At 41.4% G+C, this 119,739-nt stretch overlaps 1 protein-coding gene across 2 annotated transcripts; it reads right to left on the bottom strand.

Annotated features, from left to right (window-relative positions):
• Nucleotides 1-1,040: 1,040 nt before the first annotated feature.
• RCOR1 (REST corepressor 1) lies at nt 1,041-118,909 on the bottom strand. 2 transcript variants are annotated; one of them, XM_061181295.1, is made up of 13 exons: nt 118,830-118,909; nt 117,362-117,704; nt 117,219-117,278; nt 42,910-42,993; nt 25,157-25,209; nt 23,518-23,679; nt 22,378-22,496; nt 19,960-20,038; nt 16,339-16,533; nt 10,218-10,295; nt 9,934-9,991; nt 9,073-9,302; nt 1,041-5,037 (listed from the first exon to the last, which is right to left on the bottom strand). In XM_061181295.1, exons 2-13 carry the CDS (start codon nt 117,657-117,659, stop codon nt 4,996-4,998), a joined length of 1,458 nt encoding a protein of 485 aa, XP_061037278.1. In that variant the 5' UTR covers nt 117,660-117,704; nt 118,830-118,909; the 3' UTR covers nt 1,041-4,995. The 2 variants fall into 2 exon arrangements, with proteins under 2 accessions (XP_061037278.1, XP_061037277.1); XM_061181294.1 differs by lacking the exon at nt 118,830-118,909 and having other exon boundaries at nt 117,362-117,876.
• Nucleotides 118,910-119,739: the final 830 nt, after the last annotated feature.

The following is a 119,739-nucleotide window of genomic DNA, read 5'->3' as shown; positions in this document are numbered from 1 at the left end:
AGTCACCTCCACAAGGCACATTCTGAGGTCTCTGAGCCTTCGACCTCTCCTCCCAGGGGCCACCCTCAGGTCTCACCCCCTCTTCCACGCAGACCCTCCGGCAGCACGGGGCACACTCTCCTGGGACACCTAGTGCCATGACCAAGTCTGCCAGGCGAGGGCCTCTGAGAAGCGCCACGTAAAGCCCTCCTATGCTACGCAAAGTCACACACACGGAGCGACCGGATCTGCGTATTTTAAATGTTGTACTGGGCAAGGCTGGATCTGGAAGTCAGGTTTTTACATGGCAGTTATCTAACCAAATCCTACATTCCAGCTAAAAAAGGCCCCAGAGATATCCAACGGATGCTCAAGGCGTTCTTCACGTTACTCAGAGACGTGCCGAGATTTGGGCCGTGTCCACTGGGCTGACCAGAGGCAACAAAGGTGGTGGTCTCGCCTCTTCTCTGCCAGTCCTGAGGCTGTGCTGAGGCCAGCATCCACGTGCCCAAGCCCGGTCGGCCAGAAAAGAGAAAAATCACTAACGGGGAAAAAAATTCCTCTCATCCAACCTATAAATTTAAGCCCTCAACTATCACAAACGTTACAAACTCATGTACCTTGATTTGATCCCAACCATAAGCTTATCATATATTATAAAATAAAAATGTAGTTCAGGTAGAGATAAAGGCTAAAAACAAAAGCACCCCTGGCTGTGTGCTCCCACAGGGCGCAGCTCTGGGGAATTTACACTTTCAGAAATCCCAAGGCCCAGTGCAAAAAGGCAGGGAAAAACCCACTTTGTATCAGGGTGGGGTATTGCTTTGATGGAGGGTGGAGGGTCAGAAAATTCTTTTGTTTCCTATTTTATTACATCAATGGCTTGAAAATTTTTATTTAACTTCAGCAAATATTGGAAATAGAAAAATGAATTCTGCAGAATTTCACAAATAAAATTTTCAATCTCTACTAACAAATGTTATCATTCGATGGCTAAGCAATTATAATGCTATGAACATTCACCACAATGAATGTGCTGAAATAGAAAACAGGCAAAAAGAGACATTAAAATATTACTTACAACAGCATTATTACAACATATTTTCTTTAAAATTCCAACATGGATTTTTATCACTTCAAAAGATATACAGCATTTCCATTATATTTGCAAACTTAACCTTATACATCTTTTAAAATCTTGAAAAATTCTTAAGCAGTCTAAAAAGCACTTAGCAAAGTTGGTAAGTCTACGTAATGGAATACTATCCGCTCCAGTATCAACTTGAGTTTAGGAGAGGGGCTGTAAACACGCAGTATCATACAACATGCATAGGCTATACTGACCTTCCTTCTGCTGCACTGCAGCGTTACTGCAGTTGTGCTTTACTGTAAGTAGGGAAAGCTGCAGAGCTCCAGGGAGTGGCAGAAAGAGTATTTGTTTTTGAGCATTGCACAAGATCACTAGATTCAAATTAGCGAACCACCTTGAGTCAACTTGAGGCAAAGTTTCACTTGGTATTAAAAGCTTGAATCCTGGGTCGCTTGATTTAGATCAGGCTAGGCAAGAGAAATGAGGGCTCTCGCGTGAGCTGGCTCCATCCGTCCTTTGCTCATGTAAGAAGGGATCCAGTTAGTGTAATGCACTATTTGGCTTATTTTTGGTCTGCAATTATACCAATAGTACATCTGATATTCAGAAAGACAAAAACAGGGCAGAGTTGAAATTTAAAGTGACAACGAGCACACTTAGAGTGGTGTGTGATGGTCGAGAAAACCTTATATACGCACAGAAAACTGCTGCTTAATTAGTCCACCACAGTAAGCTTTTAAAACTCAACCATTTTTTCTCTTTCATCTTTTGATTAGAGGTTTATGACCATCAAAGGTTAAAAACTATCAAAAGCCATCTTGAGGAACTGGTGTCTGGTAGGCACGAATGTACCAAGACGACACGGGGGAAGTGGGGCGCGGAGGGGGTTACACTAACCTCAGGCTCCTGCTGACACCAGCACCGACCCGCACCACTGCTCACCTTATAAGCACAACTGAGGCAGGGTTGCTTCCTGGTTAAAAGACCTATATTACAGAATCCATCACTGCTTATGACCAGTCAACACAATATTCAAGTAACAAGGTGTTTAAATGAATACGTGAAAAAAAATTTTTACCTAACACTTTACACATCTACATAAAATTAAATAAAACAAACTTTTAATGCATATGCAATACAATTTATATCTTTTAGGATTTCTAAACTAAAAGTTAAACTATCATTTGCTTCAATGGTACTACATTTTGCACAATAACTTATACTTAGGAGAAATTTTCCACAAAAAATATATATAATTATGACATTCACATTGATAATTTTTTAAGAAGACAAAGCTTAAGTGAACATTGCATCCGAAGCAGTTGTCACTGTGTACCCCTTACACATCCAAACACAACCTGCTGATGCACCGAAGTCTTGATATGTTAAAAAGGGTCTTCCCATAAAATAAGACCAAATCACTTGGCTTCTAAAGCTAAGTGATTTCTTGCATTTACAACATCATTGCAAAGACAGTGTAATGAAACAGTTTAAAACACAGTGCTATCTTATGCATGAGACTACAATGAAGGCAGTCAGGGAAAGACAACTGTTTTCCTTCTGGCAAATGAAAACGACATGCCCCTCCCCCTCAGAGAGAAAGCCGAAATTCAGCTGCTGTGATAGCAAGTACTCCAGCACAGGACTCTTCAGGACCGGGGACCACTTGGTGCCAGGAACCAGGTAAGGGGATGTCTGAGCACAGACAGAGGCCTGGCACTGCCGGGATGCCTGGCGCGCCACACAGGACCCAGCACCAAACCGTCAAGCACTGCCAAAGGGGATGGATCGATTCTTAAGGAAAATAGCCTGGGGGTGAAAAGAGGAACAGCTCTACTGGCTGGGAAACCACTGCAGCAAATTGCCTACCGCTTCCCTTAAGAGGAAGGAGGTGTCTCGAGAAGAAGCAAGGAGAAGCAAAATCTTCTTTCAGGCCAAGTGTCCCCTTTAAGCGCCGTGCAAAACATACGCCGCCTCTTACCCACGTTTTTCCTGCCACTTTCCAATTACGCAGCAGGCTCATGATAAAAACAAAATGAGCCCTACATTGTGACTAGTGTTACCGTGCCGCCGCGTGTAGGTAGGAGCGGCGAGCTGTGATGCCCCGCAGCCCCCCTCATGCTCTTCCTCCCCAGCTCCTGATGGACAGACACCTCTCGCAGGGACAAGTGTCGAAAACCGGCAAAGTCCCATTTCACTCCCCTTTTGAATGACCTTTCTCCAGATTTCAAAAAAAGAAGTACAATTCCAAACAATTTAGGTTTCTTGCTGACCCTCTTCCTAAAGAGAAAACCAGCTGACTTTAAAAAAAAAAAAAGTCAAGGTGCTTGGGAGTCAAAACACATCAAATTTTAATTGCATATTTCAAATTCTTAAGAATTCTGTTTATGCCTTAAAGCATCTGCAATTTTTTTTTTCTTTTTGGTATTGAAAGCACGAAAAATATTTAAATGATGCAAAAACCAACAACAAAAAAAGCTCCTTCAACATATTTAGTGCAGGCTGAACCGACCGTGGGATGGGGAACGGGTCACATTAGAGCACACCTCGCAGTCTACCCTCAACCCTGCAGCAGCCCACGGTCTGGCAAGAGAATAAAAGTGATTATGGAAGTTTTAAACATTTATTAAACATTTGTACTTGTTCCCAGTGCAACCAAAGGCATTACATACCACTTCGCAGACTGTTTCTTTCCATCTCGATCTCACGAGAGCCAATAACTGATCACGTCTCTGTCCTGTACTATCGATATGATGTTGAGAGAGGACGGTGCTCATGTGGTCACATCAGTACATGACGGACACAGAGGCTATGGGCAGTGACATGTAAAAGGCCAGGCATACCAACAGGACGGGGAACAAACAGCACGTAGCTTTTATAAAACCATCAGCAGCTATTCCAGTACCCTTTCTTATTGCCCTAACCTGACATTTAAAATCTGCACGCTGTCAAGAACCCGCAGCCAAGCTCTCCCGTCTCCTAATCTCAATGACGTCACCTTTGGCAAGCAATAAACTTTAAAGAAGAAATAAGACACCGAAACAGAAAAAGGGTTGAAAACATGGTTGCCAAAAGGAGAAGGCACCAATTCCAAATGTACAAGCACCAGGTACAGTGGTATGGACCAAATCTCTTGGAGTTGGGCGGTGGTACGGGTGGGGGGACGGGAACAGACAGGGTGACGCCCATCCTGGGGTGACGATCTGAAAGTTGACGGCACGAAGTGTTGAGTCCACGTTCCCTCTGAGCGACAGTGTCCAAGGACAGTTGCTGCGAATGAGCTTTCTACCTCGCGGGAAGGGAGAAGGGAGAGACTGAAGCCAACTAAATTTATAAACCATAATTATACAGACATTTAGGGAAATGTGAGTTGTGTCAGGCTGTTTGGCACGATAAAGGTTATAATGCAGTCTGCCAAAATATTGTGATTTCCAAAGAAGCATGATATCACTTAGGTGGATGCCTCAGAAAAGAACAAAGAAAACTTCCTAGAAGGCCAATGGGGTCACAGTTGCTCTGAACATTACATATGCACGAAGTGGAGCCCGCACGCCATATGCAGGAACAGCCACGCCGTCCGAGTCGACTACCTGTTCCGAAGCCGCCGACGGGGAAGAGCTGCTGTTGGCGGGCCGGGGCTCCGACTGAGGCGGTGGTCCCCAGGGTCGCAGGAGGCAGGCAGGCCACGGGACCCCCCTCGCTTAGGCAGAGCGTGAGACGCAAAGAGCTCTCCGGGAAGTGGCGCCAACACGGAGGAACGAGCAGAGAATTAAGGCAGATGTAGCACAGGACTGGAGTGTATGCCTTTTTGGTAACAGCTGCTTGCCCACAGAGATGTGATGCAGATGGCTGGGTGATGCCTTGTAATACCTGAATCCTGGATAACACAGTCGTCCATACCAAGTGCTCAAAGCCACCAGAGTTCCTCATGAGGCAGATGCGTATCTGACGTCAAGCACAGAAGCAGCCTGACCAGAGGAGAAAAAGCAGAATCAAAGACACGTAAACAATATAAACTGCCAACTCCGGTCTGGTGCAGCCCAACCCACCCTGCCCCGAAAACACTGTCCCTAAGGGCAGGGCCCCGAGGCAATGCCTGTGCCGAGGCCAGGCGGGCGGACAGAGGGCGAGAGTGTGGCCCCTGCGGCCACGTGTCTTGGGTTCAAATCCTGGCTCTGTCCTTTCTAGCTGTGTGTCCTTGGACGAGGTATCATTTCTCTTTGAGCTTCAGTTTCCTCATCAGCAGAATATACACAGTAACGATGTCTACTTCACAGGATTAAATAAGAATCCCTGCAAAGGGCATATCAGCACAGTGCCTGGCAAACACCAACACTCAGGTGTCCTAGGACCGGCCGGAGGGGACACCATCGTGCCTACCCCGTTCAGCAAACAGCCACCAGAACATGCTGGGGTACAGACGATACCAAAGATCGCAGGATCTTCTTAGAAGCTTCAAAGGCATTTCTTTTTTTTTTTTTCCCCAAAGGAATTCCTTTATTATTATTATTTATTTATTTATTTAATTTATTTATTTTTGGCTGTGTTGGGTCTTCGTTTCTGTGCGAGGGCTTTCTCTAGTTGCGGCGAGTGGGGGCCACTTTTCATTGCGGTGCGCGGGCCTCTCACTATCGCAGCCTCTCTTGTTGCGGAGCACAGGCTCCAGACGCGCAGGCTCAGTAGTTGTGTCTCACGGGCCTAGTTGCTCCGCGGCATGTGGGATCTTCCCAGACCAGGGCTCGAACCCGTGTCCCCTGCATTGGCAGGCAGATTCTCAACCACTGCGCCACCAGGGAAGCCCCAAAGGCATTTCTTAACTCTCTACTCTCATTTTTTAAGACTGACTTCCAGACCCAAGCCTAAAAGTCATACAGCTTACTGCTACCCCCGTGGTGTCTTACTTCCAAGGAAACAGCTGAGCTAAGAGTCCAAAATCTGAAAACAGCTGTGCCTTCAGGTGAAATCCCAATTTATGAGAACTGTTGTTAGTCAAATCAGATTTCTCCTCACTAGTAATACACTCAATCATTCTAATTTTAAGTGAGAATGTGCATCTCCAATCCAGTCACTTTTAGCATCCCTCTGTGCTTTTCTGACACCTCCCTGTACTCTATCCTTGGCTACCCCAGAGAACTCTGAGTCTCAAAAGCTCAACCCTCTTGGGCTGCTCTCCCTCCTTAGCTCTGAAGGAAAAAAGCCCGCAGCTGACAGACTGCTATGTTTCCAGAACTTCTCAAATCTGATGGCCTCTTCCCTGTTTGTGCTGCATAAATACATAAAACCCGAGGGCAGGCAGGACACCAGCAGACATCTTTCTTAGCAGCTGGATTCCAAAGGATAAACAAGAATGGGAAATTACAAGGACACTAAGTTCTGAGCACTGATTAGACAGACAACTAACCAGTTCCCGGAGGCCCTTGGTGGACACAGAGAAGCAGCTGGTCCTTACAGGTTAATTTCCTTCTGCAAACTAACGTATGGAGAACAGAAAACCAGGCTGGTGAAGCAGGAGGGCTGGTGCCATAAGAAACATAAGAAGAAAGGGAGGGGGGGGCTTCCCTGGTGGCGCAGTGGTTGAGAATCTGCCTGCTAATGCAGGGGACATGGGTTCGAGCCCTGGTCTGGGAAGATCCCACATGCCGTGGAGCAACTAGGCCTGTGAGCCACAACTACTGAGCCTGCGCGTCTGGAGCCTGTGCTCCACAACAAGAGAGGCCGCGATAGTGAGAGGCCTGCGCACCGCAATGAAGAGTGGCTCCCGCTTGCCACAACTAGAGAAAGCCCTCGCACAGAAACAAAGACCCAACACAGCCAAAAATAAAAAATAATAAAATAAATAAATAAATTTTTTAAAAAAAAAGAAGAAAGGGAGGGACTTCCCTGGTGGCACAGTGGTTGAGAATCCGCCTGCCAGTGCAGGGAACATGGGTTCGATCCCTGGTCCAGGAAGATCCCACATGCCGCGGAGCAACGAAGCCCGTGCGCCACAACTACTGAGCCTGCGCTCTGGAGCCCGCGAGCCACAACTACTGCAGCCTGCGTGCCTAGAGCCCGTGCTCCGCAGCAAGAGAAGCCGCCGCACTGAGAGGCCCACGCACCACAGGAAGAGTGGCCCCTGCTCGCCACAACTAGAGAAAGCCCGCACGTAGCAACGAAGACCCAACGCAGCCAAAAATAAAAATAAAATAAAATAAATGTATAAAATAAATAAATAAATATAAAGGGATAAAGAAAAGGAAATATAGGCATGCACGTGCGTGCACATCTGTGTGTGTGTGTGTGTGTGAGAGACAGAGTGAGTTAGTTTTAAATGACTAAAGAAGTGAAAAAATTTTAAAGGAGCTGTAAAGAGTAGATATTCGGGTTGAGTTAGATAATCCCATTCCTTCTGAAGAGAAGGCTGGGTAAACAGACATAGGGAACATCAACCATCAGAGAGAGAGAAGACATGCTGCTGGGCGGGGGAGGTCAGCTCTGGACGAGCCAGGCAGACGGGCTGAGGGGACTCTGCTGTGCCACCGGCACGGCAAGTGGACCATGAAGGATGGAACTTCTGGACTAACAAGACACGAGGAAAAGTTAGCTGACTTACCTAAGCTAGTCAGCCAAAGAGCCAGGCCTAAGAAAATCATGACCCTGGGTCCTAAATCTACTATCTCATTTTTACCAGCTAACCCTGCTGAAGCTGGCTTTGATTAAATTTGAGAGGCAGGAGATCTGAGTTTCCTATTATTTCTGCTTCCTGGGACTTAAGTCAGAAAACAGACTTGGAAGAAAGCTTTCACTCTCGCAAATTCTGACGTTCCTTCCCCAGTAATCCTCATCTTTTCAGCGCTTCCTAAATTGAGTCCAGGACTTCAGGGAAGTTAATTTGTTGCTAAAGGGGAAATCAGCACACAGACAAAAATCACTGCCAACAGAGAAAAACACCTTTGTTGTGCTCATATGCTATCCTGTTCCATGGGCAGGCCATGCCTGGGTGTGACTCAAGGACCCCACTCACATTGTCAGTACTATAGGTTCTGTACACTTACTACAAAGATTTTCTGGTAGAAGGCTCTACAGAGTCTAATTCTAACAAAACTAGTGTTTGTCTCCTGACAGGCCTCGCAAAGCCACTCCCTCGGTGTCCTCTTCACAAGCCTCTCCGCCCGCCCGGGGGGTAAAGGGCAGCACGGGCAATACAAAAGAGGTAACTTCAAATCACTTCTGCCTCATTTGGGGAAGACTCTGATGAGAAAGTGATAAGCAAATTAACCCTTAAATTGCCATGTCAGTGAGCAAATGCAAATGTTAAAGGCAGCAGCAATGAACTCTTGGCTCCCAGCCCTGCCTCACCATCCGTGGGCAGGGGGAGGGGGGAGGTAAACGTGCAGAGGGAGGGGCAGGCCACCCTGACCGGAAGCAGGGAGGCAGCCTCCACAATCTCCTCCACCCTGACCTCCGCTGCCCGGGCTGATGAAATCCGTGCCACCACCCAGGAGACGACCAGGATGCCAGCCTCCACGCAACCCAGGACCTACAAGTGTCCCCATCAGTAGTACTCCAGCAGGTCAGCCCCGAAGAGCAGCAAGGCAAGCGGATGTGGAAGCAGACAGACCAGGAACCTCCAGACTCCCCGGCGCGTTCGTAAACCTCACAGGAGATGACAGCACATTCCACACGACTGAGCTTTACTGATACTCAAGGCACTTCTAACTTACTGTTTTAGGGCAAAGCTGTCATTGTACTTAAGGAAATATTGGTAATGTGGAATATTTTGTGGCCGGAGGAAACCAGGATGGAATTAAGAATTTGTCCAGAAGTTAAAATGTGAATAATATACGTAGTGACCAAAAAGTGACTGAAGTCAACACATGTATTATGGCATTTACAGGTAAAAGTCAAGTTACTGACATAGCTGAAACCTAAAAGTATTTCTACAGCTGGAAAAGGTCATCAATGAAGAAACTAACTGGAGAACTAAGCATGAATCTGGCAGAGATCAACTGTTTCAGACTTACCTCGTCCTCCTCTTCAGGCATCTTGACAGAATTATCCGGGGACGTTACAGGTTTCTGGTTACTGGGACCATTGGTTTCTTCTTTCCCATGTTCTGCCTCCCATTCTTGTAAAACTTCATCTATGTTGAAGCGGCGCCGATAATTTACAAAAAAGTTTTTCACTTGTACCACTGATTTGTTCCCAATCACATCTGAGATTGCCTGAAAATCTCGGCCATATTTCCTGATGGCTAAGGATGTAAGAAAGCATTTTTTTCAACACGAGAAAAATAAACACACACACGTGATTGAGACTTACCCCTTACCCAGATAAGGAAACAGAGAGGCTTTCAACAGCAGGCACTATCTTAGCGTACTATACCAATGGAAAAGAGTAGCACAGAGTCCAGTGTGGATGACTGGCAGAGACACTCCGTGTGACCCTGTCACGCAGGGTCTGTACCTCCCTGTCATACGTCGCATGGTAACTGAAGTCACCCAGCAATTACCCTATGCCATGGACATCCTACACTGGCCTCTTCAGCGTCCCCAGGACTAGAACACCTCCAACCAAACAACCCCAACACGCGAGCTGTACTTCCTGACTACTCAGAACCCCAAGAGGAGCTGCTGAAGTGAAATACACCTTTAAACACGGAGGCGTCCAGATTAATTTCTACATCTTGTGAGACATGGGAAAGGAAAAAAGTAAAGCCCAAAGAGAATGCGGTAATTTAGCGAAAATGATGCCCGCTAGAAGGACATAATCCTCCAAGAATTTGTTTCAACATGAATGATGTGCTGGGAGCAGGATGGGGTATAATTTTTTCCTGAAAGCGACTGCTGTTCCTAAACCTTTATTTTATAAGAACTTCCTCCTACCTTGCACGGCGAGCAGCTGCTCCTCTGTGGTCCAGCGCGCGTTACATTTCTGAATGACCTGGGTACCCAAAGGAGCCCTGTTAGCATATTACCTTCAGAGATGGGTATGCCCTTATGAGGATTAATGAATCTTTTTCTCGTGTCAGAATTTTAACATCAACTAGGCTTATAAAATTATGTCTACACTTTTCCTTCTAAGAGATGTGTACTGGAGACACAGACAGTAAATTCTTAAACACATAAACTCAGGTGTGACTTCAAAGATGACAGTAACATAATCCTACCTCTGGAAGTCGATACGGTTCTATTCCACCATCAAGTTTTTCTTTTAGAGCACTGTTCGTCTGTTTAATATTCTGAATCTAAGGGAAAGAAGATTTTCATTTTAAAAATGAAACACTTTTATAAAGGTATGAAAAGAAAAGAGAACTGAGAAAGCTAAAAGAAACAAAAAACCAAGAGGAAAGAAGTTCCTGACCTGTAAGGTAGCCCAAATTTGAGGTGCCTATAAGTATCCTTTGAGAGCAGCTAACTAAGTTCTTTCATTGACTTGTTTAGGGCACCGGACAAGAGACAACCAAGACGGAAGGGATGGTGGTAAAAAGGTGCCTGCGCACACAATCCTAATGCACCAGCTCGGAACAGGCGACCTGGGCCACAGAATGCACAACTGCGGTCTGACACAGAAGACAACGCCTGGGCTCCCGCCACACGGAGCTGAGCTGAAGGAAGAGAGCAGGCAGAGTGAAGGCAGGAGAGCCTCGCAGCCCCGAGCACCGCACGGACGCTACAAAGGGCAGAAGCCCCACCTGCAGACTTCTTTAACGGGGAGGAGAAAAGAAAGCAGTAAGTCAGTTTTCCACAAGTCTAATTCTGAGCAACGGTAACTTCATTTTCTCACAAATTATCTTTCCCACATTCTTGCTTTGATTCAGTGGACCTTTCACTGTCCTTGCCTAATCAAAGGAAAGACACAAACAATAAATACAAGCCACTCAGTCACTCCACGGCTGCTCTTTAGTTCTGCACGCGCTCCTGAACAAGCGGGGTCGCAGGAGGGGGCCCTTCTCTCTCAACACTAAGCACAGGGGCATTTCTGTGCCTAGCACTAGGGGAACTCTGGCCCTATCATTTTTCACTCTTGAATAATCACTTGAGCAAATAAGAAAGCAAGCAGAGGAACAGGTTCATTTTCCCAAGTAAAACATCAAAAACATTCATGAGCAGAAGGTGCCCTTGAAAGCAGAAATCTTATTAAGGCAAAGGAAGAAAAGCAGAAATTTTAGAGACAGGGAAGGGGTGGGAGACGAGTGGAGATGGTGGTTCACTTTTTAGTAAATCTCTCTCTTCTTTAAAAAAAACTTTTTATACTTATACAATTTTTAAAAACCCCACTTTCGACGACTTACATTTCATAGATTTCCAGTTTCACAAATCCTTTCCTCCTTTGTTTTACTTCTTCTAAAAGGTTTAAGGGGTCGGGGGGGTGGTACAGGAAAAATTTTCCATGCTATGGGACCAGTGGGCAAGTAAATAAGACTGGCACTTGTAAGGACCAGAAACTGACCCTGTCTGCCCTTACCAAGGGCCTCAAAGTCTGCCAGAAATACAGTCCACTCCAAATCTTTTGTAACGATGCCACATCAGAACATAAAAACAACTGAAAAGAAAAATACCGGAAACATGCACAAAATTCACTCTACAGTAAAACCAAAAACCAGGACCTTGCTTTACTGAAATTTGTTTATTTTGAAAAGGTACAAATCAGAAGAAAATACTTGAAATTTACTCACAGTAAGTAATTCCAAGCTCTCAGACCGGCATAAGCTGACAGAACTCTCTCTGATAATGAAAATATTCTAAACTTGGGCTGCCCGACATGGCGGCCACCTGCCACATGCTGCTACTAAGCACCTGAAAAGTGGCTTATCCAACCAAGGAGTCACATTTTTAATTTTTCCAATTTTAATTAATCCAAACTAAAATCTAAAGACCACACGTGGCTACCACACTGAACAGCACAATCATAGACTCTTCTCAGAGCTCACAGTTACCAACAGCCCACAAAATACCCACAAAATACTGCAAGGCACTCAGATTATGTTCCCTGAATTCCGAAAACTAGGCCTAGAAACTTCTGACAGGGAATGAGCAAATTCTCAAAAGTCAGGGGTCTAGACATAACTAAGCTTCATAATTATTAATCATGGTAAACCTTGTTTCATTTATAGCAGGGGTTGGGAAACTATGACCTACATACCAAATCCAGCCTACTGGCTATTTTTATAAATAAAGTTTTATTAGAACACACACACACAAAAGTCAGGGGTATAGACTACTACATGTCCCCCCCACCCCATCCCCTCCCCCCTGGCATTCCAGTTACTCTATTCCTTCTAGCTAGTTATTTATATATATACGTTACAAAGCTGGGCGTGTGTGTGTGTGTGTTTGTGCGTGTGTATCGCATTGTGATTAAGTAACATGCATTTTCCAAGGAGACCAACCTGTTTAACACAGGCATTTTCCCTCTAAAATCAATGGATAAAGAAGCACAGAGATTAAATGAGCGGCTACAAGGTAAAACATCCACAAGTCCTGAACTAAAAGTTAGCTCTATATTCTCATTTACCTACATGTCTGTTCCTAATCATTTTCCAAATTAGCAGTGTCCAGAGTTTACTAATCAGAATAAGAATAGGGATTACTTGCCAGCGTCATGCCAATCGGAAAGGAAGCCAGAGCGGCAACAAGCTGGATAAGAAACAGGATACAAAGAGTAACCAGCATTTAAAGAAAAAACAAAAAAAGCAGTTGACTTGGCCTGGTGCCTTACCTAGAGCTCCTGGCTGAACACAACTTTCTTTTTTCTATTTTATTGGGTATTTAGTGATTCTTCTCTAAGGTCAGACCATTTCATTCTCTCCACCCGGAAGGAAAGACCTGATGCAACCAGCAGTGTCTGCTGGCTAACCTGACAGCCGTTCCCAGCCCCCTTCTCACTTGTATCTTTGACAGCGGCTGACGATTGCCTCAGCGCTAGGAGGAGCCGGGCTGCAAAGCCCTGCCACACAGAAAGTCCAGGAGGTTCTGGGAAGGCAAAAGCTTTTCCTCCACCCCCTCTTCTTACTGCCCTGAATGCAGACACGAAGGTGACAAAATGGCTTCTGCAGCTTCCAGTGTGAGGCAACAAGCAAGACGAAAAGCCTAAAAGCTAAGAATGGTGGAGCAGGAGAATCTGAAAGAACCTGGGTCCCCGAGAGCACCACTGAACAGAGGAACGAACGCCAGCAATCACGGATGTTGGAATTTCTTGCTATTTGATAAAAATAAATCCTTCGCTGTCTGAGCTGCTGTTAGTCAGGTTTCCTGTCCTCATCGGATGACTGTTTCCCTGGCATACAACCAGACACGGGGGCATCCAGAATAAAATGCCCACTGTGTGACTGACCGCCACGTGCGTCTCAAGTGCAGCTGGCAGAAGTCCTGAAGGCTGCGGAAAGTAAACAACTGACCTCACCTCTTAGTAAGTCAGCCTCTGAGCCCTCTCTCTTCGACAATGTCAACTCTGAGCAGCTACCTTCAAGTAAAAATTCCTGCTCTTGACCCTGGCTCTGAAAGCCAAAGACTCTTCATCTATCATACTACAAAGTCAGTAACACCTCTGTAGAAGAAAGGGTCTCTTTCCTTCTTCGACCTATTGACACCGAACAGCAAGCGTCAGGAACTCACTCAGCAGAGGGGACTGAGGCCCCTCGGAGAGGAAGGTGAAATGCACAGAGGAGCTCCCAGCCCCAGAGCTCTGCCAGCGCAGATGCGGCTTACTGTGACGCCCTCACACATCCTGTAAGATCAGGCAGGCAAGGATGCATCTCCTCATTTGAAAAGAGGCCCAGGAAGACTAAGTGATTCTCCTAAGATTAGAATGCAGCTGTGGCAGCCGCAAGCCCACAACTCCGAGGGGCGCGCGGGGTCCTGGTCTGTGCGGCCTCCTTCACCAGGGGACAGCCGGCGCCACAGACCCCACCCTTCTCTTCTCAGCCCTGCCAAGGCAGCCATCAAGATCGACAAACCAAAGGCAGCAAGAACTAAAAGTGAACCACCAGTCCATAATTCATCTTGAATTTGGGGTCGGGGGGAGGTGACTAACGGAAGGGCGGCACTGGGCTGCTCGGTTAACTTTTGGGTTTGACTTTTACGCAGAATCAGACGAAAAAACAAGGAGGAGCCATTTCTCACACGAAGCACAGATAATCAGGAAAGGATGCATTTTAAAAACAATATTCTTTACAAGAGCACCAAAAATGTACCAAACATGTAGGAATAACACTAATAAAGGAAATACAAGACTTGTTCATAGAGAATGACAAAATACTGGAAGAAACTAAACATCTACAGAAGTGCAGGGATATATCATGTTCATGGATCATAAGATGTTAATTCTCTATACTGATCTATACATTCAACACAATCCCAATCAAAATTCTAGCAGAATTACTTTTCTGGAAATTGAGAAGGTGATTCTAAACTTTATATGGAAATACAAGGGCCAGGAATAGCCACGACCATCTTGGAGGACTTCTCCTACCACACATATCCATTCATAATCTATGTATTATTAAGACCATACAGTACTGGTGAAGAATGGACAAACAGAACTCCAAACCTGACCGATACACATAATGGACACCGGATTTAAGACAAAGGTCCCACAGCATTACAACAGGGAAAGCGTAGTCTTTTTTAATGGGTAAACTAGATATCCATATGAAAAAAAAAAATTGACCCTATATGTAACAACATACAAACAAAAACACTGCCAGGTAGCCTGAAGATCAAAATGTAAAAGGCAAAACAACACTTTTAAGATAGTGTGTAAGAGTATCTTCATGACCTCAGGAAAGGTTCTTAACAGAACTCAAAGAGCACTAACCGTAAAAGACAAGAATGAGAAACTGAACTACCTTAAAACTAAGAATTTCTGTTCATCAAAAGGTACCACTAAGAGGGCTTCCCTGGTGGTGCAGTGGTTAGGAATCCACCTGCCAATGCAGGGGACGAAGGTTTGAGCCCTGGTCTAGGAAGATCCCACATGCTGCGAAGAAGCTAAGCCCGTGCGCCACAACTATTGAGCCTGCTCTCTAGAGCCACAACTACCGAGCCTGCACGCCTAGAGCCCGTGCTCTGCAACAAAGACAAGCCACCGCAATGACAAGCCCGCGCACCGCAACAAAGACTAGCCCCTGCTCGCCGCAACTAGAGAAAGCCCGCATGCAGCAACGAAGACCCAACACAGCCATAAATAAATAAATAAACAAATGATTGATAGATAGATAGATAGATAGATAGATACCACTAAGAGAGTGAAAAAGAAGTCCTCAGAATGGGAAACAGGAGACAATTCCCCCGCCGTCCCCATAACTCCACAATGTGGTCACAACAGCATGGTGGAGGGGAGGGTGCTACTGGCATCCAGTGGGTTGAGGCCAGAGATGCTGCTAAACATCCTACAAGGGGCAGAACAACCCCCAGAACAAAGAAATTATCCAGCCCAAAATGTCAACAGTGCTACAACTAGGAAATTCTGATGTGGTGCAACCAAAACTCACGTAAAGTGACATGACCACTTTGGGAAACTGTCTGGCATTGTTTTCTAATGTTGGACATATGCACACTCGATAACCCAGCAACTGCACTCTTAGGTGTTATCTCCAACAAAGATGCACACACAACACACCAAGAGGCACATAAAACAACGTTCCTATCAGTATCACGTGTAAGAGTCAAAAACGGGAAACAACCCAAATGTCCACTCAAAGTAAAATGGATCATTTGTTGGGTATTCATACAGCAATGAGAAAGAACTCAAGAAGTATGGCTCTCTATTACTTGGATAGATCTCACATGTTGAGTAAGAGCCAGACACACACACACACACACACACACACACATACCCCTACTTTATCATTCTGTTTATATAAAATCCAAAAAAAGATAAAAATAACATATGGTTTTAAGTCAGAACAGTGGCCACCCACCGGGAGAAGGTGGGTGATGAACAGGGGGCATGAGTGAGGCTCCTGAGGCAACGACGCATTTCTCAAGGGGGAGATAAAGGGGCTGTGGAGGCAATGCTCCACGTCTTCATCCAGACAGAGGTTACTTGGGTGTGTTCACATTATGAGAAGTCACTGAGATCTGTATCTATATCGATATCTGTATAAAATTTCAACTTCACGGTTAATTTAAGGGAAAAAAATCAATGGGCCTAAGATCTTCTGTCCAATTCCTTAGAAACAAAATGCGCTTTTGAGATTTGGGGAAAGAGAACATCCGAGTGAGTGAGAAGTAAGAACACGTCTAAAGTGCAGTTAACTCTTCACCCAGGACTGGGCTCACGGGTACCTGTCGTTTGATTGACACCAGCTCCATGTCCAGTTGTCTCAGCACCGTGGTAGCAGCAGTGGCATTGGCAGAAACAGCCTCCACATCTTCTTGAGAAAGAAACATTCCTTTCGGAGGTTTCCTTTTTGCTCTATTTTTAGCTTGTGTACTATGTTTTTCTTTTTTGATCTGAGGAATTGTCTCAGTAGGGGGCACCTGCATGATACACATATTTGATAAATGAGAAACTAAGAAAATTAAAATGCCAAATGAACAGTAATAAGCATATTTTCCTAACATGGCTCCAAACAATCTAAGACAAATACCATGCCATCTCATAATTACCATCTACAAGTTCTAATACATAGTTAACAGACAAAAACATTGGCTATTGAACTTTGGCTAAATAAACACTTCAAAGTGCACTCCATTTCCTTCCTATACAGATACATCTTTATTCTATAAACCTCTAACAAGAAGCATTCCCAGCTTCCTGCAGGAACACAGGAAGAAAAAATAACCTGTATTCCCTTCTGGTGAGCTTTGTATTTATGAATAAGGAGTTATTTTATCCAAACAGTCCCTAGCAACTGTAGATGGACATACGGCCACAGAAAGGAAAAAGAAAAGAGAAAAAAAATGATTCAGCACATGTATAAGGATCCACTTAAATTCTTTAAATCTTTATAGATGGTTATAAAAATAAAAACTTCAATATGAAACTTGTTTATACACCATTTCGGTTTTTTTTTTTCGATGACACAATTTTTAGGGCAACTGTGTAACTTGCTTCAAAAACTATATGCTGTCATTTAAAAATGTATGACTGCTGCTTATTTTTTTAAATGCTTTCTCTAAAACCAAAACCTTTGGAAATGAAATGCACTAATATCTTGGCAAGGAAAAGATAACATCCTAGTGGTAACCATTTTAAGAACAAGAAGTTTTGGTTAACTGTTTGTAATTTCATCTTGTTAGTGTATTAACATTGGCTGGTAAAGCTGAAAATACATTCAGCTTTTTGCTTCATATTTTAAAAGACTGAGATAAAAAGGCAATGCAAACCATGATGGTAGCAGCAATAAGCTCTCGAACAAGTGGCAATAAACAACACATAAAAATACAAGTAGACAATAAACTATGTTCTGCAATAGCACTATGCTATTCAGTAAAGATCACCTATTGACCGTGTGTCTGTTTTAATAACATTTTAGTAGGTAAAGAAACTGAGATTTAACCATTTTTCTTTTTAAATTAGAAACTGCTATATAAGTAACAATTACAGAAATTAATATAAAACCAAGCCTCTTTCATTTAAAATGTTCCGTTGAAGAACCTAATAAATAACAATGCATCAAAACAAAGCTTACCAAAAATTGCAAGTACAATTTGATTTCCCAAGCAATGTAATTTAGCTAATCCTTAAAATGATCTTGCTATTTGGTCACTCATATAAATCACTGGTAAGAGTGCCATCCAGAAAGAATTACCAGTTTCCTATTTGATAATATATACCATACCAAAAGAAGCCTTAAGAATATATCTAGAACACTTTGACTCAATAATTCAACTTCCAGAAATTAATTCTAATGGAAAAAATTAAGTGCACAAATATGTAGTCATGAGATCAGTATTTCAGCATTACTTACAGGGAAAAAAGACTGTAAAAACCCGTATAAGATTAATTAACTCAATTATAAAAGATCTGTAATGATGGAATAACATACAGCTATGCATACAAATATATTTGACATAAAAATATGTTCAAGGTTCAGTATTGACGTTCCTCAAGAAACTAAAAACAGAGTTGCCATAAGATCCAGCAATTCCACTCCTGGGCATATATCCGGACAAAACTATAATTCGAAAAGATACAGCCAGCACCCCTATGTTCACAGCAGCACTATTTACAATAGCCAAGACATGCAAACAACTTGAATGTCCATTGACAGATGAATGGATAAAGAAGATGTGGTACATACAGACAATGGAATATTACTCAGCCATAAAAAAGAATGAAACAATGCCATTTGCAGCAAGATGGATGGACCTAGAGATTATCATACTAAGTGAAGTAAGTCAGAAAGAGAAAGACAAATACCATGTGATACCACTTACATGTGGAATCTAAAATAGGACACAAATGAACTTATCTACAAAACGGAAACAGACTCAGACACAGAGATCTGACTTGTGGTTGCCAAGGGGGAGGAGGGTGGGGGAGGGAGGGATTGGGAATTTGGAGTTAGCAGATGCAAACTATTATATACAGAATGGATAAACAACAAGGTCCTCCTGTACAGCACAGGGAACTATATTCAATATCCTGTGATAAAGCATAATGGAAAAGAATATACACATAAAACTGAATCACTCTGCCGTACACCAGAAACTAACACAACATTGTAAATCAACTATACTTCAATTAAAAAAACAATGCTCAAGGCAGAGTAAATTTAAAAGGTTATAAAATTATATATTAAGATCCGATTTTATATTTTTTAAGCATACAGATTCAGAATTACGTATAGGCATATATATTTTACAGAGGAGGTCCTCTGGAAAGAGTCACCAAAATGTTAATAGTGATTATGGGTGATGAAATGATAAATCATTTTCATTGTTCCCTTTTGTTTAGCTGTATTTCCTACATGTCTATAAAATCACACATTATTGGTGTAATTTTAAAGTTTAGGTATGTCTAGACCCTTTCGTTTTTCTCATACTTTAGTACCTTTTGAGATAGAAAACCTTTCCAGATTTTACTGAAACTACAGACTCTGTCTTTAGAAAAACACTATGTGAACACATGTAAAAGTCACGTCCACACTGGGATTCCATACTCCACCCTGAATGAGGGGCTGACGGGCAACAATGGGCTGACGCCCTCTTTCCTCAGCTGTGGTGGTGGCACCCATCAGGGACCTGCTGCAGGCAGCTCTGTACCGTGGGGGTCCCCAACTAGGCCACAGAGCCCTGGTCTCCCCGGAGGGCCCTCGGGGACCCCACATATGCTTTATTCAATTTTTATGAATGGGCAAAATAATGCAAGACTCTAACCACCATTTCAAAAGGCTAAGACCGTCCAGACACCCCATTGTTCTCAGTGGACAGTTTACAATAAGTAAATGTTATAGATATACCCCCCAAAAGTCATGTATAATTGTAGGGATCTGTGGACCTCTTGGATCCAGAGACTATAAACCTCTGGCGTAATGATTTGTAAAACGTGAGAGATTAAAGCTTCACCATGACCCAGAGGGTGCAGGCCCCGGGCAGATGCAGAAGGAAGGAGGCCACCAGAGCCGAGAGGAGGAGCCGAGCCCAAGCCTGGTCCTCACGAGGCCCCTTTCCAACCTGCTGAGCGAACGGCCCAGGAGAGAAGGCGGTGAGAACTGTCACCCTACATAAAACCTTTCTTCGTTGATGCCATTTTTTCCTTTAAGGCTTCCTTTCTCATATTTCTTGGCAAACAAAATTCTAAGTTCTACAAAGCAAAGTTAGTATTGTTTAAAAAGCCATACCATGATGCCTTGTACACAGCACTTAATATATTAAGTAGAATGAGAAAAAGGAATGTTTTACTTATGAAACTAGTAATGAAATTTATTTGTCTTAACAGTACTGGGGGAAAAAAAATACCTCCTTTTTGCTTTCCTTGTTTGGATCAATCTCAATGTCAATGGGGTTATTTCCATTTGTTTCTTCCAGCTCATCCTCACTGGAAGACAAAAACAAGTTACTGAAAGATTATTTTGTACTAATTCTATTTAATACACACATTTAAGCAATATATTGATTTAATGACAGATGTAATACAAAATTAGTATATGTTTTCAGAATGCTGAGATAAATACATTTTTACAATTCAAATAAAATACCAACTCCATAGTTCTTTTAGTCTAAATGATTTAAAAAGCTATTAAAATGGGTTTCTAACTCCCAAACCAGGCCTAGAACATTGTCGCTTTATTATTTGTAAAGTGTTTTCTCTCAACTAAAAATGTCAAATTTAAGACATTTACTTTACTTCTCCATAAGTATCTAATGGAGGACCAGGACATGATCATTAGATATAGCTGAGAAATTATTCAGGAATAAAGCCTACTGTATTGGGAATAAATTTACCAACAAGTAAAAATCCATGTTCAAGTCCCACCTGTCTTCTCACAACTACACAACTCTGAGAATGGGAGAGGCTTTTTGGTGGCTCGAATAACTGGTATTTTAAGTTAATTTTAGAAAGAACGCTCACATTGATATGGTGCATGCTTTTGTTTATATCCTTCCGTGCAGTATTTCTTCCTTAAAAAAAAAAAAAAAAAACTCTGTGGTAGGCCTTTTGCTTAAAAAAAAAGTGAAAGCGAAGGCTCACAGAAGCCAGGCAGCCTGCCCCAGTCTGCCTGCAGCTAAAGCAGCGGAGCAGTGGTGGCAGCAGAACACGCAGGGTTTCAAATGTCAACGCCCGCTTCGTCTCAGCAACCCGGCCCAGGTGACGCACCCACTGTGCTCTCCTTCTCCCCCAACCCACCCCCAAGGTCCACAGTGGTAAGTTCTGGCTGAGGAAAGCATGTCTGAGAGGAGAAAGAGCCGGGGGTGGAGGGAATTCTCCCAGGCCCTGCCGTTCCTTTCACAGGCAGGTCCCGTTAGAAAGACGACAATCTCTCGGGTGCTTCTGCCGTGGCCAGGGTGCCCCTCCTCTGTTTGCATCCCTCCTCTGTTTGCATCCCGACGGTGTGAAGGTGCACCGGGAAGGTAGGAGCACCCTTGGGCAGATGCAAAGTGAGAACAATGCCCTTATCGCTTCATCCTCAAGGATAACAAATCCCAATCTTCTTTTTTTAAATTTAATTCCGATTTCAGCTTAGTAAACCGCACTTGTTTGTAGTAACAGACTTAGTTTATAAACAGTAAACGAGACCTAACATATAAAGGAAACAAGAAATTTTAATCAAAAATTGCTGTAACACTAAAAACAAATTCAGTAGAGTTTGCTACTTTTCTTTGGTTACAAAGAGTACTGATCCACAAATAGACCCACTAGTTATGTATGTTGCAAACTAAAAAATATGCAGATGTGTCAAGGTCAACAATTTTATAGAATCTTGTGGTTGGAAAGAGCTTTGCAGGTGTCTCCAAAAGTGATAATTCTCAATCTGTCCCCACAGGTTATTCTTTTTCATTTGAAATCGTAAGATACTCTCCTAAGACAGGGCCACAGAGATCATATAGTTTATACTCCTTCATTTTATTTTGTACTGTTAATTTATAAAAATAATATATTATGGAAAATATAATTTTTAAAAGCCACCTATATTCCCACTACCATAATACCCACTATGTTTGTGCCCTGCCTTCTAGACTTGAAGCATCTTCATTTAGAGCCGAGGAGACAGAGGCGTGGAAAGGAGTGCATTGACCCAACCCGCCTGTGAGACCATCAGCAGACCCTTCAGCTGAGGCCAGAGCCCACTTCTGCGGGTGAGCAAAGGCCGCTCCCATGACTCTGCTGTGTGTAAGGCTGAGGGCGTGATGGTTAAGGAGCGTCCTATGCACTAAGCTGTCCTTAAAACTAACCTCCTTACGAAGAAGTCATAAAACGTTCCCCTCTCTCTCACTCACATACACAAAACGGATGGTCAAAAAAGGGAAGAAGGAAATCTAAACTGTAGATTTTAACACACCAAACATAAAAACGTCAACTGAATCCTGCAGAAGCACACCAAGTAGATTTCAACATAAGAAGTAAGAGATTCCTGTTTACTAAAAGAAGACACCCTTAAGGGGCACAAAGGAACGTGTTGGAAAGTTCACTTATTCAGAACAAAGTGTGCTGACTGCAGAGTGGCGAGAAAAGACACCTTTAGAAGGTAGCACTCATGCATTAACACAGCTCATGAGCACGGAGCTGAAGAATATTTGTGTACGTTCTGGTTCCACCAGGAAGGAACTGGGGGAAATCCGGTCCCTCTACCTTTCCTCTGTGTACCCACCAGCTCTTAGAAATGCCGGTGCAAAGACCTCCGAAGGGCTGAGGCGCCACCCCGCGTGAGTACTGACCTTTCCTCCCGCTCCCGCTTCTGTCTCCGAGCGTGGCGATCCATCACGCTCGTCTTAGTTCTCGTCTTCTTCCAGGAGTAGTAAAACTTCACCAGACTTGCTATAGATTTATCAGGAAGCTAAACACAAAAAATGAGTTGGTTTAGATTTAAAGCTAATCTTTAAAAATCAAATGTGTGTAGATAGATTGCGTAAGGATCACTCTCACGTATTCAGAAATGTCCTAAGTCACAGCCATTTTTCTCTGAATTCACAAAAGAACTCTCATCGATACATTTTCAAATTACTGAAGTTTGACGGTAAGTGAAACTTAGCCCATGAAAGACTGCAGTCAGCTTAAGATGAATCAGAGTTTTCACACGACTACAGCTTCTAACATAACTTCTAGGTTATTTTTAAAAAATTCATTTTAGCACTAATGTAACCGTCAGTAAGCTTTCACAGTAGGAGCCCACCAAATACCTTTCTGGAAGTGACAGGTCAGCAAAACTCCCCCGGGAGACAGGGGCCCCATGACGTTTGGCCTCACCCACCATCAGAGACCCTTTCTATCAGAACACTCTGGGGGGACTTCCCTGGTGGCACAGTGGTTAAGAATCCGCCTGCCAATGCAGGGGACATGGGTTCGAGCCCTGGTCCAGGAAGATCCCACATGCCACGGAGCAACTAAGCCCGCGCACTGCAACTACTGAGCCCACGCGCTGCAACTACTGAGCTCACGTGCTGCAACTACTGAAGCCCACGCACCTAGAGCCCATGCTCCACAACAAGAGAAGCCACTGCAAAATGAGAAGCCCGCGCACCGCAACGAAGAGTAGCCCCTGCTCGCCGCAACTAGAGAGAAAGCCCGCGCGTAGCAATGAAGACCCAATGAAGCCAAAAAAAAAAAAGAACACTCTGGGTCGCCCCGACAAGAGAGCTGGGGTGGGGTGGGGGGGTGGCTGAGGCACAGCTATTAAGCTGGGAGGTGCTAGGGAATATTTCGCTCTTGTAATGTGAAGCCTCTCACCCACCCAGCAGCTTGCAGTGAGCTGCTTTATTAATAACGGGAACACTCATGCTCGAGGATGACAGCCCTACCCCTCAGGTACACTGCGGGGCGGGGGGGCGGGCACACAGTGAATGGTCTCACCTACTCACCATTTGTTGGATTCTATGAAAAGTTTTCCCATGAAAACTAAAGGCTTGCTCAAATAAGACTTTATCTTCCACAGTCCACTCATCTGGGAAGGGGGTAAAGTTGGGCAAATCAGCCAATGATTTTTCAATATTATGCTTATGCCAAAAGAGCATCCCAAGAGCCTAGAAAAATAGTATCAGTGAAATTTTTAGACCAACAACATGACTGACATGACTGAAACATTAAAGTGGAAATGAGGCTGGCACAAGAAGAGCAAGTATTTTCTTCATACCCAGACAAATTCACAAATGGCGAACTCACATACACTGCTAAGTGGCAGACGCTGATCCGTGCCCTTTTGTACACTAACTCATTTGTCTCAAGCCCTATGAGATAAGTTCCATTATTCTCAATTCTCAAGTTGGAATATGGAGGCCCTGAGAAATTCAGTAACTTGCCAATGGTCACAGCTAGTAAACAGCAGAAGCAGTGGGGCTCTGGAATCCGTGCTCGTGCAGGTTCACACTCTAAAGCCACTGGATATGAAGGAGAAAGTAACTCAAAAAGCACACAGTTGTTTGTTATTCTTTTGCCAAAAAATTTCAAATATAAAGAGTTTTTTCCAGCTCAGAAAGGAAATAAAATACAAATGGGTAAGGAACAAATTAGAAACAAGAGAATTCAGGAATACTTTCCAAAGAAAACTCCCTGTATGTCAATTTTAAAGTGGAAATGATCATACTTTTGAAGACCAAAATCCTTAAAAATTCATACAAGTGTAATCAGCAACCACCCAATAATAATTACACTTTCTAAATAGAAAAAAAAAATCGATGATTTTCTGAGCAGCTTTGTGAAGTTCATAAGTAGGGTTTGGAGAAAGAGAAGCATACACTTCTTGCTTTGAAAGATTCTGAAACTACCTTATTGTAATTGGCTTTCCTGACAGTTCTACCAGGGTAGAATAACTAAAAGTAAGGCCAAGGCTAAAAGAAAGCGTCCAAGTCTGTATAAACAAAATCAGTGGTATCCTCAGGCATCAGGGTAAATGAAAAATTTTGGTAATTTACAGGCTGTAAAATCTAGATCAATACAAAGGAAAGCACTAATCCAACTTAATGTGATTACCTAAAAGAATCGTAATTAGAAATAAGGCTGAAATAAGATATCATCACACTTTGGGAGAAAAATTAATCTTGTGGATTTCTCATTAATTGGCTCCAAACAATTTTTTAAAAACCTTAGTCAAATTTTACAATCAGAATGTGATTCAAAGCAATTAATATTAAAACAGTTTTGAGTAGGTTTGAGTGTGACACCATGAGTCAGGAAAAAAACCATCACACAACCACAAGAATGATAAACAAATCACATATTCAAATACGAAAGTGTTATGCCCAAGTATCCAGCACCTAAGAGCCACTGCTGCCCTAAACAGTGCAGACTGGCAGGAACACACACATGCTTTTCCAATCAAAGGGTCTTCTACCACTCATCTCAAGCAGTAAAAAAGGGGACCAGAGCCTTGTATAATACCGTTAGTGACTACAAAAAAATGGGGAATGAGGAAACAATGCTACCCAACACATAGAACAAAAAAAAATTAACAGGTCAACTATAAACCCCATTTTTAACAACAAAAGAAAACCATGCCATTACCTGTTCCATGTTGTACCCATGCTTCTCTTTGGCAATGGCAATGTATTCATCCACTGAAAAACAAGACAAGAGGCCGGTAAACAAACTGAGGGACAGGGCACAGTCTATGGGCACCAGAATTGATATTGATGTATATATATTTCAGGTCGGCCATGCACAAGAATAAAAATAAAGACTAGACAGGAACAAAATAGAGCTGTATAATATGATCTCATTATGGATCTTACATATATAAATCCCACAGAGAAATGGCTGAAAAAATACTCACAGTACTTATTTCTGGATGGTGAGATTATGATTCTGTTTTTGTTTTTTTTTTAAACAAGGTTCTACTTAAATTTTCTATGATAAATATTACTTTGGTACTTTGAAAAATAATTATTTAGAAATAAAAAGAAATGTTAAATGGGGGTTTGCTTTTAAGTCTCAGCTGAGGTTGAAGAACAAGCAGCCCACTTTTATGTTAAAAAAAATCTAAGAGATAAATTACACGCACCAACGCCTAGTATTTGCTCTCAAACTCCAAAACAAGGTGGCTAATGCCGGCTTTCAAGCACTAAGGAAACACCAAGGAAAACTAACAGACTCAAACTTCAGAAGCTGCCACCCCCAGTGACAAATCTACTTCCTCTCTACACTTTCTAGTCTTTCTTCCAGAAAAATAAGAGACTACTAATCAATAGCACTTCTTTATTCATGTACGACTTTTCTTTATAAACTACAAAAATAATACAAGCTCAAAAAGGGAAAATCAAGTAGCACAGAATTGTATGAAACAAACACTAAATCCTACTAGCCCCTATTGCCCTTCCCTCAAAACTCACTCTCCAGGTGCAATGACCAAACTTAGAGTTGAGAAAATAGGCTGAGTGTTACAGCAGACACCTAATAAAAGTCAGTGCTTCTAAGTTTCAGAATGCTATTCAATTCTATCACAACCATCCTTCCTAATTTTGGTATAACTGACAACTAATTAGGAAAAAGAAATCAATTTTGAAAAAGAATTCAAACTCATTAGCATATATTCTAGTATAAGGGGAAAAGTTTTTCCACTGACAAGAGTCAATTTAATTCAAACAGTAACTACATATAGTGAGTGCATTTCAATATTAAGGCACTAATTTTCTATTTTCTTTTTTACATCTAAAATACTCACAAACTGACTGGTTACTCCACTCAGAAGAGAGTAAAATTCCAATTTACCTGAGAGTCAGTGAATGATAAAGGCCCTTGTTTGTCCCAAAAGTTGATACTGGTGATTTTTATTTATTTTTAAAATATTCATTCATTCATTCATTTATTTATTTTGTTATGCCGGGTCTTAGGCACGTGGGCTCCTTAGTTGCAGCCGGTGGGCTCCTTAGTTGCTGCCGGTGTGCTCATTAGTTGCGGCATGCATGTGGGATCTAGTTCCCTGACCAGGGATTGAACCTGGACCCCCTGCATGGGGAGTGCGGAGTCTTAACCACTGCGCCACCAGGGAAGTCCCAAAACTGGTGATTTTTAAAATGGGGGCAGAAATATTCCAAAGTGTGTCCCTTGCTTTACTTCACAATAGGGTAGATTATGCCAAATAAGAGAAAAATGCTCAAAGGTTCTTAAAAAAAAGATAAAAAGCCAACAAAAAGTAAGGCTGCAGAGCGGGTGGCTGTGTACACCTGGCCAGAGAGAACTCTTCTGAGAGGTGCCTAGATGCTGCCAGCGGCACCTAGAGCCCGGGGCTGGACCGCAGGTCAGAGGACAAAGACCAGGTAATGAGATGTGTTCAAGTCAAGAACACGTGCGAGGAAGAGAGAAAAACAATGTACAGTGAACTGAGGGTCAACCCTGGAGGTCTGCTTTAAGGGTTCCTTCTTTTAATAAATATTTAGTGAACAAACAATAAACGAACCTCAAACTTCTGCTATATAATCTCAACTCTGCGAGCATACAGGTTTCCAGACGCTGTTATTTACCTTAGCTGAGTAAGGAATGTGTGATGTGTGCACACATTCAGTCATGTGATCACCAGTCAGTCAAATGATCTTTAAGCAAATAACGCAGAGGCTGGACGCGATGCAGGAGGCCCTCGAGAGCCTGTCCTGCCCACAGCTCTCGCTCTTGGGGCAGAACCAGAATCTGCTACATCAGTAACAGGGTCCATTAAACCTGTCCCCATTGTCTCTTACCAGATTTACCTTAAAAATTACAAGGGAAACAAAAGCATTCTTTAGATGCTTTTTCTATTTTCATCTGTTCTTTTGTTTTAACACAAAAATTAGCTGGTGGTAGGGCCAGGAAAACAGACTAACACAGTGGATTCCAGCTGCTGCAGCTAAGGGTAAATGTAACATTTGCCACGTTGTAAACAGCAAGGTGCTCTTATACGGTGGCTTTTCAAGTCACACATCTTTTAGGTTTTCTTGGAGACCACTCTGCGGACTCAACTCTAAAGCAAAGGAAGAACGCTATCATAGCTACTTAAGTAAAGTCACCTGGTATGTCTACCAGGTGCCTTGAAGGTGCGATGAAATAAGTTAATATATGGGGAGCCTTGCAACTTGTAAAAGAATTACCATCTGATACCCACTAGCAAAAATACAATTTTTCATTCTTTTCATTGCTCAATGTCCAATAAAGGTTAGACAAACATTTGCTAAATGAATGCTGGGGGACCTGCCATATGTACAATGTCAACATTTTCGGTTCTTTTCCTAGCAAGTTGAAAGGCAGCACGTATCATTAAAAAGCCTACAGATAACAAATGCTGGAGAGGGTGTGGAGAAAAGGAGACCCTCCTACACTGCTGGTGGGAATGTAAACTGGTGCAGCCACTGTGGAAAACAGTATGGAGGTTCCTCAGAAAACTAAAAATAGAGGTACCATATGATCCAGCAATCCCACTCCTGGGCATATATCTGGAAAAGATGCATGCACCCCAATGTTCACAGCAGCACTATTTACAATAGCCAGGACATGGGAACAACCCAAGTGCTCATCAACAGATGACTGGCTTAAGAAGATGGGGTGTATTTATACAATGGAGTATTATTCAGCCATAAAAAAGAATGAAATATTGCCATTTGCAGCAACATGGATGGACCTAGAGATTATCATACTAAGTGAAGTAAGTTGGACAGAGAAAGACCAATATCTGACATCACGTATACATGGAATCTAAAAAATAATACAAATCAATTTATATACAAAACAGAAACAGACTCATGGTTATGGTTATTACCAAAGTGAAAGGGGGAGGGGTAGATAAATTAGGGGTATGGGAGTAACAGATCCAAACTACTATACATAAAATAGGCAACAAAGATTTACTGTATAGCACAGGGAACTATAGTCAATATCTTGTAATAACCTTGTAATGGAAAATAATCTAAAAAAATAGATATGTAAAAAACTGAATCACTTTGCTGTTCACCTGAAACTAACACAATATTGTAAATCAACTATACCTCAATTTAGAAAGAAAGGAAGGAAGGGGGGGGAGAGGGAGGGGGAGAGAGAGAGAGAGAGAGAGAAAGGAAGGAAGGAAGGAAGGGAGGGAGGGAGGGAGAGAGAAAGAGAGAGAGAGAGAGAAAGAAAGAAGGAGACAGAGAGAGAAAGAGAGAGAGAGGAAGAAAGAAAGAAAGAAAGAAAGAAAGAAAGAAAGAAAGAAAGAAAGAAAAGAAGGAAGGAAGGAAGGAAGGAAGGAGGAAAGGCAGCACAGGTTAGGTATGGGGTAAGAAAGACTCAGGTCAAATCTTGGCTCTGTCTCTTGATAAAATGAGTTCACAGCTAGTGGTGCCTGACGCATAGTAAGCACCATATTTGAGACTGTGTTACCCTTAGCAACTTCCTAAACCTTTGTAGGAAGTTGCTCTCACCCGTAAAGCTGGGTTATCACCTGACTGAAAACTACACCACAGCAGGAACTCTTCCTCTCCCCTCCTCCTCACAGAATGTTTCGGACTAGAGTTAATTCAGAATACAGCCATTGGCACAAACAATGCTGCGGACAGGGCTTGTCTCTTACTACCTTCCCACCCTGTAGAGCCCCCAGCCCTCGTTCCCTTTCGTCATCAGAGGGCATGGCCACCCACCACAGTTTCTGGACTCCCGATGCCCTCCCCACCACCTGCCTGACACAGCCTGCCGGGAACTATGGGTAGGTCATGAAAAAAATGGAACGTGTACATTTTTCAAAACCTCCCGTGTGCTTTCCTTAAGCACAAATGAGCTTTCAACCTAAGAAAACAAAATCCACTCCCAACTGCCTTGTCTGTGGACAAAAGATGAAACAGGAAGGGAAGCAAGAGAAGTACAAGCTGCCCGAGACAAAGAAAGCCGGGGTCCATGGGGTCATTTCCAACACTTTCTTTTATCTGGCAACAGTAATCTTGACTTTGCCTCTAGAAGATTGAAGGTTAACCAGAGTCCATCCCAATCTGGGGCGAGGAGCCACTGCGGGCAGAGTCACTGAGTGAGCTGTGATCAGGACATTCCGAGGTCCCTGGCCCGGGCATCTGCACCCACCAGCCTTCCCCAAGGCACACGGGACAGCACAGGCCAGAAGCACGTGTTCTTGTGCAGCTTAGCTAACAGTCTAATCCGTCGTCAGCTGCAGAAGAATCACACACAGGGTTAAGTGTACTCTGCTTTAAAGACAATTTAAAAAGAAAGAATGCAATGTTTTTAAAAACTTGAATACTCCTATAGGAACAACCAGGGAGAACTGTCTCATCTTAAATTATGATGGATAAAGACACATGCACCACCCTGATCCTTTAAGAAGTACACAGACTATACAAACCACGGCTTTTTTTGACAAGACCTTACCATTATGGAAAGCATAGGTGAATGAATTATGTTTTGGGGGTAACATCACTTAAAGGTAGAAGGTGTGAGGGACTTCCCTGGTTGTGCAGTGGTTAAGAATCCACCTGCCAATGCAGGGGACACGGGTTCGAGCCCCAGTCTGGGAAGATCCCACATGCCGCGGAGCAACTAAGCCCGCGAGCCACAACTACTGAGCCTGCGCTCTAGAGCCCACGAGCCACAACTACTGAGCCCGCACACCACACTACTGAAGCCCACGTGCCTAGAGCCCGTGCTCCGCAACAAGAGAAGCCACCGCAATGAGAAGCTGGCGCACCACAACAAAGAGTAGCCCCCGCTCGCCACAACTAGAGAAAGCCCGCGCGCAGCAATGAAGACCCAACACAGCCAAAAATAAATAAATAAATAAACAAATAAACGTATTTATTTTTAAAAAGGTAGAATGTGTGAGATTCATCAAAAAAATTTACAAAATTCGTAAAGCTTAGTCAAACATTTATTGAACTACCCTTGCTATGTACTGAACACTGTACTAAATAGGCCAAAATACAAAAGAAAAATGATTTATTGCAGTAGCTTGAAACAACACGCAGGTGACAGAGGAGAACATAAATACATAAAGTAACAGTGTAGATGTAGGATAATGTGAGAATGCAAAATAATCAGTAAATAATGATGGTGATGATGATAAATCAAGAAAAGCTTCCTAAAGATTCAACAGCTATATTGACTAATAAGAGTCACTAACATTTGAGAATTTACTATGTTCGGGCCACTGTTCTGAGCTCTTTACCAGGATTATCTTTTTAATCTTCTCCGATAATTCTATTATCATTCCCATTCACAAACGAAGCAACTGAGGCGCAGAGAAGTTAGATCATTTGGGCAGGGTCACACAGCTGGTAAGTAGCAGTGCTAGGACTCATGTACACCGAGTGTCTGGCCCCAGGACCCATGGCGTTAAACCTCCGTTCACTATCCCATCTCTCGAGTAAGGGAGACAGGGGGAAGGGCACGTCAGATAAGAACAGTCTCCACGGTAGAGAGAACTGAGCAAGGCACATCAACACGGTCTATTCAGTTTGAATGAAGTTAAGAAAATAGAACTGTGGTTGATGAAGGAAGGGACAGAAACTGAGGGTAACGGGCAAATGGCTGCCTCCTGCGAGGCTTCACTGGTTTCTATATTCATGTTTTAACCCAATGACCTAAATGTTCCCAGTACCATTAGTAAGAGTCTCAAATTCAACTGCAAAAAGGGGAAGAATGCAGATGAAAACTGCCCCCTTAACCTTAACTCACCCTTCCCTCCCCCAGATACTGCAGCGATTCGGAATACCTTGTTTTCTTGCATAGTCTATGCAGAGCAAGAGGCTGACACCATAAGGTGTGCTGAGGACAAAGCTACAGACTTAAGACAGCTTTTTAAAATTTTTACCATCATAACATTTACAGTAGCTTTAGGTGCTGCAAAGGAAATACGGTACCAATTTCTCTCTCGTAACTCAAAATGAGCATGCTAAGTTTTCTTCAAGAATATGATAACAAATATCGTGGCACCTCTTTTTATTATTAAATAAGAAATGAGTTATCACTGTAACTCGCTGAGAATCAAAATGAGCTTAAATCATTTAGGTAGAGCAACTATGCCACCAGGTGGGCACAGACATTACTACAGCTAATATTTCAGTGATCCCTCTGAGTATCTTGAGGTGGGGGATAGAGGGCTTAAGAAATAAGATAAGCCACAGAGTCTCAGCCAGAGCACAATGTAATGTAATGAACCAGTCCCTCCTAGTCAATAATGAAACACATCTTCTTCATGACAATGCTATTTCGTAATGTAGTTTTGTTAAAATCCCACTCTATAGAAAAAGCTCCTCCCACCCTCCAGCACCCCAGTAAATACTACAAAATCCAGCCCAGTCTCATAGACAATCTGATCAAGTGGAAATAAGAAATATGAATACTCTACTAAGCCATACACATTGAAATTCAGCTTCTGGCGTCCGTTCCTACCTAATCCACCCAGAATCAACGTACACGACTCTGAACAAGTCCTACCCCTGCCTCTGTGCCACAGTTTCCTCATCACGTAAGAATGGATTGACCATTATGTCTTCCAGGGCTAACATTTTATGAGTAATTTTTAAAACATCTAAACATTAAATTTAAACTTTTTTTGTATGCTGCATTAAACATTTTTTCCAAGAAAAGGATAACAGCATCCCTCCCCCTTTACTCTAGTATTCATACATTTGTGTATTCTCCAGAAAGGCATACGCAGAATCTCCCATATTTTAAAAACTGATCATCACTAGAATGAATGACATTTAGTTGTGACTCATCAAAATAATAACCACCTTTCTCCTTAAAGATGCCCAAAGTCTACGGTAAAGAGTAAGATCAACGCAGTGACACACCATCCTCTTGGATCTCTTTCACACCAAGTCAACTTACTTGATGACTGAGTCCCTCACAGCAGGCAACTGTGCACTCAAAATAATCTTGTTTGCTCTCCTGTGCTTTGCTTTGTGCACATGAGCTGAAGGAAGGAACCATGCTCACAACAAGGTCTGCATCTCCCTCAATTAAGGCAACATTCCCTGACATTAAAAGAGGGGGAAAAAAAGACTAACACTTGTTTCAACTATAACCTCACAGCGGACTCCAGTAGAAAGAGCCCTGGACGGTGAGTCAAAGTCCTTAGTTTCCATCAGGAACTTGCAGGCTAAGCCCATTTCATCACTTGTAAAATAATAAGTATTCTATAAATACTTTGTATAAAAATACACATATATAAATATATATACACATATAAATGCTTTGTATACTTTGTATAAAAATAAAAAATAGAAGTCGAAATATACAAATGAAAAGTATTAAAATTAATTCCTTCATAAACATTTGTGAGATTCAACCAGAAGGAAGGGATGCAGCAGTTTACAACCACAGAATTAGTTTAGCAAGAGAACCTGCCCAGTCCTTGAACTCCATCCATCAGAGCTGTGCTCCAATTCAACAGTTCCTAATCCTGTCTGCTAAGAATCATCTGACAAACGTCTTTAAAATACTGACTCTTGGGCTCCACCCTGTTTTGTAAATGTATGTGTATACGCATGTACGTGTGTTCATGTTTATGTCTGTATATATGTGTGTGCATGGATGTGTACGTATACTTTATGCATAGAGTTTTTAGTAAAGTATGATGTGCGTAGAGAGGAGCACTTATATAAGGGTACAGCGAGGTGAATTCTCAGAAAATGAACACACTCAGATCACGGAAAGAATCTAACACACTCTTGATGTTTTTGGTTTGTTTTTACAATGCTCCCAGGTGATTATGATGGGCCAGTTTTGAGAGTCAATGAATTAGAGCATAAAGTTAATGTGTAAAGACCATTCCCTATTTTAATGTGATAAAAACCATCTCAATGAACAAAATTTTAAGGTTTTGGCATTTAAAAGAATACGACAATATCAGAACCACAGAAATGAGAAGAAATGTTCCTGCTATATAAAATGAGGTTTTTGAATTTGTGAGTTGTGAATTTCAATCATGCAAAAAAAACCCTCCTGCTTGTGGGGTTCTGAGCAGGGGAGGAAGGAGGTGGTCAGAAGAAGGGTTTAAAAGTCTGCAAATCCTAGTGACTCCTTATAACTTGTATACAAACCTCACTTCATAGGGACATTTGTCCTTTAACCCTGCCTCTTCCAAACTCTATATACAACGCTCCTCCCTCCAGTACAATCCATCTGTATACAAGACACTGGAAAGAGGGGTCCTAAAAGAGACTCAAGTGGCCAAGGGAAACTCAGAGGGAGGCTAGGTTACAGGAAGGTGACAAAAGGCTCTGCCTGCCACAAACTTTAGACAAGTCCCTTCTCTGTGGGCCTGGTTTCTTCAGCTCTAAAAACAAAAGCTAGACTGCACAGTGGGATAGTGAGATCACGGGGGGGGGGGGGGGGGGGGGGCCATGTCTGTTGGGAGGCGGCAGGTATTCCCACTGCCGATGCTTGAATCTTGTGGGGGAGGGGGAGCTTCTTTATCCACTAAAGAAATCTAAGCTTTCAAAGTAGGTTGCAGAAGAGTGATATTTTATAATAAACTAATCTGTTTTACATTTAATTATTCCCCACTGATTCAATACATCTTTTAGGCCTACTGTGTGCCCGGTACTGCTTATATATCCATGATTAAAAAAAGAGAGTCTCTGCCTTCATAGAACTCACAGTCTGGCCAGAGAGAGAAATAATTACACAAGTAATTAATTCCAATTGTCATAAGTGTCAGAGAAAAAGAACTATGAATGCACTTAACTGGGAAACCTGATCTGCAGAATCCAGGATGGCTTTCTTTTCTGCTGGAAAAGGACATTATAAATTCCTGCTTACTCATATGTTATTTACAGTAGGGAAAAAATTGAAAACATATAAATGTCCAAGAATAGGGACATGGTTAAGTAAATTAAGCTATTTGATGGGATATTATTCAGGACCAAACCTCAGTGTAACTTTTAATCATAGGAAAACTAAAATTGGAAAACTATTATATTAGTATGATCCATTTGTGCTTAAAATCAGAGTATACACAAGCTCAGAGAAAAGACGTGAAAGCAAAATTTTAGTAGCGGTTATAGCCAATGTGACGAGATGAAGAAATTATAGGCTATTTTTAATAATAAAAACAAGCTTGTACGTATACTCGTGATTACTTTTCTGAACCATTCGAGAGTGTCACACAATATATGCTGAGTATTACTCTTAAATACTCAGCATATATTTTCTAAGAGTAGTGTTCTTATGTAACGACAGAACAGGAAATTTAACACTGAAACAATACTTTAATCTGTATTCTGATCTGGCCAACCGACCCAAAATGTGCTTTACATTTGCTAAAGAATTTTAAAGTAAATCCCAGTTATTTCATCCCTATATATATATATATATATATATCAGTATTCATCTTTTTAAAAATGTGGATATATTTTTTGCAGAACCATAATGTCATTATCACACCTAACAAAAATAGCAAAATTCCCTGGTATGAGAAACAAAGCCATACTCATTGGATAGTCTAAAATGTAGAAGTCCAACAATAACAAATATGGGAGAGAACACTGAGCAAATAAGTTGTGTGTTTCACTGGTAGCAGTATAAACCAGCTTGACCACTTTGGAAAATAATTTGGCATTGATCTAAATATCTATATTCCAAATAGATATCAGAAATAAGTTAAAGAATGTTCCCAGTAGCAATAGTTGCAATAATAAAAAACTGAGATGTCCACTGTGAACAGAAAGGATAAATAAATTACAACTTAACAAACTGAAAATGTTTAAGTTTAAGAGGATGAAGATGGACACACTGATATGACTGAAGGGTAAAGGAGGACTAACAGGGGGGCTATCATTTATAAATTCAGCTCTTTGTCTCTTCTAGTAAGTTTTACACATTTTAGTTAACTCTAGAGCACTAAATAAAAATGATTTTTAAAAAGTAGTTTTCACGCCCTGAAAAACATCATTTTCATCACAAACTTCAAGCCCCCTGATAGCCATTTATTTATAAATGGCTGAAAACCAAGGCCAGTATTAGCTTATCTGACCCCTCCCTGCCTCACTCCGGTCCCAGACCTAACAGATGAGAATTTTAAGTACACTCTTCCCTCTTGTCAACGCACTCATACCTTCCCAGGGCAGTTTCCCATCAGACTGTAAGCTACACGTGGGCAGACTTGTCACATCGTTCGTTCTTGTATTCCTCCAGGACCTGACACATAAACAGTCACTCGAATATTTACTGAGTAAATAAATGGACACCACAAGGTAAGTGGCAAAGAAGAAAATGTTAGAGGGCGCCAAGTGACCCAAGTTACAGAACAAATAGCCAAAAAGCCTATTTTCGCAAATCTCCATACAAAGGAGTGTCCACACCCCATCATTTTCTCATTGGACAAGTATTTATCCACCACATGCCAACAGAGGATCGACAGAGAGCTGAACAAACATACCAAGTTCCTCCGCTCGTTCATTTTGGTACAGAGGAGGGACATAAAGTAAGTAATACTACGCCAGGTGATGACAAATGGAATGAAGGAAACGAAGATAAGGCAGTAGTGGTCTCTGTCTCTACTTTGCAGTGTAGTCAAGAAGGGCCCCCTCCTAGTGACCAGGAGAAACTGAGGGAGAGAGCGCCATGTGGACATTTGGGAGAAGGGTGATCCAGACAAAGGGAACGGAAGAGGCTCTGGACAGCTTGCTCGCGATGAGTTCCAGAGGGCAGAAGTGGGGTCAGACTACAGAGAGCCTTGTGGCAACTGTCAGGTCTTTTGACTTCAATCTGCAGTGAGTTAGAAAGTCCTGAATATAGACTCCCGACATTTACTATATATTTCTATGAAAGTTTAGACATTTACTACATACCTGTGAAGATCTCACTCACCATATAATATTGAAAATGTGTACTGAAGTCAAATGACTTAATGCAGAAACAACTTTTGCAAATACTGCAGGTCTAAGGAGGGTTCTCATTCCAAGAAAGCTAAAACTTATTTTAAAATCTCTAATTTGACTTGCCTTTTGACACAATTTTAAATTATATATGTCTATCATGTTATATGTGTTAATTTTTTTTCTTTAAAGTGAATAGTTCGGCCAGCCTAAAAAAAAAAACGCCTTCCAGCGTGGTTGTCTCTGGCAGAGCTAATGGTTTCCATCTTTGTCTACTTTAACACTGAGACCAGTGTTTCTTCCCACTGTACCAGTTTCTCCTCATTTTTATGAAATAAAAACAAAGCGCAATCAATCACTTAAATAACTGCAAAAGCACTGATTATATATAACCTATACAATAGTAATGTATAAATGAGCAAAACCATCTGTTTTACTGATTCCCAATAGCCAAAAGTGACCTTGCTAACTTCTACGCCCAAGGCAACCGCAGGCGAGTCTAGGGTACCTGCTTCTTCAGGGAACTATCAACAGTGTGCAGGGCTGTGTACTGGCGCCCCCCCTCCAGCTCCAATTCACCTCTTTCAAGCCCTAACTTAAAAAGAATCAGACAATAAAAAAATCATCCTCAGATTACTCCCTTTCTTAACCTGTCCTCGCTTCTAAAACTCCCTTCTAAGAATTCTCCCAGGCCACAGTTTTGTATTACATTTGACCATACATGCTTTGATAAACTTTTTTGTTTTCCTAAAAACAGTAAAGTGAAACAGACTGGGAATAAGATCTGGCCTAACTCTATATATATTTCAAAGAAGACAAGACTACCTACTAAAATAACCTCTTGAAATTTCTTGCAACTAACATGCCCACTTTGTTCTGCTAACCTTCAAGTGCTTCTGTACACAAAGCCCAAACCTTGGGTGGGTCTACGCATAAGGGGAGGGACAGAGGGGAATGTGAAGAGTACACTGCATGCACCCAGGGCGGCAGCATCCCACTGAGAGAAGACTGCCCGAAAGCCATTCGGGGCAAGCCAGGTGGCTATCTAGGGTGCAGACCAAGTGGGACGAGGAGGGAGGACAGCCTGGAATAGGGTGGGGAGGGTGTCCACAGGTGAGAGGCGAGGAAGGCATCTAGGTAGGAGGGCAGCAGTACATATCTCAACGGGGACTTGGGGAGCAGACCATCCGGGAGATGATATCCTATCACAGAAACAGAGTGCCTAGTAGGTATTGTCAATGAAAATGTGGGGAATAAACGGTGAAACAATGCAGATGACCTAGATGTAAGAAGTATGCTGTTTTAAAGGCACGTGAAGGCCACCTGGACCACCCACCTAACCCCACACTCCTCTCATCTCATTTCCTTTGAGCACTCCCAACATTGATGTTTTGACTTCCTAAGTCTCCATCAAGCCTCCCTTTAACAGCAATGGCCCAGAGAGGCATCAACATCTCTCCCTTGCAAGTGCACCAGCCGGTACCGCCTCTAGCCCCAGCTCTCCTCTAAACCACAGTGCCGTCAACAGCTTTCTAATGTGCACAATCCTGCTTCTAGCTAAAAATCCCTCCCAAATCCTCATCCCTTTAAGAACTGGGCCTGTCTTTCCAGCTTCATTGCTTCTCACTTCCCCAGGGACGACATGCGTCACAGCCTGGCAGGTGTCTAAATGCTGTGCAAACGCAAATGCTATCCCCTCTTCTTAGAGCGCGTGTGTGCCCCTCATCCAGCCGGTGCACTTACTCCTTCCTCAGCGTCCTACCCAAATGCCATCTGTTTCCATTGCTTGTTTCTACCTAGGAAAACAGAGCGCTTTCTGCTGGGTCCCAAGGGGCGCGTCCAAATACTAAGAGTACACAGGAGATGCCTGATGCTAAAATAATGTAAGAATCAGCTGCCCTCTCTTCCAATTAGTGAGCGTTTTTCAGTCTCTCTCACTGTCTGTCCAACCTCCAGATTCCACCACATGATTTAACCTTCATTCACACCTTTGTCCCCTAAATATCATGTCATCATTTAATCATGTAATTTCCCACAATAATTTTTATAATACTATCTAAATCCTATTGTTCTCATCTATGCTGCTTGGAATTATTTACATTTCCTCTACATGAAATGTGTCTCTACAAGGCACATTTTTTCTAGGCATACTCCAAAAGTCGTATCTCTCCTTAAGGAAGTTTTACTTAGACACAGCCCAGAGCAACTTATGTAGTACCAGTAATGCTTTAAGTATTTTGGTTTATTAAATCAAACAGTACACCAAGGCAGATGTGTGTAAAAAATGCAGTCTGGAGACCAGAGATCTAGCCCAAACTTGGCTACTAACGAGCTGAGGGACCTTAAGCATTTGACCTAACTTCTCTAGACCTCAGTTTTTCACAACTAAGAAGAAACAGTGGGACTAAAGGAAATACATATAAATTATCTGTTTACATGTTCATTTCCCCCCTCTTTCTCCATTAGAATATAAACTTCCTGAATCCCTCACTCCTGGTACACTACCAGGCACACAAAACTGCTCAATAAAAACGTGAATGAAACCAATTCTCACTAAATAAACCCAAATTCAATATAACCCTAATTGAGATACTTTTGGAGGAAAATTTGTTTAAAAATAAATAAATAAATAAAAAGAAAAGACTAAATTATGGTGGACCCATACTTGGTAGTTTAAAACTAGGTAATTGTATTGGGTTAGCCAAAAAGTTCGTTTGGGGTTTTCCATAACATGGTACAGAAAAACCCGAATGATCTTTTTGGCCAACCCAATAAATGTATTCAAACAGAACAAAGTCCCACATATGTTGTTAACAGCAAATTGCTAAACAGCTCATATATGTGATTTAAAAGTCATATACTTATTAAGATATATAAAAATGTTAGGAAAAGTATATATATTGTAAATAGTGACTATAAGAGGGCTTTTTTTAAAAGGAGGTTATTTATTTATTTATTCATTCATTCATTCATCATTCAATCATTTATTTATTTATGGCTGCGTTGGGTCTTCGTTGCTGCAAGCAGGCTTTCTCTAGTTGCATCGAGCGGGGGCTACTCTTCGTTGAGTTGCAGAGCACGGGCTCTAGGCACGCGGGCTTCAGTAGTTGTGGCACGCGGGCTCAGTAGTTGTGGCTCACGGGCTTAGTTGCTCCGCGGCATGTGGGATCTTCCCGGACCAGGGCTCAAACCCATGTCCCCCGCATTGGCAGGTGGATTCTTAACCACTGTGCCACCAGGGAAGTCCCAAGAGGGCTTTCTTTAATTGTCTACATTATACATTCTATATCGTTTGAAATTTCTACAACAGTATTTATTTCTATAACCACAAAATAATTTTGTAAACTTGCAGTAACCCTAAGAGGCAGAACTCTAAACAGTTACTTGAGAAGAAAGAAACAAACCCAGGAAAAGCCAGGGATCTACAGACATCCTTACACATGGGGACATCTACTAGAAGTCTACAGATGTCCCAAATCTCCTATTTCTACATCAAGTCAGAATCAATTGTTGGAAAACCAAGACTTCCACATTCTTTCAAAATAAATTAGAAAGGCAAGTAGAAAATACTTCTTTTTTGTCTATGTACTGGGAGGGAGAGAAGCTGAGGGGGAAATGATAGATGGCAAAGAGAACAAATTATGTATACTTGTCCCCAATGACACTATGGTTACGTTTCAAGGCATAACTACGATTAGACTACTCGTCAAAGAGTATGATTCCCAAAGCTCCACAAATGGAACCTAACTCATGTCAACGACAGTGTTCACATCCTCACACTGGAGCAGTTAAGCAAACTCTCATCGATCCACAATTCCATTCCTAGGGATGTATCTTAAGAAAATACTAAAACACAACAATAACAACAAGAGAACAAAGCTCTGATTCAGTTTTTCACCACCGCCTTCTTTTACAATAGCAACAATTAGAAACAACCTAAATTTTCAATAGAAGAATGCTTAAATACACTGATACATCCATATGATAAAATATTAAACATTATTTTAAACATTTACAAGGGGTTTAGCAAGGTAACGAATGCTTAGGTCATTGTTCAGGAAGACAATACACACTCACATACATAGAAATACCAACATCTCACTTATAAAAATATGCACAGAGAAAAAAAGGGATTGGGAAAACATCCCAAAATGTTTAACAACAGTTATCTCTGGGTAATGAAATAATGGGTGAACTGTTTCTTCTTTATATTTTTCTGTGCCTTCTGAACTTTCAACAATATATAAATGTTACTTTTAGATTGGTTTAAGAGTTTAAAGTTTTAATCAATACTGTCAGGACTTACATTAAAACTGCAAATTTATTTTAGGCAATACCATTGCTTAAAAATCTATTAACTTTTCACATTCTGTTCTTTTCTTGCAGGTCTAGGAAAAATAAGATAATATTAAAATTAAATTCTGACTCCCAAGATTCCAAAGGTAACACAATAACAGCAAGAGGTACTAATACAATCTTCACTGTAATAACAGCAGGAAGTGACTGAAATGAAGAATGGACTGAGACCTGACGAACTCGACATGAGGGACACGTTTAGAGCATAAGCCAGGGTGGAGAGTCAGCAAACCTGGACACTACTGGCCCCACCACTGACTCCGTGTGCTAGTCTCATAACCTCCTTGAATTGTGGACTCTGCCACCTGAAAAATGGGGACAAAAACGTCCTCTTGGTTTACAGTAAAGATTGAATGATACAGGAACACGGAAAGCATTTTAGTACAGTGCTCAACAAATGCTCACTATTTTTAATATTCAGTTCCAGGCACCATAATTGAAGATGGGCACCATGACCAAACGGAGTCTATCCAGGAGTAAAACAGAGACGAAAAAGACCCCAAAATCAGACCATCTGAAAACACTTGAGGCAACCAGGCAGGATTAACTTGAACTGGGACAGCAAAGAAGGTAGGAGAACTGAACACCAAAAGACTCATAAGGAAGCAGACTTACTTAACAGAGTTCAGGAAAACAAAGTTTTAAAAATTACACAGATGCAGATTTTCAGCTGTTAGAAGGAACAACATGTTCAAAAATGGAATAGATTGCTTTTTTAAGTGCAAATGCTCAAAGGGAAGAAACAAACAGGAAATACTTAAAAGGTCTTCCCCCGCACAGTAAAGGCATCAGAATTGCCAATACGCTTCCTTTAGCTATTCTGTTCTCCATTATAAACTCATCAAGCAGCAGGCTGGCAAAATGAAGATACTCTGAAAATCAGATTAGACTGAGATTATTTTATTCTTGCTAAATTAGGCATTACTAAGAGTAGTTGAATTTCCTGTGTTCCATGGAGGGTACTGTATTTTTAAAAAGGGTCCCTCTTGGTCAAAATCAAACGTTTCTTTACCATCCGAGCTCTTTGCACCTTAATGCGAACATGAATGTTAAATATACAAGAGGAGGATATTTAATATGCATCATCTCTAACACTTACTTGACAGTGGAAACCTGTTAACACCTACTTTAATACTGCAAAACACAATCTGGAAAACCCTGATCAAAGCCTGAGAGATCCAGCCTTTATTCACAACTTACGTTTCCTGACCAACATTTACCACTGAGGACTTTCTAAGCCCTACCACGTTTTAGAGCATTGAGTCTTACCCTTTTTTTGTCAAAGAGCCCTTTAAAAATCCAATTTTCTGCAGGAAAACGTACATACACCAAAAAAATTTTGCATGTGATTTACGAGTTCACAAATCCCTGTAAATTCCATCCATGGACCACCCACCCCCACCACTGAAAAATTCTCAAAAGGGAGAATTCATTTTTTCTTCTCTCTTTAAAGTTATGAAGAAAACAAAAACTTTGAAAATGGCAAAGACTTACGGCAATATATCAAATATAAAGTTATTCTTGCATGGTATCATCTGAGCAGAGGGGACAGAAAACTGAAAAAGCAAACTCTGGAAATACAATTAATCTTTCTAATAGCTCTAGGACCCCTACCCGCCCCCCCCAAAAGAAAACCCAAAGTAGCCCAGAATATTCATTCTAACAAAAATATAAACACAAAACAAAGAGCCAATTCAAAAGTTCTACTTCTAGCTAGGATGAAGTCTTACATTATAAAACCTGTTTCCAGTAACATACATTTGCCCTTTGTAATCCTTCCAATTAGAAATTTGTTAAACTCTTCATCTTTATATAAATAAATCTATAAATTCCCAGCTGAAGGAGTTACACACTACATTATAATTTTCTTTCCACTCTGAACCCTTCCTCCAAGTTACTTCAGAATATTAGCTGGTACAGCATTTTGAATAAAAAGTAGATTATGAAACCACAGCTTAAGAATCTTTAAATCACTATGACAGGCCACAATAAAGAACACACTTTCAAATTCTTCAAAATTTTACTTTAAAAATGTAAAATAAATGTAATATATATAGAGATTTTTACCTACAAAGGTAACTTTAAAAGTCTGCAGTAAATAAGAAAGGTGGAAAATAAAAGTGCTCTAAAACTTACATTTTGCTTCTGATAGATTCTGATTAGGTGACCAGACCAGCATGCCAAGATTGTCTCGTTCTTGACTGCGTCTTGCTAGTTTGGCTTGGTAGAAATAAAGAAAGAAAATTCTTATTATAATTTAACAGACATAACAAGCGACAATTAACAACACCACTCTGCAGGGATCGAACCCATGTCCCCCGCATTGGAAGGCGGATGCTTTACCACTGAACCACCAGGGAAGTCCCACAAATTAAGTTTTTCAACACATTAACATGGTATCTCTCGCCATTTATTTAGATTCTCTTTAATTTAGCACCATCAACACAATGTTGAATAGGAGTGGTGAGAGCAGATCCATTCCTGTATTGAGTCAAACAAAAGATATTGTATAATTTCACCTGTAACTATGACTGTGTATATTTGTAAAAGAAAAAGGATAAAACCCACTAACTATTCATAATACATCTAAATTAATGTCTTTAATTATAATAAAATATTCATTCATGTATAAACTTTCAAAAAAACCACACCACTCTGGTCTTCTTTAGACCTCGGAAGATGACGACATCACCCCCCCCACCCCGACTGAAGTCGGCCCCAATGGACCCGCACATTTAACACAGGGTGAGGGCGGGGAGGCTCTGAATTTGCTGAAATATTTCTACTTTTAAGTCTTTTTCTACCTAACTTTTTACTTATTTAACAAACAGGTCATATGAGGTAGGTATGATTACTATTCTCACTTGCTAGGTGAGGAAACTAAACAGGTCATTAGTAGCCACTAGGAGGCAGACCTGGACTGACCTTAGGCAGGATGGCTACAGGGCCCGAGGGTTTAGGCACCATACACTCTGCTGCTCTGCTCCCAGATGGGGACACACAAAAAGGAAGCTGCATGTGGCAAGCTGCTCAAGTATTCTTTTAAACTATGAATTCTTCATGTGTGCTTTGAATAACCTTACCCTTCACTGCCTTAGTGACTGGGTATTTTAGTGACTTGACAGCAGGAATCCAAAGATTCTTTTTACAACTTTAATAAAGAGTACCATTAAAAAGATTTAACCTGAAAGGAAACGTCTGAAGTGCATTCAAATTCTTAAAAATCTGTGATACAAAACAGTAGGTCAAAAGGTTTACAAGTGCCGGGTGTTGAGTTGACTGTACTACTGGATTAACCACAAACAAGTCACCTATTACAACAGAGCCAATTAAAACATTATTTTCCAAAGGTACAACAGACTGAAGAGAGAGGCTCACTAACCAGCCTTTAGACTGCTTAGACCCAAACTCATTCATTCTAAAGGCATTCTCTTTCTTGACCTTTTTTTTTTCCTTTAAACAAATTCCTCTGAAACATGATGAAAGTTATGGAATCTACTTCCAGAAAAAAAAAAAATTCAACTAAACATAAACACACAAACACACACACACACACCAATATAAACATACTTTTATAAAATTCATAAAGCCTGGTTTAAGAATTCCTGCTTTTATGAAATTGCCAGATCTTTTATTTAATCTTACCTTTTATTTAATTTTGTATATCAATGTGTTCTAGATTTTATAAAGAAAGAATTTCTACACTTTTGCTCAGATCTGTGGGGCAGCTACTTTAAAGAAAAATGATGGAATGGCGGGAGGGAAAGACCCAAAGTGCGAACACTATGAATTAGGCAAGACTGAAGGTGGAATTTACATGCTGGGTGGGAACAAGGTGTAATGAACAGGAGGGAGACAGGAGTATGATGAAAAGATGGGAGTGACTATCTTTGAGTACACACCTTTTAATACGGTTCTGACTTTTAGAACAATGTTAATGCCACACATAGTCTAAAAGTAAAATAAAGTCAACAAATACGTGTGTGGGGAGGGACCGCACATGGAATACAGGCTTGCTGTATTTCAAATAAAAATCAAAAGTCAAAACAGAAATAAAAGAATCTACATTGGGAAAGTAGAATTAAAACTGTCTTTATTCACAGATGACATGATTATCTGTGTAGAAAATCTACACTACCTACAAAAAGTTGCTAGAATAAATGAATTTCAGCACAGTTGCAGGAAACAAGATCAACAGTAAAAAATCAATTCAATTTCTATATATAAGCAATTAATCAAAACTTAAAACGAAAGAATACCCCTATTTAGGGATAGATGTGATAAGACATATACACTGAAAAACTGTAAAACATTTGAGAGGAACTAAAGATCTAAGTAAATGAAGAGATATACCATGTATATGGATCAAAAGATTTAACTATTATTAAGATAGCATTCTCTCTCCAAATTGCTCTACAGAGTCAACACAATCCCAATCAAAACCCCAGTATACTTTTTTGTAGGAATTGACAAACATTCTAAAATTCATACAGGAATGCAAAGTACCTAAAATAGCCAAAACAACTTTGAAAAAAACAAAGTTGGAAAACATATACTGCCTGAATCAAAACTAATTAATTACAAAGATCCAGTAATCAAGACAGTGTGGTACTGGCACACAGAGAAAGAAATGGAATAGAATGGAGTTCAAAAACAGAACCACACATATAGGATCAACTGATTTTTCCACAAAGGTGCAAAGGTAAAATTCAGTGGAGATAATCTTTTCAACAAATGATGCCTGGACAAATGGATATTCATATTTTTTTACAATTAATGTAGATCTATACCTCATACCACATACAAAAATTTATTCAAGATTAATGACAGGACTAAATATAAAACCCCAAATTATGAAACTTATAAAAGAAAACATGAGAAAATTCTTTTTGATCTTAGGTTTAGAAAGATCTTATTAGATATAACACCAAAAGCACAATCCATAAAAGAAAAAACTTCATAAATTGGACTTCATCAAAGGTAAGAGTTTCTTTTCAAATAACACTAATGAAGACATGAAAAGCTGAGCCAAAAACTGAGAGAAAATAATTATAAACCACAGATCTGATAAAGACTTATATCCAGAATATATAAAGAACTCTCAGAACTCAACAATAAGAAACAACCCAATTGTTAACAAATGGGCAAAAGATTTGAATAAATACCAAAGATGGTATATGGATAGCAAATAAACACATGGAAAGATATTAAAAATCAACAGTCATTAGGGAAAGCCAAATTAAAACCACAAGAGATATCACCACGTACCTATTACAAAGTATAAAGTTAAAAAGACTGACAATACCCACAGTTTGGCGATAATGTGGAGAAACCAGAACTTTCTTAAGCTGCTGGTGGGAATGTAAAATTGTACTATCACTTTGGGGGGAAAGCCTGGCAATTTCCTAAAATTGTGGTATATCCATTTAACGGAATAAAACTCAACAATAAAAAGGAATGAACTATTTAGGCACACAATATGAATGAATCTCAAAATAATTATGCTGAGTGAAAGAGTTACAGATACAGAAGGGGGAGGATAGAAAGAATTCTGAGGTGCTAGACAGAAATAGATGGTTACAGTAAGAGCTCATCATTTTCAGTATAAATAGAAATACGGATTTGTGTATACCTGTATACTTGCACACATAAATACATTTATTTATCCCAGCTTTGTCCACTGCAAGGGTCTAGATACAATGACAACCCAGCAAAAAATGAGCACATTTAGCTCCCAGACGTTGGTCTCTGAATGCCATTCTACAATAAAAGAAACTAGGTCTCCTTGGAAAAATGGTTGATTCCAGGGCTAGGACAGGAAAAGTGCAAGAGACCCTGGAATATTTTGTTATGCCAGGAGGTAGGAAAGTGTTCAAAGAAAGATGGACTCTATCTCCCATTGGTCAGATCTGCGATAACCTGAGCAACAAAATAAATGACAGTAATAAAATAATAATCCATAAAGCCATGAAGTAATAAAATAATAATCTGTGAGTCCATACTGACATAGACAAAAGGATAATGTAAAAGGGGAAGGCAAATGAGCCCAGAATAGCCAGGTCAAAGTTGGAAAACTTACACCACTCTAAAGACTTACTATAGGAAAGTACAGTATTCAAGACAGTGTGGTACTGGTAAAAGAACAGACACAAAGATCAATGGGGCAGATGGCAGTCCAGAAATAAACCCATAAAAATATGGTCAACTGATTTGCAACAAAGATGCAAAAGTAACTCAATGGTGAAAGGATATTCTTCTCAACAAGGCAGCGGTCCCCAACCTTTTCGGCACCAGGGACCAGTTTCATGGAAGACAATGTTTTCCCCAGACGGGGGTGGGGGATGGTTCAGGAGGTACGGCGCTGGGGGGCTGGGGGACCCCTGCAACAAAGGGTATTTTAACAATTGGAGGGACTTCCCAGGCAGTCCAGTGGTTAAGACTCTGCACTTCCACTGCAGGGGGCGCAGGTTCAACCCCTGGTTGGGGAACTAAGATCCTGCATGCCCTGTGGTGCAGCCAAAAAGTAAAACAAACAAATAAACAAACAAAAAATTGGATCTCCATATGCAAAAGAAGTGAAACTCAACCTATACCTCATACCTTACAAAAATTCAACTCAAAATGGATCTTAAATATAAATGTAAAACCTAAAACTACAAAATCTTTTAGGAAGAAACATGAGAAAATCTTCATGAACTTGGTTGAGGAAAGAGTTCTTAGATATAACACCAAAAGCACAATCCATAAAAGTTAAAAAATGGTAAATTGAACTTAATAAAAATTTAGACTGTGAGAAAACATCTGCAAATCACTGTATCTGACAAAGGACTTGTATCCAGAATATATAAAAGACGTTTAAAGTACAATAAGAAAATAACTCAATTTTTGTAAAAGTAGGCAAAAGATGTGAATAACTATTTCACCAAAGATGGCATATAAGCACATGAGAAGCAACATCATTAGCCATTAGGGAAATGCAAATTAAAGCCACAGTGAGAAACCAATGTATAACTATTAGAACTCCTAAAATAAAAGGAATAGATAATACCAAGTACTGACAAGAGTAAGGGGCACCTGAAGCTTTCATGCAGTGCTGGATCAATGGATGATAAAGTCACTCAAGAAACGTTTTGCAGTTTTAATTAAAGATATAATTATATTTAACAAATGACTGAATCGACAATCCCACTTAGCTATATACCCTATAGAGTTAACATATGTTCACAATAAAACTTGCACATAATTATATATAGCAGCTTTATTCACAATCGTCAAAACCTTCGGGAAAAAACCCAAATGTCCTTCAAGGAGTAAAAGGTTAAACTGGAAAGATTAATACACTGCAATACTACCCAGCATTCAAAATAAATGAACAAAATAAATGAACTATTGATATATGCAGTAACATGGCCATATCTCAAAAGAATATACTCAGTGCCAGTCTCAAAAGGTTACATACTGTATGATTCCATTTATATGACATTCTGGAACAGGTGAAACTATAATGGTAGGGAACAGATCAATGGGGTTAGGAGTGGGAGGAAGGCTACGAGTTGTATGAGGTACTTGTTTGAGGAGATGGAACTGTTCTGTATCCCAGTTGCGCGTGGTGGTTATATGAAACTACACATGCCTTAACACTCACAAATACGGACACCAAAAACCAGTCCATTCTGCTGTATGCAAATTGAAAAACACAAATACAATGAAAACAAAGCAATGTCATTCATTTCTGGACAGACACTGGTGTCTGCTGAAGGTGTCAATAACTCTGCAGCTGCTCTCCTTGTTTAATATAGTTTTTATTGAGGTGTCATTGATGTACAATATTATATAAGTTACAGTTGTACAACATAGTGATTCACAACACTCTCCTTGTTTAAAGTTGATTACCAAGTGTTAAAAACCTTCCCTACCTGGAAGGAAGCAGAAGAATGACAAAGAAATTGAAATTACCAATTGCCATCAAGGGCAAAATGAAAGAGAATTCGCACTACCAGTGGGAATGTACATCCGTACAACTACTTTAGACAACGCTGGCAGGGTATAAGAAAGTTGAAGTACGGATACCCTGCAACCCAGCAATCCATTTCTAGATATAATACATATACCAATAGCAATGTTTTTCAAATTGCAAGTCAGGCCCATTTAAATTAATTTACTGGGTCCTAACCAGCATTAAAAAAAAAAAAAAGAATAAGAATAGAAAACACCAGCATATTGTTTCATTAAGTATGTGTATAAATCACCGGGGGAGACTTTTTTAAAGTTCGTAAGTACCTGCCCTAGAGATTCCTTAAGATAGGTGTCAACTTGGCTAGGTCACAGCACCCAGTCATTTAATCAAACACTAATCTAGGTGTTGAAGGTATTAGTAGTTGTGGTTAACATCTACATCAGCTGACTTTAAGTAAAGAAGATAGCCCTCCATCTTGTGGCTGGGTTGCATCCACTCAATTAAAAGGCCTTAGGAAAACTTGAGATTTCCCAGAAGAAACTGTGCCTCAAGACTGAAGCCCCAGCTTCTCCTTGTAGGACCTGACCCACAAATTTCACACTGGCTGGGCACCCAGTCACATAAGCCAACAGCTTAAAATAAATGTCTGCACACATACCCCTACACCCCTGGCTCTGTTTCTCTGGAGAACTCTAAGATGGATGCTCACTACAGTGCTGTTTACGGTACTGTGATACAGCAAAATCTTCAAAGTCCATCAACAGGAATTAGCTAAATCATAGTATGGATATTCAAAGAAATCAAATACAGAAAATACAACAGTCTAGGGACTTCCCTGGTGGGCCAGTGGCTAAGACTCTGTGCTCCCAATGCAGGGGGCCCAGGTTCGATCCCTGGTCAGGGGATGCCACAACTAAGAGTTTGAATGCTGCAACTAAAAAACGATCCCACATGTGGCAATGAAGATCCTGCGTTCTGCAGCTAGCAGCTAAGACCCGGCACAGCCAAATAAATAAATATTTGAAAAAAGAAAAAGAAAGAAAGAAAGAGAGAAAGAGAGAAAGGAAGAAAGGAAGGAAGGAAGGAAGAAAGAAAGAAAGAGAGAAAATGCAACAGTCTAGCAGTTCTTCAAAAGGTTAAACACAGTTACCATAACCCAGTAATTCCATTCCTATGTATATAGCCCAGAGAAATGAAAACATATGTCCACATAAAAACTTGTATATAAGGACTTCCCTGGTGGCACAGTGGTTAAGAATCTGCCTGCCAATGCAGGGGACACGGGTTCGAGCCCTGGTCTGGGAAGATCCCACATGCCATGCAGCAACTAAGCCCATGCTCACAACTACTGAGCCCATGTGGCACAACTACTGAAGCCCACGCACATAGAGCCCGTGCTCCACAACAAGAGAAGCCACCGCAATGAGAAGCCCACACACCACAACAAAGAGTAGCCCCCGCTCGCTGCAACTAGAGAAAGCCCGTGGGCAGCCACGAAGACCCAACGCAGCCAATAAAAAAATAAATAAACAGATAAATAAATAAATGAAACTTGTATACAAATGTTCATAGTACTACTCATAAGCGCCAAAAGGTGGAAACAATCCAAATGTACATCAACTGAAGAATTAATAAGCAAAATTTAGTATATCCATGTAATAAAATATTATATTGCCATAAAAAGGAATGAAGTATTAATCCATGCTCAGTATGGATAAAACCTGAAATCATGTTAAGTGAAAGCAGCCCTGTCACACACACAAAAAAGACATATTATACAATTCCATTTATATGAAATGTCCAGAATAGGCAATTCTATAGACACAGAAAGTAAATTAGTGGTCGCTAGAGGGTGTGGGGTGTTTGGGCGAAATGGAGAGTGACTGTTAATGGGTAGAGAATTTCTTTATGGGATGATAAGAATGGTCTAAAATTGATTGTAATGACAGTTGCACAACTCTGTGAATATACTGAAAACAACTGAATCGTACATTTTAAACAAGTGAATTGTACATCTTGTGAATTATATCTCAGTAAAGCCATTATTAAAAAAGTGAGAACACCTGTTTTGTTTCTAGCACGTGTATTTCTTTATGAGTAAATGAATTAAAAAGCGAAAATATCCAACTGTAGGTAAGAAAAACCACCCAGTAAATTTAAACAGTGGATAAATCCTAGGAAAGAAGTGGGAGCACTGAATTGAGAGGAAAAAATGAAATTTGTGCTTTTTGCTCCACATACTTCCTTATTGTTTGGATTTTCTTCATAAGAATGCATTCAAATACTACTTACACGATTAAATTCTCTTTTAAAGAAAAACAGTAAGGGAATTTATTTAAAACTTGTGAAGAATTATTTCATGATTATAATTTTATATCTCTTATGCTCATTTCCTAAAAAAGTGGAAAACCTGCCCAGATTACTTACAAAGAGTAAACTAAATATATCTTCAGAATTAAAGAACTCTGAGCTCTTACAGTGACATCCACTATAATGGAAATAAAGGAAAGCAAAAATCACACTCAGTTTCAGTAAATTTGATCTCACTCTTACAATTTCACAGTATTGGGTTAGACAAAAAGTTCGTTCTGTGTATTCCGTTAAGATGGCTCTAGTAGCGCTTACTTGTCTTTAACTTCATTCGAAACAATTTTGTTAGATTGTACTGGGACAGCTATCATATCAGTGTGCATTTAAAAAGAAAAACCAAAATTGGTGAGTTTTTGTGTAGCCATTTTAATATTGAAGATGGAAGGAAAAAAACGTTTTCGGCATATTATGTTTTACTATTTCAAGAAAGGTAAAAACACAACTGAAATGCAAAAAAAGATTTGTTCAGTGTGTATGGAGAAGGTGCTGTGACTGATCAAACGTGTCAGAAGTGGTTTGCGAAGTTTCGTGCTGCAGATTTCTCGCTAGATGATGCTCCACGGTCGGTAGACCAGTTGAAGTTGATAGCGATCAAATCAAGACATTAACTGAGAACAATCAGCATTATACCATGAGGGAGATAGCCGCCATACTCAAAATATCCAAATCAAGCATTGAAAATCATTTGCACCAGCTTGGTTATGCTCATCACTTTGATGTTTGGGTTCCACATAAGTTAAGCGAAAAAAACCTTCTTGAGCATATTTCTGCACGCGATTCTCTACTTAAATGTAATGAAAACGTTCCGTTTTTAAAACAAATTGTGACGGGCAATGAAAAGTGGATACTGTACAACAATGTGGAATGGAAGAGATCATGGGGCAAGCGAAATGAACCACCACCAACCACACCAAAGGCCAGTCTTCATCCAAAGAAGGTGATGTTCTGTATATGGTGGGATTGGAAGGGAGTCCTCTACTATGAGCTCCTTCCGGAAAACCAAATGATTAATTCCAACAAGTACTGCTCCCAATTAGATCAACTGAAAGCAGCACTCGACGAAAATCGTCCAGAAACAGTCAACAGAGAACACATAATCTTCCATCAGGATACCGTAAGACTGCATGTTTCTTTGATGACAAGGCAAAAACTGTTACAGCTTGGCTGGGAAGTTCTGATTCATCTGCCGTATTCACCAGACATTGCACCTTAGGATTTCCATTTATTTCGGTCTTTACAAAAGTCTCTTAATGGAAAAAATTTTAATTCCCTGGAAGACTGTAAAAGTCACCTGGAACAGTTCTTTGCTCAAACAGATAAAAAGTTTTGGGAAGACGGAATTATGAAGTTGCCTCAAAAACGGCAGAAGGTAGTGGAACAAAACGGTGAATACGCTGTTCAATAAAGTTCTTGGTGAAAATGAAAAATGTGTCTTTTATTTTTACTTAAAAACCAAAGGAATTTTTTGGCTAACCCAATATAATTACAGTGAGGCACATCACCACAGATACAGTGCCTACAAACACTTGGGCAACAAACAAGCAACTTAAAAAACCCATAACTGGGACTTCCCTGGTGGTGCAGTGGTTAAGAATCCGCCTGCCAATGCAGCGGACAAGGGTTCAAGCCCTGGTCCGGGAAGATCCCACATGCCGCGGAGCAACTAAGCCTGTGCGCCACAACTACTGAGCCTGTGCTCTGGAGCCCGCGAGCCACAACTACTGAGCCCACGTGCCACAACAACTGACGCCCACACGCCTAGAGCCCGTGCTCCGCAACAAGAGAAGCCACCGCAATAAGCCGGCGCACCGCAATGAAGAGTAGCCCCCGCTCGCCGCAACTAGAGAAAGCCCACGTGCAGCAACGAAGACCCAACACAACCAAAAATAAATAAATAAATAAATTTAAAAAAAAACAAAACAAAACAATGGGGAAAACACAGCCTCTTCAATAAACGGTGTTGGGGACTTCCCTGGTGGTGCAGTGGTTAAGAATCCGCCTGCCAATGCAGGGGACACGGGTTCGAGCCCTGGTCCAGGAAGATCCCACATGCCATGGAGCGACCAAGCCCGTGAAACACAACTACTGAGCCTGCGCTCTAGAGCCCGCAAGCCACAACTACTGAGCCCATGCGCCACAACTACTGAAGCCCACGCGTGCCTGGAGCCCGTGCTCCGCAACAAGAGAAGCCACCACAATGTGAAGCCCACGCACCACAATGAAGACCCAACACAGCCATAAATAAATAAAAAAATAAACGGTGTTGGAAATATTGGACAGCTGTATGCAAAAGTATCAAACTGGACTACTCTCTCAAACCATGCACAAAAACAAATTCAAAATGGATTAAAGACTTAAATGTAAGACCTGAAACCATAAAAATCCTAGAAGAAAACACAGGCAGTAAGCTCTCTGACATCAATTGACCTTAGTAATTTTTTTGATATGTCTCCTCAGGCAACGGAAACAAAAACAAAAATAAATGGGACTACACTCAACTAAAAAGCTTTTGCACAGCAAAGGAAACTATCAACAATTTTTTTAAAAGGCCACCTGCTGAATGGGAGAATATATTTGCAAATGATCTATCTGATGAGGAATTAATATCCAAAATATACAAAGAACTCATACAACTCAACATCCAAAAAACAGGGGACTTCCCTGGTGGTGCAGTGGTTAAGACTCCACACTCCCAATGCAGGGGGCCCGGGTTCAATCCCTGGTCAGGGAACTAGATCCCACATGCATGCCACAACTAAGAGTTCACATGCCACAACTAAGGAGCCAGTAAGCCACAACTAAGGAGCCCACGTGCTGCAACTAAGACTCAGTGGAACCAAATAAAAATAAATAAATAAATAAATAAAAATAAAGACCTTTTAAAAAAAATCCAGAAAACAAACAACCCAATCAAAAGATGGGCAGAGGATCTGAATAGACACTTTTCCAAAGAAAACATACAGATGGCCAACAGGCACATGAAAAGATGATCAACATCAATGATCATCAGGGAAATGTAAATCAAAATCACAATGAGATATCACCTCACACCTATCAGAATTGCTATTATCAAAAAGACAACAAATAAAAACTGCTGGCGAGGATGTGGAGAAAAGGGAACACTCATGCACTGTTGCTGGGAATGTAAATTGGTGCAGCTGCTATGGAACGGTATGGAAATTCCTCAAAAACTTAAAAATAGAACTACCATATGATCTAGCAACTCCACTTCTGGGTATTTATCCAAAGAAAATAAACACACTAATCAGAAAATATATATGCACCTCTATGTTCACTGCAGTATTATTTACAATAGCCAAGATATGGAAGTACCTAAGTGCCCATGAATAGATGAAAGCATAAAGAAGATGTGGTGTATATATACAATGGAGTACTATTCAGTCATAAAAAAAGAATTAAATCTTGCCAGTTGCAACAACATGGATGGACCTAGGGGATATTATGCTAAATTAAATAAGTCAGACAGAGAAGGACAAATACTGTATGATTTCACTTATACGTGGAATCTAAAAAACAAAACAAATGAACAAACAGAACAAAACAGAACAGAGTTATAGATTCAGAGAACAAACAGGCGGTTGCAAGAGGTGGGGTGAGGAGGAAAGAAATAGATGATGGAGAATAAGGTACAAACTTCCAGTTGCAAAGTGAGTCAGTCACGGGTATGAAATGTACAGTGTGGGGAATACAGTCAGTAATTACGTAATATCTTTGTATGGTGACACACTAATTACTAGACTTACTGTGGTGATCATTTTGAAATGTATAGAAATATTGAGTCACTATGCTGTGTAACAGGAACTAATATAGTATTTTAGGCCAATTATTCAAAAACAAACTTATAGAAAAAGAGATCAGACTTGGGGTTATGGGGTTGGGGGGGGAGGGAGGGACTGGATGCAGGCAGTCAAAAGGTAAAAACTTCCATTTGTAAGACAAATAAGTGCCAGGGATGTGCTGCACAACATGACCCAGATAATGCACGCTGCTGCAGAGTATAAGTGGAAGGTGCTCAGAGAGTAAAGCCTAGTTCTCATCACAAGGAAAAATGTTTTTCTATTTCTTTAATTTTGTATCTATATGAGATAATGGATGTTCACTAAACTTACTGTGTAAGTCAAATCATTATGCAGTACACCTTAAACTTATACTGTGCTGCATGTCAATTATATCTCAATAACACTGGAAGAAACCAAACAAAAAAGCAACCAAAAAAACTCAAGAATAGGACAAGATAAAGTAAAATGACATCACAATTACAATTTTATATGTACCTAAATAAAGAAGTTTCAAAATAAAAATTGATGGAAAAATGGAAATATGACAAATACATCATCATACTGGGAGAGTAAAACATTTCTGTTGACAGTCCAAACAAAAAAGATATATAAGATCTAAAAACAATGAACAAGTTTTATTTATTGGACATACTTTGAAGGATACATCTAATAATTAGGGTATAAACATTCTTCATAAGCAAATTCACAAAATATTTACAAAAATGACCATGTATGTACAAGGCTATAAAGCAACTCTAAGCACATTTCAAAGAATAGGTAACATACAGATTATACTTTCTAACCACAATGCAATTAAAAGCCAATAATTTAAAAATAAACCAAAAATCTTCATATATTCAAAAATGATAAAATACTCTTCAATAACCCTGGGTCAAAGATGAAATCTTGACAAAAAATAAATAAAATTACTTAAAATTCAACAGTAAAAGACTACGAACTTATGCAAAACAATGAAAGAGGTAGCTTGCAAAAAAATGTATACCTGTAAATGCATAAAATCAGAGAGGCTAAAAATTACTTCGCTAAGCATACAACTTAAGAACATGGAAGGAACAACAGAATAAATCCAAGGAAAGCAGAAGGCAGGCAATGAAGGGCAGAAATGAATGAAACAGGAAACAAAGATATAAAAAGGGGATTAACAAAGCCAAAAAAATACCCCTAAGAGACTAATCTCTGCAGAATCTGATAAAGAAAAATAAGAGAAGGTATAAATAATTTTAGGAATCAAAAAAGTGGACACAGGACTTCCCTGGCGGTCCAGTGGTTAGGTCTCGGTGCTCTCACTGCCGAGGGCCCAGGTTCAATCCCTGCCTGGGGAACTAAGATCCCAAAGCCGCACGGCATAGCCAAAAAAAAAAAGAAAGAAAATGGCAGTAATGTCATAATAAGCTATGAATCAAATGCTACCTTCTTGCTCAAGTTCCTGACAAGAAAACTGAAGTTAAAAAATTATAATCCTGGGGGCTTCCCTGGTGGCGCACTGGTTGAGAATCTGCCTGTCAATGCAGGGAACACGGGTTCGAGTCCTGGTCTGGGAAGATCCCACATGCCGCGGAGCAACCAGGCCCGTGAGCCACACCTACTGAGCCTGCGCGTCTGGAGCCTGTGCTCCGCAACGAGAGCCCGCGACAGTGAGAGGCCCGCGCACCGCGATGAAGAGTGGCCCCTGCTCGCCACAACTAGAGAAAGCCCTCGCACAGAAACGAAGACCCAACACAGCCAAAAATAAATAAATAAATTTATTAAAAAAAAAAAAAATTATAATCCTGGGACTTCCCTGGCAGTCCAGTGGTTAAGACTCCATGCTTCCACGGCAAGGGGTGTGGGTTCATCCCCAGTCGGGGAACTAAGATCCCGAATGCCACGTGGTGTGGGGAAATAAAAAAGACTCCCCCAAAACCATCGGGGAGTTCAGGGTTTAAAAAAAAAAAATTATAATCCTGTATAGAGTGCTATAGGGTCATTATAGCCACACTAATATCTCCATATTATCAAACCACCTTAATCTCAAATTAGTTCTCATAAATAAGATGGCTGCTTTGTTTGCTTTAAAAGTTAAATTCGGGAATTCCCTAGCGGTCCAGCGGTTAGGACTCTATGCTTTCACTGCCATGGCCCGGGTTCGATCCCTGGTCTGGGAACTAAAATCCCACAGGCCACATGGCACAGCCAAAAAAAAAAGTTAAATTCTATCTCCCTATGGCTGTCACTGTTGTACCCGAATACCTACATTAAAAAGTCACATGGAATCCAAATACACAGTAAGATAGATTACTCATCAGTGGAAGGAAGAAAGTAACAAAGGAATAAAGCTTTAAATATTGGTAGTTCTTATTCCTAAATGTACTAATTTGCCATCCATACTTTCACTATATCCTGAGAAGCTAAATAAGCATCCACAAATGTAACCTTATGTTAAATTTAGGTTAGGGACCAAAAATAATTTTGTGAGTCCAAAATTTTTGGCTTCTGATTTGGGGCATTCAGAAAGAAATGTAATCAATCTGAAAAGCAACAGTATAATATTATCACTGTTGTTATAACTGACATGTATGCCTACTATGTACCAGGCACTGTGCACTTTTACATGCATTAGCTCGTTTAATCTTCCTAACAACCTTCTGAGGTAGGTACTATCACTATTCCCATTTTACAGATGAGAAGATTAAGGCGGAGAAAGATGAAGTAACTTGCCCAAGATCACACCTGTGACCAGTGGAGCTGAGAGTCAAACCTGAGCAAGAGATACCAGGGCCATGATGTGAACCCTTATGGACACTGCCCAGATTTTAGAGACACCATAAATTACCAGAAGTATAAAGACAGATCAAAAGCTAGAGTAAAAAGTACATTTTTCCGCGAGTTCCCTGCTGGCCTAGTGGTTAGGATTCTAGGCTTTCACTGCTGTGGCCCGGGTTCAATCCCTGGTTGTGGAACTGAGATACCACAAGCCAAAAAAAAAAAAGGAACATTTTTCCTCCTCATAATATTCTCCCATTAAGTATTTTAACGCTTAAGTTAAAGGCTTGAGAATTCTCAAATGACAACGGTTTGTCCTATATAAAACAAAGAAGTCAGAAACAATTTTGGTATTTAAATACTTGTATCTTTCTCCCATTGAAGTATATACTTCTTTGTCTGGCTCTTTCTCCCCTAGGCTCTTCCTTTTTAAATGCTAAAAGTTTAAACTGGAATAAATAAATACATAATTTTCACTCAGCTCTCTGGAATTAAAATCTACAATAAGCATAGGAACGTAATAAACCCCTTAAAAACTCAAACTTCGCGCAAGTTCTCCTAAATTTGATGAGAAACCTGACAAACCTTCTTCAGCCAGGTGATGAAAGTCAACTTCAACAAGTGTAAGTCATGTAGACAGTGTGTGTGCCCTTGATGAGTCGCCAACCCCCAGCCAGATCCCTGCACACCCATCCCCTCTACCAGTTCCCCACTGAACCTCCTCAACTTTTCTCAAATCAATCACTCCCTCTCCAACCCCACTGCCACTGCCATAAGTTCAGGCCTTCATCTTTTCTCATCTTGTCTTGTCTTGTCTTAAGGGTTCCAGCTAACCAAGACCCAACACACGGACCTATCCTCAAATTCAGTCTCTCCACTCTGGCTAGAGCAATCTTTCTACATCAAATCAGAGCAAATCACTCCAGTGTTTAAAATCCATCCATAGAGATGGATCACAGCTCTCCAGTCCTTAAGTGTGGACTGCACACAGTGCCTTCCTTCAAAAGAGGACAGTATGGAAGGGGTGGGGAGGGTGACGAGCTTCACAGTGGAGAACCCTGGCAAGCACTACCTCAGCCGGGGACAAAGTTAACAGCAACAGCAACTAGGTCGTGTTCACAGTATGTGCCCTATACGATGTGAGGTGATGAGAATGGCCTTTTACCTCTGGGTCTTCCTCCCAAAATCATTAGAAAAACATCAGGCAAATCCCAATTGAGGAACATTTTACCAAAATCCTGACTAGTACTCCTCAAAACTGCCAGTCACCAAAAACAAGAAAGTCTTAAGAAGCCATCACAAATGAACTTATTTACAAAACAGAAACAGACTTAGAGATGTCAAAAACAAATCTATGATTACCAAAGGGGAAACATGGCGGGGGGTGGGGGGGGGTGTAGGAATAAATCAGGAGTTTGGGATTAACATACACACACTACTATATATAAGATAGATAACCAACCAGGACCTACTGTATAATAGCACAGGGAACTCTACTCAACATTCTGTGATAACCTATATGAGAAAAGAATCTGAAAAAAAATGAGTATCTGTAAATGTATAACAATCACTGTGCTGTACACCTGAAACTAACACAACATTGGAAATCAACTATACTCCAATAAAATTTAAAAAAGAAAAAGAAACCATCACAGCCAAGGGGAGTCTAAGGAGACATGGCAACTACATGTAATGTGGTATCTTGGATGGGATCTTGGAACAGAAAAAGTAAAATTAAGGAAGTAAAAACAAGGAAATCTGAATAAATGACGGACTTCAGGCAATAATAATGAATCAATATTGGTTCATTAATTGTAACAAATGTACCATACTAACGTAAAACAGTAACAGTGGAAATGTGGTGTTAGGTATGTGGGAACTCTCTGTACTATCTTTGTAACTTCTGTAAATCTGAAACTATTCTAAAGTAAAAACTTTACTTTGAAAAAAAAAATCCTTCCACAGCTTCCCCATTGTCTTTAGGATAAAACCCATGGCATTCCAAGGCCCTGCACAATCTGGCCAGCCTATCTTTCTAATCCCATGTCCCATTCTCACAATTCATCATCGCCCACGTGGTAATTGCACTACTGTGCCTTTCTACTTTCCCACGTCTTTCCTCTTACCACTTCCTTCTCATTGCCATGTCCCTCCCTATCTTTTCCCACCAGCTAACTGCTACTAATCCTGTAAGACAGCCCCAGGGTCACCATCTTCGGAAAGTCTGCTCTAACTCTCCCAGGCCGGTTAGCGGTCACCCCCTCACCACTCACTCCCGTTAACTTTGGGGACAGCCTCTATCACAGCTTAGACTCTTATTAATGGTTTGCATAAAGATGCATGCTGCTGTAGACTTTGTAAGTAAAACTCAATTATTACTGGTAGTAATTATTACTAGTGGCTTTGGGATCAGTAAGATCTAATTATTACCTATTACTATGTGCCAGAAACAGGGCTAAAGTACTTTACATGTCTGTGTCACATAATGCACAAAACAACCCTGTGAGGTAAGAATTGTTTTACCTTATGTTTGAACCTTTTCATACGAGGGCCATTATCTGAGCTCCCATCTGAGACTGAATCCCCACTTAGCCACTGTGCTGCCAGGTGATGATGAACTCAGCTTCACAGAGCCGTGTGGAAAACGGAGAGGATGTGCATACCTAGAGCCTGGGCTTCTCTGAGGATTAGGAAGGGCACATGTTAAGTACCTGGTACACACTTAATAATAATAAATAATAGCAGTTATTCTCTTCGGTCTCCCCTGTTACACTGAGGCCCTTGAGACCTCTGTGTCTTCACTGTCTGGCACATGATGGGTGCTTCATAAAACCTGAATAAATTAGTATGCATAAAGTAACAAGTTAGGTGGCCAACTAATGGAAAGTTTTAGAAGGGAGTGGTACGTTGACCTCTGACCTCTAGAGCACAGGCCTCCCCTCCCCCTCCTGTACCTCTCCTCAGAACAGAGAGGACGAGAATATAGCCCGACAGGAAGGCCATTTCAAAACATACAATGATGTCCAATGTTCCAAGCTGACGGCGCTGGGTGAATACTTCCCTCAGAACTGGCTGCCTCACACCGTCCAGTAACCTGAGTCCGCCAATCCTGATCTCTGGCCCCTCTCCTGACTCCTCAAGGAATTAAGGTTCTTATCAATGCTACTGAAGGGAACTCTACACTAGAAACTACACTTGTGCACTTGGTTCCTTTCTGATTAAAAACATCATGTTTTCTCTCATTCTCTCTGACCTACATGTGTCTTGAACTCAGAATCAGTCTCTAGAGAAAACAGACTTTCCTTCCATGTTGTCAACCTAACAAACACATTATTTAACACCAATGTCACTATATATAATCCTTAATCCGAAACAGAGAGGGACAAAACACTTCAAACACCAATTAATTTCACAGTGGAAAGTTTTGTGCTCTGGGTCCCCCTATTTCTCTTAAACTCAATGTCACAAAGGCACACTCATTAGAATGGGCAGGACTACTGATGTTGTACCACTAAGCACTCCAAGAAGGAAAAAACCCTCTAGCCACAGTCTGACTAATGGTGATACACCACCATCATGAGAAATACACAGGGACGGTTTATCCTACAACACGATGTTCCCAGCATCATCCCCACTTCTCCACGGCCCAGGGAAAACTTCAATCACTGAACCACTAGCTGAGCACGTATCTTGTAACATTATACCCATGGTTTGTTTTTTTTTTTCCAATAACATGGATGAATCTATTTATTTATTTATTTATAAATATTTATTTTATTTATTGCCCGCCCACAGCAACAAAGACCCAATGCAGCCAAAAATAAACAAATAAATAACTTTATAAAAATAAAAAAAAAGAAGTTTTTTAAAAAGTACATTTAATGACATGGGGAAACAATACATCAAGTAAAACAGAGCAGACTACAAGAAGCACTGCATGTTACTGAATCATCCAATACAAAACAACGCATGTCCAATTAAAATTATGTTTCCATAAACATTGCTACATATATACTAAAACCCTGATACAGCTGATTATCTTCTTCCGCCCTACCTGCCTCTCCTGTGCGTACTTCTAACAAGAGCACCCTCTGTCCTTGGAGGTGCTCTCTCCCCAGTGCTTTTCCCACAGCTTAACACTTAATAAATGATTAAATCGTTGGCTAAATTTTTCTTAATGAGAAATTATTTCCTTCCATCTGATGTCTTATGAGGTTAGGGGATGCTGAGAGTATAAAGCCACTGACGTAGTTTAATGAAAGAAAAAGGAATGAATATCCAATCTTTTGGTGGAATTGAAAAACAGCACTATGGGTCAAATTTTTTAAAGCCTTTAAAATTATTACCAACTATTCCATAACTAATCCAGATTTGTGAGGACTTTATTAGATTCCTGCCCCCGCAATCTCTCTTTACAGTGCTTTATCCCTTTGAAAAAAATCTGGACATCCCTGGTCCCACAGACAGTCTAAAAAAAAAAGCACTGCTAGAAATATAACATACGTAAAGTAGACATAATTTCTATGGCTATAATGTCATTAACCTAATTGGGGACCAAGAGCAGGGCAAAAGCACTTTGCACCCGAAAGGTTAAATGTCTACACTTAAAACAAGCTAGGGGCTTCCCTGGTGGCGCAGTGGTTGAGAATCTGCCTGCCAATGCAGGGGACACGGGTTCGAGCCCTGGTCTGGGAAGATCCCACATGCCGCGGAGCAACTAGGCCCGTGAGCCACAACTACTGAGCCTGCGCGTCTGGAGCCTGTGCTCCGCAATAAGAGAGGCCGCGATAGTGAGAGGCCCGCGCACCGCGATGAAGAGTGGCCCCCGCTTGCCGCAACTAGAGAAAGCCCTCACACAGAGACGAAGACCCAACACAGCCAAAAATAAATAAATTAATTAATTAAATTAATTTAAAAAAAAAAAAAAAAAAAAAAAAACAAGCTAGGTTCCAGAATGCATGAAACCAAATTAAAAATAAGACTTTTCACTGTGGTTTTATTTTATTATTTTTTTAAATTTATTATTATTATTTTTTTATTGTTGGCTGCGTTGGGTCTTTGTTGCTGCGCACGAGCTTACTCTAGTTGCGGCGAGCGGGGGCTACTCTTCGTTGCAGCGTGCGGGCTTCTCATTGCGGTGGCTTCTCTTGTTGCGGAGCACGGACCCTAGGAAAGCAGGCTTCAGTAGTTGTGGTCCTCGGGCTCAGTAGTTGTGGCTCGCGGGCTTAGTTGCTCCGTGGCACGTGGGATCTTCCCGGACCAGGGCTCAAACCCATGTCTCCTGCATTGGCAGGCGGATTCTTAATCACTGCGCCATCAGGGATGTCCTTCACTGTGGTTTTAAATAGAAATTAGGGAATTCCTCTCTTTTTGATATACAATGATACGCAAACAACTTAATAACAAACTTTTCGGGGGTACCATCTCATTCCTGTAAGCAATGATCTTACATTGGACATACAGTCTGAAGCTATAACTATTACTATTCTAATTCAAATAGTAACATATACATACAAAAATAAACCACATCATATCCCAGAAGAGTTTAGCAATACCACAATATACAATTTTACTGGCTGTTTTCTTTTAAAAACAAATCTAAGCCAATATTATACAAGTCACACCATATTAAGGAAACCTCTATCCTTAATATTATAGTTGAAACTGAAAACCGTCATACAATCTTCATTAGCATACTAATCTGGTAATATCACACACTTTAACAATGTTGGAAAACCAGATGCCCTCAATTTCTTAACTCTAGTCATAGAAAAGGTGCATCTTAATTTAGAACAGATTGAAAAGTTAATTTTATTATACAAGATATGAAAAGAAACTTATTTTTGCCCAAAAAAGTAACCTATGCAGAAGTATCTGTTCAGATTTTCATATTTGTTAGGGAAATCACAAATCACAACAAATATCACTTACACTGTATATCAAATTCATAGAACTATTTTACTAAAAAGCAGCAAAATGTTAACGTTCACCAGAACACATGAACCACACAAACTCTGGTTCACATCCACAGAGAAAACACTAAGATGAACTGGTTAAACAGATGGGCTCGAACCTCAAATTACCATAGGTTAGAATTCCAGGTCTGCCACCTACAAAGTTAAGACACTGGAAAAGTTCCTCAGAAGGAAGCCTTTATTTTCTCAACTGAAAAATTGACAATTCTTACTATGAAAGCCAGTGTTTGGAGCAAGACAAGCAAAAAGAACCACCTGAAAATAACTGAACATAACTTCCTTCACGCTTCTCAGCTATGGCTCTCTTCTCCAACATTCCAGACCACTGGTCTAGGCCCTCAGTGGCTTGTTCAGGTCCCAATAACATCCTTACCAAACTTTCTGCCTCTTCCCCTTGCCTCCAAATCCAAATCTACTCCATAAACAGCAGCAAGAAATATCTGTCCTGTACGGTCTGTGTAATACTACTTCACATCACCTTGCAAGAATTTCTCCAAAATTCATGCCAGCTCAGAAACTGACTCATAATATTACAGCTACAAAGAGCTTCAGAGTTTGCCTAATTTACAAGTGAGGAAACCATACTCTAGACATGAAATGTCTTGCCCAAGGTGATACAGTGCCAAGGCTAATAAGTCTTTAATGCAGGCTCCCAGCCGTTTCAGCCCACGGCTCTCAACCATACTTGATCGCATCCTGTCCAGACTTTCGTGTTTAAGAAAGGAGCGTGGTTCCTTGTGTCCTGGTATTCTGCGGCACTTCACAGGAATTTCTGGTAAAACAAGGTAATTTTTGTTGTTGTTGTTGTTAATATTATGTTCCCTGTCACCAGAATAGCCAAAATAAAAATAGAAGACTTATGGGCTGTGATGATTCTGGTACCTAGCTGCCTGCTTATAAATGCTGATGAGAAGAAGATATATTTGTTTTGATAATAGAGATCTCATAACTTTCTATCAACAAAACAAACCAACTTGTTTATATGGAAACAGCTAAGTTCAATAATTTATCCAAATATTTATGAAGATCCTATGTAAAGCACTTCTTTTAAAAGTCAAATAAAAAACCCAATAAGCCAACAGAAAAATGGGCAAAGAAGCTATTTCCTAGAAAAAGTGGCTTCCCTGCAGAATTTCAAATAATTTACGTAAATACTCCCTTTCTCCAGGAGGTGGAGCTTGATTCCCCACCACTTGCATGTGGGCTGGACTTAGTAACTTGATTCCAAAGAATAGAGCAGGAAAGAGGGTGGGAGTAACTTCACAGGAGAGATAGCTGGTTAACATTACCTTGGCCAGGCAATCAAGGTTAACTTTGCATGTTTCATCGCATGATTCTAGCACGTACACCACCACCCCCCTCTCCAATATGATGAGATGTGAAGGGCACTCTGCCTCTGCAGATCCTTCCCCAAACCCAGAACCCCAGCCTAATTGTAGAAAAAGGTCAGGTAAATTCAGGGATATTCTATGAAACTCCTCAAAACTCTCAAGATCATGAATAACAAGGAAAGACTGAGAAACTGTCACAGACCAGAGGAGACTGGGGAGGCAGGACAATTCAATGCAACGTGGAGACCTGGACTAGATGCTGAAACAGAAAAGCACACTAATGGGAAAACGCGTGAAATCTGAATAAAGGCTACAGCTTAGTTAACAGTAGTGTACCAATGCTGGCTTCTTGGTTTTGATACTGTGATATAATGTAACGATAATGTAAGAGGTTAACATTAAGGAAAACTGGGTGAGGGATCTGATAATCTATAGTGTACAGGAAGGGGAGAAGGATTGGTAGCCACTCTGTTTCTGAGAAAGTAACACCCTAAAAACTCCCAGAATTAGTGCAATAAACATAAGAAAACGTCAAAACTACAGTTTGCAGCTCATTTTTAAAAAGATCACTCATCAGAAAGAAAAACCTTGCATTTGTTTCAGAGAAGCAATGCAATGGGAAACTGCCTAGTTAAAATTTTATCCTTGGGACTTTCCTGGTGGTCCAGTGGTTAAGACTCTGCGCTCCCAATGCAGGGGGTCCGGGTCCGATCCCTGGTCAGGGAACTAGATCCCGTATCCTGCAACTAAAGATCCCGTGTGCCGGGCTTCCCTGGTGGCGCAGTGGTTAAGAATCCGCCTGCCAATGCAGGGGACACGGGTTTAATCCCTGGGCCGGGAAGATCCCACATGCTGAGGAGCAATTAATCCCGTGCGCCACAACTACTGAAGCCCACGTGCCTAGAGCCCATGCTCCGCAACAAGAGAAGCCACCGCAATGAGAAGCCCGCGGACAGCAACGAAGAGTAGCCTCCGCTCACCGCAACTAGAGAAAGCCCACGCACAGCAACAAAGACCCAAGGCAGCCAAAAATAAAATAAATAAAATAAAATAAATAAATTTATATTAAAAGAAAAAGATCCTGTGTGCCGCAACAAAGATCCCGCGCAGACAAATAAATAAATAAATAAATGTTTTTAAAAAAATTTTATCCTTAATAACAGATCTTATGGGCAAACATGTAATGTTTAAAATCCCACCAGATAAATAAATCAAATTTTCTAATATCAAAAAGGATGGGTAAGATTGAAAGTTTTGTCTTATACTCCAGTTAGCTTTTCCAGGGTGATGACAGACATTTTAATTATATACCAACTACGAAAATTCTTTTCATCTTCAGAAGCCATTAACTAACTAATCCTCACAACACCTCTGTGTTATACAATCTTATCCTGAAGCAAAGACAACCTCCCTAGGAAGGTTAATATAAATTAGCTCCAAGTGGAAGTAAACCAGTCCTAGATTAGGATTAAAATACTTGGGTTTTAATGCACCTAACAAAAAGCCACTATGTCTGTATGCCTTAACCACGAGGACATGAAGTCACCTAAGAGGACTCGCTGTAAGAACAGCGCAGGTGAGAAATCCTAAGTCCAGACCCAGGGCACACATCAGTATCCACCACGGCGATGAGCAACATTCTGCAAAGGTATGTTCAAAAAGCTTTCTTACAAGTTTCTACCCTGTATGTGTTTGGGTTTACATAGTCAACCTATCAAAACTACATTAGGGAAAAAGCCAAGTCTAGACTTGAAGAATTTTTTTTTAATAGCTGAGGCAAAGTGAATTAAAAGAATGAAAATAATTTATTTCTACTCAAATGAATGGGTTCACCAAGAAATATTACAACTCACACAAGCTTAATCTTAATTTTGGAATCCACTGCATTGTCTGGTTCACAAATTTTTTTTCGTCTTATTTTTTGTTTTATACACACCAAGCGGGAGGGAGAGAAGGGACAAGATAAAAGGAAATATTTATTGACCAACTATTATGTGCCAGACACTTTCACAAACATTAGCTTGTAATCATCTCTAAAACAGATACCAAAGCCAGTTCTTAAACATTGAAAGACCATAAAAACATAGGAAAATGTCATGATAAAGTAAAAAAAGCAAATTATGAGACGTGCCCTAGGAAAGGTCCTGAGAAGATGGAATGCCAATGAGCTTCACGAAAGGAAAAAAGAAATGTCTGAAAGTGAGTCATTCAGCTTCCTGCCATTCTAAAGTAAGACAGGTCAGATACTCCTTTGGAAGCCAGTGTCAACACACACAGAAGAAACTAGTAAAAATGGTTGTCTCCAGGGAGGGGAAATGGAAGGCTACGAAGGCAGGAGAACTCTCCTTTTTATACTACATACCCTTTTGCATCTTTTAATGTTGTACCACATGCCTATATTACCTACCCAAATATTCAATAAAATTTTACTTAAGAAGAAAATAGGTTGACTACAGGAAAGAGGTGTGGCCATGACCACCAATTCTAAATCACAGAGATTAGCCTCGATCACCTCCCTCTGCCAGGGAACACCGTGGTTCCAACAAACATCCTTCTCTCCAGGCCTTCCACATCACAGAAAGGGGGTATGTTGTCAGAACCCCACAGCCGTTGTAAGGCATCACTCAATGACTAAATGACTAGCTCAAATCAGAACTAAATCTTATCTTTACTTACTCCTCAGCTTTACGCAAGTGCCCAACTCAAAATGGAATCCACATTTTACTTGATGGTTATAAACATGTAACAGGAACCTTTTAAGAATTATTAAGGGGGACTTCCCTGGCAGTCCAGTGGTTAAGACTCCTCACTTCAAATGCAGGGGGCGCGTTCGATCCCTGGTCAGGGAACTAAGATCCCTGCAAGGGGCGGCCAAAAAAAAAGAAAAAAGAAAAAATTAAAAATAAAAAAGAATTATTAAGGAATAACACTATAAAATTCCACAGTTGGTATATTCAAATAGACACACACCCTTCCCATTTTATGTGTATAGTTATACATTCTAAGTACATTCATTATTTATCAATAGTAATATTTTTGTCAACTGGAAGAAAATGTTAAAAGTAGATGGTTGTTATGTTTCTAAGCAAAAAATCTCATCTGGGAGGCTGGTTCTAGGTTGATAAAAACAGAATATGCTAGAAAGAAATGCAGTTTGGAGAATTTTCACCCAAATTAGGGTCTCAATGAAAGGACACAATAAAATACTTAAATACTAATGTGGGTGGATGGTACAATACTTGAAGGGAAATGGTCAGAGGAAGAAGCAGATAGGCAAGCTTACTATGAGGAAGAAACAAATAATATCACATAAAACACTTGGTTTGAGGACACAAGAATTAGGCAAAGGTCTGAGAAATCTGATCACTGCCAGAAGAAGACAGAGGAGGCAAGAGGGTGCCCACAGGGCACTTGTCAGCATCCTTCTTCCATCCCCGTCAGTCATTCTCTGATGCAGCATTTATGTGGTTTAGTGGAACAGTTCTGGAATGGAACCCAACTCTGCCTAGATTGAAGGAGAGCTGCCTAATATCTCTGAGCCTCAGTTTTCTCTTCTGTAAAAATGGAAGAAGCAATTTATTCCTCAAAGAGATTAAATAAGATAGAATTTTAAAACAAGCAGCAAAGGTTTTAGCACATGAGGGACTTAAAATAATCGATCCAGACATCAGAACTAGATTCAATCATAAAGATGTTTCTAAGAGACTTGGTTACAATGCTCTCACCTAAAGCAGACCTAACAGTTCCTAAATAATTAGGGAATCCACTTATTTTGCAAGTACGCTTACTCATATCCAGCATTTCTACTCCAGTCTCTTAAACTATTTTTAATTCTATAACCCTCATAAATGGCAATACTCAAAACTTACTGTCAAATTATTCTACCCAATCACAGTCAACAACGTGCAGTGCAACAATCAGAGTTCTATCAGCTGCTAGTAAATTAGGAGTTCACTTTAAAACTGAGAACATTCTCATTAAGATATGTTGATTCTACTATGAGTCCAAGTCTTGCTGCCTATACAGCAGTTATTAGTGAGAAAACAAACTATTCAGTACCCGGCAAGCCATCCAACATTTAGTAACTAAGATTAAGTACTCTCAAATGAGTCCCATGTTTAAAATATCTCAGGGAAATCAGTTCCAAACTCAGCTGGAAAGAACAACCATAATACCAATGAGAAGAAACAGAGTCCAATAACCCCAGGGTTTCTTCCTTCACATACAACAATTGCAGAATGACCAAACTCCTGAAAAAATAGAGAAATTTCAGAAAGTATCTGGGATTGTTTCCCCATCAGTAAAATAGGAGAACTGGACTTGACCTCTAGACTTCACTTAACAGACAAAAGAAATGGCAGCATCCTGTCTGCTACACTTTGAAGTCTGACCGCCTCTTCCCATTATCCAAGGAAATCCTGTTTTGTTTTATTTTGGTTTGTTTTACTGATGGGTGTGGTGAGGTTTGTAAAGTTTGTGTGTGTTTCTCACTCACTTCCTCCTGAAATTTTATTAACGCACTGACTTCACAATAATCTCAGTCATTACCATTGCTGATCACTACGGTTCTTCCAGCTCTCTCCTTGCTTCACTGCCTTCGTATACAGCCAGGCTAGAGAACCAATCCATTCTCTTGTAGATCCTACTCTGAACGCCAGTTTCTCCATCAGTCAGACTTTTTTACTGTAGACAGAACTCATTCTACAGTTCTCATTCTTCTTTTTTCTTTTTAATATTTATTTATTTATTTATTTATTTGGTTGCACCCGGTCTTAGTTGCAGCAGACGGGCTCCTTAGTTGCGGCCTGTGTGTGGGATCTAGTTCCCAGACTAGGGATCGAACCGGGGCCCCTTGCATTGGGAGCACGGAGTCTTATCCACTGCGCCACCAGGGAAGTCCCTACAGTTCTCATTCTAACCCTAACCCCAGACTGGATGGTGGATGTAGACAGAACTCATTCTACAGTTCTCATTCTAAGCCAGCAGCTCAGTGGCTCACAGAGTCTCTAGGAGGGTCAGAGAATCAGCCTTAGAGGGCATACAGCCAGTGTAACACCAAAATCATCCCACAGAACTGCTTCAGGGGAGATCTTACTACCACAGCTGCTCCACACGACAAGGTCACCGGCAGCGAACACCAGCCCTAGAACCTGCTGCCTAGAGGCTGGTATCCTTCAGCCCTCCTGGCTCCCTCACATCACTTGCTTCCCAATCTCAGTCTTGCCCTGGTTCATGGAGCAGAAGTCACATGCCTAGAGCTAACTACAAGGAACGGTGGGAAAGCATAGTAACAGTTTCTATTTTAGGATGAACAGTGTGGGAAATTCCCCCCAAAGACAGTGTTCAAAAGGTGCTGGTGGGACGTCCCTGGTGGTGCAGTGGTTAAGCATCCGCCTGCCAATGCAGGGGACACAGGTTGGATCCCTGGTCCGGGAAGATCCCACATGCCGCGGAGCAACAACTACTGAGCCTGAGCCTAGAGCCCGTGCTCCGCAACAAGAGAAACCACCACAATGAGGAGCCCGTGCGCAGCAACGAAGACCCAACGCAGCCAAAAAGAAAAAAAGTGCTGGTGGCCAAAAAGCATAACATATACCCACAAATGACACCATTCTAGCCGCTTACCTCCCAAGGCCTGGGCCCATTTTTTTCTCAGCTTATTCCCTAAATTGCTCCCTGGAGTTCAGTGTGATGGCTCCTCCCACCTCGCTCTGTAGAGTGGAATCATTCTCAACTCTATTAGCTGTTTCCAGTATTTCTAAACAATATACTTAAGCTGCTATTGACCCCCCCACCCCCCGTTTCAATACTGTCTATTCACTACCTTATATAAAAGAAGAGGATTTGGCTTTCTTTCACAACCAACCTCTCCCTTCCTCCAATCATCCTACAATATGCTTAACATGTTTTGATTAAATCAATATTTTTATTTTTCACAGCTATGTAAATACTATTCATAGCTGAATCATTAATAATTGTCTTTTTAAAAATATTTATTTATTTATTTATTTATTTTTGTCTGCATTGGGTCTTCGTTACTGCACGCGGGCTTTCTCTAGTTGCAGAGAGTGGGGGCTACTCTTCGCTGCGGTGCACGGGCTTCTCATTGTGGTGGCTTCTCTTGTTGCGGAGCACGGGCTCTAGAGCACAGGCTCAGTAGCTGTGGTGCACAGTCCTAGTTGCTCTGCAGCATGTGGGATCTTCCTGGACCAGGGCTCGAACCCGTGTCCCCTGCATTGGCAGGCGGATTCTTAACCACTGCACCACCAGGGAAGCCCAATAATTGTCTTTTTTTGTTTGCTCAGTTTTCTGTATACTTTTCATTATCCCTCCCACCCCAACTTCCACTAGAAGTACAAATCTCAACACACGGGTAATTATCAGTTGTCTAGTTCTTGAGGCCGTTCCTTTGGAGCGCTGTCTGCACTCACCAGTCTGGACTGTTTGGTTGATGTCTCCACAGCTATTATCCCAAAATTTCTCTTTACCATCACTCTAGAAATTCCCTTCAGCTTACCCCCTTGTTGAATTCCCCATTTCCTGGATCCCATGTCTGAGCGAAGCTTTCAGAGAGATTAAGCAAATGGTTAAATATATTGAGAATAATGAGAACCAGGACTCTCACTGTCAAAGAAGAGAGTTCAGAAAAAGGAAACGAGGAAGGCCAGAATGGATCCTACAGTGCTGGATCCAAAATGGTGGCGTTGGTATGAATTCACGGTTTCTAATACAAATACATGTATAGATATAGAAATAGATACTAGAGGTGTGTAGTAAACACATGGATCTACTTCCTAGTTCTGCCCACTGAGAGGCCTAGAAGCAATGATACCCTGGCAGCAATGAGCAGATCTACCACCCAGACCTTGGTTTCTACAATACTATTCCCTCTACTAAAAGAAACCAGTGCTCCTTGGAGAAAGAGTTCACTCCAGCATGGCGCAGGGAAAATACAAGATGAACTTGGAATATTTTGATATATCAGCAAGCAAAGAAGTACTTAAAGAATGATGGAAATTTGTCAAAAGGACACAGAAACTCACCTGAAGGGGCTCCCACTGGCCAAATCTGGAATAATTTGAGCATCAAATAAATAATGATAGCTATGAATTGTAACCTTGAATAAAATGGAAAACCATGAGTCCGCATTGATCGTAAATAAATAAATAAATGGCAGAGAAGTAGAAGCCACACACTATTTCCTCACAAAATACTTATTATACATTAATAAATATAAAAATACTTCTTAAATAATTTTACAGTGGAAAATCCTGGCAGACACCAACTTATATCAAGAGATAAAGGACCAACCTCTATCATGCACCTCCTGCATGATATGCTAAGAAGGGCACAGTACCCTTCTGTGGGATCCCTGCCCAAAACTCAAAACTGGAATCTAATCATGAAAACATCAGACAAACTTAATTTATTGCGCATTCTGTAAAGTAACTAGCTGTACTATCCAAAAATATCAAGGTCATGAGAGACAAGGAAAGACCAAGGAACAATTATGGACAGAAGGAAACTAAAGGGACATGACAACTAAATACAACACATAATCCAGGATTGTATTCCAGACCCTTAAAGAACATTATTGGGACAAATGATGAAACTTAAATGGGTCTGTGGATGAGAGGTATTACAGGATCAATGTTCCAATTTCCTGATTTTGATACGTGGTTATAAAGGAGAATGCCTTTATTTATAGGAAATACACAGTGACATATTGAAAAATAATGGAGGACTGCCCTGGTGGCACAGTGGTTAAGAATCCGCCTGCCAATGCAGGGGACAGGGGTTCGATCCCTGGTCCGGAAAGATCCCACATGCCACGGAGCAACTAAGCCTGTGCGCCACAACTACTGAGCCTGCGCTCTAGAGCCTGAGCGCCACAACTACTGTGCCCGCACGCTGCAACTACTGAGCCTACTCGCCACAACTACTGAGCCCGCGTGCTGCAACTACTGAAGCCCGCGCGCCTAAAGCCCATGCTCCACAACGAGAGGCCACCGCAGTGAGAAGCCCGTGCACTGCAACAAAGAGTAGCCTCCACTTGCCACAGCTAGAGAAAGCCCGCAAGCAGCAACGAAGAGCAGCAACGAAGACCCAACGCAGCCAAAAATAATAATAATAATGGAGTCAACAACTCGATAATAAAAAAGACAAATAACCCAATTAAAATAAAAAGACATTCGTCCACAGAAGCACATGAAAAGATACTCAACATCATCAGCTATCAGGGAAATGCAAATCAAAACCACAATGAGGGGAACTCCCTGGCTGTCCAGTGGTTAGGACTCGATGCTTTCACTGCGGTGGCCCAGGTTCCATCCCTGGTCGGGCAACTAAGATCCCGCAAGCTGCGTGGCGTGGCCAAAAAAGAGAAAGAAAAAGAAAAAAGGAAAGAAGAACAAAAAACAACATAGTGAGATACCACTTCACACCACTAGAATGATTATAATTTAAAAGACAGGCAATAACAAGTATAGACAAAAATGTGGAAAAATTGCAACCCTCATTATACTGCCAGGGGGAACGTGAAATGATGCAGCCACTTTGGAATGGAAAACAGCCTGGTGTAGAATCCTAGATTGGAAGCAATACTCCTAGAATCTGAGGACGCTATTCCACTGCCACTGAGATTCCAGAGTCACGCAGATTCTCAATCCATTCTTGTAACTTGATTTGTTCCCTCTGGAAGATTTTGGGATCCTCTCTATTCTCAACGTTCTGAAATCTCATTAACTTATTTTTTTTTTTTATTCACTGTGCTGGGCACTTGGTGGATCTGTTCAATCTAGAAATTTATGATCTTCAGTTCTGGAAAATTTTTAAGTGCTAATTTAATCACTGTACCCTTTCAATTTTCTTTTTTCCCCTCTCTCTAATAATTCAGATGTTGGCTCTCCTGAACTGATCCATTAAGTGTGATATACTCCTTTGTTTTGCTTCTGTATTTATCATTAATTATTAACATAATGTCACACCTGCTTTAAATATCTCTTTCTCTTGGTGTGGCCTCTCTCTCCTCTACACACACACACACACACACACACACACACACACGATAAATGCAGACATCATAACGCATCCTTCAGTATGCTTCTCCTAGGAATAAGATGTTCTCCTACATAACCTCAGTACCATTATCACACTTAAAGAAAATTAACACTAATTCATTATCACTTAATATACAGTCCATATTAACATTTCCACACTTCTTCCTCTCACCTCAAACAATATTTTTCAATTAATGATCCAATCAAGGCTCAGGCACTGTCCATTCTCTTTTTCATCTATCTCTGCCTAATACTTCCTGGAAGATTTTTTCAGTTTCCTATTGAAAATTTTCCCAGAGCTCTTTCTTACTCTCTGAATGGTTCCCTATTTTGTATAATCCCTTTTTTTGGGGGGGGGGGGCTGTGCAGTATGCAGGATCTCAGTTCCCCGACCAGGGATCGAACCCGCGTCCCCTGCAGTGGAAGTGTGGAGTCCTAACCACTGGACCGCCAGGGAAGTCCCTGTATAATCCTATTTTTGCATCATGAATTTAACGTTTTCTTTTAGTTCTTTAAGCCTTCTGTTTTTGAAGTTTGAACTTTCCTTCTGCAACTTACATTTTCTTTCTTCATTCAGTTTCTTTTTATCTGTTTGCATGAGACTGTTAGAGGCTTTCTTCATGTTTACGATGATCCTTGACTGTTTGGTCATAGTTAGGAAGTCCTAACTAAAAAGTAGGCTTTAATTTCATGTGCACAGATGAGGCTTCTTAAGTAGCAAGGCTTGCCTGCAGGGTGATCAGACAGGTCTAACTGTTTCACTAAGACCCATGGTGGACTGTATTTTCTAAAGCTGACCACATTATCTCCTACCTCGTGTGATCTTCTTACGTTGTGACCAACTGTAACTCTTGCCTTCAAGAGGTGAGGTCTATGCTCCCTCCCCCTTGAACTTGGGCAAGTTTGTAACTACAGCAGAAATGACATGAAATGCCTTCCAAGACTATGTCATAGAGATGAAACAGACTCTGCCTGTTTCTCCTGAGACACACACCTTTGGAAAGTATGTGTCTCTGTAAGTGATCTGAGTGCTTGAAGCAGGGGCACAAACTAGTCCACACGCAGAGACCTCGTGGAGAGGCCGTGAGACTACATCAGAGACAGGCGCCCAGCCACGGCCCCGCCACACACCCAGACTCGCCTGTCTGTGCCCACGACTCTTCCAGCTCCACCGACTGACTGCAGCCACAGAAATTACCTGAGCCAGAATCAGAATCGGCCAGCAAAGCTCCCCCAAATTCCTGACCCATAGAAACCAGTCAAGTATTCAGTCATTTAATTTGGGGGCATCATTTTTTAGGCAGGAAAAGTAAGTGAAACAGATTTTGGCACCTGGAAGTGAGATGCCACTGCAACCAAAACCTAGAACATGTGGTAGTGGCTTTGGGACGGGGTGGCAGGCGGAGGCTGGGAGGCCTTGGGGAGACTGCTACTGAAAGCCTGAAGGGCCTCGACCAGGAGGCTATTGGTAAAGGCTTAGTGGAAAGTAAGAAAAATATTACTATACACTGCAGAAAAGGGGACCTTTGTTATGCAGTGGTGGGAAATGCGGCCTGCAGTCATGTGGAATCTTTTATCTGATCAGCTCAGTGACCTATCAAAGGAGATACCCAGGCATAACACGTGAAAGCGCCACCCCACTGCTTCACGGTGCCTGTGATAACATGAGGGGTGGGGATGCTGAGGAAAACGAACTGTTAAAAGTAAGGGGTCAGGACTTGCTGGGTTCAAAAACAAAGCTAATGGGAGTTCCCTGGGGGCCTAATGGTTAGGATCCAGCACTTCAGCTGCGGAGGCTGGGGTTCGAGCCCTGGTTGGGGAACCATCCCGCACGCCATGGAGTGCAGCCAAAATGCAAAAAAATTAAAAAATAAAAAATAAAGCCACTGCTCATCCCCAGCCTCTCCTGAAAGCAAAATGATTCTCAAAATAGGAAATGGCTACAGCAGGGAAGACTGAATCCAGGCTATGGTTGAAAAACTTTTTTAAATACCTCAGAAAGATCCAAGAAGGTTCCAAATTGGCATTTTAAACAGACCAAGGGTCTTCTAAAAATCTTAAGGGCTGCCTCTAAAGAGCCTCTCCGTTAAAACAGTGGAGCTCCTCAGGCTGCTAGCAGAGGCCGTCCCGCAGCAGACTCGCAAGGAGTCGGAGGAAGTGAAGGACCTAAGAGTGTGGCTGGGGAGGTGGGCTGTGGGAATGGGGAGTTAGTGTCTACCGGTTATGGAGTTTCAGTTTTACTCTATAGATGAAAAGCATTCTGGAGGTGGATTTCTGCTGATGGCTACACAACATTATGAATGTATTTAATACCACTGAACTGTTCACTTGAAAATGGTTAAGATGGAACAACAAGGTCCTACTGTATAGCACAGGGAACTATATCCAATCTCCTGGGATAAACCATAATGGAAAAGAATATGAGGAGCTTCCCTGGTGGTGCAGTGGTTAAGAATCCGCCTGCAAATGCAGGGGACACGGGTTCGAGCCCTGGTCCGGGAAGATCCCACATGTCGCGGAGCAACTAAGACCGTGCGCCACAGCTACTGAGCCTGTGCTCTAGAGGCCATGAGCCACAACTACTGAGCCCGTGCGCCACAACTACTGAAGCCCGCGTGTCTAGAGCCTGTGCTCCACAACAAGAGAAGCCACCGCAGTGAGAAGCCCACGCACCGCAACGAAGAGTAGCCCCCGCTCACCACAACTAGAGAAAGCCCACGCACAGCAACGAAGACCTAACACAGCCAAAAATTAAAAAATAAAAGATTTAAAAAAGAATGTATGTGTATAAAACTGAGTCACTGTGCTGTACAGCAGAGATTGCCACAACACTGTAAATCAACTATACTTCAACTAAAAAAATGGTTAAGATGGTAAATTTTATGTTATGTGTATTTTAACACAGGTTTAAAAAATCAGACATGACTTATGGAAAAGGATAACTCAGAAAGCAAAACAAAATTCTCACCGTAGAGCCAAGAGCCTTGGAGAATCATTCCCAGATAAGAGAACTGAGTCCTAATCAAGGACTGGCAACCTGTGCCTGGCTGGATTTCAGAAAAGCTTTGGACCAGTGACTGTTATGCCTGTTTTCTCCTTTTCTGAACAGATGCGTCTACAGCAATTATCCTAAGCCTGACCCACCATTTTAAGTTGGAGAGAATGGCAGTTTACTTGTCTCTTAAGTTCACATGTGTCCAGATCCAGAACCATGCCTGAGGAAACTCATCTGGCCACAGCTGGGCCTGATTTAGATGACAAGATCCTGAACTTGGGGCTAATGCCACAACTGCAAGAGACTTGGGGGAGGGCATGAATATAATTTGCATGTAATAGGAACATCTTATAACTAAAGGGTGAACTGTGGTAAATCATCTTTTCCAAAGATGGCCACAACATCATCCTACATATTCTCCTCATAATCAGACTTTGACTCAACTTCTCTCAAGAGATGGAATCTATGCGGCCTCCCTTTGAAGCTGAACAGACGTGTGACTATGGCAGAAATGATGCTGTGTGGCTCCTGAGGCTAGGTCATAAAGGCCGTATGACTTACACTCGGTTCTCCCGGTATGTGCCCATGCTAAGACCACATGAAGAAAGGTGCTTGGCCAGCCCAAGCTGCTTCAGCACCCCTGCAGATCTGTGTGCAGCCACCATGTGGCCACAACCTAAAGAGAAATCCAAGCCAAAACTGCCCACCTGAGCCCCTCCTAAATCCTGACCACCAGAAACTGTGGGAGATAATAAAATGACTGTTGTTGTTTTCAGGCAATAGTCATGAAAACAGTAATGCAAATAGTTAACTGGAATACAGACAGTGTGACAACTGTCAGATGTCACAGACCTTTACATCTGGGCCAGTTTCTCTCCGAGAAGAATCTTCTAATCTGCTGCAAGAACTCTGGGATGTTCTGAGGTTCTCACCATTCAATAGGCAAACTTTCATTTAACCTACGCACCTACCACCCTCCCGTGTCTAGGCATCCATCCTCCGCCCCTCAAATCCAGCGTCCCTTTGGTTCAAACTCTACAAAGAGTAAATCTGTCCTCTGCTGGAATAGGAAAGGGGCAGTTGCTGGGCTGCGGGAGTGAAGCCAGACTCTAGAGGGCTTCCTGCAGACTTCTGGTCAGCCCTGCGGTTGAGCCCGGCCCACACCGCACTTCAGCCTTTGGAGACACCTGGTACTTCTACTCCCCAGGCCTTTCGGAGGTGCTGCAGCAGCAATCTGCTTGCTTCCTACTGGCGTCACCACTTCTCCCTCTGGTTCAGCTTTCTCAGTTCTGCCAAGGTAATTATTTTACATTAACCTATTTTTCAGTTTCCAAAACATTAGCGATATCTCCATACTGCTCTACTGTTTATAGTATCCCATTACTCAAGGCATCAAACTCAGTCTTTTTACCTCCCTGCCTTTCTGCCAGCCCTATATGCTTTCTTCACATCCCCTCAAATCTAATCTCTTTTCCATTTCTAATGCTTAGTTCAGCCTTCACTCTCACTTCACTACACTATAAAATCTTTTAAATGGCCTTCCTGACTCTCTTCTCCATACTCCAACCAGTCCTTCCTATAATGTCTCAGAATACTTCTCTGTCTCATATAATGCTAGCACATACAAAGTGTTCAGCAAGCTTAACAATTAGTATTATCATTAAATAATCAATCCAAGACTTTTATAAGGATTATCTCTTAATCCTCATATCAACCCTATGAGACAAATATCATCCTAACTTAACAAAGAAAGTAATTCAACAATTACCTATGGAATTGAACTGTCCCTCATTTTCCTCTTGCCAAATAATCTCAATAATCTTACCCAAGCTCTAAAATTTTATTCTCTACAATTCAAAAGTAAGAAACTGGAGGCACTACATACAACTTACACTAAACACAGATTTTCAAGATCACAGACACTTGTTAATATTGGCATTTAACACAGGAGTTTATTCCTTCTACTTGACTCCTTCTATTCCTACTTATTCCTTCTCTTAGATCATGAAACTGAAAGGACACTGGGCCAAGATATAGCTGGGGCAGGAGTGGAGGAAAGGGGGTAAAAACTAAACACACCCAAAAGGAATGGAGTCACAATTATATTAATCCCTATGTTAACCACCCTCATCCCCAAATACTGGACCTTATCCAATCACAAGGGAGGTTCTCCCAAATGTTCCCAGCATGAAATCCAGAAATATAAGGCTCCCTTCATAAATATTCAGATGCAATGCTGCTCCAGTCCTCAATGTGACTTCTCTACAAAGAGAAGTCTGAGTCACAGCTACACAAATTCAAAGCCAATAAATGAGGATACAACCACCTTTGTAAAACCAGCCTTCATACTACGTTTGACACACTAGCAAATCCCATAGGAACTATATTTGATACAGGGGGATCATGCAGAAATAAAACATGGCCCCCACTTTCTTGGAGCACATAATCTAGTGAGCAAGAAATATTAAACCTTGTGCAAGTTATTTAACTTCTCTAAGCCTTAGAGAAGGTTTCCATATCTGTAAAATGGAATGAATAGTAACTACTTCCTAGGTTATCCTGTAATGCACTGATAACAGTGGCTGGCACACAAAACGTATAAATATTATCTATTATCTATTACTACTGAATAACTACTCAAATAATTCTTTAAATTATAATCAGACAAGGAGCTAGTAAGTATGGTGGCCTCTGGGGAACTGTGTGACTTAAGAGGACATAGGTAAGAAACCAATTACATTGCACACTATACCTTTTTCAAATTTAGTTGTTTTATACCAATGACACATTACCTATTAAAAATTTTTAATTAAAAAAAATGAAAAATTCAGCCAAAATAAGAGACAGGTATCTTAATCTCCACAAGGCCTCCTTCATTAGTCCGCCGAGTCTGAGAGCCAGAAGGACTACCTAAAATACCTGTCGTCATTCTGGGATTTGATATATATTCTAGGATGGATCGGGTGGTCCACATCTAGACCCTACACATCTGAATACTGACCTTTTAAACCTAAAAGGCCAAGCTTATAGCACACAGTTATCTCATCTTATTCTCTCCAATTTCAAACATTCAACTAATTAAAAACATGACCTGTCCTTTCCACTCTAAAAGGTCTATACAATTTCACAGTTTTAATTCCAGACTATTCTGTTTCATTACCTTCCCCCACAGAAGGTAAAACATCCAAACACTTTTTAATGAGGAAATTTTATTACATTTCGAGCTACATCTGCCTAGCAACAAGTTATAAACTTATGTCATCCTACTTATGTTCCCATGGATACAGTCATGAACAGTACAGTGGCAGCTCTACAAATCAAGAAAAGAATCCCAAGAGAATCATATTTAAAACTTGGTTAAAAAACAATACTATAAAGGTAGGAATAATGTCTAGTACCCTTCCCATTAAAATTCATCTCTCCATTACCTACAAGTCCCAAACAGCCTTCTATTAGAATCTCCCTCCTTAAACCTACCCCCAACCAGTATTTCTAAAAACAACTGTTGGACTTCCCTGGCAGTCCAGTGCTTAAGACTCTGTGCTTCCAATGCAGGGGGCACAGGTTCGATCCCTGGTTGGGGAACTAAGATCCCACATGCTGCGTGGCACAGCCAAATAAATAAATAAATAAAAATTTTAAAATAAAATAAAAACAACTGTTAATAAGAATTCAGCTGGGACTTTCCTGGTGGTGCAGTGGTTAAGAAGCCGCCTGCCAAAGCAGGGTACAGGGTTTCGATCCCTGGTCCGGGAAGATCCCAGATGCCACGGAGCAACTAAGCCCATGCATCACAACTACTGAGCCTGTGCTCTAGAGCCCACGAGCCACAACTACTGAGCCCATGTGCCACAACTACTGAAGCCCGCGCGCCTAGAGCCCGTGCTCTGCAACAAGAGAAGCCACTGCAATGAGAAGCCTGCATACCGCAACGAAGAGTAGCCCCGCTCTCCACAACTAGAGAAAGCCTGCGCACAGCAACGAAGACCCAACACAGCCAAAAATAAATGAGTAAATAAATTTATTTTTTTAAAAAAGGCAAGTTCCTTTAACATACAGAGAGTCCTCATAAGTCAATAAGAAAATAAAATGGGCAAAGGTCACAAACAGCACACAGAAAGAAAAAAACAAATGGTCTATAAATATACAAACAGTTAAGTTCACTAGTTAAAAGGATAATTACTCTTAAAATAAGGACACTTTCAAAATCTACAGGGAAAACAGCCTTTGCAGAAGGCAATGTGGAAGTTTAGATCTAAATTTTGATCCAATTGTTCCACTTCTAGGAATTTACTGTACAGGAAAGTTAACCCAAGTGAACAGAGATTATATGTAGCAAGACGATCATGCAGAATTTGTTGTAACAGAGAATATTAGAAACAAGAAAATGTGGTACATATATACGATGGAATATTACTCAGCCATAAAGAGGAACGAAATTGGGTCATTTGTAGTAATGTGGATGAACCTAGAGTCTGTCATACAGAGTGAAGTAAGTCAGAAAGAGAAAAACAAATATCGCACATTAACGCATATATATGTAATCTAGGAAACTTGTACAAATGAACCTATTTGCAGGGCAGGAAAAGAGACGGAGACATAGAGAATGGACTTGTGGACACAGTGGGGGAAGGGGAGGGTGGGACGAATCCAGAGAGTAGCATAGACATATACACACTACCATGTGTAAAACAGATAGCTAGTGGGAAGCTGCTGCCTAGCACAGGGAGCTCAGCTCAGTGCTCTGTGATGACCTAGAAGGGTGGGATGAGGACGGGGGGGGGGGGTGAGGGTGGGAGGGAGGCTCAAGAGGGAGGGGATATGAGGATATATGTATACATATAGCTGATTCACTTTGTTCTACAGCAGAAACTAACACAACATTGTAAAGCAATTTTACTCCAATAAAAAAAATAATTAAAAAAAATTTTTTAAAAAGAAAGTGTCTATCAATAGGGTCAAATCATGATTAAATCCATACAAACACTCTACACAATCATTATGAAGAAAAATAGCTGCTCATTTTTACATATGAATATATACAGTCTAATAAATACATGTTGCTTCAGTATTTCTCCATATAGGAGATTTTAGAAGTTTATATGGAGGAAAATTTTAAAGTTTGCATGAGAAAAACCAGGAGAAATGGGAAAGGGAAGGAGGACCTAGAAATTATAAACAATAGAAGCACATGCAAAAAACCCCACAGATTTTACTAAAAAAAACAAAAAAAAAAAGGAAAAAAACCTCTAAATATTTCAAAGGCAAGCTATCTGAGAACACATATTTGCAGCAGGTGACTAAGTGTTAACATCTCAAATTGATAAGAAAACCATAAAAACCCTATTTAATGAGAAAAGGACATAAAGACAATTCATAAAAGAGTACGCAGAAAATGTTCCACCTCTGGAAGCTGGAAAAATTTTTATTAAACAAGGCAATCTTTTGCGTATTAATTAATATGCAATTAATTTCATCTATTTGTCTAGTGCAAGCAAGAGTATATATAGCAAAACAGACTGCAATATACTGCTGCTATGCACTAGTATGTACCTTCTGGAAAGCAATCTGCAATATGTCTAAAGATCTTCAAAATGTTCATACATTTTGACCTAGTAATTTCATTTTGGGGAATCCACAGAAATAATCCAAAATACAGGGAACCATTTTAAATACATGGAGATTCATCTCAAGCTGCTTGTAAGAAAAAAACAACTGTTTAAGCCCAAATATTGCCAACAATAAGCAGTGGTATTCTACTCCATGGACTGTTATCCAATCATTAAAAGTTTTGAAGGCCATGCACATAAAAACGGTTAACATCATAACAACACTAAGAGTGAACTTACTTCTTGTCAGGCACTGTTCTAAGCACTTTATGTATATTAATTCATTTAACAATAGTGTTGGGAAAATACTAATGGCATAAAGCCATGGTTCTTGGGGTTGGTTTTTTCTTTTGAGTCAGAAACCACTGAGAATTTCATGAGAGCTATCGATGCAGACATTCTCCGCAAAAAAAGCACAACATTTTGCACACAACTTCAGAGGGTTCCTAGGTCCCAGGTTAAAAACCCTGTATGGTCAGCATGTTTACAACAGTGTAAGAAACAAGCGTATGGAAGATGCGAGGCAATACAGCCAAATGGAACCACTTTTCCTAGGGGTGTGGATCTATGAAAGTACGGACAGTGTCTAGCTGGGAAGGATCTTTGTGTAAGTAACCAAAATGGTGGGGGGGGGGGCAGGTAGGTGAGGGGGTGAGCCACCAGAATTTTTAAGTCAAACAAACCTGAGCTCAAATCCAAGCTTTCACAATTACTAACTACGTAACACTGCCAGGTCAGTCTTAGTCCCCTCCTGTGTAAAAGGTCAGTGTTCTTCACAAGACTGCTATAAATGTACATATAAAAGGTGTTCTATAAATGATAATCCTCTCCCTACATGATTACTTAATGATTTGAAAAATTAACATTACCTACGCCAGTCATCTTAAAAGTAAACAAACTAACATTTTCCCTGAATCTCAATATATATGAGCCTGTCAAACAAATACAAAGTTCACTAGTTATCCTAGTTACCAACATACCTTCCTCCCCTTCCTAGAAGTAGACAATAGACAAACAGCAACACATAAAGTTAGCCTTTATCCTTAATATAAACATAACTAGTGTTAGAGCTGCTGCATCATTAAAAATGTAATACGAAACATGCTGTGGAAAAGATGTTATAAATATACAGAATATTTATGAGGTATATACTTCCTGAAACCAATGTTAGTGGGAACCCTCTGCCCCCAGTGGCAGAAAGCATAGTGCTTCACTTGACTGCAATCACATTAGCAACTTGTTTAGCGAAAAAGAGATCTCCCAACTATTCAAACCTGCAGAAACCCAGTTTGGAGAGGTTTGTTTTGTTTTGTTTTTTTATACAGTAGTCAGGGTTAATAAAGAGGCTATCACACCACATTCAAGCCTAGAATTTTCACTGACCCTACCTCTCACCAGCTGGGGCAAGATACCAAAGGGCCTCAGGCAAGCATTCCATAGGAACTGCGTCCTCTCCCGCACACTGAGCTTCAGGAAAGACAAAATAGACCCTCACCCCACATTCCTGAAGCACTATTACGTGGGGTGCACAAACATGTAGGTGTGAGACACTCTGGAGGCACTTCACATCAAAATGGGATCTTAAAGGTCATGCCTCAGAAGTCTACCTTCTATTATATAGAAAAACAGGATTTTTAATTTTAGAATTTTGTTTTAGTCAACTTTTCAAGACTTAATACTCAACTGAGAACAAATTCCATTTTGGATTGCAAACTAACATTCCTTCAAAGTATAGAGTAAAAAGGACTCTACCCCATAAAGATTTCTGTATCCCACCTGGCCCCATTTCACACAGGAGCTGTGAAAGCCTTTATTATAGCTTTCCAGTTGTCCTGTGGCCACCTGTAACAACTTTCTACGAGATTAGAGAGAATTTTAGAGCTGGAAGAGACCTTCTGAGATCATCTGATTAACTGCAGAATGGAGCTATATCTTACAAGAGGATTAGGTTCCAAGTTATCAGGTAACGTGAAAATGGCACACAGTCAAAATCAATCTTGAAAAATACCTCAGGAAAGCTCCCCGCTGGAGGCCAACAAACAAAATCATTTCAGGAAGCTCAAATCCTCCACTGCCAAAATAAGTAACTCCTGTACTCACTGAGCACCCAAATAAAGTTGTTGGGTTGTTATTTAAAAGTCATGGGCTTCCCTGGTGGCGCAGTGGTTAAGAATTCGCCTGCCAATGCAGGGGACACAGGTTCGAGCCCTGGTCCGGGAAGACCCCACATGCCGCGGAGCAACTAAGCCCGTGTACCACAACTACTGAGCCTGCGCTCTAGAGCCCACGAGCCACATCTACTGAGCCCGCATGCTGCAACTACTGAAGCCCGCGTGCCTAGAGCCTGTGCTCCGCAACAAGGGAAGCCACCGCAGTGAGAAGCCCGCACACCGCAACGAAGAGTGGCCCCTGCTCGCCGCAATCAGAGAAAGCCCGTGCGCAACGAAGACCCAACACAGCCAAAAATAAATAAATTAAATAAATTTATACGAAAAAAAGAGTCATGTTCAATTTAAAACATGAGACCCATACTTAACATGGTCATAGCTTCACAATGAAAGAATCACAAGAAAAGATTCAAGGTAATACCTAGCTCTTGCTTCCTCCAGGGCACAAGTATGACTATGATGACCATTGTCCAAGTGGGTTCTAGACAGTTCCAGTTTATACCCACCAACCCAGCATAATTTTTAATAGGCCCCTGTTCACTTTCAGAAGTAGTTTGGACTAGTCTACTACCAACGAACCTGCTCCACGCCTAGTTACCAACACACCTCACAACACATCTGTGTAGTAAAACTGACAACACATCTGGGCTGGTCCGTGACTCGTGTTAACCAAAGAAATGTGACAGGAGTGATAATGTGCCAGTTCTGGGCCTACACTTTAAAAGGACTAGCAATTTCTGGGACTCCTCTGGCGGTCCAGTGGTTAAGACTCCGCTCTCCCAATGCAATTTTTTTATAATGTTAAAAAAAAAAAGACTAGCAGTTTCTGCTTCCTCCTTCTTGGAATGCTTGCTTAGGGGAGCCGTGAGCTACTACGTAAGAAATCTGACTATCCCAGTGGACACTTTGCCCACTGGAAAAAGGATAGGTCCTGAGACTGCACAGAGAAGAAAATAGGTCCAGCTGTCCCAGCATCTCAGTGAGGCCACCAGATGACACCAACCCCCGCTACTCCCAGACAGCCACCACATGAAACACCCCAAGTAAGCCCAGCAGAACAGCTATCCAGCTTAGCAAGAACCATGAAATAAGAGTTGTTATCTAAGGCCATGAAGTTTGAGTGGTTTGTTAACACTTTCCTTTGAGGGAGAAGGGGACTCCTATAATTCCTCATGGAATACTCCAGTGGTAGGTAGAGCTGATTTGATAACCTGAGCCAGAAAGGGCAAGCTCTTTCGTGATGGCAGTCACCATTACCCTTCTAATCTCCTGGACAAGGTATGGACCTCAGATCCAGGAACCTAACAGGTAGACTGACCCAAGAAGATCTGGGGAGGCTAAAGCTGAGAAAGGCTTGAGGTTCAGTTATTGCTGCACTGATATTAGAGAGGATTCCTAACTTTGAATGGTTGCTTTGTATTCTAAGCACCTTGAATATTTATCACCATTATGGCTGAAAGGCGACAAATAACCTGCCCAAGATTTCCAAGTTCCTGCATGCCACAAAACAAGATGACATCTCTATATCTAGAAGGTGGCATATAATGTACTAACAGTCAAGAATACAGGATCTAGATCAAGTTACCCCAAGTTGGGTTCTGCCACTCACCAACTGAGACCTCAGGCAAGTTGCTTAAGCTCTCTAAATCTCAGTTTCATCGTCTGTACAATGGGGGTGATACAACTTGTATTGCAGGACTGTTTTAAGGATTGAATAAGATCATGTTTGTAAAGGGCTTCAAGAGTGCTGGTTCTTTTTTCTTTTTCTTCTTTTTAATGTGGGCCATTTTTAAAGTCTTCATTGAACTTGTTACAATATTGCTTCTGCTTTATGTTTTGGTTTTTTGACCCTGAGGCGTGTGGGATCTTAGCTCCCTGACCAGGGATGGAACCCAAACCCCCTGCATTGGAAGGCGAAGTCTTTACCACTGGACCACCAGGGAAGTCCCGCAGCAGTGCTGGTTCTTACACACACACACACACACACACACACACACACGGAGCTGGAAAGAAAGGAGGTGAGAAAGCTGGTCATGTGCCTTCAGAATTACGTCAGCTCATCCATATTCAGACTATCGAAGACATACCTAAGAAAAGACATATACAAAAGGCATCTATAAGCCAATAAAAGTATTCACTGCTGAGAACTGCAGGCTAGAAACCTGTATTCTGTACACTTCCGGGGAAGAGTTTCTGTCCATGTTTTTAAACAAAAAGAAAGCGGTTACCGAGAGACAAATTTGTACCAGGCACTATCTCCGAAGCTGGGGGTATGAAAGGCAACAAAATTGAAAAGCCCTCACCTCACAAAGCTTACCTTCTAGTTGGAGGAGTCAGACAACAGACAAAATAAATAAGCAAGTATGTTGGATTGATGAGAGTGAATAAGAAAAGAAAAACAAAGCAAGGAAAGGGAACAGGAAGCACCAGGGATGCAGCTGAAATTTTTAGACAGCAGAGACCCTAAGGCAGGAGCACGTCTGACAGTGGTCAAGAAAGAGCAAGGAGGCATCTGTGACTAGAGTGCAGAAAAGTGGGAGCTAAGGTCAGGTGTGACAGGGACCAGATCCTGTAGGGACTAAATAGGCATCTTGTTCTAGATGTCACGAGAAGAAAGGGTTTGTGATGGTTAATTTTATGCGTCAACTTGACCAGGCCAGAGGGTGCCCAGATATTGGTCAAACATTATTCTGGGTTTGTCACTGAGGGTGTTTTTGGATGAGACTAACATTTGAATTGGTAGCCTGAGTGAAGCAGATTGCCCTTCACAAAGTAAGTGGCCCTCATCCAATCAGCTGAAGGCCTGAATTGAACAAAAAGGCTGAGTAAGAGGGAACTTCTCCAACCTGACGACTTGAGCTGGTTCTCAGGCCTTTGAACTCAAACTAGAACTTATACCATCATCTCTCCTGGGTCTCCAGGTTGCTGATGGCAGATCTTGGAACTTCCAAGCCTCCAGAGTCTCATGAGCTAATTCCTTATAGTAAATCACACAGATATATAGACATAGACACAGATGTATCTCCTATTGATTCTGTTTCTCTGGAGAACCCTGCCTAATCAGGCTTCAAAGAGGAGTAATCTAAAGGGTCTCTTGGGGTTAACTGGTCAAATAAGGTGAGGACTGCAAAGTGACCACTGCATTTAGCAACATGGAAGTCACTAGTGATGTTGTGAGCAATTTTAGAGGAGCTGGGCCTAAATGGAATGTGTTCAAGAAAGAATAAGGGAATAGGAAAGAAGAGAACACAGACAATTAATTAACTCTGAGAGGAATTTTTTTAAAAAACAAGGGAGAAATAACAGCGTTTTATATGCTACTGAGAATGATACAATAGAGAAGAAAAATTTGATGATGCAAATAAAGGATGAATTACTGGAGTGATGTCTTTGAGCAGGTAGAAGGTGAGGGGGTCGAATGCACATGAAAAGACAGTGGCCTCAGCCAGGAGCATAAACACAGAAGATGAGGCAGAGGGTCAGGCACAGAAGTGGGAAGGTGCCATATGCCAGTGGGAGCCTGTGGAAGTTTTCTTCCAATTGCTTCAGTTTTTTTCCCAGTGAAATAAAGGAAGGATGGGGAAGGAAGAATTGAAGGTTTAAAGTGAGATATTTAAATACTGTCCAGGAGAGTAACTGGAGTGAGAAAACAGAATATAACCGATAACAGGCCTACTTGATTTTGGTGATCATGACTCTAAAGTGAGACTAGTCAGTAGGGTTTCTCCAGCCACATTTCAGCTATACTGACCCAAGCAAAAAATAAGCAAGGGGCTGGATTAAACAGGCCAGAACAGATGCAGTTCATGCCCCTCCTCCAAATCCACCCAGACTCGCCTGCTGCTCTACCTCCCAGCTAGAGCTGCCCCACCAGGCCTAGCCAAAGCTCGCAAGCTTCACATGATCACAGAAACCCCAGCCCATGACCCGTGTGCCCTTTCCTAACACCGCCAGCTGTCCCTTTCCCCCCTAAGGGTGAGGGTTGGGCTTTGGCAGGCTTTGTTTTGCCCACTGTGGCAGAAGCCACAGCAGCTCCAATGCCCAAATTCAGCTGCTTCTCCAGCAGGTACCTGGAGAGCCCAAGTAACAAACCCGAAAGCACAGAATAGTTAAGACCCTGTGGGGCAACTCTGACCATTAAGAGACAGGAAATGGGAAGAAGCCAACACATTTCTCAGCTGTCCTCCCCACACACCTGCCCCCTGGGAGTGTTCTGAGAGGTGCCATGATTCTCTGGAGGTTTCCAGCATTGCCTAGCAACCAGCTAAGGTTCTTGTGAAACTGTGGCCAGCTTGATAACATACCACTCACTTTGTATATGCTTTCTCTCCTTCTCTGCCTAACTTTCTTCTTTCCCCCCTCACTCTAACTTCACATAAAGTATTAGCATATGAGCTTTGTCTTACGCTCTTTTCTGGAGAATCCAGGCTAAGACACAGGTGGTGGCTTAGCCAAGACTATAGATGAAACTAGAGGAAAACAAGGGAATAGGAGCAGAGGAGGTATTATAACGACTGACTGTGGAACTTAAAGTGAACAAAAACATGAGAATGCTCAGGGAAAAAGGTGGTAGGATCAATGAACTGAAGGTCATGATGGGGCCGAAGACTGCAGGAAATGGGATGGTGGAAGGCATGAGCTAAAAAGTTCAGGAAGACACAGTCAGAGTGCTAAGTTTGAAATTAAGATGACAGGGGTGTTTCAGATAATGGTAATTCAAGGGAATGGGTAGACAAGGTAGGGTAGAGAACAGGATACCTGGGAGAGAGGTCAAGGAACTAAGAAGCCAAGGTATTTAAGGACCGGGGTCACTGTTGTTTAACTGTTGTCCAGTCATTCACAGTTGCTCTGGGATCAACTATCTTCAGGGATACTGAAACCATAAAAGACTACAGACACTGTACTGTACTAAGTGACAGAAAGGTAGAAGCTACTTCTATTCTAGTAATAGACTAGTAACTCAGACCCCTCCCTGAGAACCTGAACAAAATATTTAAAACATCTGCTTGAAGGAATCAGACAACTGACAAGATAAGGCCAGAATGCAGGAGAGACTGAAGCTTAGGAAGGGACGTCCAGCTACTACTGAGGTCACTCTTCCCCTCAAGGATGTTTGCCAATTTCATAGGGGACCATTAAGAGATTGAGTAATGTATCTGACAGGCTTCTGGAGTTAAGGCAAAGACACTGGACTCCACAAGTACTGCCACTGGGGAGAGGAGAAAAGGACAGCAGCTAGTGAATGCCCGTTTCTTGGTTGACACTCCAAAAGACTATACCCTAGGAGTCAAGGATGAAACTGAAGTAAACAGACCCTCAAAGGGACTGCAGTTCAGCTTTGAATCATTTCAACTGGGTCATCTGAAATTGGATTAAGGTGATTCCAGAGTGCTAGTGTAAATAAATCCTCTCTAGAAGAAGATATTATCCTGGGCCTCAAAAATTTTTTATAACCAATTTTGCAAATTGCAAGTTTGATATAAAACATGTGATAAAAAAATAACCAGGCATATGAGGAAACAACACAACATGAACAAAAGACAGAAGAAATACAAAATGGAAACAGATCCACAAGCATTCCACATATTAAGAGTTACCAGATTTTAAAATAACTATACTTACAATGTTCCAGGAGATAAAAGACAAGATATACAATTTTAGCAGAGAACTAGGAACTATAAAAAAAGAACCAAATGAAAGCTCTAAAACTAAAAAAAGACTATACAAACTAAAACTAGGAACTCAATGGATGGATTTAAAAGCAGATAGAGAAAGACAACTTAGAATAAAATAAGTCAAATGAAGCCCAAAGATATTAAAATTTGAAAAACACAGACTAGCGGCTAAGAGACAGAGATACAGAACATATATGAAATTGAAGTTTCAAAAAGGAATGGAACAGAAGCAATAACTGAACAATGACTGAGAAGTTCCTAAAATTAATGAAAGACAGCAAGCCACAGGTTCAAGAAGCCCTAAGAATCCTAAACAAACTTAAAAAAAAAAAAAAAAAAAATTCATACCTAGGGACATCACAATAAAATAGTTGAAACAAAGACAAAAAGAAAAAAATTTTAAACCACCTGAAAAAAAAAGAAAAACAGGCAGGTTACAATAATACTACTTTACTAAAAAAGAAAAGAAGACAATATATGTATATGTATAGCTGATTCACTTTGTTATAAAGCAGAAACTAACACACCATTGTAAAGCAATTATACTCCAATAAAGATATTAAAAAAAAAAAGAAGACAAAACACAATGAAATACTTCTGAAGTGCTCAAAGAAAATATCTGTGGCCTAGAATTCTATACCCAGTAAAAATAACCTTCAAGAATAAACCTGACATAAAAACATTTTCAGATAGATTTATCAATAGCAGGCCTACCCCAAAAGAAATATCACAGGATATTCTGCAAGCAGAAGAAAAATAAACCCAGATAGAAAATTATGAGGGGCACAAAGGAACGAAGGGCAACAAAAAGGGTAAACATGCAAATAAATCCAAATGAAATAACTGTGTAAGATAATTGTTTCTTATAGGAATTAAAACATGTAAGACTTAAAATATAAAACAACAAGGCACACAGGGAGTACAAGGGGTAACTGAAGGGTTCTATGGTCCTTGCACTGCCCTTTAAGAGGGTAAAAGCACCTAGTTTACATCAGATTGATAAATCAAGGATGTAAATTATAATCTCTAAGGGAGAAGATTCTGGGAAAATGGTGGAATAAGAAACACCCGAAATCTGTCTCCCCACGTAGACAACAACTGCACTGGCAGAATCTGTTGATGTAACTACTGAGTAACTCTGGGGTCTACTGAAGGCTTGCAGAAAAAGGGTTGGAAGGTAAATTGCATTAATTTCAACTTCAGCTTTTATACATGCACCCCTATGTTCACAGCAGCATATTCATAGTAGCCAAGACATGGAAACAACCTAAATGTCTATCGACAAATGAATGGATAAAAAAGATGTAGTATATGTATAAGTGGAATATTACTCAGCCATAAAAAAGAATGAAATAATGCCATTTGCAGCAACATAGACGGACCTACAGATTATCATACCAAGCAAAGTCAGTCAGAAAGAGAAAGACAAATACCATATGATATCACTTATATGTGGAGTCTAAAATACTACACATATGTAGAACATATCTACAAACATAAACAGACTCACAGACCTAGAGAACAGACTTGTGGTTGCAGGGTGGGGGTGGGGGGGTGTTGGATGGACTGGGAGTTTGGGATTAGCAGACGCAAACTATTATATACAGAATGGATAAACAATAAAGTCCTACTATACAGCACAGGGAACTATATTGAATATCCTGTGATAAATCATAATGGAAAACAATACAAAAAAGAATGTATATGTATAACTGAATCACTCTGCTGTACAGCAGAAACAATAAACTTTGTGAAAGTCAAAGACAGAATCTTGAAAGCAAGAGAGAAATGACTCGTCACATTCTAAGGATCCTCAATAAGATTATAAGCAGATTTCTCATCAGAAACTTTGGAGGCCAGAAGACAGTGGGTCAATATATTCAAAGTGCTAAAAGGAAAAAACCATCAACCAAAAAATCTTGTATCTGGCAAAACTGTTCTTTAAACAGCCTTAAAAAGGAAGGAAATTCTGACATATACTACAACATGGATGAATCTTGAGGACATTATGCCAAAGGAATTAAAAAAAAAACAAAACTGTACGATTCCATTTATATGAGGTACTTAGAGCAGTCAAATTCAGAGAGACAGAAAGTAGAAGGGTGGGTGCCAGGGGCTGGGAGAGGAGGGAATGAAGCATATTTAATGGGTATAGAGTTTCAGTTTTACAAGATGAAAAGAGTTCTGGAGATGGAGGGCAGTGATGGTTGCACAACATCATGAATGTATTTAATACCCCGAACTGTGCACTTAAAAATGATTAAAGATGGTAAATTTTCTGTGTATTTTACCACAATAAAAAAAATTTGGAAACCAAAATAAAACCATTAAGAGAATGGTATTTTGAAAAAGAGCATATAACTAACAAGCTAAGGAGACAGGGTAGAATAATAATAAACAATAAATGCAAAAGAAGATCAAAGGAACAAGAAAGAAACAGAACAGGTGGGTCAAATAAATAGAAAGCTTTCCATCAGTAGATCTAACTAAAAATATATGAGCAAATACTTAAAAGAAACTGTAAACGGTACTAAATGTCCTACATAAAAGCAAAAATTTCCTTTTAAGATTTGGATAAAAATGTGTACAGACATACCTAAAACATAAGAATAAAGAAGGACTGAAAGCACAAAGATGAAAAGTCACTACGCAAACACTAACAAAAAGAAACTGGCGTAACTATATTGATATGAGGTAAGAAGCATTACAAGAGATACAGTGACTCCATAATAAGGGGTTCAATCCTCCACAGCGACCTTTGGAGAGGCAGCAAAAAGCAGTAGTGAGTGGTATAACCTGATGACATCATATTCACTGTGGGTGTTTCTATGGAAGAGAAAAAAATGGTACAGAAGTGACAATACAGAACAAGGAAGACATCCCACTTCCAGGCACAGTGATATGAGGAATGCAGGGGAAAAGGCAAGTACCACATGAGAGGGCTGCAGGGAAAATAGTGCCATCAGGAGACAATGAATTTGCAGTAAGAACAAGAATGTGAGGGACATTCACAAGAGAAACTGAGGATTAGGGGGATTCTGCTGATGTACCCTGAGTTTCAGAAGGCTCAGTATAAAAGTGTCAAGAGAAGGTCAGGGGTGCGAGATGCGATCAGAAAAAAAATGTACAGTGTCTTAGAGATTAAAGCCTATAGAACGAGGGGATGACCTAGGAATCCTGGCCTTCTTGGTGACTGATCACCAAGAAAAAAGCACATATGGGACTCCCCTGGTGGCCTAGTGGTTAGGATTCCAGGCTTTCACACCATGGCCCAGGTTCAATCCCTGGTCGGGGAACTGAGATCCCACAAGCCACGCTGCACGGCCAAAAAGGAAAAGAAAAGAAAAAAGCACATAATGAGATCAATACCAATGGCAGAAAGCAACAGAGAAGCTAGGAGTGCTGAGGGAGGGGAAGGTGGGGTGAGGATCTCACCAGGAACATCTGAAGTTCTGGGGCTTCCTCTCAACGTCTGTTGAAGCCTCTAGGCTGGCAGAGTAGCAGTCTCACTCTAAGCAGAGGAACACTTTCTTGCTCCCCCGAAAAAGGCTGCGACTCTGAGCTCGGATTCTAAAGAGCCAATAAATCTCTGGTAGCTACCAAAAGGAGGGTTATTCTCAGAGGAAGAAGTAGAGCTGGTTACACAGCCCTCCTCCAAAATCCACCTCTGGAGTTCCTAACTGCCCGAGTTCCAGAAGATTTTACATTGTCTTTAATAGTGTTGTTAAGCGCTATTATTCTAACAAAAGAAAATGCTACTTTTCTACGAGTGGTAATGAGGGTAATGAGAGTTCACCAGTTCTGTGCCTTTGTATTTCATTCATTTATTTGTTCAAAAGGTTTTTACTTTGTGCCAACTATGTGCTGAACAATGTTCTAGACTCTGGGAATACAGCATAAACAAAAACCTGTGCCTTTACAGAGTTTAAGTTTTAGAACAGATATTAAACAAATATGTACATTTATATAACGTTAGTAGGTGCTACGAAAATAAGAAACAGTATACCAGGATAAGGGGGACGGGAGTGCAATGGAGGTTTTCATTTAAATAGTACGGTCAAAATATCTCCTCTGAATTATTCTTGCCCAAAATAATTTTAATCAGAAATTGATCAATCCTCTAAATTTAACCACCAGTTTATAGAAAATATAAAGGATAAAGGAACATGTTAAAAACAGTACAGGGATGCAATCAGAAAATCCAGAATGAGGGAAACTCAACCAGACAATCTAGTGGTTTTCTACAACTAAATTATGAGGGAAATCAAAAACAAAGACAGGAAAATCTATATATTAAGATTTATTTGTGTGCTTTTGGCCAAGATGGGAGTAGCAGAGACCAGATTTACCCTCCTCCCTGAAAAATCCAGACAAACAAACAAAATATAAGAAACAATGGTCTTCCAGACAACGCACATCACTGATCCTTGAAAGATGGGAAACAAGGGACTTCCCTGGTGGTCCAGTGGTTAAGAATCCACCTTCCAATGCAGGGGACACGGGTTCGATCCCTGGTGGGAGAACTAAGATCCCACATGCTACGGGGCAACTAAACCTGTGCACCACAATGAGAGAGAAGCCGAGAAGCCCGCTTGCCATAACTAGAGAGAAGCCCGCAATGAAGAGCCCACACAGCCCAAAAAAAAAAGAAAAAAGGGAAACAAAGGAGATGAGCCCTACTGCTGTCCCAGCTTCTTGCGTTGAGAGAGCTTCCAGGCCACGGAGCCAGGACAGTGAAGTGAACCTTTATAAGCAGCTATGGGGATGACAAATAAGCATATTTTTAAAGTGTTCAATATCATTTGTCAGTAGGCAAATGTAAGTTAAAACCACAATATGATACCACTACACATATATTAGAATGTCTAAAATTGAAAAGACTGACCATACCACGTGTTAGTAAGGTTGTGGAGCAACTGGAACTCTCATACACTGCTGGTAAGAATGTAAAATTATAAAACCACCTTGGGGAAGTCTGCAGTTTCTTAAAAAAATTAAGTATACAACTACTATATGATTCCATTCCTGAGCATTTACCCACAAGAGAAGGAAATATATGTTCACACACAGACTTGTACACAAATATTATTCACAGCAGCTTTATCTGTCATAGCCAAACAATGGAAATAACTCAAATGTCCACCAAGAGGTGAATGAATAAAAAAAATTCTGTTGTATCCATACAAGGTAATTCTACTGAGCAATAAAAAAGAAGAATCAAATGATACATGCAACAATGTGGATGAGTCTCAAATTAATTATGCTGAAAGAAGCCAGACAAGATAGTACATAATTTCAGATTCCATTTATATAAAACTCTAGAAAATGCAAACTAATCTACAGTGACAGAAAGCAAATCAGTGGTTGCTTAGGGGAGGAGGGAAAGGTAGGAGGAATCACAAAGAGGCATGAGGAAATCTGGGGGTGGGGGGTGATGAATATATTCAGTATCTTGATTGTGGTGATAATTTCACAGGTGTATACATACGTCAGAACTAATCAAACTGGGACTTCCCTGGCGGTGCAGTGGTTAAGAAACCACCTGCCAATGCAGGGGACACAGGTTCGAGCCCTGGTCCGGGAAGATCCCACATGCCGCGGAGCAACTAAGCCCATGCGCCACAACTACTGAAGTCCGCACGCCTAGAGCCCATGTGCCGCAACAAGAGAAGCTACTGCAATGAGAAGCCTGCACACCACAATGAAGAGTAGCCCCCGCTCACCACAACTAGAGAAAGCCTGCACGCAGCAACGAAGACCCAATGCAGTCAAAAATAAATAAATAAATTTATTTTAAAAAAAAACACTAATCAAACTGTACACTTTAAATGACAGTTTATTAAATGTCAATTATACCTCAATAAAGCTATTTTTTAATATTTTATTTATCAATTTATTTTGGCTGTACTAGGTTTTGGTTGCAGCACATGGGATCTTAGTTACAGCGTGCAGGGTCTTAGTTGTGGCATGTGGACTTCTCAGTTGCGGCATGCATGTGGGATCTAGTTCCCCGACCAGGGATCGAACCCAGGCCCCCTGCATTGGGAACTCGGAGTCTTAACCACTGGACCACGAGGGAAGTCCCAATAAAGCATTTTTTAAAAAATAAATTTATTTATTTATTTATTTTTGGCTGTGTTGGGTCTTCATTGCTGCGAGCAGGGGCTACTCTTCGTTGCGGTGCGCAGGCTTCTCAATGCGGCGGCTTCTCTTGTTGTAGAGCACAGGCTCTAGGCACTCGGGCTTCAATAGTTGTGGCACGTGGGCTTCAGTAGTTGTGGCTCGCAGGCGCATGGGCTTGGCTGCTCCATGGCATGTGGGATCTTCCCAGACCAGGGCTCGAACCCGTGTCCCCTGCATTGGCAGGAGGATTCCTAACCACTGCGCCACCAGGGAAGTCCCAATAAACCTATTTTTTTAATGCAACATGTGCATCATGTTTGAATGCTGATCTAAACAACTATTTAAAAAGAGACGACTGGAGATACAATTATACTAAGGAACAAATATTAATTTTATTTAATTGTGCTATCTGTGGTTAGATTTTTTGTTGTTATTGTTATTGTTGGTTTTTATATTTAAAGACTTAATTGTTTTAGAGCAGTTCTAAGTTTATAGCAAAATCAAGAGGAAGATACAGAGATTTCCCATATACTTTCTGCCCCTACATATGAATAGCTTCTCCCATTATCAACATCCCCACCAGAGTGGGACATTTGTTACCACTGACAAACCTATGTTGACACATCATAATCACACAAAGTCCATAGCACACTAGGGTTCACTTTTGGCGGTGTACATTCTATGAGTTTGGACAAACGTACAATGACGTGTATCCATTACTATGGTATCTTAGAGTAAATTTTCCCTGCCTAAAAATCCTCTGTGTTCAGCCTAATCATTCCTCCTCCTCCTCTAACCTCTGGCAACCACTGATCTTTTTACTGTCTATGTAGTTTTGCTTTTTCCAGAATATCACATAGTTGAAAGAATACACTATGACGCTAGACTATCTGTATTTTAGGGATAACATACTTACAGATGGATAGGTAGGTAGGTCAAGACACGCCTCATTGAGAAGGTAACATTTAAGCAAAGATTTGTAAGAAGGAAAGGAGATAAAAGTCATAAAAGTAATACAAGAACCAGACTAAGTAGGTCTTGTAAGGCCGTTGTGAAGTCTTTCACTTTTACCCTAAGTCAAACACGGGCCACTGTGAGGTTCTGAGCAGTAGAGAAACATACTGACTTACATTTTAACATGTGGAAGCAGAAGACTTACTAGAAGGCAACCTCAGTAATTAAAGTTATAGATGATGATGGCTTATAGGAGGACAGCTGCAGTGGAGGCAAATAAGAAGCAATCATATTCTCCAAGCTAGCAGAGATGGTCTGTAGGCAGGGATACGAAAATGATATAGGCAGTTCCCACCCTCAATGGGCAGTGGCGAAGACATAGAAGCTAATACTTACCTAAAGACAGAGAAGTGCTATGACAGAAGTAACAAGGTACAAGAGGAAGACAGACAAGGTGGACGCAACTTAGAGGAGAGATGGGAGAAGAGTCCATGATAATTCTCCATAAATGTTGCCTGAATTATTATGTGCGGGTATCTCAACCTCAAAACTGCCACATCCCCTATTCAGCGGATGGCACCACCAATCACCAAGTCACTTAAGCCAAAATCCTAGGAGTTGTCGTCGCCTCCTTGTGCCCCACATTAAATCTATCATTACAGTCTGTCTACTGTAACCGCTTAAGAGTTTTCCAACACATCCTCATTTCCCTCCTACCCTCACGGCATCCTCTCACCAGAACTTGACTCCATGAGGGCTGGGATGCCTAGTCTGTTTACAGTGCCCACAACGGTGTCTGGCACATTGTACGTGCTCATTTACAAGTTTCTAAATAAATAAGTGGTCTTCTCTACCTTCCGTTAATTCATTCCCACAAGCTCTTCTCATCACAACAACAATGATCTTTCCAAACTGCAATCACATTCACAGCACTCTGTGGCTTAGAACTCTCCAGCCTTGCTCAATGAAGAGCAATGACTCTCCTAAGTGGGGCAGTGTAGCTTTAAAACGCATGGTCAGTATGACAGGTAGTATTTCACAAAAATATTACACTATTGCTTCCATAACACAAACATTAATGTGTTATTTTTAAGAGACGTAAGTCTTAAATTGTTACTAAAGTTCGTTTAATTTTGCACAGCAATGGGAACCACTGACAAATGGTTATTAAAAATCAATTAATTTTGCAGAGCAAAGGGAACCACTGAAAAAACGAAACAAGAACCTACAGAATGGGAGAAAATATCTGCAAGTGATGCGACCAACAAGGGGTTAATATCCAAAATATACAAACATCTCATACAACTCAGTATCAAAAAAAAACAAACCCAGTCAAAAAATGGGCAGAAGACCTGAATAGACATTTTTCCAAAGAAGACATACAGACGGCCAACAGGCACACGAAAAGATGCTCAACATCACTAATTATTAAAGAAATGCAAATCAAAACCACAGTGAGGTAACTCCTCACACCAGTCAGAATGATCATCAACAAAAAGTCTACAAACAACAAATGCTGGAGAGGGTGCAGAGAAAAGAGAACCCTGGTGCACTGTTGGTGGGAATGTAAATTGGTGCAGCCACTATGGAAAACAGTATGGAGGATCCTTAAAAAACTAAAAATAGAACCACCACATGATTTAGCAATTCCACTCCAGTGTGTATCTCCAAAAGCACAGAAAACACTAATTCAAAAAGATACATGAAAAAAAAAAAAAATGCATCCAGTGTTCTAGAAGCACTATTTACAATAGTCAAGACTTGGAAGCAACCCAACTGCCCATCAACAGACAATATGATTAAGAAGATGTCTCGGGCTTCCCTGGTGGCGCAGTGGTTGAGAATCTGCCTGCCAATGCAGGGGACACGGGTTCGAGCCCTCGTCTGGGAAGATCCCACATGCTGCGGAGCAACTAAGCCCGTAAGCCACAGCTACTGAGCCTGCGCGTCTGGAGCCTGTGCTCCGCAACGGGAGAGGCCGTGACAGTGAGAGGCCCGCGCACCGCGATGAAGAGTGGCCCCCGCTCTCCGCAACTGGAGAAAGCCCTCGCACAGAAACGAAAACCCAACACAGCCAAAACTAACTAAATAAATAAATTTAAAAAAAGATGTCTCTCTCACACACACACACACACACACACACACACACACGCACACACAAAAGAATATTACTCAGCCATAAAGAATGAAATACTGCCATTTGCGGCAACATGATGGACCTAGATAATATTATGCTTAGTGAAATAAATCAGACAGAGAAAGACAAACACTATAATATCACCTACATATAGAATCGAAAAAATAATACAAATGAATGTATATGAAAAACAGAAACAGATTCACAGATATAGAAAACAAACTCATGGTTACCAAAGGGGAGAGGCAAGGGGGGAGGGAAAAATTAGAGGTATGGAATTAACAGATACAAAATACTATATATAAAATAGATAAGCAACAAAGAGTTACTGTATAGCACAAAGCATTATACCCATTATCTTGTAACAACTTACAGTGTAGTATAATGTGTAAAAATACTGAATCACTATGCTGTACACCTGAAACTAACACAATATTGTAAATCAACTATACTTTAATTAAAATAATATAGGGGGCTTCCCTGGTGGTGCAGTGGTTAAGAATCCACTTGCCAATGCATGGGACACAGGTTCGAGCCCTGGTCCGGGAAGATCCCACATGCCTTGGAGCAACCAAGCCCGTGCGCCACAACTACTGAGCCTGCGCTCTAGAGCCCACGAGCCGCAACTACTAAAGCCCATGCTCCGCAACAAGAGAAGCCACCGCAATGAGAAGCCCGCGCACCACGATGAGTAGCCCCCCGCTCGCCACAACTAGAGAAAGCCCGCGTGCAGCAACGAAGACCCAACGCAGCCAAAAAATAAATTAATAAAAATTAAAAAAAAAAAAAAAAAACAGGGAGTCCCCTGGTGGCCTAGTGGTTAGGACTCTGCACTTTCACTGCTGTGGCCCAGGTTCAATCCCTGGTCAGGGAACTGAGATCCCACAAGCCACACGGCATGGCCAAAAAATAAATAAAATAAAATAAATAAAAACATTTAAACGACATTTAAAATAAATTCCAAATAGAGGATGACTGCTAGTAAGTAGAGGGTTTCTTTGGGGGTAATGAAAACGAAATTAGACAGTGGTAACGGTTGTACAACTCTGTGAATATACTAAAAACTGCCAAACTGTACACTTAAGAGAGTGAATTTTATGGTGTGTGAATTGTATCTTAGTAAAGCTATTATTTAAAAATAAAATAAGCTCCTTAGCTTGGCACACAAGGCCCTTGTGATCTGTCATGTGCCTACCTCTATAGTCTCACCTTGCACCACTTTCCTGATTACATCCCCAAGCCTCAATTATATCAAACTTCCTCAAAAACGTCACATTCTCTCTACCCACAGGATCTAAACATATGGATCCCTCAGCCTGGAGAGCTTCCCTTCATATGCCCTTCAAGACCTACCTAAGGGTCACCTCGGGAAAGCCCTCCCTTCCACATCCAATTTCAACCACCTCACCTCATCCCACCATGCCCCCAGGCTGTCAGAGCACAGGCATACTTTATCACACGGCACTCACATACACCAGATGAGGCATTTTATGACTACTGGATATAGTAAGTATTCAATAAATAAGTCTAATATACAATTTCATTTTCTGTAATGTGGAAAAGCAAATTTACTAAACTTTAGCCAAAAAAGTTTTTTTTTGCTAAAGCAAAGATGACAAAAATCTTACAATTATAGGGACTTCTCTGGTGGCGTACTGGTTAAGAATCTGCCTGCCAATGCAGGGGACACGGGTTCGAGCCCTGGTCCGGGAAGATCCCACACGCCGCGGAGCAACTAAGCCTGTGCGCCACAACTACTGAGCCCACGTGCCACAACTACTGAAGCCCGCGCGCCTAGAGCCCGTGCTCCGCAACAAGGAAGCCACCGCAATGAGAAGCCCGCGCACCGCAACAAAGAGTAGCCCCCGTTCGATGCAGCTAGAGAAAGCCCGCACGCGGCAATGAAGACCCAACACAGCCAAAAATTTAAAAATGCAATAAGTAATTAATAAAAAACTTACAATTATTAAATCTGGTTGCCAGACATACAGGACTCATTAATATTTCTATTGTTTTCCACATGTTCAAATTCTTCATAAGCAAAAAAGCAAACTCATTAATGTTTAGGAAAACTATATAAGTGTAAAATCCTATAACAGAGAGAAAAATTAGTGTTCTTAGACCACCAGAAGTAAAAGGAGTCCATCGTTTTCTCACACGAGTTCCTAAAAGTATGTACAAAAGTGCAATGTGGGGCTTCCCTGGTGGAGCAGGGGTTGAGAGTCCGCTTGCCAATGCAGGGGACACGGGTTCGGGCCCTGGTCTGGGAGGATCCCACATGCCGCGGAGCGGCTGGGCCCGTGAGCCACAACTGCTGGGCCTGCGCGTCTGGAGCCTGTGCTCCGCAACAGGAGAGGCCGCGATGGTGGGAGGCCTGCGCATCGCGATGGAGAGTGGTCCCCGCTTGCCGCGACTAGAGAAAGCCCTCGCACAGAAACAGAGACCCAACACAGCCAAAAATAAATAATAAATAAATAATAATAATTAAAAAAAAAAAAAAAGTGCAATGTGTAGAAAGCAAGACAATAGACGTGTAAGAGGAGAATTACGTTCCTGAAAAGCTAAAACTAAAAAACACCTAATTACATCTCATCTTACTTTTTCCAGAGCATAATTCCAATTTCATACATGTTCTTAAATTGGTTTTTTCCTTCACAGTTAAACACAGTCCACCAATGAATGTGTCTAATTGAGGCAAAAGTTGCATGCTTTTAGAATGCCTAATGATTATTAGCTTTGTCTTAACTGCATTAAAGTCTGTAGAACTTAAACTTCAAATCCTTGGTATCAACACTTTCACTTTGCTACTGCTACTTGTTCTTAATAAGATAGAAAGTGTGGTTTCAAAACTTTTTTACAGCAATACAACTCTTACTTTAAAAATTATCTAGAAACTTAAAATGCAAAACTAAATAAAAGCTCAGCTACTCCAGCTTCTACCCTGCTTTAGCAGGGTGAGGGGCCTGCATGCCCACCCCCAACCTCTCTGCTCCACTAACAATACTGTACAAAAATGGCAATGCCATGGAAACTGACCCGTTGCCAAGCAAGCAGAACACCAGCAAGGACTCAAAATGATAGTTCATCAGTTATATAAAACCTTAATTCAGTTTAGGAGGATCAATATATGGCATATGAAAGCGCCAGATGTTCAAAATCTAAAAGGCATCGAGCTGAAAATGACTAGGAAACAATAAAAATTCTGTAAGAAGTGCTTCAAAAGGAACACACACACACAAATACTTATTACATCTCAGCAAGATGGAAGTCTAAGACAGTCCAAGAATGAGATATTTCCTAAATTATACTTTTCTCTGAAAAAGTATTAGTTCTTAATTAGAATGAATAATTTTTAAATAATATATTTTATAAAGAATAGTGAACTCAAAAAAAAAAATCCTGCTTTGGAAAGTTCTGGCTAGAATCATCAGATTTCAATAAGTAGGCAGACTAAGCACTCTATCATGAACACTGAAATGAATAGTGGCTATATGAAAACATAAAATTTGATATTCTGGTTTCTAAAAGCATTATTATTATTCTATTTACAGAATGCTTCCATGAACATAAAACCCAAACTTAAAAGTTTAAAAGCCACAACAAGCCAAAGCAATTTGCAGAGAAAACAACAAAGCTGAGGGTTATCATGCTCCCTGATTTCAAACTACATTACAAAGCTACAGTAATCAAAAGAGTATGGTACTGGCCCCAAAACAGGGACATAGATAAATGGAACAGAATAGAGAGCCCAGAAATAAGCCTACATTTATACAATCAATTAATCCACAACAAAGGAGACAAGAATATGCAATAGGGAAAAGACAGCCTCTTCAATAAATGGTGTTGGAAAAATCAGACAGCTACATGCAAAAGAATCAAACTGGACCACTTTCTCACACCACATACAAAAATAAACTCAAAATGGATTAAAGACTTAAATGTTAGACCTGAAACCATACAACTCCTAGAAGAAAACACAGGCAGTACACTCTGGTTGCCAGAAGGGATGGGGGGGGTGAAACAGGTGACAGGGATTAAGAGGTACAAACCTCCAGTCATGGGGATGTAATATACAGCATAAGGAATATGGTCAATAATATTGTAATAACTTTGTATGGGGACAGATGGTTACTAGACTTATCCTGGTGGTCATTTCATAATGTGTGTAAACGTCAAATCATTATGTAGTATACCTGAAACTAACATAACATTGTACATTAACGATATTTCAATTAAAAAAAAAAAAGCCCTAACAGCTTGAAGAAGAAACGAAATAGATTAAGGGTAAAAGACAACATGTAAATGTGTACTAACGTTTTCTTTAAAAAAGGAAATATAACCAATTCTTCTACTTTTCTTTTTTAAAAAATCTAGACTTCTGCTTCCAGCCAAGGTGGGGTGACATGAACCAGATTTACCTTGTCATTATGAACAACTAAAAACGAATGTACAAAGCAATAGTCTTCAAGACATTGGACACCAAGCAACAGAGTACAACGATCCTTGAGAGATAGGAAACGAACGAAGTAAATCCTACAACTGCCCCGGTTTATTGCCTGGAGAGAGTTTCCAACTGGCAGGCAGCACAGGGAGAGAGAACCCAGGGAAAGTCAGGCTATCTCCCCAAGTTTAGGAGGCAAGCTTAGGCCAAGGAAGCCAGGGCAGCTAGAGTTTGTAGGGCAGGATACCAGAAAAGAGAGCTGCACAGAAAGAGAACTCCAGAGATCTCCTCCTTGAGTATTCAGCATAGTACTGATCAGCACATGCCTGTGAAGAAAATACTTGAGGTTTCTGGATAAAGAACTACTCAAAAGAATAAAAAGAATAATCCATGAGGCTCACACAGGACCAAGAAGAGTGCCTATTCCCAACAGCCAGAGTGGAAAACCTCAGAATTAAAGGACTATTGGGTAGAGTAAGTACTCAGAAGGGTTTTGGCTCAGTACTGGGAAATAATTAACCCTAGACTAAATGCTGCTCTGATCCCACCTAACAAAGCTTAAAAGCAAGATCTGAAATGAACAAACCATGTCTAAGGAACTTAACCATGTTCCAGAACAAAGCGCAAGAATATTTATAGGAATATAAAGATACCCAGCATCCAAAGTAAAATTCATAATATCTGGCATCCAAACAAAAATTACCAAACAAGTAAAGAAACAGGAAAAGACAACCCATAAAGAGGAAAAAAATCAATCAGTTGACACCAACTCAGAAATGAGATGGATGGGAGAATTAGTAAACCAGGGCATTAAAACAATTACAACTGTATTGCAAAGTGTTTGAGAAGTTTGAGGCAAGGCTGAGTATGCTCGGGAGACCTAAGATACATTTAAAAAGCCCAAATCACACCTGAAACTATCACAACACTGTTAGTCAACTATACTTCAATAAAAAAATGAAAAATTTTTTAAAAGACCCAAATCAAACTTCTAGATATGAAACCTGGAAGATGAAAAAAATACATGTATTAACAACACATTAGACGCTGCAAAAGAAAAGACTGGCAAACTTAAAGATATAGCAATAGAAAGCAGTCAAAATGAAAGAGAGGGGCTTCCCTGGCGGTGCAGTGGTTAAGAATCTGCCTGCCAATGCGGGCGACACGTGTTCGAGCCCTGGCCCGGGAAGATCCCTCATGCTGCGGAGCAACTAAGCCCGTGCGCCACAACTACTGAGTCTGAGCTCTAGAGCCCGCGAGCCACAACTACTGAGCCCGCGCGCCACAACTACTGAAGCCCGCACGCTTACAGCCTGTGCTCCGCAAAGAGAAGCCACCACAATGAGAAGCCTGCACACTGCAGCGAAGAGTAGCCCCCGCTCGCTGCAACTAGAGAAAGCCCATGTGCAGCAACAAAGACCCTACACAACCAAAAATAAATAAAATAAATAAATTCATTAAAAAAAAGAAAGAAAAAGACTGACCAGAGCATCAGTAAGCAGTGGGACTTCAAACAGCCTAATATATGCACACCTGTGTATGTGTAAATATGTATAGTTTACTTTATGTCAATTAAACCTCAATAAAGCTGTTCTAAAAACCTAACCTTTTCTGGGCTTCCCTGGTGGCAAAGTAGCTAAGAATCCACCTGCCAATGCAGGGGACACAGGTTCGAGCCCTGGTCCAGGAGGATCCCACATGCCGCAGAGCAACTAAGCCCATGCGCCACAACTGCTGAGCCTGCGCTATAGAGCCCAAGGGCCACAACTACTGAGCCCTCATGCCACAACTACTGAAGCCCATGCGCCGCAACTACTGAGCCCACATGCCGCAACTACTGAAGCCTGCGTGCCTAGAGCCCGTGCTCCTCAACAAGAGAAGCCACCGCAATGAGAAGCCCACGCACCGCAATGAAGGGTAGCCCCCACTCGCCACAACTAAAGAAAGCCCGCGCAGCAAGGAAGACCCAACGCAGCCATAAATAAATAAATAAAAATAAAGATCCCTTAAAAAAAAAAAAAAGGCTGAGCCTTCATATTGTTAATTTTTTAAGTCCTATATTTATCTTCAATATACCCATATATCTTAATCATCCTTTTGGTTTAATTAGGTACTAAATAACAACCTCAAAAAACAAACCTCTCCAAGCTTTCAATTTTTACTTGCTTTCTCAAGAAGCCTATTTTGAATACCTTAATAGCAATATTTTAACAAATACTCCACTAGAGGAATTCAGTACACAGCCATCGTAATGTTTATCGGCTGTTCCAATATCACATTTCATCATGCACCTTGATTAAAGAGGCAAAACTACCGAACTAATTATAAAAATTAAAAAGAATAAAGATTTCATCAGAACCTCTAGATCAGTGCTGTCCAACAGCACTTTCTGGGATAATGGAAATGTCCTACTTGGCGCCATCCAATACAGCAGCCAATAGCTACATACTTGAAATGTAGCTAGTGTGACAGAACTGAACTTTTAATTTTATTTGATTTTAATAAATTTAAATTTAAATAATTATAGATCACTAGTGGCTATATTACTGGACAGCACAGCTCAAGACAATTTAAAAGAAAATCTAGATTGAAATTCTTAAGAAAGATTAGCATTTTCAAAATAATTTTTTAACATTTACAGCTTATATATATTATTAATTTTTAAATTAATAAACATCATAAAATCATAAACACAGAAAAACGCCTATTTTTAAGGCTTGGCTCAAAGGACCACTTCACCTAAAACTTCTTCCTGGTTTCTTCAATGCCCCTCCTCCACCCCAGGGTCAGGTGACCCCGCGACACCATGCCTCACAGCACCCTCTGTGTGCTTGCTGCCATCAGTGACGGGGGGAGGGGGAGAGTGGGAAAGGGGAAGTAGATGCTTAAGGGAGATGAAGTTTTCTCTTGGGGTGATGAAAACACTTTGGGGGCTTCCCTGGTGGTGCAGTGGTTGAGAATCTGCCTGCCAATGCAGGGGACACGGGTTCGAGCCCTGGTCTGGGAAGATCCCACATGCCGTGGAGCAATTAAGCCCGTGAGCCACAATTACTGAGCCTGCGCATCTGGAGCTTGTGCTCCACAACAAGAGAGGCCACGATAGTGAGAGGCCCGCACACCGCGATGAAGAGTGGCCCCCACTTGCCACAACTAGAGAAAGCCCTCGCACAGAAACGAAGACCCAACACAGCAAAAAATGAAAATAAATAAATAAATAAATTTATTAAAAAAAAAAAAAAAACACTTTGGAACTAGATGGTGTGGGTGGTGGGTGCACACAGTGTAAATGTACTAAATGCCACTGAATTCTTCACTTTAAAATGGTTAATTTTATGTCATATGAAATTCACCTTGATAAAAATAAATTTTTAAGAATGCATCTAAGATGTGTATCTCTAACTCATACAAATTCATTACTAAAAAGGCACAGAAAACAGGGGAAACCAGCTTTTAAATGCAACTTTAAAGCTCATTTTTTTCCCTTGGGTTTCCATTTTTTAACTAAACTTGGTGCTTAATTATCAACTGTCCATTACAAAATGCCTATTCAAGGTAAGTCAGTCAGTGCACACAAATGTTCTTATTAAATGCAGAATCACATTCAGCTACATCAAGTGAGAAGAGAAACCTTTAGATATTTAAACCGAATTGGTGGCTCAAAAAACTAAGAAAGCAGAAGCACATGACACCACGAAGACTTTATGGAACCGAGTAAGACCAGACTAGCCAAGTACTTACCCTACTCTTCTTACCATCCTGATCGCCCTATATCCACACTAAGTCTGAAAGCAGAACTAGCCCAAGCCCAGAAGCTTCTATGTCAGTAAAGCAGGATCTGCAATCTTCAGTAAGAGTATGTATGTGTGTAAAACAGCACAGTTTAAGTGAATAGAATGTTTAACCGATGCCCAAAATTTTAATTAACCTTCTCAGGCATAAATAGGGCCATCAGGTAGTACTTCTTGGTCACTAGATGAAACTGCTGAAAAGGATAACCACAGCCAAACTTCAGGAGCAGAGACTCACCCAAGTGCCCTCGGTATAAGTACAAGGCAAACCTTGGGGTTCTGGGCAGACAAAAACTAGTCCTTAGTTAACTTACACTATGATCAAATCAAACATGGCAAACTTCACAAACAGAATAAAGCTTACAATTTTCTTTAAGTATACTCTGGTCTTTGAAAAATAGAATACAATTCACTAATAACACCAAGAAATATATACTTTGGGGATTTTTTGGGAGGCAGGACAGGGTTAGTTTGGTTTTTGTTTTTTTGATGGGGGAGGAAGGATGGGAATAATATGCAAGGGAGGAAAATTAGTTGTTGAACAATACTAACCAGATAGCTGTACAGGTGAAACCAAGGGGTTTTTTTAAAATGCTCTCTTAGATATTTTAATTTGTGTATCTTTTCACACTTTATTAAGACCTGGTTCTTAAATTCATTCCACAGCTCAAGTTCAGTGTGAATCTGTAGAAAAACATATGGGGGGGATAGATATTTAAATGTTATACTCAACTGTTAAACTAAAGGGTAACCAACATAACAGGGTCCATTGTAACCTTATGTCATCCAATCGCAAGAAATCACTCCCCTCAAAAAACAATTGTATTTTACACTCTGAAAATGACTATTTCGACATACATGGAGTAAAGCAACTCATTCCAATTTGCCCTAGTCAACCAAGCCAGATACCTCCCATTTCATTTGTGTTTTCACTGCCAGGAAGCAGAGGAATGTAATTGGACATGAAGCAGGCTCTGGCAACCCTAAACATAAAACTCCACAATCCCTGGGACCACATGGAAACGACTAAGCAACTGATCCAATAAAGTATTGCTCCTAAGTGTTTTTTCTTAAAGAGGATTTCTGGCTGGCTCTCCCTGAAATACACTAGATTGAAAGCTGACAGCAACTTACACTTAATGGGATCTTGGTGTTCTTCCTTTCTTAGTGACATATAAAATAATGGTGCTTCCGACAACGGCTGGCATCTTAGAATGGGTTACCTTGGGCAAGTTACTAGGTTGAACCATAACAATAAGCCTCTCCATGCCTCTGTTTCCTCATATCGAAAACGGTGATAACAACTTTATCTGGTATGACTGCTGTGATTGTTGTGTTAAATCATTAATAGGTATAAAGTGTTCAAACCAGTCTGGCACACAGCCAGCACTACACTAACCTGGCACTGACAGATCGTTCCTTCAAGGATATCCTATGAGTGATGATAAGCTGCACCTCCCTAGCCACACACTCGCCCACTCCCTTGTAATCAGTGACAAACCCGTAAGACAAATGAATTTGGTTTTACTCCACAGCACGTTAACCCGTTATAGGAAACTGACCGTCATGGAAACTAAAGCTGTAACTTTAACCTCTAACTAGTATGCTGTTATAACTAGATGCTGGACAGAAATTAAATCAGAGCTTTCAAGTCATCTGGTACTGAAACTTAGGTCCATCGGTTAATAATTAGTACACCAAATGAACTGAATAAAGTTGAAACATAACAAAAAAAGACGTGTCAATTCTCAGTGACATTCATCTTAGAAACCAGGAGTCCTAGTGACAATTATTATAGGAGCTATGTACCAAGTCCAGTCTCTGAGCAGAAACATATCCAACCAGGGATATATTTTTACTCCTTCCTGAAAAGAAACTCAATCAACCCCCATACTAGAGAGAAAAAAAAAACTCTACATATGTAACCCTAATAAAGGATCAGTATCCAAATATATAAAGAACTCCCACAAATCAGTAAGAAAAAGTACACCCTACAGAAAAAGAGCAAAAGATATATTCACAGAAGGAAACCAAGTAGCCAAAAAAACATATAAAAGCACACTTAACCTCACCAGTAATTTAGAAAAATGCCAACATAAACCACAAAAAGACAGTACTGCAAAAAGTTAATAAACCTAACACCTTAGTGAAAATTGGGTGAAGGAAAGCAATTTTCTGTGCCTGTTAGTGGCAATGTACTTGTTTGGAAAACACCAAAGCAAATGAATATGCACAAATAATTCCATTTACAAAAAGACTTTGACAGTAACAAAACATATTGCTTTTCACACATAAGTACGTACTGAAGTACAAAAACACACACGGGCATTCTGCCGGCCTTGAGAGTGTGCCACTCAGATCTCCCTTCAAGAGAGAAAGAGCTGAGAGGAGTGTAATTAGCTGACAGCCCCAGCTGCCCAGCACCTTTGGGGTCCACTGCAGCATTCATACCAACGCCAGGCCAATGACTGAACACAGCCGGCATTCTAGGGCAGGCCCTTTCCTGCCCAATGCACTCTAACAAACAACCTGTGCTCTGGCTGCACTGCAATCTTAGGCCCCTGGATCCAATCATCAATCATCCTTCCTTCTGTTTTCCTTCACAGGTGTCACACCTGCACCCATTCTGAAGGCTTTGCCACCTAACCTTCTTCCTCTCCTCTCTATCATCCCAGGCATTTACCACTATGACACTCTTCTTTTTTTTTTTTAATAAATTTATTTATTTTTATTTTATTTATTTTATTTTTGGCTGTGTTGGGTCTTCGTTGCTACGCACAGGCTTTTCTCTGGTTGCGGCAAGCTTCGTTGCGGTGCGCAGGCTTTTCATTGCAGTGGCTTCTCTATGTTTCAGAGCATGGGCTCTAGGCACGTGGGCTTCAGTAGTTGTGGCACTTGGGCTCAGTAGTTGTGGCTCGTGGGCTCTAGGGCACAGGCTCAGTAGTTGAGGCGCCCGGGCTTAGTTGCTCCACGGCATGTGGGATCTTCCCAGACAAGGAAGGGCTCGAACCTGTGTCCCGTGCATTGGCAGGCGGATTCTTAACCACTGCGCCACCAGGGAAGCCCCACTATGACACTCTTGCACGCCTAATTCTATCTTGGCATCTGCTTCATAGAGGATGCAAACTATCACAGGGATAACAAAAATCAACTTCCAATTAGTGAAGGCAGGAGTGGAAGAATTAGCCTCTACCTGCACCTGAAGCAAATATGTCCTAATATCAACAGTGTTTAATCACAGTGGTGGGCATGTAACTGTAGATATTATTTTCTTTTTTATTTGAATGGGTTTTTAAAATAACTCTATCTTTACAATTCTGTCCTACCTTATGATAATTTGCAAAGACATTCCAACATCTAATCACTATCTAATCACTTCAATTTTAGAAATTTAACTCTTACTCCTGGTTCTAAAATCATGCACCCGTATTACCGTTCCCAATTATTGTATGCAGTAACAATGCTCTAAAACAATAAGAGTTTTAAGTTTGGCTTCACTGGCCTCAAGTCTACCTGGAGATACGTTTAATGAGTGAAAGACAAATACAAGTCACTTTGTCTCCGCAGGCCTTACTTTCCTCATCTAGAACACAGGAAGGCTGGACTGGGCAGACACTACAATTCTCTCTCTCGTTTCTCCAAGGAAGGGAAAATCCAGAAATTTCAAAGAATTATGTCTACTGTGTGATTTTTACTAAGATCACCATCTTTAAAGAATTTGACTAATTTGAAAAAAATAGGAGTTTTAGGGTTCACTGTCAACATTTCATTTAAATGACATTTTAATGTTATTTTAAAATATTTGTCTCAAACATTTTAGCAAAACACCTTTTGTCACCTTAAACCATTCTATTTTTTAAATACTTTTTTAAAAAATCAACAACAGAAAACATAAAACTCAACCAGAAGACAGACATATGTATTAGAAGAATTTCCATAACACAAAACAGAAGAAATTTTTAAATTACAACTATTACCCCTTATCATTTCTAGGGTCACAAATATTTTCCATAATTGCTATTTAAAGCTGTAGGAATTAACTCACTCCAAATCACTGAATCAGCATTCAATCCCCAATTCCTACCTTATTCAGACTTTTACTGTGCTGCTACAGAGATTCCCTCCACAAAAGGGATTTCCAGTTCTGTTTTAAATATAAAAACCAATACAAGCCTTATTTCTTACTTTTACATTATGCATGGAACCTCTAAAGAAAGGCTCAGAAGAAAGTGAGGGCTAAATTACAAATTAATTACAACAATCTATATAGCAGAGAGTAAAATATAAAAAGTAAAATAAGCTGGGGGAGAATACAGTAACTTGGACAGACTTTAATGTTTCATCTCCAAAGACTAAGAAGTTAGTTGCAACTAAATTGCCCCACAGAACTTTATAACACTAAGGAAAATAGCTTTTTAAGAGTAAGCCTAAATTTCTTCAGTACCAATGACTTTCAACACTGCTTTTAAAACAACTCTGCTCTGATCAGCCTCAACCAGCTAACCTCTGAATCACACTCATCACCCACGGAAGGGAACATTGTGGCAGAAGAACCTCACCTCGAAAACATTAACTCTCAAAGACAAGAACTTGAAAGTTTAGAGCAAAAACTCCCTAACTCAGAACACAGTTAATGTGTACTTCACTTTGGCCCAGGGATGGATTCAAGGTTTCTTTTGTACTATCCAGAAACTTGATCTGAGCAGGTTTACCTATTCTCTCTGGATCTCAGTGTACTTTTCTGCTATATAAATGTATTGGACTAGTTCTCCCTCTTCCAGGAAAGAATATTTACCTAAATTGCAGCAGGTAACTTAAAAGTAATCATCTTCAAATATCTCAGTGCATGATTCACATTCAAATCTACGGCTTCATTGTAATTCAGTCTTACCTCTGCAGTAAAGCAGGCAATGCGGGGACCACTGCTTGGCAACTGAAGTCCCACAAATGATAATTAGAATAAGACAGTAGACAATGTTTACTTAACAGTCACTGTGTGTCAAGCACTGCGCTGGACATTTTACATGTATTAGCTCAGTTAATTTCTTCTCTTGCGGAAGAAGTTCCACTACCTCTACTTCACAGATGAAAGCAAAAATAAAGTAACTTGCCCAGGGGCAACACACAGTTGTCAAGAGGCACTGCCAAGATCTGAACTTGGGTTTGACGATTCTCATAGCCCAAGCTCTCACAGTCTACTCTATACTTCTGAAAGAAGGAGGAAATTAAAAAGATGACTATAACTGACATAATCACAGGCCACAAGTGAGGGAAAGAACCCTGATTCATAATGGAGGAAACTGAGCCTCCTAAGATAAAATGACCAGTTCGACCTTAAACCACCTTCTTAACCACAGAGACAGGGCATTCAACCTCCCGACAACCAGCTTAAGTGTCTCCTACTTCACTACATCATGAAGGTGATCACTCGCAGGATTTAGCATTGCCCTGGCCTCTCATTTGGGTAAACACTACCTCAAAGTACGTCTACATCACAAAGCATTCACTGTAACTTATGAATTTTGGGGTATCTTTAAAATTGATTTTTACAATGAAACTAAAGCATAGCAAATAATGTGTTCAAAGAGGAACATAGAACCACCAGTAAGAAGAAAAGCAGGTCAAGACACCCTGTTCAGAAAAATTATTCCACATTAAAGCATAACACATTTTATTAATACAAGTCAACTCTGAAGTGACAGTTGAGCCAATGACAACCACAAATTTTCTAATCTGATTAAATATACTGGATTCAATGTTCCAAATACAGGGTGCATGTTTAAAGGACTATTACCTCAAAAATATTTACCATTAACATTTCCTCTTCTGTAAGAGTCTTAGTTTTACTATTAGTGAACTGTGATACTGAAAACCAGCACAGATAGAAGTTGACAGTAATAACACACGCTGGGACTTCCCTGGTGGTACAGTGGTTAAGAATCCGCCTGCCAATGCAGGGGACACGGGTTCGAGCCCTGGTCCAGGAAGATCTCACACTCCGTGGGGCAACTAAACCTGTGCGCCACAACTACTGAGCCCGCATGCTGCAACTACTGAAGCCCGTGCGCCTAGATGTAGCCCGTGCTCCACAACAAGAGAAGCCACCGCAATGAACAGCCCCCACTCACCGCAACTAGAGAAAGCCTGCATGCAGCAACGAAGACCCAACACAGCCAAAAATAAATAAATTTTTTAAAAAATAAAAAATAAAAATAAATAAAAGAAACCAAAGACAACCCAGCATACACTATGGCACTGAGTATGGAAAGACAGTCTGGACCCCACATGAGAACAAAGACTAAGTTAAAGATATGGAACTGCATTCTGGTCTTGTTTTTAAATCTAACTGATAAAACTTGTTCCATCATTATAAACACAGATGTTATTTTAACTACCAAGTTCTGATCCAGTGATCCAGTTTAGGTCTTAATTAGATAATAAGAACTGAATCAGCATTTTAGGACAGCAGTGCTCTATCCACCTCACTCACTACTCGGGAGGGATGACAGAAATGAATCTTCCTTGGGCTATACAGGGAGTATCAGGTGGATCTAGTTTCAACCATTCGCTTTTAAAGCTGAATAGGGTCAAGTTGGGATACTGTGGGTAAATAAAATCTGACCTTAAAACAAATTAAAATCAACTTCTTCCACTCATACATCTTTACAGAGATAGTTTTTTAAAAAAGCAGTTTCCTGATGAGTTTCACACTTACCGGTCTGTTCAAATTTGTATAAATAAATAAATAAATAAACAAACAAACAAATATTCAAAACTCAGGTAGGGGGAAAAAAAACCCAGTAACAATCACAATCTCAATTCCATATTATTCCTAACTTGTACTCATGGAAGGAAACTGTCTTAAATCTAAAGACCGAAAAAAATTTTTTTTGCCATGAAACAAAATTGGTGTATCATTTCTATTCCAAAATGGAAGTCTCCCCGTCTCTTAGATTTTTTTTTAATTAATTAATTAATTAATTATATTTTTGGCTGCATTGGGTCTTCGTTGCAGTGCACCGGCTTCTCATTGCAGCGGCTTCTCTTGTTGCAGAGCACGGGCTCTAGGCGCGAGGGCTTCAGTAGTTGTGGCTCACAGGCTCTAGAGCGCAGGCTCAGTAGTTGCGGTGCATGGGCTTAGCTGCTCCACAGCATGTGGGATCTTCCCGGACCAGGGCTCGAACCCATGTCCCCTGCATTGGCAGGCGGATTCTTAACCACTGCGCCACCAGGGAAGCCCCGTCCCTTACGTTTTAAGTTAAATGAGAACACACCTAAAAAAATAAATCAGTAGGAAACAGTAAAATCCTACAATTTCCAGCCATACCTAGGAATTCGTCCCACTGCTCAGATTGGCAAAACAGGGTTTCAAATTATTTCATACCAGTTAGATTCCTTTCCAGATTAAAACAAACACAAAATAGGAAATGTTAATGCCAAGACCCAATCAACTGGCAGTAAGACCATGCAGCAAAACATTTATAGTGTTTTACTTTTTAGAATGGCAGGTCTCTAGCAAATTCATGCTTGCATCTATTCCATGAAAACTGCAAGGACAGCTCAAAATATGATCCTATTACATGTGCTGTTTCAAAGAGAACAACTCCAAAGAAATCAGGCTCATTCCTAACAATGTTGAGCTAGACATCAATATTTAGAAGAATGTCAGAATTCTAACTCTTGCTGTTGCCATCAAATATGCCCTTTTCTTTAGTCACATCCAACATATTTATATAAAGCTTTCAAAACGAATATAAACAAAATGTTCCAAAAAACTGACCAACTTATTAAAACTAAAAGATATATACAAGTTGATTTTTTTTAATACGTGGGGGAAACTTGGTGACAAGCTTTGCTTTATGTTCTGTGTATTAAAACAAAGATGGACTTGACCTACAAAATGAAGATAGGGTCAACTGTAACCAAAAAACAGTATGCTTCCCCTGGTGGCCAACCATGGAATGGAGAAGGCATGCACAGAAGAGAAAAAGCCTTGTCTCGGAGTTCCATCCTGTCACTCTTATAAATGAGAAGTGACTACCAAAAAAGGAAGACGCGGGGGAAGGGGAAACTATCAAAAAGACTAACATAAGTTAAAAGGAATACAAACCTGGGCGGTAGACTACATATACTTTAAGAGATTTAAATCATCAACAGACCAAAACGTAGAAGACAAATACGGGAAAGGTCATTTATTTCCAGAGTGCCCAAGAGCTCACTCAGGGATCCCTATGTATTTTCACTTCAAACAACACCCAGAGTTTCATACCTAAATAACAGCTTAAGAGCAATCGCCTTTTTCAAGGGCTAGATCCTTGCAATTTTCTGCAGTCTTGTTTCCAAGGAAAAGCATTTATGCATTTATCTTCTCAAACTCGTGGTATAACCTACATAGAGAACCTTCAGTTCTAAAGCCCTCCAACCAGGAGGACTGTTAACTCCAGTTCCACAAGGTTCTCTTTTGAGTTTTATTTCTGAAAGAAAACCCACGTCCTTTCAAACATTTTCCATGCCAACAACCTTTTAAAGATAATCTTATACGGAGACAGGCTAGAATCTCACTGACGAATTCCTTTGTCTGATTGGATTTTTCTGGTACTTTAAATCTGCTTCCACACAGAAGAGCAGCAAGAGTAGCAAATGTTCCAGGCTAGGGGGTAGGGATTTCTTGGAGGCGGACATCATTTGTTAGGCTAAAGCTTCTGAAGGTTCTAATCTTTCACAACCCGTTCCTTAAAAAAAAAAAAAAAGGGGGGGGGGCGGGAGGAAATACACACACATTTACAAATAGGTCCTAAAATCAAACTGCCACCAGCCAGTCTCTCTTCCCCGGGCAGGCGCCCTCTGGGAAGCACACTTCTTTTATTAACTGGTTTTGGGAGATCTCAGGACGGGAGGGGAGTCGGGGGCAGGCAGGAGCCCAGGGGCCGGCAGGACGAGGAAAGGGCATGCGGGGCAACCTTCCGCAGGGGAGAAACGGCTCCGAGGACGTCCCAAGCCCGGGCGCTCGCAGGACGCTAACTCTCCGGCGCGGCCGCCCCTGCCCGGCCCCGGCACGGCTCGTGCGGACCCGGGGACGCCGGAACCCCCGGCCCAGGTGGCCAGGTGTGGCCGCGCGCCGCCGCCTCCAATCCGACCCGCCGCGGCGACCGGGGCCTCCCCGGGGGCAGGCACGCCGGCAGGACACTCTTGCGCGGGTGTCTCCCCGCGGACAGCAGGACCCACACAGGCAAAAAGAAAGTTGTCCGAGGCCGTCCGCCCCCTCGGGTTGCCGGCCGGCCGGGCCGGGGCGCCACTCACCAGGGTCGAAGTCGGGCACCACCGCCTGGTACTGGGGTCCGACCCGCATGCCGCCGCCACCTGCGGGGAAGCAGAGAGGAGGTCAGCGGGCGGGCGGGCGGGCGGGCGAGCGGGCGGGGGCGGCGCGGGCGGCTGCCACCTACCGTGCTCCTCGTCGCTGGACGAGCCCGAGCTGCCTTCCTCCCAGGAGTTGCTGCTGCTGTTGCCATTGGGCGCCGCCGCCGCCAAACTTTTATTCTGCCCATTATTGGGGGCGGCGGCGGCCGAGGCGGAGGCGGCGGTGGCCGAGGAGGCGGCGGCGGCCGAGGAGGCGGCGGCGGCGGCGGAGGCGGCCGAGGCGGCGGCCGAGGCGGCGGCGGCCGAGGCAGCCGCGTTGGCCGCGTTGTTCCTCCCTCTCCGTTTCCCTGAGACCTCGGGGCCCTTCTCCACCATGGCCGGCATCGGCGGGGGCCCGGGCCGGGCGAAAGTGGCGGGGACCCGCGGCTCCTGAGGAGGGGGCGCCGGGGGGGAGGGGGTGAGAGCGGGCGCGGAGGCGGGCGGGCGCGGCCGGAGCTCGCGGGCGCGAGTTGGGGCTGGGGCGGCCCTAGCGGGCGGAGAGCGGAGCCGCTTCAAGCCCCCAGCGCCGAGCCGAGCACAACTTTCGCTCTCATCGCCGCCCGCACTTCACTGGCACTAACTACTCCAGGAGCAGCGAGCGGGAGGGGAGGGGGCGGGGCCTGGGCGAGCGGGGGAAGCCGCGCGCAGCCCAACCCGGCGCGGGGTGGCTCCGCCCCCGGCGTGCTCCCATTGGCTCTTGTGGGATTTGGACGGCGAGCGGCAGCCAGGTTGGCTCCGCGTACCCGTCTGTCCAAGGGGCCGGGGCGGGAGAGCGGGGAGGGGGAGGCTCCGGGCTTCCGTTGGTCAGGTTCGGTTGACGCGTATCGCCCGCTGTACGTGGTTTGAGGTTTGCAATCTCTCTACGCCCCATGATCCATCTCTCTAGGCAATAGCGAGGAGTTAGCTGTCCTCCCCGCCCCCTCCTTCTGCCGGCACCCCCCCTTCACCTGCGCGCACCCCCCGCGGCCTCTGCCCCCACGTTCCCCGAAGGGCTCCACTGAGGATCCCATCGGTTTCAAAAAGTAAAATATACGCGACACGAGAACAGAAATTGAATGCAAGGTTGGGACTACTTTCCCCCTCGCGCGGAGGATTACATCTCACAGTTTGAATGGGTTCTATACAAAGAGGGGAAACTAATTGGAAGAAACTAATTGAGCCCCCACCTTTCCCAAGGGATTTGGGGGTTACTCAGCGCCGGGGGAACCCTGGTGCAGGGGACAGGGTTCCCAGGTGACAGTCACCCCCGGAGTAGAAGAAAGCCGTGTAGGAGCTCAGGGGGTTTAGTGGAGCTTTCTGCTAATTTGGTGGAGGGAGGTTGGAAGTCGCCGCGATTGCCCGAGTTTCGGGGCGCGCCGCGCCTGCGAGGCCGGAGGAGAGGGTCCTCTGCCCCTGCCCGGTCGCAGAGTCGGGGCGCGGGGTCCCTGCCGTCCCGGGTGGCTGTTTGGAGAGCTGTGAAGGAGCCGAATTGTCCCAGGGGGAGGGGAGCACTTAAAAATGGGGTGGGGGACTTACAGAAATGGGCTGGGGTCCGGGAAGGGTAAAGAGGAAGAAGCTATTTTCATCCCAAGCCTTTGGTAGGGGAGGAGGGTCAACTTCCTCCGAGGCAAGAGCCACTTTTCCGGATCTGCTGCCTGCCCTGCCTCCCCCACTCCACCCCGGGCACCCAGTGAGGGAGAGCTCGAGCCAGCCCGAAATATCCTTGCCCCGGAGAGTGACCACCGGCCGACACGGGGCTGCTTTTATAGCTGAGGGGGGGGGGGGAATGGGAGAGTGTGTGACTCCCCTGGAGGACTGTATCTGCCCCACCCCCACCGATCCCCCCAAACAACACGCTCTTCGTACATAATCAGGAATAACCAGGAGGCGAGAGAAGGTCTACAAATGAAATATATATATATATATATATTTTTTTTTTTTATGCAGCGGATGGCTATTTTTCTTTTAAGTTACTTCAAACCTGAGCTTAATATGGGGACAGTTTACACCAGCTCTGGTTATAAATAGCTACAGGGAGAAATCTGAAGTTTTACGGTTTTAAAGCCTGAATAAATAAGCAGGATGTTCTCCACGTTTTTTTCAGCATGAGCCATCATTATTACTTCAGTGAAGTGACCATGTTCAATTCTGCCTGAATGAACTGTAAGAAAAAGCGCTGGGAGCCCTCCCCATGGCGGAGACCTGCCCCCGCCAAGTTCAGGGTCGCAGCTCCTGGATTCCCCTTAAAAGGACACTCATCTCCTAGGAGAGCCCAGGTAGTGCAGGTGTGTGCCCCGGGATACTCCCCAACAGCTGGCCTGGGTAGGATGCAGACAGCAAAGCCAAGGGTTAGGAACCAGAGGTGGCATTCCCCGGGCTGAACCACCTGGCTGAGGGCTGTGACTCATCTAGAGGTGAGCACTGTGTGAGGAATGAGGTTAAGAGC

This window comes from Eubalaena glacialis, chromosome 2, assembly GCF_028564815.1.
Source record: "Eubalaena glacialis isolate mEubGla1 chromosome 2, mEubGla1.1.hap2.+ XY, whole genome shotgun sequence".
NCBI classification, from domain to species: domain Eukaryota; kingdom Metazoa; phylum Chordata; class Mammalia; order Artiodactyla; family Balaenidae; genus Eubalaena; species Eubalaena glacialis.
This window is presented reverse-complemented; position numbering and strand designations above follow the sequence as displayed.

Excerpts from the sequence above, each read along its gene's own strand:
- RCOR1 (XM_061181295.1), bottom strand. The coding sequence starts at position 117,659 with ATGCCGGCCATGGTGGAGAAGGGCCCCGAGGTCTCAGGGAAACGGAGA. Across the intron at positions 117,279-117,361 it reads GTCCAGCGACGAGGAGCACG|GTGGCGGCGGCATGCGGGTC; the intron begins GTAGGTGGCAGC and ends GCTTCCCCGCAG. Across the intron at positions 22,497-23,517 it reads TTCATAGAATCCAACAAATG|CTTCCTGATAAATCTATAGC; the intron begins GTGAGTAGGTGA and ends TTTTGTGTTTAG.